The sequence below is a fragment of the Festucalex cinctus genome, chromosome 19 (genome assembly GCF_051991245.1).
Source record: "Festucalex cinctus isolate MCC-2025b chromosome 19, RoL_Fcin_1.0, whole genome shotgun sequence".
NCBI classification, from domain to species: domain Eukaryota; kingdom Metazoa; phylum Chordata; class Actinopteri; order Syngnathiformes; family Syngnathidae; genus Festucalex; species Festucalex cinctus.
In genome coordinates this window covers 16,201,849-16,346,027 of record NC_135429.1, presented here as the reverse complement: position 1 = coordinate 16,346,027, position 144,179 = coordinate 16,201,849, and the positions used below count along the sequence as shown (strand labels likewise).

At 41.7% G+C, this 144,179-nt stretch overlaps 1 protein-coding gene across 5 annotated transcripts; it reads right to left on the bottom strand.

Moving 5' to 3' along the window:
• Positions 1-24,202: 24,202 nt before the first annotated feature.
• Positions 24,203-142,014, bottom strand: phf14 (PHD finger protein 14). Of its 5 annotated transcripts, none has more exons than XM_077506327.1 (18): positions 141,873-142,014; positions 140,052-140,162; positions 136,745-137,532; positions 134,670-134,802; positions 131,817-131,976; positions 130,511-130,622; positions 129,020-129,157; positions 124,433-124,579; positions 124,023-124,293; positions 117,530-117,636; positions 113,207-113,302; positions 108,099-108,205; positions 103,843-103,974; positions 103,373-103,535; positions 90,530-90,592; positions 87,875-87,996; positions 50,179-50,296; positions 24,203-25,317 (listed from the first exon to the last, which is right to left on the bottom strand). In XM_077506327.1, coding segments are annotated over exons 1-18 (2,841 nt in total). In that variant the 5' UTR covers positions 141,874-142,014; the 3' UTR covers positions 24,203-25,245. The 5 variants fall into 5 exon arrangements, 3 of the variants coding, with proteins under 3 accessions (XP_077362453.1, XP_077362452.1, XP_077362454.1); XM_077506326.1 differs by lacking the exon at positions 141,873-142,014 and adding an exon at positions 141,722-141,848; XM_077506328.1 differs by lacking the exons at positions 24,203-25,317; positions 50,179-50,296; positions 141,873-142,014 and adding exons at positions 81,549-83,379; positions 141,722-141,848.
• Positions 142,015-144,179: the final 2,165 nt, after the last annotated feature.

Sequence of the window (144,179 nt, the reverse complement as noted above, 5' to 3'; positions counted from 1 at the left end):
TTAAGAAGTTTTCAGTCAAAATTTCTCGATATTTGGACTTGGCATGGTTGGTACGCGAGTGAATACTATTCCAGGTCATTTCATTTTATTTTTGGTAAAATGACTTTATTTGTGTTTACATTATTACACTTTATATTCATTTGATTAAGAAAAAAACAACAACTCTTTTTTTTCATGAGAGTACGTGCCAAGAGGTTACTCAAAACTATATTTACATATTTGAGAACTTTTAAATTCTCTCTCTCTCTCTCTCCACTTCAGTATGCAAGGACCCTTTTCTGCCATTAACAACCACAACAAAATCTCGCTAGAAAATGGGAAAATGTATTTTTGAGCGGTTTTGGGCTATATCTCCAAACGGTATGTTTGACGAAGACAACACTGCTCATCAACAAAATAAGGAGCACCGGCCATCACATCACAATGCGTTGGGGCTATTTTATTTTATTTTTATTTATTTTTTAAATAGCCTTCGATGAGGTGAAAGGAATTATGAACAGTTGAAAATTATTGTAAGTTAAGCAGGGTTGGTTTATTGTATGTGGTGATTTTCACTTAGGAAGCACTGGCAAATATTGCACTTCAGTTTTAATGGTATATTTGATATATTTGATTTGTGGATGCATGGTCTATTGTTACTAAATAATGTTCTTAATGGGATGTTTTTCAAGTTTTTGATCAGTCATAATGCATTGTTCATACTATTAATTGTGTTTATCAAAACATGTCTTGAATGCCATATTTGCAATACCTACTACTATAATAGCAATATTACTGCTTATGTTCAACGCTTATCACGAGTCACTCCTAATGTCACATACTGTTTAGTAAAATTTGTTACTTCTATTCCACAATCATCTATATACACTGCACTGCTCTGTCTGAACTTCTGGTTAGATGCTAAACTGCACTTCAACTTCACTGTATTCTCTGCAATAACAAATTGCTTGTCATATGTCCATCTGAACACCAGGTGGCAGTGTTTAGTGTCTCAATGAGGCCTCCAGGAGTGAACTTTGCTGAAGCAATGGGCCGAAAGTGTCAGTGACATGGCACTTCATCTGCTCATCACTAGGAAGAGGTCAGGACAACTCAAAAATGGTTATTATTACCTAAACATAAATAATAAGTAAAAAAAAAAAATAATAATATATGCAATCTTCCGCAACCCTCGATAGGATAATTATGCAGTTCAGATAATGGATGGAAGGATGGATATGCAAATCTACAGTTTCATGTTCTGTACATATATTAGGGTATATTAAGTCATCCCTGAACATTACTGTCAATACATTTTTCACTTACTTTACTGTACAGTATTTGGGAGTCCTGACTAGAAACAGCTAATAAAAGTTGACGGCTGGTGCACAAAATTAATGTAATTTTTACAGTGCCAAGATGCAAGTTTAACAACCCCCTATAATTGTGTTAAAAAATAAATAAAAAAAATCCAAATGATATTATTACGCAATTTGAAAAAAAAAACATTTGAATTGTTATGAAATTACTGAATCAATGACTAAAAAGTGCAACCATATTTCTGTTACGTTAAAATTTCTTCCCACTTTTATGTTAACAAGAGTGTGAGCAATTAGAAAAAAACTTGTACGCTATTATAAATATAGATATAAAATATGCGATTAATTTGCGATTAATCGTGGGTTAATTATTGATGTCACGCCATTAACTACAATTAAAAATGTTAATCGACTGACACCTCTAATTTTATTTATACTTATGTTACTTGTGTTATTTTTATTCACTTGTCCACTTATATTTATTGATATATTTGTTGTTATTTTGTTTTACCTGTCTTCATTCCATGACTGACTTTTACTCCATGTTTTTGGTTCTGTGAGACAAAGTGATGTTAGAGTTGTGATTTTTGCCGACTACAACTGCACAACTGAGTAAAGCCCGGTTTGTTAAACTGATCACTAAGAACGGCAACTGTGTCAGGCTGTCAGCATCAAAGTGTGCATAACGAGCTGCAGCCGCTAGCACTGTTTGCGCGCTAACGCTGTTAGCCAGCCGAAATGTTGGTTATAGGCATTGTGCAATACAATTGCAGTGTAAGTTTTTTAATTTTTTTTTTTTTTTTAGCGCCCATAGTGGAGGTGTCAACTCAAATCCTACCATACTTTGGCTTTAGCCACAGGTGTAGGCATAGGTGCAAGTAAATGAGCTCCCAGGGTGCTCATTGCCCAAATATGGACATGGAAGCGTGGTCGGAAGTAATGCTGCATTCGAGGATGGTCGGAAGTCAGAAATATCCGAGTTCAAACCAGGAAGTGTGTCCGGGAACGCCCCCTTGAACTCGGAAATTCCACTCGTGAAGTCGGAAAAAATCAAGGACCCCGACTTCACCGGCGGACTACAATGTGATGTCACTGAATAGCAAAACACAATTTACTCGAGTATAAAACTAGATAGCTTTCTTCATTCATAAATATTCACCATAACTTCATGTAACGCAACGACGTAACAGTATTGCCGCTATATCCCTGTATGAAATTATACGGTAAACTACTTAACTCATTTGCTCCCAATAACGTGTTAATACGTTTTTTTTTTAATGTTTTAAGTGTCCCAAAGACGTATTTATAAGTTTTTTTGTTTTGTTTATGCTAGAGCATACAGAAGGCTTCGATGCAGCCTCTCAACTGCAAAGAACGGTTGCAGAAATTGTAGTTATTACACAAACGGCCAGCAGGTGGCAGCAGAGCAAAGGAGATCAACCAGAGCCATCTAGAAAAAAAGTTAAATTACTTACAATTTTAAATAGATTTGTGATAACTGATGAAACATAGCTCTCTTCTAATGCTAATTGCTGCAAAACGGAAACAGATAGAAACATACTTTTTTTTTTTCCTGTTGAAAGAAGAGACTTTAATCTTTCTTTTGGTAGGTTCCATGCTTGTATAGCAATTGAACACAATATTCTGTGGGCCTTGCAAAATCCGTCAAAATCCAGTAAAACAGCCGGGAGCGAACGGGATTGCTTCTGTGAAAATGGCTGGCAGTGAATGAGTTAACTGTTTGGAATGTTTTTGAAATAAGATTAAAACAATAAATGAAGCAAAATTTCAAAAAGGTACGTTTTCTGGAGGTCAGATTGAGTTTTGAGGACCAAAATAAAAAACAATTTATCCCTAACCCCCATTTTGGTTGTTTACTTTCACCTCGAACGCTTTGAGGTTAGAACTGGGAAGTTTCAACTCGGATATTTCCGACTTCCGACCATCCTCGAATGCAGCATTAGGCATTCCTTTTGTCAGGGTAACCGATAGGGATGTAACAACATCCAAACATCACGATACGATATTATCACGATATGAAGGTTACGATACGATAATTATCACGATATTGTGGGGACGCTGGGGATATTTAAAAAAGAACACAATATTGTAAAAAAGAGAGTGTTGTGCTTTTGTACATAACAGCAATGCATATAGACCACCTACAATCTAATAACAATATTGAGGTGCTTACTTGCTAATGCAAACACACATTGATCGCTTCACAAGCAAATTAGGTTCCCCTTCATCTGACAATTAGCATAGATTTTAAATATAGAAGGCCAAAACATCCCTAATGAAAATTCAATTGCACTAATAAACTAGCCACTAGAGGGTGCTACAACTGCACAAATGGAAATCAACCTGACTTTTTTAACACGTGTTCCTTTTAAATATTGTGAACATGACGATGACGATATTGTGGCAGTTTTAATATCACGATATCACGATATTGCCCTTATCGTGACATCCCTAGTAACCGAGGAACCGTTTAAATTTTGGCAGCGACCCCAAATGTGGGCAAAGGGATGTGATCGGAAGAGTGATGAGATAAATTATTGGAATTGCTGTCTACATTACATCATTAATTTTAATGTCACATACAATCAGAAAATTCCATCCATTTTCTTGACCGCTTATTCCTCACAAGGGTCGCGGGGGGTGCTGGAGCCCATCTCAGCTGGCTTTGGGCAGTAGGCGGGGGACACCCTGGACTGGCTGCCAGCCAATAGCAGGGCAACAATCAGAAAATTATTTTTCATATTAACTTTCTCAAAACTGAGTGTTGTTTTGCGATGCCTTCTCCTTCGTGTACACAAAGTAGTAAGTAAGTAAGCTCGTAGTATATAAATGAGAGTGTCCCATATGCCACAAAGCTCACAATGCTGAAGGAAGCCTTTGTGAAAGTGAAGGAGCTTTGGGCCAGCTTGTCATCTCTGGAGATGACGGCCTGCAGAATGGACCAACTCTCTTTTGTGAGTCCGTCTTGTGGGTCCTTTGTGGGGTCTGGACATGCTGATCCCACCTGGAAAATTCATCTGTCCCCCCAACCTTATATTCATGTCAAGCTTTTCCCATCTGCCTTAGCGGGATTTCATTGTCTTGCCCCCACCTCCTCTCAAAGCAGACACCTTCAATGCTACCCCGATGAAGGAAACATAATCAACTGCCCTTTTGTTTTAGCAGCCATTGAAAGAGGAGAAAATACACTTATGGTAATGAAGCCTTATCATGTTCCGTTCAGACAGTGGGTGGGTTATGATTTGCCTTCCAGTCACATGTGGCAACATCCAACCGAGGCTCCCTGTTGTGAGCTGAAGCCTGCAGCCAGCTGACTGCGATCCAGCAGATTCTTCTACTTAAGTACTGCTGATGCTGCGTCTTCCTCTTTTCACCTCCTCACCAATAACAACACACTGACCATTATTATTATCTTCAGAGGTGGGCATCTTTATTGACTAGAGTTTATGATTGATGATAATAAAAATATTTATAAGTGAGCTCAGATCATCAGAGGTGGGCATCGTAATTGACTGGAATTGATGATTGATGGAAGCGCCCACCTTTTGGCGTGCGCTTCAGCACTTTCAGCGAATGCTTGATGATTAGAAGCCTTGAAAAAAATGCACCAGTGAGCACCGAGCGAAACAGGATTACTTCTGTCGATCGCGGTGAGTACACACGGTGTATTTTTGTGAAGCTTCGCTGAAAGTGCTGAAGCGCACACCCAAAGTGGGCACTTCCATCAATCATCAATTCCAGTCAATTACGATGCCCACCTCTGATGATCTGAGCTCACTTATAAATATTTTTATTATCATTCATACAGAAGCGTTTTGCATTCACTTGGAAAAAAAAAAAAACTCCTGTTTTTCTGACTAATTATTTTGGGGAATTTTGTTTTTTTGAGTAATATTTTTTCTGTTTGTCTAAATATTTTTTTCTTTCGGTTTTACTGAATATTTTTTTTCTTACAAAAAAAATATTCCGAAAAACAGAAAAAAAACAATTACTCCAAAAAACAGGGGGAAAAAAATTATTACAAAAAAACGAAAAAAATTTTTTTCCAAAAAACAGAGCACCAACGTCTGTTTTTCAGAGTAATTTTTTTGGACCTCTGAACTCCAAATGACTTGGTGCAGACCTGTATATATGACTGGATAGCCGATAGGCCATACACGCCCGTGCAAGCCGTTGAAGTCACAGGGCAGCCATCTTGTTACTCCCACATCGCGAGCAGACTACTGTATAAACTATACAGTATACATACACATGAGACATACAGTCTTCCCTCGCTATAACGCGGTTCACTTTTCGCGGTCTCGCTGTATCGCGGATTTTTTTTTAAGTGCAATTTTGCATATTTTTTTACAGTAATATACCCATTTTATAAAATTTATGAAGGTTTGAACATTGTCAATGTTTGAACGAGAGAGAAATGTGAGAACAATGAGAAAAGTGTATAAATTGTGCGGTAGGGGATTTTAGAGCCTTAAAACATTTATAAGAGTTGTAAAACATAAAGCTAACTACTTCGCGGATTTCATTTATTGCGGGTATTTTTTGGAACCTAACCCCAGCGGAAAACGAGGGAACACTGTATACAGCTCATAGGCGGTTAGTATAAGGCCAGAGGCGGGGTGGGGGGGTTTGTGGTCACTAAGATGGCCGTCCTGTGACTTCAAAGGCTTGCACTGGCGCGTATGGGCTTTCGGCTATCCAGTCAGAAATACAGGCCAGTGGTCTGAAACAAATCACTTGTAGTTCAGAGGTCCAAAAAAAAATTACTCCGAAAAACAAAAGGCGGTGCTGTTTTTTGGAGTAATTTTTTTTCTGTTTTTTTTTTTCGGAATAATTTTTTTCAGTTTTTTTGAATAATTTTTTTTCTGTTTTTTTTTTTTAAATAATGTTTTTCCTCCTGTTTTTCGGAGTAATTATTTTCTGGGGGTTTTTTCGGAATAATTTTTTTCTGTTTTTTGGAATAATTTTTTTTCTGTTTTTATTAAATAATGTTTTTCCTCCTGTTTTTTGGAGTAATTTTTTTTCTGTTTTTTTTTTTCGGAATAATTTTTTTCAGTTTTTTTGAATAATTTTTTTTCTGTTTTTTTTTTTAAATAATGTTTTTCCTCCTGTTTTTCGGAGTAATTATTTTCTGGGGGTTTTTTCGGAATAATTTTTTTCTGTTTTTTGGAATAATTTTTTTTCTGTTTTTATTAAATAATGTTTTTCCTCCTGTTTTTCGGAGTAATTTTTTTCTGTTTTTTTTTGGGAATAATTTTTTCCTGTTTTTTGTAATAATTTTTTTTCTATTTTTTTTTTCGGAATAATTTTTTTCTGTTTTTTGGAATAATATTTTATGGCAGAAAAAAATATTCAGAAAAAAAAAAACTCACTAAAACAAAGCTCCCAAAAACATTAGTCAGAAAAACAGATTTTTTTTTCTTTCAAGTGAATGCAATACGCTTCCGTACATTCATGTTTCATGTTGCAATAAAATTGATTCTGATTGTGAATATATTAAAACTTCAAGAGAATATATTTCGCCGCATCAGCTGCTGGCAACTCTGGACATGCTCCGGCTCCTCCCTGGCTGTATTTCGGGTCCTCCTCAAACGTTTTCTTGATTGCCTGCGCGCCGACAAGTCTGCTGTTGGACTTCTGCATTTGAGCACTCCTCTGAATGCAAGCCATCAATTCTTCAATAAACAATTGAAACAAAACGGCTCCTTGCCGCAATAAATCGGGGAGGAGAAAGAAGAATAAAACCAGTCCGGGGTGTACCCCACCTACTGCCCAAAGCCATCTGAGATAGGCTCCAGCACCTCCTGCGACCCTGGTGAGGAATAAGCGGTCAAGAAAATGGATGGATGGGTGGATAGTTATTTTGTGATCATTACATAAAGGTAACTAAGCAAGCAAAGGTTTTACTAACCAAAGTTCATAGTTAACAAACCTATTTTAAAAATGGTTACATCAATGTGTTAAGATGGAAATGTCGGTTTTCTTTTTTTATATAATGAACACTGTTTGATATTAAATGAAAAAAAATGTTGACAGTTAAAAAGAAACTAACTAAGAAGCTAACATGGCACCTGAGCTAACAGAAATGACCCAATTATTCTTAGTAATCATGATTAAAAAGTGAGATCAATGTACGTGCAATTAAGTCAATGACTGCGCCGAGCGTGGAATCAAGCTCACATCAGATTATGTTGTTTGGCAATATATTGCGATATTACAGCTCGCAGTTCTCAAATCGATTCAATAGGCAGTCGAACTGATTTTTAAACATCCATTTTTGATGGAAAAATATTCAACAAGACGTCTTTGGGTTAGGAGTCACATCTTAAGCATGGAAGAATGTTATATTAATGGAACATTAAACCGTAATATTTTATTTTAATGCTGTTCAATCATGAAACAGATTACAACCTGTTTGAAGACTGACGTTTCACATAAATAAATACCTTTTCATACAAATCGTACAGTGTACATGTACAAGTTTACTGAATAGTATTTTCTAAATTTGAGTACAAAATTGCAACAATCGACTTATAAATTCGGGGCGGTTGGTTAGCACGTCCGCCTCCCAGTTCTGAGGACTCCGGTTCGAGTCCAGGCTCCGGCCTTCCTGGGTGGAGTTTGCATGTTCTCCCCGTGCCCGCATGGGTCTTCTCCGGGTACTCCGGTCTCCTCCCACATTCCAAAGACATGCATGGCAGGTTAATTGGGCGCTCCAAATTGTCCCTAGGTGTGCGTGTGAGTGTGGATGGTTGTTCGTGTCTGTGTGCCCTGCGATTGGCTGGCAACCAGTCCAGGGTGTCCCCCGCCTACTGCCCAGAGCCAGCTGAGATAGGCGCCAGCACCCCCTCCGACCCTTGTGAGGATTAAGCAGTCAAGAAAATGGATGGACTTATAAATTATTGGGATTAATCAGAATCGAATCGTGATATGAATTGAATTGTCAGGCACTAGGAAATTCACACCTGGAGTATAGTTTAATGGCTGAATTTGTACTATTGTTTGGAGGGATGTGGGCAATATCGTGATATCGCGATATTAAATCTACCACAATATATCGTCGGTGTCATATCACGATATTAAAAGCAGCACATCTGTTAAAAAAAAAAAGAAAAAAAAAGTCAAGTTGATTTCCATTTGTGCAGATCTAGCCCCCTCTGGTGGCTAGCTTTTTATCCATCCATCCATCTATTTCCGCTTAGTCAAGGTCAGCCTTGGCGGAGTCCAACCCTCACTGGAAACGAATCCGACTTACTGCCGGCGATGCGGACCAAACGCTGACACCGGCCGTACAGGGACCGAACAGCCCGTGGCTAGTTGTTTAGTGCAGTTTAATTTTGACAAGGCGTGTTTTGGCCCTCATATGTTTAAAATCCATGCTAATGGTCAGATAAAAGGGCATATAATATGCTTGTGAAGCGAGTCAATATGTGGAGGAGCTCAATGTGGGCTTGCATTAGCAAGTGTCTCAATATTGTCATGTCTGGGGTCACGCCAGGGTTAAGTTTGAGTTCATGACCTGTTAAGTTGGGTTCACGACCGTGAGGTCAAGTGTCTTTTGTACTGATATAACAAGTGTAACCATCATACCATCATCTTCTAGTTTCAACTAGTTTTAGGCAATGTGATGTCAATCTTTAATCCTTTAGGTGATGTCTGGACCTATGTGATGTCGTTCTTTAGTCCTTTACTTGCTACAACAAATCATATCGATTCACTGTCTGTAGGAGCAGTCTGAGAATTGTGTGTGTTTTGCCGGATTATTGCTCTCTGTCCTTCTGTGCAACTCTCTTTGTTTCTCGTCTAGTCAAGTCTGTTCTACGCCTCTCAATGTAAATAAATGGTTAAAACCTTATTTGTGTCTGCGCTTTGGGATCCAACCTCCAGCACATGACAAATATGAAGTGTTAGTTGTTGTTTATGCATTGTTGTAATGTACAAAAGCACAATATTGTTATTTTTTTAGTATGAGCTCATTTTTTTACAATATTTGTGACTTTTTTTTTTTTGTATCGCCAACCTCCCCACAATATCGTGATAATTATCGTATCGTGACCTTCATATCGTGATGTTTGGATATTGTTACATCCCTAATTGTTTGTAATATTGTGTCTTCCAATTTACATTGACAGCGTGTACAACATGACTTGTCTCCATCAGCCAGATGTGACACTCGCTGCTCACCAGTAAGAATCGAGATTCACGTTACAAGTTGGTCTGCACCAGGATCACAGGGACTGTTCACACTCCCTCTAATTTGATGATAAATCAGAGCAACTGCATATTTAATAGAGGCTTGAATGTGCACTGTGGTTGGAGAGAGGAACAAGCCCATAATAAATAAGGCTTCTTTGACAGATCCGCCAATTCATGGGAATGTGAAAATGCAATTACCTCCACTTGTAAAATCACCAATGACCTTTAAGATGTGTGCTGCACAGAAGATACTGTTTCTGCATGTGTAAGATTACTATAAATTATTTTTTATTTCCCTTCCCTTTTCAATGAGGTGCATTCATTCAGTATGGTGTTTTAAAATACCAGTCATTTTTAATACTAAATTATACTGAAAGTAGTGTCTGTATATGTTATGTCATATATTTTAGTTGAGGAATAATTGAAACCATTAATCTGGAAGTCATTTAATCTGGTTGTATTTCACATTCCTTCATATACTGTTAAAGCTGTATTGTTGTGGAGTCAAGAAGGGAATGACTAAGATGACAATGGTTCATAGACAGACAGACAGACAGACAGACAGACAGACAGATAGATAGATAGATAGATGGAGTAGCAGGCTATAGGTTGGTATCTATATAGATAGATATTTAGCTTGCTAGCTACAGTAGCTAGCTACAGTAGCTAGCGAGATAGAGATAGATAGATAGATAGATAGATAGATAGATAGATAGATAGATAGATAGATAGATAGATAGATAGATAGATAGATAGATAGATAGATAGATAGATAGATGGAGTAGCAGGCTAGGTTGGTATCTATATAGATAGATATTTAGCTTGCTAGCTACAGTAGCTAGCTACAGTAGCTAGCGAGATAGAGATAGATAGATAGATAGATAGATAGATAGATAGATAGATAGATAGATAGATAGATAGATAGATAGATAGATAGATAGATAGATAGATAGACTTCATCCCCTGAGGTAAGCTCAAATTCATGTTTTTTTATTTTATTTTTTTTATTCCCGTTGACAAGTTTAGCATTGTATTGATATTGCTAATTGTGTTGAAGGTACCGACAATGCTGGCCCTGTATTTACTTGATATCAATACAAAAATATGTAGCACAACACACCTCCTGTATCTCTGCTGTATCTATCTATGCCAGAGGTGTCAAACTGCATTCCTCGTGAGCCTGCAGGTTTTCGAGGTTTCCCGCTTTCAACACAGCTGACTCATATTTAAGCTCATCAGCAAGCTCTGCAGGAGCCTGATAATTATCCTGATCATTGAATCAGGTGCGTTGGAGTAGTGATACCTCGAAAACCTGCAGGACTGCGGCCCACGAGGAATGCAGTTTGACACCTCTGATCTACACTATACAGTCTGCAATATAGCGTTTACACTCATAAAAATCTCGACTGCATGACCAGCTCGTGACTATAGATGAGGGTAGGAATGTAGATCGACTGGTAAAGAGTTTCATCTTTTGGCTGGAAGCTCTCAATTTACCGGATTTATGTACCAGATTTACCAACTATCGTGACCGAAACAAGATCCCAGATACAAGCGGCTGAAATGAGTTTCCTCCGCAGGGTGTCCGGGCTCTCCCTTAGAGATAGGGTGAGAAGCTCTCATCCGGGAGGGAGTCAGTGTCGAGCCGCTACTCCTCCGCGTGGAGATGAGCCAGTTGAGGTGGCTCGGGCATCTGGTTCGGATGCCTCCTGTGCGCCTCCCAGCAGAGGTTTTCCGGGCATGTCCCACTGGCGGGAGACCCCGGGGACGACCCAGGACACATTGGAGAGACTATGTCTCTCGGCCGGCCTGGGAACGCCTTGGGATCCCGCCGGAGGAGCTGGTTGAAGTGGCTGGGGAGGGGAAAGTCTGGGCTTCCCTCCTAAAGCTGCTGCCCCCGTGACCCAAACTCCAGATAAGCGGTAGTGGATGGATGGATGGATGGATGGATGGATGGATGGATGACAACACCTAATTCAGACTAAACCACAAGATTCTAGCCAGGAGCCTAAAACCAGGCACTTTGTTGTCAGCGTTTGTCCATGATAATCTTTTAATTCCTGTAGGTGGCAGTAATACACATTACAATGTGGATGAGCAGAAGAAGAAACCATGGCGGGTGATTATCATTGCTTTCACAACGAATTAATTACATGGTTCGTACAATATACTGTACAATGATATTATGTTAAATATGTTGTCTCAAAATGAAGAGATGCGGATTGAGCATTTTAGAAAGCTGCCTGCTGTGTAATATCTGCGTGGAGGAAATGAAAACGGCAATAATTCAAGAGCATGAACAGCGATTAGGCTGTCAGGCTGATGTGGAATCTGGTCTTCCTCAGGAGCCAATCAGGGGGAGGTCTATTTCCAGAGGTTGTGAGCACAGCAAATTTCGGGTGGCAGATGGTATTTGAGAAGGAGTGGTGTGCAATTTACAGTAAACATATTTTTTATACATGACAGGTCATGCAGACAAGAGTATGGCAATTTAATAACAGCACTCCAGCAAACTGGCAGTACAAGACTAAAGTGAGGCAGAGTAACCTCAGTGTGATTCTCTAACAAGCCACAAACTTGTTTTCTTTGGCACTTTGTGTATCTTTTGAATGAAGTCAAATTAACGACTGCAATGAAGCACATTCCACCACAAGGTTATTACAAAAAAAAAAAAAAAACGACATACTGAGAAGCATTAGAGAAAGAAAAAACAAACACACATCCATGAGACCAAATCGGCATGTTGAAAATTATTTAACAACTCAATTCAATTGGAATAATTCTACATTTGGGTCATTTTCAGACTACAGTACTGTAAAAATATATGCCCATCAGAGGAGGAGGAGGAAGATGAAGATAGTGTTATCGTCGACTTTTTTGAGAGGCTACTTAGGTAACACTTTATAATGATCCCTATTTATTTATTGATCTCATAATGTATTTGCAGTGCTTTGTGTACCTGATATTACGAAACTATACTGTATACATGTATTTTGTATGTATTATATGTAAAAATATATGGTGGAAGATTATTATTATTATTTTTATATATATATATATATATATATATATATATATATATATATATATATATATATATATATATATATATAACTGGGAGGCTGGTTTAGTCAGGCAGTGAGTAAGAGTAATTGGGTGTGAATGCGTTTGGCATAAGTGTATTTGTTTAATGTTGTCTCATGTTATGGACCAATATTTACCTTATTCTGTATATTATTGTCCTGTGTACGTGTTGGAAGGACCCTCGAGAAAATGAGATGATGCATCTCAATCAGGGATTGTAACGACTCGACAGAGTCGATGAGAAACAGATCCCAAAAACGCAGGCTCAGAGGAGGAAAACAGTCTCGATTTATTCTTTTGGAAAAACCGAAGGAACAAAGCTTGCTCGCAGGCAAGACAGCGGGATTTACAAATGTGTACCTGCACACAGGCGAGGGACACGGAGGTAACAGAAAACACTTGCAAAAGGCAAGGACGAATTGGAAAACACAAAACACTTGCAAAAGGCAAGGAACACGAATGTAACAAAAAACGCTTGCAACAGCAAGGAGAACTAACATAACCAAAACGCTTGCAAACGGCAAGGAGAACTAACGTAACAAAAAACACTTGCAAAAAGCAAGGACTAGAAAAACACAAAACACTTGCAACCGGCAAGGACGACTCGAAATGCACACGGGATCAATCAACACGGAAATATCAACAAAAGGCGACGCGGAAACACACACGTGAATACAACTTAACTAAGGACGACGGCAGATTCAAAAAACTTTACCAACAGGAGAACGCGGAGAACACTTGGACACAATGGTGAGCAAATAATAATCCGACAGCTGGCTGTGCTGCTCGGAGTCCTTTTAAAGTCTTGATTGCAAACATGTTGCAGGTGCGGCGCTGGGGAACGCCCCCCTCGTTACTGGCACGGAAAAAACAAAAGCACAACAGGGCTGAGAACCGAACCATGACAGTACCCCCCCCTTAACGGACGCCCCTTGGCGGACCACCTGGCTTATTTGGGTGTGCAGCATGGAAGGTCTCGAGCAATGACGGGTCCAGGATCCAGGAGCGGGGGACCCACTGCCGCTCTTCAGGTCCATAGCCCTCCCAGTCGACCAGATACTGGAAGCCCCGACCCCTGGGCCTCGAGTCCAAGATTTCTTTGACCGTGTAGACAGGATCTCCATCGACCAAACGGGGAGGAGGCGGGGCTGGTTCAGGAGGATGCAGAGGGCTGGGGGTCTCTGGCTTGAGGAGGGAGACGTGGAACACCGGATGCACCTTGAGTGAGGGCGGTAGTCTGAGCTTCACTGTAACAGGATTAATGATTGAGAGAATCTCGAAAGGTCCAATGTAACGTGGACCCAACTTCTTGGAGCACCCAGCAAGGTGCATGTCCCGGGAAGAGAGCCAGACCTTGTCTCCTGGCTGGTAGGAGGGTTCCGGACGCCGCCGGCGATCCGCGATCTCTTTGTTGCGGGCCGCCGTGCGGGACAACGCCGCTCGGGTTTCCCGCCACACCTTGTGGGCCCGCCGAAGATGATGCTGAACCGTGGGCAGTTCAATGAAACCTTCCTGTGACGGGAACAGGGGTGGCTGATAGCCATAAGCCGCCATAAAAGGTGAGCGTCCAGTCGCTGATGACGGCAGGGTGTTGGTGGCGTACTCGATCCAAGAGAGGTGAGAAGACCAGGATTCAGGATTGTGTAGACAAACACATCGGAGGGCTGCTTCGAGGTCCTGATTGGCCCTCTCTGTTTGGCCGTTTGTTTGGGGGTGATATCCAGAAGACAAGCTGGCGGTGGCACCCAGCAGCTTGCAAAACTTTCTCCAGACCTGGGAGATGAATTGCGGCCCACGGTCTGATACCAAGTCCATCGGAATGCCGTGGAGCCGAAACACGTGACGGATGAGGAGCTGTGCTGTCTCCCAGGATGACGGTAGCTTGGCGAGGGCGACAAAGTGAGACAGCTTTGAGAACCGGTCGACCACGGTCATAATCACTGCTTTTCCTCTCGACCTAGGGAGGCCTGTGATGAAGTCCAGGGAGATGTGGGACCACGGCCGCGACGGGATGGGTAGCGGCCGTAGTAGACCCACCGGAGGCTGGTGGGAGGATTTGCCGCATGCACAAGCGGTGCAGGCCTTGACGAATTTTATAATGTCTTTCTTCATTTCTGGCCACCAGAATCGCTGGCTGACGAGGGCAAGAGTCCTGTTAATTCCCGGATGACATGCCACTCGTGAGCTGTGACCCCACTGCAGGACCTCCGCCCGCAACGGGTCAGGAACAAATAGTCTCTCGGCCGGGCATTCCCCAGGAATAGTGATTCCCTCCAGAGCATCCAGGACCCTTTTTTCGACCTCCCAACGCAGCGCGCCCACAAAGCAATGTTCTGGCAGGACCGGTTCTGTCCCGGCCTCGGGAGTTGCAGCATCATGCATTCGGGACAGAGCGTCGGACTTCTGGTTCCGGGAACCCGGGCGATAGTCCACGACAAAGTTGAATCGTGTAAACAGCAAGGCCCAGCGTGCCTGCCGTGAGTTGAGTCTCTTGGCGGCCCGGAGGTACGCCAGGTTTTTGTGATCCGTCAGAACCTTAAAGGGCTCCTTGGCGCCCTCCAGCCAGTGTCGCCATTCCTGTAGCGCCAGGACAATTGCCAACAGCTCCCGGTTCCCGACGTCGTAGTTGGCCTCAGCGGGGCTCAGTCGCCTGGAGAAGAAGGCACAGGGGTGGAGCTTCCCGTCTTCTGGCGACCGCTGGGACAGGACCGCCCCCACTCCTGAATCCGACGCGTCAACCTCGACCACAAAAGCAACATCGGTATTAGGGTGGACCAGTACAGGTGGATTGACAAACAACTGTTTTAAATCATGGAACGCCTCTTCGGCACTAGGTGTCCACCTAAACGTGACTTTACTCGAAGTCAACTTGGTAAGTGGGGCTGCCCGTAAACTATAATTCCTAATAAAACGCCGATAAAAATTGGCGAAGCCCAAAAAACGTTGCAGCTGTTTCCGTGTCTTGGGGCTCGGCCACTCGACCACGGCCTGGGTCTTGACCGGATCCGCTCGAAGTTGCCCTCCCTCAATGATAAAGCCCAGGAACTGAACCGACTTAGAGTGGAATTCACACTTCTCCGCCTTAACGTAGAGCCGGTTCTCAAGAAGGCGCTGGAGAACCAAGCGGACATGTTGCCGGTGTTCATGCACCTCGCGTGAGAAAATTAAGATGTCGTCCAAATAGACAAAACAAAAAATGTTCAGCATGTCCCTAAGGACATCGTTAATCAGACATTGGAACACCGCTGGGGCATTAGTCAAACCGAATGGCATAACACAATACTCAAAATGCCCGAGTGGGGTCTTGAAGGCGGTCTTCCACTCATCCCCCTCCCGTATCCTCACCAGATGGTAGGCACTACGCAGGTCGAGCTTTGTAAAAATTCTAGCGGACTGTAACGGGGCAAATGCTGAGTCTAACAGGGGAAGCGGATATTTATTTTTTATGGTAATGTCGTTCAAGCCTCGATAATCTACGCACGGACGGAGAGTGTTATCCTTTTTCTCGATAAAGAAAAACCCCGCACCTACGGGTGATTTTGACGGTCGGATCTGACCGGTTGCTAGTGAAGACGAAATATATTCCCGTAAGGCGTCCTGTTCCGGCTGGGACACCTGATAAAGGCGTGAACCCGGCAATGGCGCATTTGGGATCAACTCTATTGCACAATCATAAGGCCTATGGGGCGGCAATGCTTGCGCGCGATCTTTGCTAAAAACCTTACTTAGGTCATGGTATTCCTCGGGGACATGATCAAGACAAACGGGTTCTGGAGCTAGGCTAACTGGTACTGTGGTAGCCCCTCCTGCCGACTTCAAACAATGAGCATGGCAGAAGGGACTCCAGTTCTCTAGGGCCGGCTTCTCCAAATCAATATCGGGATTATGAGTCTTTAACCACGGCAGGCCCAACACTAGAGGAGCCGAACGGGATGGCATAATGAAAAACCTCCTTCTTTCTACGTGATTCCCTGAAAGCCTCAATATGAGTGGGCCGGTAGTATGCCGCACCTTAGCCAGAAGGCGACCATTGAGGTCGAAAACCTCCTTAATCCTATCTAAGGTTTCCACCGGGCTCCCTAACGCCTCTGCCACACACGGATCCACGAAACAGTCGTCTGCACCCGAATCAATAAGTGCTATAACCTTAAGACTCATTCCGAACCCTGACAACTCCCCCGACAATTCAAGCCGTTTACTATTAAGGGTTGAATTAATCGGTGAGCATGGTTCGGTTCCCCCCAGTTCATGCTTACCCTGGTTCTCGTCCGTCCCGGATCCCTGGATCTCGTTGGCGCGGCCTCCCAGTTGAGTGGTCGGTTGCGTCCGGCGTGGAGGTCTTGCAGGACACGAAGCCACCCGATGCCCTGGTTGACCGCAGTAGAGACAGGCTCCAGCGAGCCACCGGCGACGGCGCTCCTCGGGGTGCAGGCATCCACCTCCAATTTGCATGGGTTCCCCTACGTCGGCTGGGGAGCCCGGAAGGGTACGCGCTTCCGCATCGTCGAGGAGGGTCAGTTCAGACAAGCGGTGGTTGGCGGCCGACCCATGCCGCTCACAGTCACGTTCTCGTAACCGGTTATCCAATCGAATGGTCAGGTCAATGAGTCCCTCAAAAGTACTTGTGTCGTCGCGGACCGCCAGTTCATCCTTAAGCAAAGTGTTCAGACCACGACGAAAAATACTACGCAACGCGCAGTCATCAAATCCGCTCTCTGCGGCCAAAATCCGGAACTCAATCGAGTAATCCGCGACAGTTCTTTCCCCTTGTACTAAATCTAACAACCGTCCTCCGGCCTCTCTCCCTTTAACTGGATGGTCGAACACCCGTTGAAATTCTAAAACAAAATTCGGGAAAGAGGACCGGAGGTCCGGTCGTGCGTTGCTCACCACCATCGCCCATGTGGCGGCTTGACCAGACAGGAGACTCATAATGAATGCTACTTTGGACTGATCTCAAGCATAAGTATATGGTTGCTGGTCGAAAATGAGAGAACATTGGTGCAAAAACTGACCGCAACCTCCAGGCTGTCCATCGTAGCGCGACGGGTGGGGCAAAACGGGTTCACTTGGTGTAACCGGAAGCGCCGACGTGGCAGAGTCCGAACGCGGAAATTCCGGGTCTTGCACCCCGCGAGAACTAAGCTGCTCGAACCTCCCGAACAGTTCCTCACACCGGTGAGCAAGCCTACCCACCACCTCTTGGAGTCCGATCAAGGTGGTCTCGGTTTGCCCGACCCGTTGCCCCTGCCTGGCCAACGCCCTTCTCACCTCCTCTGAGTCTGCAGGATCCATGGTCGGATTATTCTGTAACGACTCGACAGAGTCGATGAGAAACAGATCCCAAAAACGCAGGCTCAGAGGAGGAAAACAGTCTCGATTTATTCTTTTGGAAAAACCGAAGGAACAAAGCTTGCTCGCAGGCAAGACAGCGGGATTTACAAATGTGTACCTGCACACAGGCGAGGGACACGGAGGTAACAGAAAACACTTGCAAAAGGCAAGGACGAATTGGAAAACACAAAACACTTGCAAAAGGCAAGGAACACGAATGTAACAAAAAACGCTTGCAACAGCAAGGAGAACTAACATAACCAAAACGCTTGCAAACGGCAAGGAGAACTAACGTAACAAAAAACACTTGCAAAAAGCAAGGACTAGAAAAACACAAAACACTTGCAACCGGCAAGGACGACTCGAAATGCACACGGGATCAATCAACACGGAAATATCAACAAAAGGCGACGCGGAAACACACACGTGAATACAACTTAACTAAGGACGACGGCAGATTCAAAAAACTTTACCAACAGGAGAACGCGGAGAACACTTGGACACAATGGTGAGCAAATAATAATCCGACAGCTGGCTGTGCTGCTCGGAGTCCTTTTAAAGTCTTGATTGCAAACATGTTGCAGGTGCGGCGCTGGGGAACGCCCCCCTCGTTACTGGCACTGAAAAAACAAAAGCACAACAGGGCTGAGAACCGAACCATGACAGGGATACCCTTTAAACCACTGTTTCTCAACTTTTTTTTTTTTTAGCCACGGCACACTTTTTTCACGGACAAAATCACAACTAAAACTCAACTAAAATGATTATAGCGTTTCATTTTCAAACATTTTTGAAAAATCTCCATGGAGCCACTAGGGCGGCGCTAAAGAGGCTCTAGAGCCGCGGGTTGCCGACCCCCGGTCTAATCTATACACATAAGGTATATTTTAAACAGTAGTCTGCTCAGGCTATTGGCTATCCAGTCATATATTCAGATCAGTGCATTAACCAGGGCAAAGCTAACGAAAAGGTAATGATTATTTAGCTTTACTGTATCTTACCTCGATAAGTTGTTTCAGATTGGATGGGAAATTCCTGCAGACAGCTAGCTCGTGGACTTTAGGTTTACACAGGACACAACGCATTCGCCATGAATCGTTCTTCGAGCTGAACAAGGTGAACATTTCCCGCAGGTAAGGCGGTCAGGTGGGCGGACCGGGTAGCCAGCCGACTCGCTAGCTCCTTCTGAGTCGAATCCATAATGTTGACAGTTTCAAACTTGTTTCAACTTGGACACGCCATTGCGTCATCTCATAGATTGAGATATGGAGCCTATCACAAGCGCGGATGTCGGAGACCACACTTCTTATGATTGGCCGAGCCAGATAAAAGCGCAAAAGCTGCCGTCACTTTTTAATCGTTGTCATGCATGTGAAACAAAAGTAACGAGTAAAGACCCTCTGTTTTGAAAATGTATCAAGTAAAAAGTAGAGATACTGTTTTTAAAATGTAACGGATATAAGTAAAAAGTATTCGAAAAAATAAATAGTGAATTGCAAAGTACTGGAAAAAACTACTCATGTATGTACAGTAATGAAGTATTTGTCCCATCTTTGTGCTGCCCATGCAAGGTTTTTTCTCCATGCTTAGTAGCAGCTAAATTCCTAATGGTACGTTGGCAGCCTGTGCATGCTTTACACACGTTGTTCCCCTATCTTGTCCTAATGATTCAACTGGATTGTTGTGTTTACTGTTTTTGAGTGCTTATCTTGCACATCTTCATTTACTTCACGAGATACCGCCAGAAAAACGACGGGGAACCATCTTGTCGAACTGTTTCATCTTGGGAAGATGACGCCAAGTCATAGCTTGATTTGAACTACAGAAGGGAAACCAGCAGCTCTGATTGGCTGATGTCACGCACATTTCCATCGCATCTGATCACTCGCCGATCCTCCCAGCTCCGTGTCATTATATCACAATTCTTAATCATGTAACATGGAGCCCCATTGATATTGCCCTTTGGAAAGTAATCGATAGAGTGTGTGATACTTTGTGGCTGATATGTATGCTAAAAAAAAAAAAAAAATAAATAAATAAATAAAAATCTGTATTTTATGAGAAATTTAGGCTGCCATGCGGCTGTTCTGATTTTGATGTGTCTATGACAGAGATTTTTGATCTGTGTAATAAATTATGAAATTAGTCCAAGTACCCCCTGCAATGTGCTCACGTATTTATTTCTGTTTGATACGTTGAATTAGTTTTTTTTCTACGTACGTTTGAAATATCCAACTGTGTGAGTGGTATTTGAACGCACCAAGCGTTACTGCCGAACGTGAATGACGTGCTTCGTTTTCTTTCTTCTCTCCACGCGTCTCTGGATTGTAGAATGTAAGCACTTTTCCCCCCAAAACTTTATGTAACTGACAATCACAATACATGGGTTCTTCATGTCTTTAAATGAAAACAAACGTAGTAATGTCGCATCTAAAGCTTGCGCGAGTGACACTCCCCCCGGCACCGGTGTTCACGGTAACATGTCAAGTGCATGGACACGCCATTGCGTAATGTAAATGCTGCCATTTTATTTCCCTTTTTAATATGATGCTTTTATTTTGACATGTTAAACCGGAAGTTGCGGGTTTACAGCGTTTCCGTAATTTGACACAGCCATAAGCATTGGACTATAGTCTTTTCCTTTCTTTCGAGCTGGTTGTTTTTTGTCATCATTCTTCGTTGGAAAAGTTGAGCAAATGGATAAAGTTGATTAAGAAGCTGTTAAAGCATTCATGACTGTGATGATCACTTGTGGAAGAAGACTGCCGTTGATTGAGCAGGCCAAAGTGGTCAGTAGCATTTCAATTATCTATCGTTAGCTTAGATGCTAACACAATGCCATGTTTGTAGTAAATGTTTGTTTTGTATGTCTAAACTTTTAGTTCTACTGTGTATTGCTGAGCAATAAACATCTGTGAAAGGCACTGGAGACACGTAAAGTCAGACGTGTTGGAGGCTCCAACACATCTGATCCATATAACCAGCTCAAGCTCTGCATAAGCAAGCAAAGAATCTTTCGAAACAGGTGTGTTGGAGGACGGAAACATCTGAAACCTGCAGGACCGATTTAGATCATTCTGAAAAATCTCTTTTTATTTCAACTTAAATGACACTTATCCCTAGCTCACCCGTGACCCCAAACAATGAAAGCACTTTTCACATTTCAAGAAACTAAATGAACGTTATTTCTGTTCAAAAAAGGGCAGATGAAACAAAGAAAAACAAAAGATGCATACAAAGAAGAGTACGTGTGGGTGACGGATGTCATTATGCATCGATGTAACCCCGTCTAACAGTTTCCCTTCAAGTGTGATTCTATGATCTATTTTCTATCAGCAGTCAGACACACCATGCCGACACTCCCGCATTCTGATATTAAGGCATCGAGGGGTGTAATGACCATTTGTCTCAAAGAGACTATTAATTTGCCCATTTCAAGTCCAGGCAGGAGGCAAGCCCCGTAAGATTGTTGGACCATGAAAGACATTATCTAGAGGCTTCTGTTTTGGCTGAGAAGACATAATTGATGATGGGAAGGAAGCGTCGGCTTCAGCAGTCGTTTGAGGCTCCCCACAGTCGAGCTCCAAGCATGCCATCTGAGAGTGATGTCATTAGGCGTATGATAACAGCAATAGGCACATTAATGACAAAGTGTCCTACCAGTCTCCCACTTATGCCACACACCCACTTACACAGGCAGAATATTAAAAAGCTCCAGCTGATGATTCTATATAGAACAAGAATAATGATACTTACCTGACAACTTAGAAACATTTTTCATCTGGCAATTTCAAACACATATATACAGTACATTTCAGTTCTTGCATCAAAAACAATGTTTTTTTCCCCTTAATTCTTTTACTGCCAAACATTATATATATATAAAAAAAAGTTTAATATGAAAAACACTGATCATTTACATCAGGGGTTTCAAACTCATGTTAGCTCAGGGGCTGCATGGAGGAAAATATATTACCAAGTGGGTTGCATCGGTAAAATAACGGTATATAACTTAAAAACGATTACAGTCAATTATACGCAGATTTTCGCAATTTGTGTGCCAGCCCTATATTACGGACCTCAACTGTAATCAATTTGTTCCAAAAAATAATACAAATACAAATGGTATTTGTTCCTAGAATGCATTGCGTATCGCAGTTAACTCATTTACTCCCAATAACGTATAAATACGTTTTTTTTTAATGTTCTAAGTGTCCCAAAGACGTATTCCATGCTTTTATAGGAATAGAACACAATATTCTGTGGGCCTTGCAAAATCAGTCAAAATCCAATAAAACAGCTGGGAGGGAATGGGACTGCTTCTGTGAAAATGGCTGGGAGTGAATGAGTTATTAACTCATTTGCTCCCAATAACGTGCAAATACGTTTTTTTTTTAAATGTTCTAAGTATCCCAAAGACGTATTTATACATTTTTTATTTATTTATTTATTTTTTATTTTTTTTATGCTAGAGCATACATAAGGCTTTGACGCAGCCTCTCAACTGCAAAGAACGGTTGCAGAAATAGTAGTCGTTACAGAAACGACCAGCAGGTGTCAGCAGAGCAAAGGAGGTCAACCAGGGCCATGTAAAAAAACCCAAAAAAGCTCACTTACAATTTTCTTTTTTGAAGAAAACGAACACGCAGGAAATGATTTTTGGGTAACTTTAAATAATGTGACGTAGACCCTGAAAATGAAATAGGAACACACACACAAAACAAAAAACAAAACAAAACAAAACACATACACATGTTACAGCCATATTATCCTGACGTCCAATATACAGTAACTAAAAACATTAGATAACCCCCCCAAAAATTCCATGGGTAGAGAATCAAAATCAGCAGAAAATAATAATAAAAAAAAAATGCAGGTCTGAAGGGGCGACAGCATGAAACAAAACCAACTTCACAACAAACAAAAGGCTGCATTTGAAGAGCAAGAAAACAAAATGAATTTAATCTTACCTTATCCTGACTGGTTTGGATCGCACCAAGCTAGACGGCCCACCCGGGTGGGATTAGTGACCCCGCAAAGGACGTCGGACCCTCCTGATTCGATACTAGGCTAGGCTAGGCTAAGCGCCAGGTTCCCTCCGACGCTACTGAAGAGCCCTGGTGGGCGCCTCTGCTGAATCCGTTGGGAGTCAATGAAACACGTCCGCTACTGGATCTACTGGGAGGACCCGGACCCGGAGCACGTCCCGAGTCGTCATCGCCTGATGGCTGCCTGGCAGTGAAGTGCAGCACATAGCGGGGAAGAGTGCAACACATCTACTCTCCACTATACAAAATGCTCACTTTGCACAAATGGCAAGTCCCCGCTTTACGCATTAAAAATGATAATAACTTCCAATCTACTTCCAAATACCTCGGCGCTGTTGCCATGTTTAGCCCCGCCGCTCGATGGCATTATGCAAGAATGTATAAATAGTGTCACTGTCGTAAAGTGACGCGATGCTGCATGCTAAGCCGTGCGAAAAAAAATCTCACTCTGCCACCGGGTAACTCTAGATCAAATAAAATAAATAACTAAACAGTTACATATAAAAAATATATATATACATAACAATCCGAGATGTATTCTCGTACTATTTATGAACAAATACTGCGAGAATTTAGCTTGCTGGCAAGTTTCGCAATCAGCGCTTAACACAGCAAACAGCACAATACAGGTCCGAGATCAGCTAAAACGGCAATGTCACGAAGCACGCCACCTGCCAGTCAATCACAGGCATCAGGCATCGTCACGTGCATTTGTTGTAGCGGATTATACTGAGTAAGTGGCTAGAAAAAATAAAAAAAAAAAAAAAAATAATAATGTGTAGTGTTGTCCGGTCGGTTAGGAAGAGAGAATGGATAAACCTCTAAGAAAGAAAAGTCTCCATGGAAAAAGTACATTTGGTGAGTCACGCTCGTCTTTTGCATTTCATTTTTGTTTTTTTGCACCTGTTTTTTTTTTTTTCGGGAAAGGGGCAAATTGTGGTTTCTTTGAGGTTTTGTATGAGGTTACAGGGAATGTACAATAATCAGAATTAGGGATGTTCGATACCACTTTTTTTCAGACCGATACCGATACTCAGACCCTCAGTACTCACCAGTACTGATACCAGCTGCCGATACCAGTAGTACATTTTGACAAAAAAAAAAAATCACTAAAAGATATTTTTAAACAAATATATTTCCTTTAATTTTGACAAAAAAAACAGCACAGTCACTCTTCAATAGTCTTAATGCTCAAAATAAAACACAAAAATGCTCTTTTAGTTTAAGATTCACAATTTTGAAGTATTTCCAAACCGGTGAAGTTTTGGTGAAAAACTGCTGCAAGCTAGCGCCACTTACAGGCAAGGAGGACTCACTTAACGTCTTCCCCCTCTGCCATCGCTCGCTTGTACTCGTCTGCGTCACGAGTACTCGAGTACTCGAAAAAAGGCTGCTATCGGCCCGATACTGATACCTGGTATCGGTACTCGCCCATCCCTAATCAGAATATAAACTGATTTCATACATCATGCTCACACCACCATGGCACCGTGCCGTGCACCTGTCCCTTATTTCGGGATAAGAAAGTTGGCAACCCAAGTGTTCGGGGGAGTAGCCACATGACGTGCTGATCTGTATTGCCTGCTACCGATTAGATGGTAATGCGTAAGAGAACGTAAACATGAATTTGAAAGGAAATAGGAAGGAATTTAACAGTTAAACCCCGTTTAATGGGTTTATTGTATGAATCGCTATGACAGCTGTGTCACTTACATACACATGGCAAAAAATAAACGAGACACCGGGATGGGACCTGCGTAAATCCGCAGGGATGCGGGACTCAAGGTTAAAAAAAACGGGACTGTCCCAGTCAAAATGAGACGTCTGGCCGTCCTGCTGTAGACAAACAGAACTTAATGGCTGAATGTTTGGACATGGGGAGAAAGTTCACGCACTCTATGGAGCAATTTGTCAAAAAGACAAATATACAGTATCCTGTGTAGGAGGGATGAAGGATCATCCTTAGCATATGAAAATAGATTACATTACACACAGAAGCTGTTCATGAGACTTCTGCCACTTCCAACCTTAGAATTATCTAAGCTGAAGAAGCCTTCATGTACTGTTTTATAAAGATGTTCATCTAAATTAGAAACTTCTGAAAGTCTTCTGGGGTGATACTAATATCATTTATTGATACTGTTTAAGGTCTAAAAACTTTGGTGTGGTCGTTAAAAAGATGCTGTGCTTGGTTGCTCGCAAATAATTCAAATGGAAATCATATCAGAAAAATTCAATCAATCTGGTGTCGGGTCAGTTTCTATTCAGTTGGGAATTTCTCGCTCGGATAGCTCCTCTTTAACAGCGCACTCGTCCTCCAGCCGCTCCTCTTCCTCCTGGAAACACATGACACATTTCCATCAGTAAAAGCAGTTGGAAATGCATACACTAGAAGTACACTTACTTCTATCATCTTTTTGTGTTTGGGTATTAGTTATAGTTGATGGGCTGTGTGAGAACGGCTGCTCGTCACATTGTTTTTGTTTTCCATTTGTACATAGATGCCTTAATGACAGTGTTGCACAGTTACCTTGAAAAAGCTACTTACTTTCTGATGACTTGCTTTAAAAAAGTAAGTTAGATTTCAAGTTCCTTTAATAGTTACATTTAGCAGATACTGATAATCCTGCTTAATTGAAAGTGCATTTTTAACAGTGGCATTAAGAACAATTAGTTTTTATCCAATATGAAAGAAATCTTTCCAATAAAGTTGGAGTTCCAATAAAATTTTTAAACAAATAAAAACAATAGATTGATTTTCAAATGATCCATCCATCCATGATGATAAAAATGAATGGTACTAAGGGCACCATTTCTTCCATTTTGGCACATACCTTTTATAGTTAGGCTTGAGGATAAGTCACCACAGTTTGACTGTACAGTGAGGAATTCAAATTAAAAATGAATAGCATGTCACTACCAAAATGCAAATGCGAGCTGACTCATCTGTCAGGTTGTTTGCAGAGGGATGCAAGCCACACATTTATCAAAGCAGCAGTAATTAGGTTTTTATCTCCATCTAAGACACCTTTTAATTGAATAAATTGTCTATTAATATAGCTATTTATTTACATTTCTATCTGTTAGTAAAGTTTCATCTTGAAACGTTTCGGTCAAAATAATTTTATTTTATTTAAACTTGAACCATTCAATTTGCTTTGTCTGTTTTTTGGTTAAATTCTTTTTTTACGTATTGTTTTAAGGTTCTTTCATTATATTATGTGTTTTATGTATTTATGCTGATTTAAAAGTGTGTTATATATACATATATATTAGGGGTGTGAATTGCCTAGTACCTGACGATTCGATTCGTATCACGATTCACAGGTCACGATTCGATTCGATACCGATTAATCCCGATACGAATTTATAAGTCGATTGTTGCGATTTTTTTTCATTCAAATTTAGAAAATACTAATCAGTAAGCTTGTAGAGTGTAAGATTTATATGAAAATGTATTATTTATTCGTCTGAAATTTCAGTCTTATAGAGGTTGTAATCTGTTTCATGTTTAAACAGCATTAAAATAAAATATTAAGGCTTAATGTTCCGTTCATATAACATTCTTCCATGCTCAAGGTGTGAATCCTAACCCGAAGTCAGACGTTTTGTTGAATATTTTTCCATTAAAAATGGAAGTTTAAAAATCGATTCACACACACACACACAAAAAAAAAAAGGCAATGATGATAAGACGTTGAATCGGTAAGACTACCGAATGAACAATTCTGAGCTCAAAAAAAAAAAAAAAAAAAAAAAATCGATTTTTTTTTATTGAATCGATTCAAGAATCGCGCGATGTAGTATCGCGATATATCGCCGAATCGATTTTTTAACACCCCTAATATATATATATATATATATGTATACAAAAATGTATATATATTTTTTGTAGGTCCACAAAAGATGACATGTCCAGGGAAATGACAATGCGACCATCTTACAGTTTAAATATAACTTCTGTCAAATAAATCATTAACATGAGAAAGCTTGTGGTGGCCAAAGACATTTGCACAGTAGGCCTATTTATTTCCTCAGTACCAAAGCATGGAAATGCCAATGTGTTTGACTGGCAAATACGTTTTAAATGTATTTATATGCATTCAAACATAATTGCAAATATGCTCCAACGTATTTGTGGTGACAGGGTACTGACTTGTACCATACCCAGTGGCATTATGGGAAAAATGCTGAACGGAAATCATGCACTGCAAACATAATAATGAGTCATAAAAATTACGGATAAACAATGTTTACTTGCTTAATTTTCAAATATATTGGTATAATGTAGGCCAAATGCTACAATCGTGGCTTTTTTTTTTTTAAATCACTTGTGCATGCACAAGCCAATACCCCATGGCATTATGGGGAAAATGGGAAGTACGTTCGAACATATATGCAAATACATTCAGATGTACTTGCAAGTACATTTGAGGATATTGAAATGTACCTGCAAATATGCTCCAACTTATTTACAAATAAATTTAAATGTATTTGCCAGTCAAAAATGTTTCACCATATTTGCAGTTGCACACTTCTGCTCTTAAGTCACAGTCCAGAAGCAGATCATATCTGTGGCCTAACTGAGCGATATCGCCATCCGTTTCCTCTGGGGAGAGGAAGAAAGTAGTTGTTGGGAAGGGGAGCGGAAGGATGCAGTGTTCTGAGTGCTCTCAGGACGCTTTTCATACATTGGCAAGCCTTTTGGTGCTAACATACATTTTATATGATCGTGAAGTACCACATTGTTCATTTGTGTTGAGGCTTTTATTGGTCAGAAGCATCCTGTATCTTGTCATGTGATGCACTGAGAGACGGAATCGCAATGAACCCTAGGTGGCAAAAAAGACCGGTTTTAATACTGTTTGGACTCATACATTACCACAAAACAGCACACCTGCGCCAATACATTTACACTGTAAATGAATCTCAACATTTGACATGACCTGTAGTTTATTAACACATTCACTGCCAGCCCAGCAAAAATGCATCATTTGACGACTTTTGCCGTCAATGGCAGTGAATGAGTTAAGATTAGAGTGACTTTATTGGGCATATAGGCCTCAGAAGAAATTACAGATCTCGCGCTCTCTTTTTCTTTTTTTTTATTAAACTGATTTCTGCTTTGGTTATGCTTTTTCTTTTTTCTTTTTTTTTTTTCTTTACAATTGACCAACATATTAGTAGTACAAACTGATTAGTAAAAAAAAAAAAAGAACTAAATATTCAGCCAGTGAATAAAAAAAAAAAGAAGAAGTAAATACATAAAAATAGGTACAGGGCAGAAGAGGGGTTTGGCTAATCACCTGGTTAATCACCAAAATCCTGTCATGTCTGGGTTCACGACAGGGTTAAGTTTGAGTTCATGACCTGTTAAGTTGGGTTCATGACCATGAGGTCAAGTGTCTGTTTTGTAGTGATGTGCTTCTCGGGTCGAATCCCTGAAGCGTGTGCCGAGTAATGCAGATGAGTGGTTCATGAACGGCGTGTCAATGTGTGTGTTGATGACGTACGTGGTGACGTTTGAAGCCCCACGAAGCAGGTGTACCACGTGACTGATTCAGGAAATGATTCGCTCGGTTTGAGTGTAGTTCGAAATAAAAGCGGCAGAGAAACGCTATGGATTCCCCTTCACTTTTTGTGTTTTCGGGTCCCTTATTGCGCTACTTTTTTTGCTTTTGGCATTCGATTTGACGAGCTTCTTTTTGCGATGGAACCAGCAAGAAAGAGATTTTCCCTTGTTTGGGACTGGAGCACTTTGAGCAGATCTCACCTCAGAAGGTAATGCACTGTAATTACGGTACTATTTTAACAGATTCCAATAATAAAATAAAATAAAATGTGACAACACATAAAATTCACATTTTTCTGTTCACAGTTGAAAGTCCCCTTCAGTACTGGGAATCACAGAAATATACGCGTCCAATTCTATACAAACTCATTATCTCATATCGATGCACTCCTGCTTCATTAGTACCATGTGAAAGAGTTTTTTTTCCAAAGCAGGTGAAATTCTCTGCAAAAAAAAGAAACCGCCTGAGTCCAAAAACTTCGGAAAAAATATTGTTTTCAAATAAAAATGAATAAGCACTTTATTTTACCTCCTTATTTCACATTTTCACTTGTTGCATAAGCGCAAACATAGACAAAGTAACACAGAACAATTCATGTTAAAACACTCTTCAAATATATATTCTTTTGTATTTAGAGCATGATTTACACCCCACCATTTTATTGCATGCACCAAGCATGTTATACATTTTTCTGTCCACATGATGGCGTAGTCGAGGAAATGAATCATCTTGAAGCCCCGACGTGTGTGTGAAGCATTTCACTGCAGGGCTTCACTGCAAAACAGTGTTTTGAACTGATGTAACCATCATCTGGTTTCAACTGGAAAGACGCTATGTGATGTTATGTGATGTCAGGACCTGTGTGATGTCAATCTTTAATCCTTTAGGCAATGTCAGACCTTTGTGATGTCGTTCTTTGGTCCTTTACTTGCTACAACCAATCAGATCGATTCACTGTCTGTAGGTGCAGTCTGAGAATTGTGTATGTCTGGCCGGATTATTGCTCTCTGTTTCTCTGTGCAACTCTCTTTGTTTCTCATCTAGTCAGTTTGTTCCACGCCTCTCGATGTGAATAAATAGTTAAAACCTTATTTGTGTCTGCGGTTTGGGATCCAACCTTCAGTACACGACAAATCCGGAATTGGCAAACTGTTGCATGACTGTACATATTGCTGCAGCTAAGACAGGGTTCTTGCAGGAATCACTAAGTTAAATTTCAGAGCTTTAGGTCTAGGTTATCACAGTAAAAGATTTCCAATCCAAAAATATGAATAACAGCAGCACATATGGTACAACCATATACCCAATATTTGTGTTTTTTTCCCCCTCCATGTGCAAAATATTGATTTTTCAGCACAATGACTCATAACTGTTGTCCGTACAGCGTTGGGTTTGTCTGAACACTGTTTAACCCATTAAGGTCGGGAGCGAGCAAACGCGTTTCTCGTGTTAGAGACGGGAGCGCTCCAGCACGCTTCTTCCTTTAAAGCTGGGAGAGCGGATACGTCATTTTGTTTTGACCAATTCTTGGTCTCCTAGCCGATGAAATGAATCACAATATACGCGAGAGGGTGACGTGGGACTCGGAGCATGTCCTGGAATTGTATTCGAACACGAGGGCGCGGGAGGACTTCGAATCAGTATGAGTTTGACAGTGACATATTGTTAAAATATGTTTGTAGAAAATGAGGATATTGAAAATGGCTTTGTAACGGAATGGATGATGAATAATTACTGCTTGATCCTCCAATGTTGTTCCAACTGCGCTCCAGTGTTGATGGTAAATATACCCATAGATGCAACACAGTTGTTTGTTGATTTTATTGTATTTTTTTAAACGCCACAGGTGTAAGCACTGAAATGTTTTTGGAATTATGTTTCTATCTGCTTCAGGAGCTGAGATGTCAATTATTTAGTAGGCATTACAGTATTGTTGAATTTTCAGGAAAACTTCAGGTTTTCGGGGGTGACTATGAAGTCACCTATAGGTTTTAGAGGCATCTTTTGACAGGCGTTAATGGGTTAAATCGATTTAATTCCAACATACAACCACCAACTCAAATGTACAAAACCAGTAAAAACTATGACGAAGTGGAACATTGAAGTAAATCTGACGCCACAGGAATGTTTGGACTGACACTGATTAGAGTGTCTTTGAAACTTGAGCTGACAGTTTGGACGAACATACGGACATTGTCACATCCAACGCTAGCTTCTGTGAAGACATGTCGTGTGTCCCGATCCAAATATATTCAACCCCACAAACAAACATGCAGTTGTCGGCAAAACGGTCCTTTGGTACTGCCCCCGCACAGACGAAAACTCACTTCCATCAGTGGTAAGTCGCTCCGTTTTTCAAAGTTTCCCGTCATTCATCAATTGCCAGCAAGACGAGCGTCCGGCAGTGACGGACTGACGGTACGCTCGCCTCTGGAAATGACATCATCCATCAAGCTAATATCTCTAACCGTGGGCAGACCTGAAGTAAATCTTTAAGCTTTTCTATTGTTCAAAAAGCAAAACAAAACAAAACGTTTGCAGCTGTGATAAACCCAATTCAATTGTATTGCTAAGATCAGATCCTTGGCTAAGATCATTTTATTTTCTTACGGTTGTACACACGCTTTTGGGCGTGCAAGCATCACGTTTACAGTGGGCGGCTTGAACAACACGTGCACACTTCTCGTAAACCACAGAGCAGTATGGGTAATGGAGTCTCGGCAAGAAGAGGTACATTAGTAAGCGTGCACTCGGTGACGAACGGCACGGCGGAGCAGCTTTTTGAAGGATCGAAACATACTGTAGATGAACGTTGTAGGGATAATTTTAGAAGTGTTGCAGCTCTGTACCGGTGCGTTCCGGCCCAGTTAAAACACTGGCTCAGATTATCAGTACAAATATATATTGGGAACATTTGTTCTTCACCACATAGCTTATTGCCTAACACAGCTAGCAAGTAATTCTGAGAAAAACTAATAACATGAGTATTGATTTGCAACCCCGCTGCTTTAATGAAATATTTTACACATTCTAAATGTTAAATATTTATAGCATTTTAAATAAAATGTAACTTTCTGTAAAGGATTTATTCAGCAATAGTTAAGAAATATAGGTTTTCAGGCGCCTGAGTATTTGTATCAGGGTTGTACATCACAGCAAAGGACAAGATGGATACAACATTTCACAAATATTTCTAGAGGAAATTATTCAATTGCACAAGTTATTAGCAAGGCTAAATAAATTTTGTATCAATTTTTGTATGGTTTAAAAATTCAGTCAGTAAGTTATTTCCAAGGAGGAGCGAGTGGCCGTTTTCCATGTCCACATACATTTTCATTAAAGCGTTGCTATCTGCAGCTGGGCTTATTATTTTTGAAGGAAAGCATTTTGTGGTGCCGCTCAATAGTTTCTACCCTGTTTAGGGGTTGTTTAAAATACTGTAGAGCTCAATAATTGGCTGTATGTACACATCTGTTAAGAGGGTTATTAGACATGAGCGAGGTCTAAAGAAATGGACCCTCAGGGGGCTGGGACACAAACAGTAATCACACACTACTGTTTACTCCACAAATTGGCTCCTCAGAGGCGAATGGGTGTCCGTATCGTCTAGTTAAAGTGATTGAAGTGACTTCTAGCTATTGATTTTTCCTTCATCATCTGCCTGGATATCCTTGACCATGTTCTGTCGTCCCAGAGGGCTAGTTTAGCTGCTCTTGCTTGCCTTTATATTCACATTAAACTGTGGTTAAACTGGCCATGTCTAAAGGACAAGCGCCACTGATGGAGTTATCATGCCTTCAGGACCTCAAAAGGCTTAAGTAAAAGTCAGAGTATTAGGTAAAAAAAACAAGGTTTTCCAAGCGTAAGACACAATAAAAACCAAACTACAAAATGTTTGCAAATAAATCTCTATTAGTCGCCAGGTGTATTGTCCACTTAAAGTCATAAATGCCACTCCTGAAATAAACACCTCAGTATTGCTCCTTCAGTAGCTCCTTAAAGCTGCTGTAAACAAACAACCTAACAGAGCATTGCTGGAGCACTCATTTGTTTCAGTCCAAATGAAAAGACCGAATAAACTTACAGAAAGTTACGCGAAAAGTGTTTCTTTTTTTTTTTTTTTCTATCACAGCGTTCATGTACCAGCATGAGATAAACACGCATGCTAAGTCGACGGAGGTAAAGCACAACTCAGCAAAACACTACACTCACAAAATAGGTGGAAACTCACCAACCCTTCAGTATGTTATAATTGGAACTTTTAAAACAACCACCATTTTCAAATCAAATCAAACTTTATTTATATAGCACATTTCATACATTCAAATGCAACTCAAAATGTTGAACAAATAATACATCCATAATACAAAAAAAAAAAGGAAAAGCCATCCCTAACCCCCATATCCCCATGATCGTACACACAGACACACACACAAACCACAACATGGCGGGGCACAGAAGAACCCTGTGAGTGTTATGTTTTGACTATCTTGTTGAGTTTGTTTTCTGTTGAAGTTGCCATGGTGCCAGAAGGGCGGTGTCTACCACGGCGCACCTGCTGTCACTTTATAATCAGCAGGGGTTTAAAAGCCGAGTGTCGGCAGACAGGAGACGCCGGGCTATTCTGCATTGCTCCCTTGCTTGCTGCCAACGCGACCACTCGTTCCTCGCCTTGCTACGGTTTGTTTTTATGACGCATTCTCCGGTCCGCAGCGGTTTTGTCCACGCGCGCGTCCTTAGTTACTCTTCGGCTCTTTTTAGTTATTTGTAGACGCATAGTAGTTTCCCTCCTTTGTTCTCTCGCTCGCGGCGGTTTGTCCCTTCTGCGCACTCTCGGTTGTTAGGTACTCATACTGTATAGTTTTATTATTTTGCTACTTTGTACGTTGTTACTTCCTTGGAACTTTTTCCATGCGCCCTTTGTTAAATTAAAGTATTGTTTGTCTCGGATTAGCTGCTCTGGGATCCTTATTCGCACGCACACACACACGCACGCACGCACGCACACACATATCCATAACATAATAGCCCGACACGATGGATCCCGCAGATTCCGATCACGTCCGCCATGCGTTGTCCAGTCAGGGACAACTTCTCGGCACACATGAGCAAACCCTCCGACAGCTCATGGAAGCGGTGTCTTCCCTCACTACACAGCTTGGCTCGCTCGCTACTCGCGTTAACCAGATGTCGGCCCGGGAGGCACCCGGCTCGCCACCTCGATCCAGTGCGGAAGCCCCCGCCCCCCTTGCCGGCACGCACGAGGGTAGAGAACCCAACTTGCCACATCCGCAGCACTACTCGGGGGAGATTGGGTTATGTAGTCAATTTATTCATCAATGTAGTTTAATTTTTGATCAACAACCCCGTACGTTCGTTTCCGATCAATCAAAGATTGCATACATAATGAGTCTCTTGACGGGTCGGGCCGCTGCTTGGGCGTTGGCAGTAAGCAACGCGAACCCCACATTACGTAATTACTTACCCGACTTCCTTACTGAGTTTCGCAATGTTTTTGATCACCCGGTAAAAGGCAAGGAGGCGGGCAGCCGTCTGCTGAGCCTAAAACAGCGGGACATGTCAGTCGCGGATTATTCTATCGCTTTTCGTATCTTGGCCGCAGAAAGCCGTTTTGATGAGACTGCACTTTGCAGCGTTTTTCGTCAAGGACTGAATCCGTCGATCAAGGACGAACTTGCAGTGCGAGATGAAACCACCAGCTTGGAGGAGCTAATTAGACTGGCCATCCGGCTGGACAATCGGCTGCGGGAACGTCACCGCGAGAGGAGAGACGAGGAACGGCGGCAGCCAGGTTTCAACACCCGGGGGATGAGGGCACCAGCCACAGTTGAGCCAGCTCCGGGTCTTCTCCCTACTCCTCCGACGGCTGCCAGCCCGCCGACTGCCCACGCTGAGGAAGCCATGCAATTGGGTGGAGGACGGCTCACCCCGGCGGAGCGCCAACGACGAACGACAAGCCGTCTTCTGTTTCTACTGCGGGGTGTCGGGGCACCTCATTTCTGCCTGCCCAGTGAGACCCGATCGACGGGCCAGCAGTACGAACCCCCGGACCTCCTCGTCCCCTAACTGTGAGTACTCGTCGGCCGTTTCGGAGGCGAAGCCAGCTACCATGTTGAAACCGTCGGAGGGGAAAAGACTGCAATTACGAGGGGAGGTGTCGGGTTATGGGGCCAGGGTTGAAATCGTAGCCCTGGTGGACTCCGGGGCTGATGACTGTTTTTTAGACGAATCAATTGTTAACAAGTTGAGATGCCCGGTGTTAGAGCTGGAGAAGCCCACCGAGGTATTTGATCTGGACGGACGGTTGTTGGCCGTGGTAACACATATCACGGATATTTTGAAAATACGCTTGTCGGGTAACCACGTGGAGAACAGACAATTTTTTGTTGCACACATGCACAAGGCCCCTGTAGTGTTGGGACTGACTTGGCTAGCAATGCATAACCCAGACATTGACTGGAAAAAGGGGGAGATAACCAACTGGAGTTTGTTTTGCCACTCTAACTGCCTGAGATCGGCCAATTCAGCTCCCATCATTCCAGCTAGAGCTGTAGAACCTCTGAACTTGGAGAACGTCCCACCAGAATACCAGGACTTGCGACTGGCTTTCAGTAAGGACAGGGCACTGTCTCTTCCACCACATCGGCCATACGACTGTGCCATCAATCTCGTACCTAACGCGCCCCTGCCACACGCGAGACTATATCGGATCTCAAAGCCCGAACAGGAAGCACTCCACGAATACATCTCAACCTCGCTGGCAACAGGGCTCATTCGCCCATCAACATCACCAGTAGGCGCTGGGTTTTTTTTCACGGACAAAAAGGACAAAACGTTAAGACCTTGTATTGATTACCGAGGTCTCAATGACATTACCGTAAAGAATAAATATCCATTGCCACTGCTAGATTCCGCGTTCGCACCACTACAGTCTGCTACCATATTTACCAAATTGGACTTGCGCAATGCTTACCACTTGGTCAGGGTGAGAGAGGGGGATGAGTGGAAAACAGCATTTAACACACCCATGGGCCACTACGAGTATTTGGTTATGCCGTTTGGCCTTTGCAACGCACCTGCGGTGTTCCAGAACTTGATCAATGATGTGTTGCGGGACATGATAAACAAATTCTGTTTTGTTTACCTTGATGATATTTTGATTTTTTCCAGAGACCTCCCCGAGCACCGTCAACATGTCCGACTAGTCCTCCAACGCCTTCTAGAAAATCGCCTTTACGTCAAGGCTGAAAAGTGTGAATTTCACACTGCTTCGGTTCAGTTCTTGGGTTTCATAGTGGAGAAGGGCCAACTAAAAGCGGATCCAGCCAAAATACAGGCTGTGGTCGACTGGCCGTCACCCACATCAAGGAAGCACCTGCAGAGGTTCCTGGGCTTCGCCAACTTCTACAGGCGTTTTGTTCGAAATCATAGCATGGTGGCGGAACCTCTGACAAGGCTTACATCTAACAAGGACCAGTTTCGGTGGAACCCAAGAGCTGAAGCCGTTTTCTCTAGTCTGAAGGATTTATTTTCTCACGCGCCGGTTCTCATTCACCCTAACACTGCTCTCCCTTTTGTTGTAGAGGTCGATGCTTCGGAGACAGGAGTGGGGGCGGTGTTGTCTCAGCGGTCCCCAGTCGACCAGCGTCTGCATCCATGTGCATTTTACTCACGGCGCCTGACCCCAGCCGAGAGCAATTATGACGTGGGTAATAGGGAGTTGCTGGCAATAGTGTTGGCACTCGGGGAGTGGAGGCACTGGTTGGAGGGGGCGGTGGAACCTTTTCAGATCCTGACTGACCATAAGAACTTGGCATACTTAAAGTCAGCCCAGAGACTCAACCCACGCCAGGCCCGATGGGCGTTGTTCCTCACCCGCTTCGATTACACAATCACTTACCGCCCTGGGTCACGCAACGCCAAGCCCGACGCCTTGTCCCGGATGTTTGGTCCGACTGAGGACCACGCCACCCGAGAGACTATTGTTCCGGCAACCCGGGTGGTGGGGGCTCTCCAATGGGAAGTTGAAAGAAAGGTGGCGGGTGCCATCAAGGACACTTATGTACCCGACGGATGCCCAGCAGACAAACTGTTCGTTCCGGTCCTCCTGCGCCCGGAGGTATTGGATTGGGGTCACTCCTCCAAGTTGGCGTGCCATCCGGGGATAGCCCGGACTCATTTCCTCGTAGCCCAGAGGTTTTGGTGGCCAGGGCTTCGGAAGGACATTGGTGAGTTTGTCTCGGCATGTTCAGTCTGCGCCCGGAACAAGCCTTCTCACCAACCCCCGGCTGGGCTGCTACACCCTTTACCCATTCCGGCTCGCCCATGGTCTCACGTCGCGCTGGACTTTGTTACAGGCCTCCCACAGTCACGTGGGAAGACAGTCATCCTGAACGTGGTGGACCGTTTCTCAAAGATGGTCCACCTCGTGGCGCTGCCTAAGCTTCCCTCAGCCCTGGAGACGGCAGGGATTCTCATCAGGGAGGTGTTCCGCCTCCACGGCATCCCGGTGGACCTGGTCTCAGACCGAGGACCGCAATTTGTCTCCCGCGTCTGGAAGTTTTTCTGCAAGGCTTTGGGGGCCACTTCCAGCTTATCATCTGGGTACCATCCCCAGACTAATGGACAGGCAGAGCGCTCAAACCAGACCCTCGAATCGGCTCTTCGGTGTGTCTGCCAGCAACACCCATCAACCTGGTCCACTCACTTACCTTGGGTCGAGTATGCCCACAACTCCCTTGTCGGTTCGGCCACCGGACTATCGCCCTTCCAAGCGGCCTATGGTTACCAACCCCCGATCTTTTTTTTTTTTTTTTTTTTTTTTTTTTTTTTTTTTTTTTTTTTTTTTGAAGAGCTCAGAATTGTTCATTCGGTAGTCTTACCGATTCAACGTCTTGTCATCATTGCTCTTTTCCTTTTTTTTTTTTTTTTTTTTTTTTTTTTTTTTTTTTTTTTTTTGTGTGTGTGTATGTGTGCGTGCGTTTGCGTGCGTGCGTTTGCGTGCGTGCGTGCGTTTGCGTGTGTGCGTTTGCGTGCGTTTGCGTGCGTGCGTGCAAATACGTATAAATTTATACTCATTCATTCACCTAAAACCTTATAAATATCCCATTACCCTTCGCCTTAACCAGGTACTTCAGAATCTTGCCAGAGTCGTGAGATTTAAATGGTCAGGAGACCAGAGAAAAGGTCAGAAAAAAAAGAAATAAAGAGAAAAGAAAGGTAAATCAAAGTGACATCCAGCACCGACCAAACACTTCCTGCCTTCCCCATGATTACAAAATCAAAGTCTTACGCCAACCCCGGAAGCCTCTAAATTCCAGCAAATTTAGCGAGATCTCAAGAGCCCAGAGGAAAAACTAAAGAGAGGAAGGAGGGAAGGATCGATAAGGCAGAGTGAGATCAATAGAAGCCAGTACATCCAATCCATCAAAGTGAAGTCCAGCACCAACAAGACCCCTCCTGCGTGGTTACAAAACCGGAGTCTTATGCCAACCCCAGAAACCTCATACTTCTAATAAATTAAGATCTCAAGTGACCAGAGGAAAAACTAAAGAGAGGAAGGAGGGAAGGATAGATAAAGAAAAGTGAGAACCACAGACACCAGCACCAACTGATTCAAGGGGCTGTGGGAGGGAGAGGGTACTTCTGTTGAGTTTCAGTAGATGCTGGTGCGACGGATCTGGCATGCATAAGGACCACCACCAAAGAGAGAAGCCGTCAACCGCGGTCCAGCAAAGCGAGCACCCCCCCCCCCCCCCCCCCACCCCCCCCGGAATCCCCAGGCCGCGGCAGCACCAAGGCCACCCCCAAGCCACCCGAGCGGACACCGGTCAGCGAGCCGACCCAGATACCCGGAACACCCCCGCCCCAGCCCCGGCCCACACCCCCGAGCCCAAGGCCGCAGAACGAGGCCCAGCGGGCCCCCACAGCGCCCCACCGGTCCCCAGCCCCCATCCCCCCACGACCCCCCCGCACCCCACCCAAACCCGCCATCCACCACGACCCAGGCCCCACCACCCCCGACCCCCAAACCCCCGAACACACCCCGACCCCCAGCACCCAACCCCCCACCCACCCATACCTCCACCCCCCCCCCAAACAAGCCGCCCCCCCCCGACGGCCGCCACCCCCCCCCCCGCGAACCCGGCCCCCCGCGAGAACCCCCCACCCCCCCCCGGAAACCGGCACCGGGCAGCAGCGCAACCCCCGATCTTTCCAACACAGGAGAGGAGTGTCTCTGTTCCTTCTGTCCAGGTTCATCTTCGCAGGGCTCGACGAGTGTGGCGAGACACCAGGGCGGCTTTGGGGCGCACCATGGCTCGGAATCAGCAGATTGCGGATCGACACCGGGTTTCAGCCCCCACCTATCAACCAGGCGAGAAAGTGTGGCTTTCGACACGGGACTTGCAACTGGCCGGAGAGTCGAGGAAACTGGGGCCACGCTACATTGGCCCTTTCGTCATCGACTCTGTCATTAACCCGGCGGCCATGAAGTTGAGGCTGCCACCCACTCTCAAGGTGCACCCTGTATTCCACGTATCGCTGCTTAAACCTGTTTCTGAGAGCCCTCTGAGCCCTCCTACGGTGCCTCCACCTCCTCCAAGGTTGGTCAACGATCAGCCCGTGTACACAGTTAGAGCGCTGCTGGACTCGAGAAGGAGGGGTAGAGGACTCCAGTACCTGGTCGACTGGGAGGGGTATGGCCCTGAGGAGCGCTCCTGGGTCCCCCGCTCCTGGATCCTTGACCCCGCGTTGATTCGTGACTTCCACTCGCTCAATCCGTCAAAGCCTAGGTAGGCCGCCAGGGGGCGTCCCTTTTGGGGGGGATACTGTTATGTTTTGACTATCTTGTTGAGTTTGTTTTCTGTTGAAGTTGCCATGGTGCCAGAAGGGCGGTGTCTACCACGGCGCACCTGCTGTCACTTTATAATCAGCAGGGGTTTAAAAGCCGAGTGTCGGCAGACAGGAGACGCCGGGCTATTCTGCATTGCTCCCTTGCTTGCTGCCAACGCGACCACTCGTTCCTCGCCTTGCTACGGTTTGTTTTTATGACGCATTCTCCGGTCCGCAGCGGTTTTGTCCACGCGCGCGTCCTTAGTTACTCTTCGGCTCTTTTTAGTTATTTGTAGACGCATAGTAGTTTCCCTCCTTTGTTCTCTCGCTCGCGGCGGTTTGTCCCTTCTGCGCACTCTCGGTTGTTAGGTACTCATACTGTATAGTTTTATTATTTTGCTACTTTGTACGTTGTTACTTCCTTGGAACTTTTTCCATGCGCCCTTTGTTAAATTAAAGTATTGTTTGTCTCGGATTAGCTGCTCTGGGATCCTTATTCGCACGCACACACACACGCACGCACGCACGCACGCACACACATATCCATAACAGTGAGGAAAGGCATCCGTACTCATTAGGGTATTTTGCAGAAAACACCTAAAAAAAAATTGCATCCAAAGTAAATTAGAAGCTGTTCTTGAGCCATTTGAAGGATCAGCAGAGTTTATTATTATTATTTAAAAAAAATAAAAATTAAGACCACTCCGGTGGGATGTCCGCATGATAAAGGTTGTCTTCTCACAAATTTAAATTTTAAGTTTTATCTCTAATACTAAGCAGTGCTTTTTTTTTTTTTACAAATTGTTAAAAGAGCATATACAGTACATGCTTTATCCCTACTATACTGTACATATGCAGGACTAACATTGTATACCAACATTTTGTCCTTGGAGCACAGTAGGTGTGCACATGGTGAATATTCACATTCCACAGGTTCAAATCCTTTTGTAAGGGACTCCATGAAAAGGGAGCCGCATATTTGAAAGCTGTCTTTCCCAACTCTGTCATGACCCTAGGAAGTTTCATTTGTAGAATAATTTGAGAGCAAAACCATAAAGCTTTTGTTGTTGATGTAATATACACAACGGTAAGAAGGGAGGAGCCCAATCATAGATTTATAGATAAAAACAAAGCAGTGTGAGAGTCTACGGATATACAGAGATGGATATTTCGTAACATAAAGCGTATAATGGTGAAGACAATTTCCACAACCAGTAATAATGCAGAGCACAATGGTACACACGGTCCAATTTCTTCAGGTGTTGTGCTGATGCATTCACAAAAGCAAATCACCAGTCAAATAAAAGTAAAGAAGTTACAGAAACAAGACACGTTCTTGTTTTAAAAGAACAGCAAGAATTGATTGACTAAAATTTTTGTGTTTCGAAGGGAGTGTACTCATATGCAAAGCACTGTATAGCACTGTATAGTAGGGATGTAACGATATCCAAACATCACGATGCAATATTATCACGATATGAAGGTCACGATACGACAATTATCACGATATTGGCGATATTTAAAATATATCGCAATATTGTGAAAAAGAGAGCTCATACTAAAAAAAAAGCACAATATTGTGCTTTTGTACATAACAGCAATGCACACAAACCACCTACAATCTCTAATAACAATATTGAGGTACTTACTTGCTAATGCAAGCACACATTGATCGCTTCACAAGCAAATTAGGTTCCCCTTCATCTGACAATTAGCAAGATTTTAAACATAGAAGGCCAAAACATCCCTCATGAAAATTAAATTGCATGAATAAACTAGACACTAGAGGGTGCTAGAACTGCACAAATGGAAATCAACCTGACTTTTTTTTAACAGATGTGTGCCTTTTAAATATTGTGAACATGACGACGACGATATTGTGGCAGTTTTAATATCACGATATTGCCCTTAGCGTTACATCCCAACTGTATATACTAACTACACTATGTGCATACAGTACTCTGAGAAGAAGCCTTTGAAATCACAGGCCTTTCTCCAACAACATTCCACTTTACTGGGGTTGAAGTCGGCACTTTGTGTGGGCAGGTGGAACAATGAGGTCTAATTGATTACACTGCAGTGAAATAGTAAAACATTTGTGCTCCATGTAAAATAGAATTCACTACTTCCAGATCATAGCAGAACTTCAAACACAAAGTGTCTGCTTAGTTTAAGTGCGTCTTTGGCTGTGGAGGATGGAAATTTGGAAGTGGTAACATTTCAACAGCAACCCCTTTTCATGATAAGTAGTGCATCCCACACAAGTTCACAGTTGAACACTTTAAATGCTGCCTTAGACAACTTAAAGAGCTTTTGGCATTTCAAAGCTTTTATCCAGTCTTCTGGTGTGATTCACCATGGTGCCCGGCATGCACGGCAGCGCCGCAAGAGTGTAAATAAAGCCTTAAACAAGCACGCCCTTGGCACTGTAACCGGCATGAATTAAAGGCCATTCGTATATTGCGGCAAGATTGTGACTTTATTACGGAAATCAATTCAGCAAGGGCCAGGGGCGACAGAGAAGGGATGAAGCCTTGGTCAGAGTGAGGTTTATCTTCGCAACACAGGCAGGAGAGAAACACTGTGTCTATAATGAACTCAAGCCTTTCTGATTAAAGCTTTTATTGCCTCTATGCACAACAGAAACACGTGCACACAAATTCCTGCATGTTCTGGCAAGTGTAAATCAACAGCTTGTCTGTATTAGAAAATGCCCTACACCTCAACAATACAAGACAAGCACCGGGACAGATTATCATCAAAACTATATTTTGTTATCAATCAAAACCTGGCAGACATTTCAATTTACTGTGACCTTTTACAGGAAACGTAAACGACGTGAACTACAACAGCCGTATTTGTATTTTGTTCAGATGAGATCACAGTCGACATAACTCTGATAAACTTTGACTAAAGTTTGTCTGACTGGTCATTTCTTTGTTTATATAAGGTTGTATATAAGGTTGTAAAAACAAACAACCCCATCAGAAATATTTTTTAGAAAATATTGGAAGTTGAAGTATAAACACATCCAACCGGAAATGTTAACTCATTTGCTCCCAATGACGTATAAATAGGTTCTATTTTAAATATCGCCAGTCCCCCAAAGACGTATTTATGTTTTTTTTTGGGTTTTTTTTTAAGGTAGGCCATACACAAGGCTTTTATTAAGCCTCTGAACTGAAGTGAATAGTTGAAGCAATGGTAGTTATTACAAAAACGGCCAGTGGGTGGCAGCAGAGTATAAGAGATCAACCTGGGCCATGTTGCAACAAGCTCTTTTTGACAGTGTTTTCACCAGGAATGTGAATATTGATGAAACGTAGCTATATTCTAATGCTAATTGCTGCAAAACGGGAACAGATAGATAGGAATAAACTTTTTGTTGACCTGAAAAATCAGTCAGAATCTGGCAAAACAGCAGGGAGCGAAGCAGGGTTTGCTTCAGTGAAAATGGCTGGGAGTGAATGAGTTAAGCTAGATTTATGAGACGGTATCTGGAAAACACGATTGCTGAAAGACGCATCTTGTCTGCGTGTCGTTCAAGATAATGTTCCTGATTAATTAATTTTTCCATGATGGATTTGACAGTTTTTTGTTTTTTAAACAGCTTGATTTAATTCCTTATTATTATTACACAGTAAACATCTGCCTTGTTTTGGTAGTTAACATGTAAAGGTTTTAATAGTTTAGTCAGATTTGACCATAGCAGAACTAACCAAAATTTTTTATTGGGCCTCCAAAGCTGCGTTCATAAACCTGTCTACCTCATCATGATGATAATCATGATACATCTGCAAAATAACTAAGGTAGGACGTCTCCTTTATTGAGCCCAAGGATGCACTGAAAAAGCAGTAAAACACGCTCAAGCGTAATGTCAGTAAATGTCAGAAAACTACAATCAAAGGTTGGCGCATCAATCAATTTTCAGCATCTGTCATTCGACAATTGTCAACAGTCGGGACACCCTTCCGTCGTCGTCAATATTTCAAGCTGAAATGCATTGTAATCGTCAATCGGTCATTTGTCATAACTCAAAATGGGCGTCCATCATCAGGGGGCATCTGTCATAAGGTTCGTCAGTCCGGCGTCAATATTGATGGAATGCCCACTTCATTGCTTAGGCATTACTGACACGTAGGGGTAGAAACAGCGCACTGCAACATATCGAAAGGGGCTCAACTCAAGGAATTCAAATTTTTACTTTTGATTGTCCAAACTTGGTACTCGAGGGCCAGTGTCCTGCATGTTTTGGATGCTTCCCTGCTTCAACGCAGCTGTTCCAATGAACAGGATCGTTATCAGGATTTGAAAGCGCTATATAAATAAAGATGACTTGACTTATGCTGTCAGGATTTGTGGGGGATTGAGGACCAAAACGGAGGGAGGCAAGGCAAGGCGTGGCTGGTGTGCTCTGAAGCAGTCTTTAATTTAACTCAAAACAAAGTGCAACACAAAATTCAAAGTACAAAAACAAGGCTGGGAATAAACTTACTAGTTGTAAACTAAAGGGGCAGAACAGGCAGGCACAGGGAACAAGGTGTGATGACGACAACAACAAAGATCCAAAAATCCAAACCAAAACCCAGATCCTAACATATTCAGAGCTTGCTGTTGAGGTTCAGCTGTGTTGGAGAAGAGAAACATCCAAAACCTTCAGGACTCTGGCCCCCGAGGACCGAGTTTGGACACCACTGGCCTAGGGCATGGAGTTTATTGCGGGCATGGCAAAGTTAGGTCACACCAGGAATCGAGAAGGACTAACTACAGGGCTTCATTGTGATATATTGCATAAAAATATGCTGTTCTTTCCTACATTTTTTTTTTTTTGTTAACATCAACTTCATTTTCACCCAATTAAAACAAAAATTGTTGGCACTCTTATCTCTTGTAGATTTTGTGTTAATCGGTAACGTTGTGTGGGTTTTGCTCCGGCAAACTGAGCAGGCAGCTGTGCTCGGGGTCCGACATGCATGATGTAGTTGTGGTTATTGTCCAGTGACACATTTCCGGGTTTGTACGCAGTTGTCATGTGTAATGTTTAACTCATTCACTCCCAGCCATTTTCACAGAAACAATCCCATTCTCTCCCGGCTGTTTTACTGGATTTTGACTGATTTTGCAAGGCCCACAGAATATTGTGTTCAATTGCTATGAAAGCATGGAACCTACCAAAAGAAAGATTGAAGTCTCTTCTTTCATCAGGAAAAAAAACGTATGTTTCTATCTGTTTACGTTTTGCAGCAATTAGCATTAGAAGACAGCTAAGTTTCATCAGTTTTCACAAATCTATTCAAAATTGTATGAAATTTAGCTTTTTTCTACATGGCTCTGGTTGATCTCCTTTGCTCTGCTGCCACCTGCTGGCCATTTGTGTAATAACTACCCTTTCTGCAACCGTTCTTTGCAGTTGAGAGGCTGCATCAAAGCCTTCTGTATGCTCTAGCATAAAAAAACAAAAAAACGTATAAATACGTCTTTGGGACACTTAAAACATAAAAAAAAACATTCACACGTTACTGGGAGCAAATGACTTAAGCACTATCGTAGTTGATACCTTATATTGCTACACACATCGACAGATTTATTGCTAAAATAACACTTGTACATCAGTCACTTTCAAAAAGGTAAAAGGTGTCAACATCGTTGAAGTTCGTCTTTAAACTTGACTGGAAAACGTCTCGATTGTCACTTCTTTTGAAAAGTCAGAAGTCTTCTCTAACATTAAACCCACATAACTTCCACCAATTTAGGTTTTCCCTCCACACCATATGTGATGAATAACGTAATATTCAGTGACAAAGAAATATAGTTTCAAATATGTTACCATATATGCTAACAGTTGACGCGTTTACTCGTCATTTACATCGCCAAACTTTATACAACATATAAATAGCATCACTAGTGTTTTCCAAAAATGATGTATACTTACCTGCAAACGTAGAAGCCGCGCCTTTCGCACATGATATTTTGTGTAATGTTTCGTCGTGTAGACTGTAGAGTGACCACGGACAGCTGACTTGTTGTGACCAACAGCTGTTGCATATCGACTTCTGCGATTGGCTGAATAAAATCACGTGATTTGTAAGCTTTGCGTGCTATTGGTTCAACGGGCATAGTAGTCTGCAGCGTTTGCCTGCACGTTGAATGACATTTTGACATGACTTACAACTTGATTTTGGGAAAATGTGCGATAATTCTGAGTGCAAACAAACAAAATTTGATTAAGAAAAAAATAAACTTCAAAACATAAACGATCCAGGGATCATTGATCTCAAAAACTAAAGCAGATACGTGGCCTCGGTCCACCTTATGTGCTCAAAAACAAAGGTGCTGATTGGATGATGAGATCTCCGTATCTGAAATTGAAATTCATTGCTCTTTAAATACAAATACAATTTATGTGATTCAAATTCAGTTTTACAATGCTATTATTCAAGATTATTGATTCAACCTAGAGCTAGATTCAGTTTAAAAAAAAAAAGAAGTAAAAACCCTGAAACAATTTGGCATCAGCCAAACACATGGACACGACGAGAAGCACCTGTGGCTAAAGCCAATCTATGGCAGGTTTTTTACTTTCTGGTGCTGGATTTCCCAACCCTGCTGGTGGCACATACTGTATATTTCAGCCAATAGTTCTGTTCTGCTGTTTTATTTCCGAGTGTTTGTGAATGCATCATGTGAATCATGGGAAGGAAGAGGGCAGCACGAATGGAGAAGAGGAGTTGAGGCAAATACTGGAGGTTGTTGCTCGTGTTGGTACTGTCGTCTGACGCTGCTGTTCTTTTTTTTGCACTATATAAATACAGGATATATACACATGATCTCCTTCTCAATCGACACCTTTGGGCTTCTGTTAATGTGTGGTGGTGATTTTTTCCTAAACTCCTACCCACCCAGCCTGTATTTTGACATTTTGTGTTTGTTTTGTCAACAGTGGGACGTTTCTGTGGACACAGTTGTTTACCCCTCCAGCCAATCGCAGAGCGGGGGATGGCGGGGTTGTCACTCACTGTAGGCAGGCGGGACGGGCGAATTTATCGGCTGCATGACGTCACTCCGGCGGCAACTTGACAGCACGCACATATTTTTTTTTCACTCACTCACTCACTCACTCACTCACTCACTCACTCACTCACTCACTCACTCACTCACTCACTCACACAAGCTTGAGTGAGTGAAAAATAAATAAATCAGTGTGGCTACATGACATCACTCCTGAACGCACGCACTGATTTTTTTTCACTCACTCACTCACTCACTCACTCACTCACTCACTCACTCACTCACTCACTCACTGAAGCTTTAATGAGTGAAAAAAATCCGTGCGTGATTGCCACGGGAGTGACGTCATGCGGCCGACAAATTCGCCTGGCCCCGTCTGGCGACGGTGAGTAACACGCTCCCCAGAACCCCCCCCCCCCCCCCCCCCCCCCCCGCTCTGCAATTGGCTGGAGGGGTAAACAACTGTCTGTCCACAGAAACGTCCCGCTGTTGACAAAACAAACACAAAATGGCAAAATACAGGCTGGGGGTGAGGGGGTTCAGGAAAAAAAATCACCACCACATATTAACAGAAGTCCAGAGGTGTAGATTGAGAATGAGTTCATGTGTATATATCCTGTATTTATATAGTGCATTTTCCTGAGTGAAAACGGAAGACCCTGCCTTTCAGGGTGAATGGGAGAATTTGGCAATAAGTGACTAAAATGTATCAAAACTTATTGTTAAATATCACCTTTGTGCCCTAATATGTGGCAGCGGTAGGAACAAAAACCTTTACTTGGATTGACTTTTCAAGCACAAAACAGTTTGGAGGCTATAAATGCATGTACATGGGGCGACATGGCTCAGTGGTAGTGTTCGTCTCCCACGCATGAGGTTGTGGGTTCGATCCTCACCCCTGTTGACCATGTGGAAATGTCCTTGTGCAAGACACTGAACCCCAATTTGCTCACAGTGCACCTGGCACTGGCAGCATGATTGTGTGCGTGAACGTGAGGCACTGCAATGCGCTTTGGGCACCATATGGGGCCGATAAAGTGCGAAATAAAAAGTAGTCCATTTACCAAGAATATACATGGTAATGAAGAGTATTTTTTTGTTTGAATCACACTCAAGAGTGCAAATGTTATCATGTCCATCATGACATGCTCTAAGATCGTCCACACTTGTTACTGAATTGCTCTTCTTTTGAATGTCAGACATTTTCCTGCTGTTATTGGGAGAAAGCTTTGAAAAGTCACCTGTTATACAATTCTTTTCAGCAGACTGGATTTGACTGGCTACTATCTCAGCCAGCAGCTGCATCTGCTGCGGAATGATCAGGTAATAATCTGCACTTAACGTTGGCATTTAAGAACCAGTCTCCCCTCGCAGGCAAAGGTGGTGCATGGGCTGGCATTTAAGGCAGATAATAAAAGTTTTCTTAAATACAGCTCTCATCTCAGAGTGCTTTTTAGACGCCCTTAGTTGAGTCAATTATCTCCCTCCACTTGCTATTACTGACACACTTTGAACACATTATGCCTTGACATGATGTGTTCTCAAAAATGTCACATTCTTAAGAGAATCTCAAAACACAGGCTTTGCAACATTAGCAATGACATACAAGCCTTGCCATCTTTTGTCCATTTGTGTCTCTATTTGTGATAAATTCATTCTTTTGGACAGCACAAGTCAATCGGAATATATCACATCAATTGTGACATACTACACTATTCGAAGTAGACACTTTTACTGTAAGTCGAAGTCGCCTATATCACATCTACACAGCAAACGTAATTGGTACCCTGTTCTGGAGAGCCAAAGCCCAGCGGTTATGTCATTTCATGTAAACATACGAGAAGGTGGGTATTTCTGCAAAGCCTGTAGGAATTCAAACGTAAGCTGCTAGTTTTTTTTTAAAGTAAAGTAACTTAAAGTAGTTACTTTCATTATTGAGTAAGTAATTAAGTTACTTTTTCAGAGAAGTAACTATAACGCTTTACATTTCAAAAGCAACTTGAACAGACGCGAGGTGCATTCAAATGCAGTCGATCATTTCATACGCACACAGAAAGAAGACCAGTAAATGTTCAAAATTACAAAGATGGAAACAATTCTTTCTATCAATCCATAAAAGCTACCGTATATCAAGAGGAATGATGGGGTGAAATCACTTTGCTATTTAACCTAATTACAATCAGTGGTACATCTCGTCACTTATGTTTACAATACCTCATCTAATAAACAGGCTTCCACCCTCCATTTTAGTGGTTGGTATGTAAATGAATAAAAAATAAATAATAAACCTGCCTTTCTTATATATAATTCTTAACATTTGCCACCAAAAACTGTATTTGCTTTACATTAGTACTCTTTAAACAGGAAAACATGGAACAAGAATAATATTCGGTCATAGTAGAACAGTTTTATTTTCATCAATCATCTGACCTTCAATGACAATGTGCTCACTCACTTCTTGGTTTTCCCAAGGGGAAGATGTTTGGAAGGCCTCACTATAAAATCTGGACCCTCTGTGTTGAATAAAATAATGTTCACAACTTCACAAAAAAAAGAAAAGGCTTTTTTTCCAATGTCTTCTTTTAAAGTTATATAACGTATTTTTCGGATTATACGTCACTCCGGATTATAAATTGAACCAGCCAAAAAATGCATAATTAAGAAGGAAAAAACATATATAAGTCACACTGGAGTATAAGTCGCATTTTTGGGGGAAATTTATTTGATAAAATCCAACACCAAAAACATACATGTCATCTTGAAAGGCAATTTAAAATAAAAATAAAAGAGAACAACAGGCTGAATAAGCGTACGGTATACTAACGTTACATGACTGACATGCCTGCTAATGTCAGTAACGACGTAACATATTAAGAGTTTGTAGCGAGCAGTGACGGGAGTCGGAGGCGGAGTGTTGAAGCACGGAGCCAAAGGCTGGCGTTTTATTGACATCAGCTTCTGAGGTCTTAACAGCAACTCCCCACTCAGCTAGAAGCTAACAGGCTAACTCCCCTTTTCCACATAACAAAACCTTCCCACCCGGAACTCTCCCTTCGTCCCAACGTTCCGTAGGTGAATTATGTTCCCATCACTACAAGTTATTCACATAACTCTAGCATAAAGAACATGCTAACAAGTTCACCAAACTATCAGTTTCACTCCAAATCACTAAATCCAATGAAATCTTCATCCTCGGTGTCACTTTTAAACAACTCGGGAGGTAGACGATGCTCTTCTGCTGGCAATATTGAACTTATCAACACAGGCCTAGAGCGCCCTCTTGCGGTTTAGTGTGAAAATAACGTGAAATTATATAATAATGTGTTAATAATAATCACACTAAGGTCGCACTAGAGTATAACTGCGACTTATAATTCGAAAAATACGGTTTAATAATTGACTGGTTTTGGCAGCACCTGCTTATTGCAGACAGTTCTTGTTCAGTAAAATATTTAGCAAATATATCAAGTCATATGAACCTTCGGTATGCAAATCAAGATGCTTTTACATCAGCAAATATGATTTATAATATACAAAAGGGGTGCGATCAACTAACTTTAAAAGTTAGTGGAGAGCACTGCAGACAAAGACCACCCTCAAACCCTTCCGGCTTCAACACACGGCCAAATATGCACAGGCTAAAGACACATGAGCAGGACATGAAAACAGCCCATGTTGATGGGTGTAAAAGTGAAGAAAAGTTTCAACCGCGCATTGCTGGAGCACTCGTTATTAGGCACACATAGATTACATGCACTTACCTTAGAAGAGGATATGTCACATTCCTGGCAGATCCAACCGTATCCCGCCTGCTTGGGGGATTTCTTCAGTGGAGGTTCCAGACATCCGAAGTGGTAGCAAAGCTGACACTCATCACACCTGAGACACAAAGAGGAAGCATGTTATGCCTGGTGCAAATAATGGCAGATTGTTCCATGATGTTCATGGCAATTTGTTAACGTGTCTCCCTTCCTCTAATCAGCCCTCACCCTGTACCTTACACAGCCATTGAGGGGGAATCCGGCAGACAGCGCCTTTAATGTCGCCAGACTTCAGAAAAGGGACAGCACCAGTTGCGTGTTTCAATAGCATAACCAAGTTATTCGCCATAATAAAAATGGCAAGAAGAGTTCTGCCTCCGTTGTGTTGTTTCCAGATATGGTAACAGTTCGCCTAGCTTCCTTCTAATTCTTCTTTGATTATTCAGCAGTCTGGTAGGCATATCATTAATTATCCATGTGGTGTGCTTTGTTGATTATCATGAGCACACCACATGCTGGTATTAAAACAGCAATAAAAGCACACATGCCATTTTTTTCGCACCATGTGTGGTCTCACATTATAAAAAATAGTTAGAATATTTAAAATCTAAAAAAAAATCATAATAAAATGTTTCAAGGTGTGTCCCAGGCAACTATATGATGAAGTTGCACTTTCTTTAACTCATTCACTCCCAAAAACGTATTCATACGTTTTTTTAATGTTTTTATTTATTTTTTTATTTTTTTAATGCAAGACCATACAGAAGGCTTTGGAGCAGCTTCTGACATGAAGAGGTGGCTTAAACAATGGTAGTTACTACAAAAAAGGGCCAGCAGGTGGTGGCAGAGTGAGATCAGCCAGGGTGATGTTGCAACAAGCTCTTTTTGATAGTGTTTATACCTGGAATGTGAATATCAAGGAAACCTATCTGTTTTCTAATGCTAATTGCTACAAAACGGAAACAGACACAAATCTATTTTTTTTTTCCTGATGAAAGAAAATACTCTGTTTCTTTTTGTAGGTTCCATGTTTTGATAGCAATAGAACACAATATTCTGTGGGCCTTGTAAAATCAGTCAAAATCCAGTACAACAGCTGGGAGCAAAGGGGGTTGCTTCTGTGAAAATGGCTGGGAGTGAATGTGTTAATTCGAAAGTCGCTGCACCACATACAAGATGGTATTGGTGCTTGTGGAGCCCCTACACTTGAAGGATCCAAACATTTATGACAAAAATCAAACTTTCCAAGCAAAACATTAATGTTCTGCAATCACACTCTTTGTACTAACAACAGAACAACAAGAATGTAATATTGCTCGTTTGTTGTTCTGCTTATGCGGTTTGTGGTGACCAAAGCATTAGTCTTGATCTGCAATGCTGGCACTCTGACTGACAGCCATTTTCAGCTGACAATGAATGGCGCATAATGATCATTTAAATATTGTCGTTTCTGTTCACTGCTCATTTGCTTCTGCTCTATCGATCACAAGGGACTGACGTCTTTCTTTATAACCAAACCAGATAGACTGAATGCTTTGGTTGTGTTCCACTCCTTTGTCTCATTCCTAATGCTGACCAATAATGAAGACAGTGAGTGGTCTGACCTCTATTACTGCTTCATAAGAAGCAAAGTGCATTGTGACTCTCCATTGATTTGTACATAATTGAGTGTAAGTGTGGATTATCAGGCAGGCGAAGCTTGTTTAACTCATTTGCTCCCAATAATGAATAAATACGTTTTTTTTTTAAATGTTCTACGTGTCCCAAAGACGTATTTATACGTTTTTTTGTTTTTGTTTTTATGCTAGAGCATACAGAAGGCTTTGATGCAGCCTCTCAACTGCAAAGAACGGTAGCAGAAATGGTAGTTATTACACAAACGGCCAGCAGGGGGCAGCAATAGTAATACTTTAAATTATGGGAGCCACCAATGTTGAATTTAACTGACAAAAAATATACGCAGAAAAAAAGGGTTGTCATGTCAGTTGTAGCAGCACAAAATGTGATGAGCAGGGAAGTACATACACGGTTGTGTATTTTTCTCATGCTGACTCACACTTAGCAGCTGAGAATATTGGTTGGGTTGAGCAGGCACAACGGTCTAACTATGGGACTTTAAAGTGCCCCCTGGTCACCCAATGAACGCATGACAAATGAACAAAGTGTGTTTGTTTCACTAATGAGCACACTGTTGTCCACAGCCCATCAAACAATTTCACATGAATCTCCAAAGAAGGAAAAAGGAAGGCGAAGCAATTCCAGTATGTTGCTCGGGACTTATAGGGATTCCCGTAGATCCTATAAAGGGATTTCTGGATAGGGCACACATGTCATACTTGTCCACATTTTATTATTATTTTTTAACAGACAAAACAAACGCTGCATTTTTATTTGCTTAGGCTACAAACTTCATCGGAAAATGTTGGGGTAGAGAGAAAGTTCCATGTGTGGTGTTTGTTTTTGTGTGCACAGATGGGATGTCAAAACAGGATGAGTGCATAATGGAAGACACATTCACGTTGTTCAGCACTTTCAGCACCAACAGTGTGTGTATTCTCAACCACAAAGTATGATTTTAACTCATTTACTTCCAATAACGTGTAAATACGTTTTTTTTAATGTTCTAAGTGTCCCAAAGATGTATTTATACGTTTTTTTTGTTTTTGTTTTTTTATGATAGAGCATACAGAAGGCTTTGATGCAGCCTCTCAACTGCAAAGAACGGTTGCAGACATGGTAGTTATTACACAAACGGCCAGCAGGTGGCAGCAGAGCAAAGGAGATCAACCAGGGCCATGTAGGAAAAAAGCTCAATTTCATACAATTTTGAATAGATTTGTGAAAACTGATGAAACTTAGCTGTCTTCTAATGCTAATTGCTGCAAAACGTAAACAGATAGAAACATACTTTTTTTTTCCTGATTAAAGAAGAGACTTTAATCTTTCTTTTGATAGGTTCAATGCTTTTACAGCAATAGAACACAATATTCTGTGGGCCTTGCAAAATCAGTCAAAATCCAGTAAAACAGCCGGGAGCAAACGGGATTGCTGCTGTGAAAATGGCTGGGAGGGAATGAGTTAATTAGGGATGTCCCGATTCAATCACATGATCGGAAATCGGGCCCGATCACGTGGTTGCTGACTCGATCGTATCGGATGCTGTCTCTCGATCAGGACTTGAATAAATATATCAGGTTATGTACAAATATGGGGCGGCACGGTGGACGAGTGGTTAGCACGTCCACCTCCCAGTTCTGAGGACTCGGGTTCGAGTCCAGGCTCCGGCCTTCCTGGGTGGAGTTTGCATGTTCTCCCCGTGCCCGCGTGGGTCTTCTCCGTCTCCTCCCACATTCCAAAGACATGCATGGCAGGTTCATTGGGAGCTCCAAATTGTCCCTAGGTGTGCTTGTGAGTATGGAGGGGTGTTCGTCTCTGTGTGCCCTGCGATTGGCTGGAAAACCTTTCAGAGTGTACCCCACCTACTTCCCAAAGCTGGCTGGGATAGGCTCCAGCACCCCCCGCGACCCTTGTGAGGAATAAGCGGACAAGAAAATGGAGGGATGGATGGATGACGTACATATATATTTTTATATATATAACTTTTGATTCGATCTAGAGTTGCGCGGTGGAATAGTGGGATTTCACACAGCTTAGCGTGCGGCATCGCATCACTTTACTACAGTGACCTATTTACATTATTGCAGAATTCCATCGAGCGGCGGGGCTAAACAAGGAAACAGTGCCGAGGGTATTTGGAAGTAGACGATAAGTTATTATCATCTTTAATGTGTAAAACGGAGACTTGCCTTTGTGCAAAATAGGGCAGGGCGACATGGCCAAAAAATAAAATCTCAATTTTTTTTAGTCATTCTGTCATTCTGGTGTGGCCCATGACAAGTAAGTTGATTGATAACTTGTGGATGTTATATTTCAGATGCATTTGGTCAATTAAAAAAAAAAAATCAAATGTTATGATGGTTAAACATTAGAATTAAAGCATGGTTGTCTCAGCATGGGAGACATTTATCTATGTAAAACCAAGGCAGACAAAAGGTCAACTTTTTTAAATTTGTGTCTTTACCGATATGAAATGAATTATATGAAAATAACCCATATCCATAGTCCTGGGATAAAAAATTTAAGGAAGTGGGTTAGGGATAGCAGCGCCCAGTCAAACCTAACTCACTGGCACTCACTTCCACGGCATCATTATAATATTTAACATTGTACAAATATCATGATTGCAATGCATTCATTGAAAAACTCCATCAATATTTTTGACTGTGCTTGGTTAGCTACAAAAGAAGAGATTTAAAATATCATATTTCAATCATTATGAAAAGATGACATTTCTACAAATGTCCTCCTATATTTACATAACAAAGCTTAAGTTTATCTCTGTCTAAATCACCTGCAGCCACCAACCTCTATCTGCTCCAAACACTGCCCTTACACAACAAGGTCCTTGATGTTATCAAAGCAATTTGGCCTGCTTTAATCATTGGGAAAATTGAGCATTCCCCCCTCGACAGCCCTCGTACTTTGGAAGCAGACAAAATCCAATCACTCATAAGAGCGGTTATTGATTGATGTAATCTTATTGGCGGTAAGGCAGTTGAGGGGACGTGAGTGATTGCTTTTGTCAGCTACATGTGTTGCTCTTGGCAGGTGATTCGTGTCCATTTTCATCTGGTATTTAATCTCGCAGTGATGTTCTCGAATCGCCGCTCTGGAACCACCGGAGAGACATACCCACGGAGCCGGGGCTTTTATTGGCGTGCGACCGCCTCTTCGAAATCGCCGTCAAATTCTTCTCTTATAGAAGTTTTATTGACAGGCACCATTCATCCATTTCCAGGGACACATTCAAGGAGGCATTACGATGCAAAATAAAGTCACATGGATGAGCTGTGAATACGATGGCTAGCAAGCTACAGTTGTGAGTTTGTGTAAGATGCTAATGTAACAGGCGATAACTTAACGAGTTCAACTGAGTTCACCTGCTTGTCAAATACCAAAGGCTCCAACTATATCACACCACTGACACAACAAAAGTTCTTGTTAAAAAAAAAAGGTCAATACTGTACAGGCTTTTTCAAGCAGGTACTTCAATTTAAAAAAAAAACAATAATAAAAAAACAGTCTCTTCAGCATAAAAAGTGCGTCCTCCAAACTTCACATTAAGTTCTGGTGAACATCTTATCTTTTCATGGTCCTCCAGGGCTCTACACTAACTTTTCCACTACTAGCACTGGTGCGAGTAACATTTTTAGTTGCTCGCACAGCACAGGATTTGGTCGCACCATTTTTTGTGGGGGTGCAGTATGACCTTAGGCATACGCAACTGGATATATTTGCAAAATATTTGATTGGAACACGAGGTTTGCCTGAGACAGCAGTGGCTATCAAAACAAGTCAATCATTTCGTATAACTTAACTCATGTCAACATTATTTTGTTTAGCTTATTAAAAGTGAGTACTTTTTTTTTCCTTCACCTGCTCCCCCGGCTGTCCTTGCTCTGAAGCTTCTAGATTTCACCAGCTAGACAGCGAGTTAACGGCGTTCCAAATAACCAGACTTCGTTTTCCTTTTGTGCTGTTAATTTTGAACAATGGCCTCTGACCATTACCCTCTTTAAGGCGTCTTAAAGCTAAAAAATAAAACAACAAACAATGTAATATTAGCTAACTATACACGACACACTTTCAAGCTAGTAGCTTGTTATATTGCACATTCAACAATCTCTAATTATCCTAATTAACTAAAATAAATTACAGTGTTTTTATATTGACATCGCATGTACTTACGGATAATTCTTTTCCAAAGCAACAACAAAAATAAGTTCCAACAGTCTGCGTAACAATGAACGTGTCGGCGTTCCGTGCTGCCACATTGGAGTGGTGTTAAACCAAGCAACCACAGGAGGGCGCTTAGAGACTGCACAAATTCAAACTAAAACTGCGTTGCTGTCGTTCAATCACATAACAGGTGACGACGGCCCCTCTCGTCCCCCGACGACCGGCGCTGCAGAACCACTGCTAGAAAGGGTTCTAAACAGCGGTTACAACGGAACCGCTCGGCCCCGAAAGAGTCCCATTGAGGTATCCGGGGACAAAAAAATGCCGCTTCCGTATGGAACCAGTCCGGTGGAAAAGCGCCATATTACATATGTTTGCATGTAAATTGTAGTCTGCGCGGTGTGCGTGTACACATATGCTGTGCCGATCAGGAAGTAGCCAGCCAATCACATTGCAGCGGCTCATGTTTCACTCAAATAGTGATACCTCTGCTCACGAACATAATTGGTTCCCAGAAAGTGTGTGTAAGGCGAAAAGTTTGTCTTCCGAACATTTATTTCCCATAAGAAACCATTAAAATTAGAATAATCCGTTCCCAGGTCCCTATAAAACATAATTTTCTACTAAATAAGCCTTAAATCTACACAAAAATATACCTTATTTTATGTATAATAAATGTGCTATTGTATTGTAATTAAAGAAATAAAGTGTACTGTATAATAAAGTCGTTTTATTTACCTTACCTTTATTTACCTTGTGATGGTAGTTCTTAAGGATAGTAGCAATGGTAGACTTACTTCATTCGCGAGCGTTTCACCGCGTAGAGTGTTTATGGAACGGTTGACGCTCATTCGCGCTTTCGTGCTCACCGGAGCGGAGGAGGCGTGTCCCTTGGTGAACAAGGAAGTGGAGCACTTTAGCGAGTCAACAAAAAGTGAGCACCGCCAACTACTTTCACCTCTTTCCTGGGACTAAACAGCCGTGGCACTATTTTCTCCTTTTTTGAGGTACGTGATAGCACTTTCACTTTTTTTTAAGTGGCGCGAACTCGATTGACTACAATGCAAACGCGCCGCCGTCCCTCGCCGTCCTTCGCCGTCCCTCGCTTTTGGTGAGAACGTAGCATTAGGCTTAACACTAGCCTGTGGTGGGGTCTTTTTCGGTCCCATAATAGCAAAAGGACACTCAATATGGTCCAAAATGTCTATCAAACACAAACCGCGTCCGCAATAAAAGAAAGGGGGTGACGAACTGGGACGCCGTGAGCGTGCGTCAGCTTCTCGTGGCCGCCACCGTGGTGCTGTTCGACCGCGTGGTTTGGTTCGTCCGCCGAAAACTAGTTCGTCAGCAGAGACTATATGCTCGCGAATTTAATGTTCGTGAGGCGAAAAGTTCGTGACCTTAAGCGTTCGTCAGCCTTGGTATCACTGTACTATGATTGAGTCGGCGCACGGCGGTGCGCTCTCATTGCTAGTACGGCAGAGCCAGCGGAGGACACAGCGACTTTCGAATGTACGTTTTAAACATAGTGCAGAGGGAGCATTAATGGACGTGAGCGGCATTTTTGTTCACGAACACGCACTTGAAAGTTACCCGCATTTGCGAGTGAAATGCTCGCACTGTCGAGCCCTGTCCTCCTGCCAATATTACAGAGAAAGAGTTGCAAAGAGCCAGAGGAAGCATCAAAGGAGTTAAGTTTAGGAGCGCACATGCTTAACGCTCCATCCTCCCCTCACTCGCGAACAAGACAAGATAGGGACAGGGACACTTGGGACAGGTTCTCATGCCCAACTTTTCCAACTGAGAACCATGGTCTCAGATTTGGAGGTGCTGATTTTTATCCCAACCGCTTCACACTCGGCTATGTACCACTCCAGTGAGAGTTAAAGAGAGTGGCTTGATGAAGCCATTACATAATCGGCAAAAAGCAGAGATGCAAGACTGAGGCCCACCAAATTAGACCACCTCAACAACTTGGCTGTGCCTAGAAATTCTGTGCACAAAGGTTAGCAACAAAATCGGTGACCAAGAGTAGCTTTGGTGGAGTCTACTTACACTGGAAATTAATCTGACTTACTGCAAATGGCAATGTCGACCAAGCTCTGACAGCAGTCGTACAGGGACCGAATAGCCCTTATCAGAGCGTTTGGTACCCCATACGTCCAAAGCACCCCCACTAAACTTCCCCTGGGACACGGTCGAACACCTTGCCCAAGACCACAAAACACATGTAGACAGGTTGGGCGAGCTCCCATGCACCCTTGAGGTCTCTGCCATGAGTGCAGAACGGTTCCACAGTTCCAACGGCCAGGGCTAAAACTCAACTCAACTTTATTTATAAAGCGCTTTAAGAACAGGCATTGCTGTATACAAAGTGCTGTACAGTTTTCCATGCCCTCACCGAACTCCCGCCACACCCGTGCCAAAAATACTCGATACAACTCATTCAGCTTGACGGAATCCCTTACCGTTGGTGTCCACCAACAGGTTTGTGGATTGCTGCTGCAAAAGGCACTGACCACCTTACAACCACGGCTCCAGTCAGCCGCCTTGAAAATAGAGCTGTGGAACATAGTCTATTCAGACTCATTGTCCTTCGCCTCCCCCGGGACCTGAGTGAAGTTCTGCCGGAGGTGGGAGTTGAAACTCTTTGACAACAAATTGCAGTCCCTGTCGTTAGAGCTTTCACCACAAAACTAGTGAAAACGACTTCATAGACTTTACATTTCAAAATAGCGATCTAGGATTTTATGGTGAAAATGTATACAGAGTGATCGAGGCTTGTTGTGCAAAACCAACATCAAAATAAAATTGATATTTCCACTATTTAGGTAAAGTCAAATTTTGACTTGAAGTTCTTGTCCACCGTTCCAAACGCTAGCTTTTAATTCTGGGGAGAAAACATGTCTCTCATTAACTTCCGCTGCCGCTATCCTCGCCATGTGCGTTCCTTTAAGTGTCCGGGCGGCAGGCGTGTCTTTTACTTTCATTCCGCAAGCTGGGGTAATATTTCTGTCATTAAATTATTATGAAAAATAATCGTTTTTTTTTAACATTTATGAATCGTGACGATTATCGTCACGTGTCAAACCTCGATGAATCTAATAATCGATGTATTGGCACACCCCTAGTATTTAAATGGACTAACACGCTATAGGTTTACATTTCACAGCCAATTTTGTCCCGATGGGCTTTGCTTTAATTTCATTGTTCATGGTTCTGACAACATGATGCAGACAAATCTTTGAGTCGCACTCACAGATATAGCTTAGAAGAGAAAATGTATAAATGCATTCTTAACAATTAAATGTGCATGTCGCACTTCTTGCAGACTTATTAGGAGAACCACATTCTACATACGGTGCCATTTTCACCGTAGAGACGCCGCGGAAAAGATCAATATGTTCAAGTTCGGTGGGTTTAGGCAATGTAACCCCGGGTTTACACCGGTTGCGGTTGCGGTGTGGCTGCGGTGCGGTGAGTCTTGACTGCGTGCTCCGGACGGGTCAATTTTTTGGCCAATTCACACCGGCTCCGCACGGCTGCGGTCCGGCAGCTCCGTCGCCGACCGCTTCCCGCCGTGTCTCGCGTGACCGCGCGGTCATGTGGCATTAAAAACAACGACAAACACACAGAAAGTCTGTGCTCAACAGAGAAGCAGAAAGAGAGGTGGACTTTTTTTATTTTGTGGCTTTCTACCTCCAATATAAACCTCTCCTCGTCCATGTTCGCTGGTGTCTAAACCGTGAATGAGCACCTCGCACGTTAACTCCAGGCCCGTCTACGCCCACATCACGTTTTGCTAGCATGCTTGCGAAATAGGAGCTGGCGAGTGTTTTATCTTGAAAGGTAACCGGAAATTTATTTCGAAACTGCGTCGGTCTTCCTGTCCCGCTCGATGTGTTTTGTGCTACCTTGCCATTTGCCGGAGGCCTACCGCTGCGGCGTCCGGCAAAAATGGAAAATAGGTCTATCCTTGCGGAAGGGCTGCGGCACGCCACAGCTGAGACGCAGTCGACACGCAACGCACCCGCAAGCGGTGTAAACTGCACCATTCGAATGAATGGAATCTAATTGCTTGCGTCGCCGGAACGCACCGCAACCGCACCGCAACCGGTGTAAACCCGGGGTAAGATGGCCACTGGCGGCTTCACGTATCGCTTTGGTGAATAAATAGTATTGTGAGTCCATTCATAAAGAAGTCAGTGGATGTTGCTCACCGTAGTCCATGGAATTCTCAAGAGGTTTGTGTGAATGCACAGACACACAGAAAATTAGAGCAAACACTGGCTGCGATAACTCCACTGTATTGGTATTGTTATATGGTAAAGCACAGACCATGGCATCTGAAAAATATAATTGACCTTTCGCATAAGCTCCGCCCCCCTTAGTTACTGTTGCTAGTCCGTCAAGCTTGGTGACTCCGACAGCACAAGCCGTGACGGGAAGACTTACACCGGCGTGTATTAGTGATTTCTTTTGGAGCAATACCAGTGCAATATCCTCCAGATCGAGGCAAAAAGGTTTACAATATGCAGTGGAGGGTTATAGTCATAATATTAAATTAGCCAGCGAAGGGGAAACATACAGGATGCATGCTAAATCTGAGAAAACCCCATGACCTATACTTCAGATGCAACCAGCACAGCATTATGGACCAGTCGTGCTCTTGTACTGCCGGGTGTTTTCTTACTTATATTAGTCTAGTATTGTTAAAATAAGAGGATTACTGTTAGGTCAGTGTTTTTTTGTTTTTTTTTTGTCTTTGAAAGCATCAGATCAGTCATTGTTATTCTTTGTCCATCATAAAAAAAATATTTATGTCACCCTAGCCATGGATTTAGTTAAGGTTAACAGCCTTCGAGCTGCTCCCTTGTCTGGTTCAACACTTGTACAGCAAGCACAAGGTTGGGATACTCCGGAAACGGGTGTCCGTTCACAAAATGCTGCATGAAAAATGAAAACAAGATAAGCTCGGGGCACTTATTAGGACGCTAAGTTTTCCAAAATTGACGAAGCTTTGTGTTAACGTTAGCTCGCAACATTTAGACAAATGCAAAAGCTAACAGAAGACATTAAACTAACATTAACCACTGACTGAACAAGCTTAACTTAGATGGCAATGACATTCTAGTAATATATATTATTCATTAACAGTAACTACAATAACTTTGATATCGTTTTGTTATTGCCCCGAAAGCAAACTACACTACAGCTAGCTAGTTAGCCCGATAGAGTTAGCATAGTCTTACCTTAGCACAGTCCGATTTACATACTCCGTAGGCACACCGCGTCATCATTTTGGAGGTCCGGAGCTTGTTAATGGTTGTCACTCTTATTCCGTAAAGTTTTATGGTGGTTAGCAGTCTCGTAAGCCATCAAACAAAATCAATCAGACTATGGACGTCATCGAGAGCTGAGTAAAGCGTGACGGACTATGCTTACGTAGCAACGGTTGCTAAATGTGTGATTGGTCAATGCTCGTTTGGGGGGGCGGAGTTTGCGAAAGGTCAATTGTTTATTAACAAAGTACGCTAATGTGAATTCCTGAATACAATCTAAATGACAGCACTAAGATACTTTAATGTGAATCCAACAGCTAAGAATTAATGCTCCCCTATAGAGATGAAGCTGCCTGGCATGTATTGAAGCTTTGCATCTTCTACATTCCTCAACCATGCATTGACAGCGGGACTTTAGCCCTAAAAACTCTCCAGCAGCACTGGTGTGTTAACCCAAAAGGCTGAAACAAGGCAGTGAATTTATCACAGGTGGAAAATGCAATTACCGAGGGAGGGGGGCACATGACAGAAATCAATATGACACAAAGCACTCAGCCACTGACTCTCATTCATGATAAAGTGTGCCAGTGTCGTTTCACTGAAAGAAGATTATTGAACTTTGCAAACCTCTTACTTTTTGATTTACTATTGGCTCGCTGACTGCAACAGAGCCATTGTTTAACAAGAGAGGAAAGTAATGAATGGACTTGTAAAATTTTGAGAAAACACCTCAAGAGAAAAATCCAAGTCAGTATGGCTGTCTTTATTAGCTAATCTGGACAAAAGTAATTCAGTGCTGTAATTGAAACAATAGAAAGCTGAAGTTGTTCACTAAAGAGTAGAGATAGACCGATATGCTTTTTTCAGGGCCGATACCGATTCCGATTATCGGTAGTCAAGGAGGCAGATAACCGATATTTGAAGCCGATATTCATTTGCAGTAAAAGTTAAAATGTTGGCACCAAATTTTTGAATAATGCAAACCCTAACCGTTCTTTACAATGGATTCTCACACTGCACTTTTCATTTTACATCCTTCTATCTGCAATAAGACGTTGGTGGCGGGGGGAGTTAAATGTGGGGGCCAATGTGACATTACCTTTTATAGCATTTGGGATACTTGTAGTTTTATTCTATTAATGTTATATTTTTATATTTTGAAGTAATAGGAGGAACCCTGTCATTCAAAATGTGCATCAGCTGTGGCATTACTTATTACTACAGCAAAAAAAAAATAAAAAAATTCCATGAGAAAAACTATTCATCCCTGAACACCATACAGTTCTTGTAGACCTTATTATGATTAGTTATTGTTACCATATAGACAGTTTTGATAAGCTGAGGATCTTAAATCGAGAACAGCAATATCATGCTACTCCTCTCTACAAGAGAACTGTCAAAAGACACTTCATCATGTAGTTTACTGCCACTTAGGATGCCCCAATCAGCGCAGAAAAAGGTAGAGTAAAATAACTTGGCTATAATAATAGTAAGAATAACTTGGTTAAACAGACATTGTTGCGGTGGACCGCTGCCACTTTCTGCTGTTTAATGTGTTTTACACTTATAGACACGTGTGTGTATATGGGCCCACTATTCTCTCACTACTGTACTGTACTGTATCACTTAATGGCACAGATGTACTTGTCTAAGTAATAACTGGGCTGCAACATTGCTAATTCACATTAACAAGCACTATCTTAGCTGTCCACATGAATAGTTACTAACACACGAGAAAGTTATACAACACACCAAACATGAGCTCATTATTCAAAGTATGAGGCACGTAACGAAATTACATCACTGAACATTAATTGCAGCCGTGTACGGCCGTAGATGTTACATATTAGTGGCATCCATTGAGAGCATAATGTCCCAAATGACGGCAGACATGACGTGAAAAGAGAGACAAAACGAGCAAATAAGCACACTATACTTTAGTGCACTTCTCTACTAATGCCAAACATACGGAAGAGAACACGTTCGTGTAGTTAAACGGTGTTTAAGACACTTAATTAGTTACGGAGCGGACTTTAACGAGGTGCACAACGAGCTGTCAATCAAATCGACGTCGAAGCTTAAGGCACACAATGGCAAACCAGTGCGACAAATAAACACAATATAAAGTAACTAAACGCTATTTAGTGTCACTGTGGCATCTCACTGCATAATAACCGCTATGCAACAAGTAGTGGACGTGACCCAGAATGCAATGTGTGCGTCACGAGAGGTAAATATAATGACATTACTCTACTCTTAACATGGATCTAGACAATATAATAATGACAACTGTTAATATTTGGAACCTTTCTAACAAACATTATTTACTTAATTAAGTGAAAATGTGTGTGATTCCCTCCCCGATTAGTTCAAGTAGCGAATTAGCTACTGGGTGTTAGCCTACATGCTAAGCTGAACACACCACTGTTAGCTAGCGGGGATTCAATGCAAGGCAATGCAGCTCCATTCATATAGTGCATTTAATACACAACATAATTCAATGTGTTTAGCTTATCATGGTGAAACGATCGGCGGAGTCTCTTCTCTTTTAACTTACCTTCGAAGCATGTGTCTGTCGCGTTGTGTCCGTGGGTGCGTGTGTGACCGGCTACTGTGATACAGGCATACACTACTGATTGGTTCTGGCTCTTGCACGGCTAACCAATCAAATGCTGCTATGGGTGTTACATTGCTGGAGTTGGACTCCATAACAGACAGAGACGCTCTGGGCTGCATTCGAAGCGAAAAGACGGAGTTTTAAATGGATCGCTCATATCGGCCGTCAGATTAATAAAACAGACCGATACCGATATGTACCAATATGTCAAATATCGGCCCCGATTATCGGTCTATCTCTACTAAAGAGGACCAATTCAGCCCTTCGCGACTGATCCTGTGACCTGCCTCAACAATACGTGGTAAAAAAAAAAAAAGAGTGCAAAACGAAGAATACAATACTATTGTCATGGTTCGGTTCTCAGCCCTGTTGTGCTCTTGTGTGTGTTTTCAGTGTCAATGACAAGGGGGGCGTTCCCCAGCTCCGCACCTGCATCGAGTTGGCAATCAGGACTATAAGAGGACTCCGACAAGCAACAGCCAGCTGTCGGATTATTGCTTGCTCATCCTCGTGTCCAAGTGTTCTCCGCGTTTCCCCATTGGTAAAAGTTTTTGAATCTGCCGTCGTCTTTAGTTTACTTATATTCACGTGTGTGTTTCCGCGTCGCCTTTTGTTGTTATACTCGCGTTGATTGAGTCCGTGTGCATTTCGTGTCGTCCTTGCCGGTCGCAAGTGATTTATGTTTTTCTAGTCCTTGCTGTTAGCAAGTGTTTTTTTGTTACGTTAGTTCTCCTTGCCGTTTGCAAGCGATTTTGGTTATGTTAGTTTTCCTTGCAGTTGCAAGCGCTTTGTGTTACATTCGTGTCCCCTGCCTTTTGCGGGAGTTTTGTGTTTCCCAATTCCTCCTTGCCTTTTGCAAGTGCCTTTTGTTACTTCCGTGTCCCTCGCCTGTGTGCCAGGGCACCACTGTAAATTTCGTCGTCTTGCCTGCGCGCAAGCTTTGTGCAATCGGTTTTTCAGAAAGAATAAATCGAGATTGTTTTCCTCCTCTGAGCCTGCAGTTTTGGGATTCATTCTTTATCGACTCAGCTGAGTCCTTACAGAATAATCCGACCACCATGGATCCCGCAGACTCGGAGAAGGTGAGACGGGCGTTGGCCAGTCAGGGGCAAAGGGTGGTGCAAACTGAAACCTCCTTGGTGGAACTCCAAGGTATGGTAGGCAGGCTTGCTCACCGGTGCGAGGAGATGTTCGCGATGTTCGAGCAGCTCGGTTCCCGTGGAGTGCTGAGCCCGGAACTTCCGCGAACGGACCCAGCCACCACTGCTCCTCCAGCAGCTACCAGGGAACCCGTTTTGCCCGATCCGTCGCGCTACGACGGACAGCCGGGTGGCTGTGCTCAGTTCCTGCATCAATGTTCGCTTATCTTCGACCAGCAACCATACACCTACGCTCGTGATCAATCTAAGGTTGCTTTTATTATGAGCCTCCTGGCTGGTCAAGCCGCTACCTGGGCTATGGTGGTGAGCAACTCACGACCAGACCTCCGGTCTTCCTTCCCGTCTTTTGTTTCTGAGTTTCAACGTGTGTTCGATCATCCAGTCAAGGGGAAGGAGGCCGGAGGTCGGTTGTTAGATTTAGTGCAGGGGGAAAGATCCGTCGCAGACTATTCAATCGCGTTTCGTATTCTGGCCGCAGAAAGCGGGTTTGATGATTGTGCTTTACGTAGTATCTTTCGTCGGGGACTGAATACCGTACTGAAAGATGAACTGGCGGTCCGCGATGACACGAGCTCTCTCGAAGGGCTTATTGAGCTCACCATACGGTTAGATAACCGTCTTCGAGAACGGCACCGGGAGCGGGCTTGTGAGCATGGGCTCTCCACCAACCTCCGAGGGCCTGGACTCACGCTCAGCGAGGACTCCGAGGCACGTTCCCTTCCGGGTGCCCCAGTGGATACCGGGGAGCCCATGCAGGTCGGAGGAGGACGCTTGCCTCCCGAGGAGCGCCGCCGTCGATGGGTCACGGGAGCCTGTCTTTACTGCGGCCAACCTGGGCATCGGGTGGCTGCCTGCCCGGCGAAGCCACCACGCCGGACGCAACCGACCACCCGACTCGGAGGACGGACCAATGAGACCCAGGAGTCCGGAACAGACTCGAACCAGGGTAAGCACCTACCGGGGGGAACCGAACCATGCCCTTCGAGGAGGGCGAGTTGTGAGATTAGACGGTTAGAATTGTCGGGGGAGTTGTCTGACCACGGGATGAATTTTAAGATTAAGGCACTCATTGATTCTGGCGCCGACGATTGCTTCGTTGATCCAGGTGTGGTAGAGGCGTTGGGAAGCCCGGTAGAACCGTTAGAGAAGGTTAAGGAGGTGTTCGACCTAGATGGGCGATTACTAGCACAGGTCCGACATGTTACCGGGCCACTAACATTGAGACTTTCGGGAAATCATGTTGAGAGAAGGAGTTTTTTCGTGATGCCCTCCCGTGCAGCTCCGCTAGTATTGGGGCTCCCTTGGCTAAAGACGCATAACCCCGATATCAATTGGGAGAAGCCCGCGTTGGAGAACTGGAGTCCCTTCTGCCACGCCCACTGTTTGAGGTCGGCTGAAGGGACCACCACGGTGTCCGTAGGACCGGTTCCCGAAGCAATTTGCCTCGATCAGGTTCCTAAGGAATACCATGACTTAGGAAAGGTGTTTAGTAAGGACCGTGCCCAGGCATTGCCGCCCCATAGACCTTACGATTGTGCGATTGAGCTGATACCCAATGCGACACTACCGAGTTCTCGCCTGTATCAAGTATCTCAGCCGGAACAAGAAGCCCTCCGGGAATATATTTCGAGTTCGCTGGCCAGTGGTCAGATCCGTCCGTCTAAATCACCCGTGGGGGCGGGGTTCTTTTTCATAGAAAAGAAAGATAAGACACTTCGTCCCTGTGTTGACTATCGGGGATTGAATGAGATAACAGTTAAAAATAAGTACCCGCTTCCACTGTTGGACTCGGCCTTCGCTCCGTTACAGTCTGCCCGAATCTTTTCGAAGTTAGATTTACGCAGTGCGTACCACTTAGTACGCATCCGAAAGGGAGATGAATGGAAGACCGCGTTCAAGACTCCCCTTGGTCATTTTGAGTATTGCGTCATGCCTTTTGGGTTAACGAATGCGCCCGCGGTGTTCCAATGCCTAATTAACGATGTCCTCCGAGACATGTTGAATGTTTTCTGTTTTGTGTATTTGGATGACATTCTAATCTTCTCGCGAGACGAGCAGGAGCACCGACAACATGTTCGCCTGGTGCTCCAGCGCCTTTTGGAGAATCGACTATATGTCAAAGCGGAGAAATGCGAGTTTCATTCCAAGTCGGTTCAGTTCTTGGGCTTTATTATTGAGGGGGGGCAGCTGCGAGCAGACCCAATCAAGACACAGGCGGTGGTCGAGTGGCCGAGTCCCACGACACGTAAGCAGTTGCAAAGGTTTTTGGGCTTCGCCAACTTTTATCGCCGGTTTATTAGGAACTATAGTCTCCGGGCCGCCCCTCTTACCAGGTTAACGTCGAGTAAGGTTCCGTTTAGGTGGACCCCGAGCGCCGAAGCGGCCTTCACAGAACTTAAGCAGTTGTTCATAAATCCACCCGTATTGCTCCACTCTAATACTGATATTCCCTTTGTGGTCGAGGTTGACGCGTCGGATTCAGGAGCGGGGGCGGTCCTGTCCCAGCGGTCGCCAGAAGACGGGAAGCTCCACCCCTGCGCCTTCTTCTCCAGGCGACTAAGCCCAGCGGAGCGCAACTACGACGTGGGGAATCGGGAGTTACTGGCGATCGTCCTGGCACTACAAGAATGGAGACACTGGCTGGAGGGCGCGAAGGAACCGTTCCAAGTACTGACAGATCATAAGAACTTGGCGTACCTTCGGTCAGCGAAGAGACTCAATTCCAGACAGGCACGCTGGGCCCTACTTTTCACCAGATTCAACTTTGTTGTGGACTATCGCCAAGGTTCCCGGAACCAGAAGCCGGATGCGTTGTCCCGTATGCACGACGTGGCTACTCCCGAGGCTGGGACGGAACCCATTCTTCCCGAGCATTGTTTTGTGGGCGCAGTGCGCTGGGAGGTGGAGAAGAGGGTTACTGAGGCATTGGAGGGAATCGCCATCCCGGAGGACTGTCCGGACGAGAGACTGTTTGTCCCGGACCCCTTGCGGGCGGAGGTCCTGCAGTGGGGTCACACCTCGAGAGTCGCCTGCCATCCGGGTATTCATAGGACTCTCGCCCTCATCGGCCAACGTTTTTGGTGGCCGGAGATGAGGAAAGACATCACCGAGTTTGTCAAGGCCTGCACCGCTTGTGCATGTGGGAAGTCCTCTCACCAGCCTCCGGCGGGACTACTGCGACCTCTACCCGTCCCTTCGCGACCGTGGTCCCATATTGCCCTGGATTTCATCACGGGCCTCCCTAGTTCTAGAGGAAATACCGTGATCATGACTGTGGTAGACCGATTCTCCAAGCTGGCACATTATGTCGCTCTCTCCAAGTTGCCTACATCCTGGGAGACCGCACAACTCCTCGTCCGGCACGTATTTAGGCTTCATGGACTGCCGGTGGACTTGGTGTCAGACCGTGGGCCGCAGTTCATCTCCCAGGTCTGGAAGAAATTCTGTAAGCTGTTGGGAGCCACAGCCAGCCTGTCGTCGGGGTATCACCCGCAGACTAACGGCCAGACAGAAAGGGCCAATCAAGACCTGGAAGCCGCCCTCCGATGTGTCTGTCTGCACAACCCCGAATCTTGGTTCACGCATCTACCCTGGATAGAATACGCCTCCAACACCTTACCTTCTTCGGCTACAGGACATTCACCCTTCATGGCGGCGTATGGTTACCAGCCACCCCTGTTCCCGTCACAAGAAGGCCCCATCGAATTACCTACAGTTCAGCAGCACCTACGCCGGGCCCACAAGGTGTGGCGGGAGACCAGAGCGGCGTTGTCCCGCACAGCTGAACGCAACAAGGAGATAGCAGATCGCCGGCGGCGGCCAGAGCCAGCTTACCGACCTGGGGACAAGGTTTGGCTCTCCTCCCGGGACCTGCGTCTGGCTGGTGGGGCTAAAAAATTGGGTCCGCGCTTCATTGGACCATTCGAAATCCTCGCCATGATTAACCCTGTGACAGCGAAGCTCCGTCTGCCCTCCTCTCTCAAAGTGCATCCTGTGTTCCACGTCTCCCTCCTTAAGCCTGTGACTCCTAGCCCTCTGAATCCTCCCGCGCCAGCTCCGCCTCCTCCCCGGTTAGTGGATGGGGATCCTGTCTACACAGTGAGAGAAATTTTGGACTCTAGGTGCAGGGGCCGGGGCTTCCAGTACCTGGTGGACTGGGAGGGATACGGACCGGAGGAGCGCCAGTGGATCCCCCGCTCCTGGATCCTGGACCCGTCCCTGTTAGACACGTTCTATGCTGCGCACCCGGATAAACCAGGTGGTCCGCCAAGGGGCGTCCGTTAAGGGGGGGGTACTGTCATGGTTCGGTTCTCAGCCCTGTTGTGCTCTTGTGTGTGTTTTCAGTGTCAATGACAAGGGGGGCGTTCCCCAGCTCCGCACCTGCATCGAGTTGGCAATCAGGACTATAAGAGGACTCCGACAAGCAACAGCCAGCTGTCGGATTATTGCTTGCTCATCCTCGTGTCCAAGTGTTCTCCGCGTTTCCCCATTGGTAAAAGTTTTTGAATCTGCCGTCGTCTTTAGTTTACTTATATTCACGTGTGTGTTTCCGCGTCGCCTTTTGTTGTTATACTCGCGTTGATTGAGTCCGTGTGCATTTCGTGTCGTCCTTGCCGGTCGCAAGTGATTTATGTTTTTCTAGTCCTTGCTGTTAGCAAGTGTTTTTTTGTTACGTTAGTTCTCCTTGCCGTTTGCAAGCGATTTTGGTTATGTTAGTTTTCCTTGCAGTTGCAAGCGCTTTGTGTTACATTCGTGTCCCCTGCCTTTTGCGGGAGTTTTGTGTTTCCCAATTCCTCCTTGCCTTTTGCAAGTGCCTTTTGTTACTTCCGTGTCCCTCGCCTGTGTGCCAGGGCACCACTGTAAATTTCGTCGTCTTGCCTGCGCGCAAGCTTTGTGCAATCGGTTTTTCAGAAAGAATAAATCGAGATTGTTTTCCTCCTCTGAGCCTGCAGTTTTGGGATTCATTCTTTATCGACTCAGCTGAGTCCTTACAACTATATAACACAATAATATCTAGCAATATTTCCAAACAACTGTTCTGGTGAGGTCAGCAAAAGCAAAATGCCACCACTATATCAGTTCCCCAGGTTCGGTGTCAGAACAGTAATGGGACACGTTTGTCATGTCTGGGGTCACGCCTGGGTTAAGTTTGAGTTTGAGTTCATGACCTAAGTAAGTTAAGTTTGAGGTCAAGTGTGTTTTGAACTGATGTAACCAGCATCTAGTTTCAACTAGTTTTAGGCTACGTGATGTTAATCTTTAATCCTTTAGATGATGTCCGGACCTATGTGATGTCGTTCTTTAATCCTTTACTTGCTACAACCAATCAGATCAATTCACCGTCTGGAGGAGCAGTCTGAGAATTGTGTGTGTTTTGCCAGATTATTGCTTTCTGTCCCTCTGTGCAACTCTCTTTGTGTCTTGTCTCGTCAAGTTTGTTCTACGCCTCTCGATGTCAATAAATAGTTAAAACCTTGTGTTAAAACCTTGTCTGTGTTTTGGGATCCAAACTTCAGCACATGACAACCTTCTCATCACTGAAAAGGTCACTGGTCTTCACAACTTGAGCCTCTTTATCCATCAAAGTGGCTATTGGCCTCAGTTTCATAATATAAAGATAAGTGAAGCTGAGCAGTTGTTTTGGCTGCTAACTTACGCCAGTCTCCAAAGAATATTGGTGACAAGGACTTGCTATGGTGACTTACTGTAATAAACCTTATGCAGCGCTAGGTATTAAGCATTTCCAGTAGAAAGGTCAGATATGGGCGGGGGGTGCTCTGGGGACCGGTTTTCGGAGACCCCAGTACCACAATCATTCCCCCAACAATCAAAACTGCACATTTCAGAAGGCCTTTTATTGTGGGTGGTCTAAGGCTCACCTGTGCACTAATCGTGGTGTCTAATCAGCATATGGCACACCTTTGAAGTGGGATGGATTATCTCGGCAAAGGAGAAGTGCTCACTATCACAGATTTAGACTGGTTTGTGAACAATATTTGAGAGTAATGGTGATATTGTGTCTGTGGAAGAAGTTTTAGATCTTAGAGCAAAAGTAAGTGTTGCGTTTATATTTTTGTTGAGTGTATATTCAATAGTTAGGTGCAGGCATTTTTTAGATCGCATAAAAGATTTTTTTCCTAGACGCTACTGAGGTGTTCTGGGTACGTCCCACCAAGGATGAGGCCACGAGGATGACCCAGGACACGCTTCAGCAACGATGTTTCCCGGCTGGCGTGGGAATGCCTTGGGATCCCCGCAGAGAGCTTGGCATTTATCTGCAGGAATTGCATGCCGCCGCCGACTGAGCATCCCAGATTAGAAAAATAACATTCTTCCAAACACAATCCACTGGAGAAAGTCATGCTGTTGAAACTGACCTTGTCCACCCCATCCATTTCCAATCTGGCTCTGCGTAGGTGGCTCCACCTCACAGGGAAGAGTGACAACGACTGATGTTGACAATCTGTTCAACAACCTTGAGTCCAGTGCCCGGCACGAACGGTGGAACATTATTATCGGCAACTTGGCAAACTTGTTACCTCCCACGAGCAGCTCTAGTACGTCTGAGGATTATCCTCAGGCGCATCGGGTGACACGACATCAACAACAAGCTCTGCTGCAATGATTGCAGCATTCATTCAGTATGTCAACTTTCCACAGACAACCTCTAAGCATATGAATTCAACTTCCTTGGTCAACCATGTGAGTTCTGTTCTGAGTGGAACTTGCTCTGTTGGTCTTGGCCACTATGTTGATGCTCATTTTCTTGGTGCTGGCCATCTTCATGCAGCCTTGGCCATTTTTATGCATAGCAACAAGTTTTTCAGTCAGTTTTTTGCCATGAGGTGCCATAATGAACTTCCGTGACCACTATGGCAGTGTGAGCAATGTCACCAAATTTACCCAACCCATATCTGCCACTAAATTAGCAGTCAAACATAGATACATAATGATATCAGCATTCTTTTTACACACATATTTGGCCATAAAGAACATTACATTTACAGTGGTTTGGAGCTCACTAGCCAATGTGATTTTTCTTTATATATATATATATATATATATATATATATATAAATATATATATATATATATATGTATATTAGGGGTGTGAATTGCCTAGTACCTGACGATTTGATTCGTATCACGATTCATAGGTCACAATTCGATTCGATACCGATTAATCCCAATACGAATTCACAAGTTGATTGTTGCGTTTGTTTTTTTTTATTCAAATTTAGAAAATACTAATCAGGAAACATGTACAGTGTAAGATTTGTAGGAAATTGGATTATTTTTTCTGTCTTATAGAGGTTGTAATCTGTTTCATGTTTGAACAGCATTGAAATAAAATATTAAGGCTAACTGTTCCATTAATAGAACGTTCTTTCATGCTTAAGGTGTGAATCCTAAGACGTTTCGGTGAATATTTTTCCATCAAATATGGATGTTTAAAAATCGATTTGGCCGCCTATTGAATCGATTCAAGAATTGCACGATGTAATATCGCGATATATTGCCGAATCGATTTTTTTTAACACCCCTAATATATGTATGTATGTATGTATGTATGTATATATATACATATATATACAGTCATATATATATATATATATATATATATATATATATATATATATATATATATATATATATATATATATTTACACAGTATATGTATGAAAGGCTACTTGATAAATTAATTGTTGTGAAGTAATTGAAATTTAATTTAAGCCTATGGTAAATATTGTAGGTCCAAACCTCTCCTTCTAAATTGATTATTCCCAGTAAAGAAAACCTTCCTTTTTCAGTACTGTTCCAAATGATTGTTTTTAGCCTTTTGAAAAAGGAGAATGATTGATCGTACCAAAGACAACTGTAGTTGTCAAGTCATCTTTATTTATATAAGATCACAAACTCAAGTGACTACCTCACTTCCTGTACAGTCTGAATCAAATCAAATCGGATGTACAGCTGTCTGGGATTTTGCATTAATCCAGCACCGTTTGTGATCTGTCCAGTCCAATGAGACCAACTTCTAGTCTTACAAACAAGATTGCAGCTCGGTGGAAGCATAGAGGAAGGTCACCAACTCTGTATGAACGTTTAGGTGCGGGTGGCAAAGCCACTCTTCAGGGTGCAGCACTTGTGTGGAGGCAGACACTGGGTGCCTTCTGTCATTTTTTTTTTTTTCCCCACCACCGTTTCATGCACAAAGCAAATATGAATAGAGTATAAAGCACACAATATTAAATACATAAACATGACTATAGAAACACAAAATGCATGCTACAAGTGTCATTATAAAGCATCATATTGTAGAGACAGAACCACCACTTGCCAAAAGGGTCCTCTGCTCAAGTACAGCAATTTTACCAGTAGATGGTGCTGTTGAACCAAGCAATTTCTGCTTGTCAAGCCCATATCGCACTGAAAGGCGACGCTAACAGATGGTGATTTCACAACAGGGTTTGTTCAAGGTTGCAATGTTTCCTACACATTCTTTAAACAGTTTTAGTAGTTTGCTAAATAGTCTATTGTTTTGTTTTTGTTTTTTTTACCAGATCACCAGGAAAATTTGAGTATATATATTGAGTATATGAGGTATAATGGAAAATACTTTTAGGTAATCTTTATTATTCATCTTTATTTTTTCATTTATTTTTATTCACATGGACATAGGTAAGGTGTGACTGAACAGCGGGATCGCCACCGTTACATAATCACTTTTGTGAGATACTGTATGCATATTAGAGATGTAACGATAAGCGCAATATCATGATATTAAAATTGCCACAATATCGTCGTCATCACGTTCACAATATTTCAATGAAACACGTGTTAAAAAAAAAAAGAAGTTATGTCAATTTGCATTTGTGCAGTTCTAGCAACCACTGGTGGCTACTTATTTAGGGCAATTTAATTTTTATTAGGGATGTTTTGGCCCTTCTATGTTTCAAATCGACACTAATTGTCAGATGAAGGGGAACATAATATGCCGATGAAGCAGGTCAAAATGTGGAGGAGCTCAATGTGTGCGTGCATTAACAATCTAACAATAATAAAACAGAATGATAATAATAATAATAATAATATTGCTGTTATGTACAAATGCACAATATTGTGCTTTTTTTTTTTAAGTGTGAGTCCTTTTTTTTTTTTTTACAACATTGTGACCTTTTTTAAATATCGCCAACCTACCAACGATATCGTGATAATTATCATATTGTGAGCTTCATATCGCAATAATATCGTATCGTGGCATTTGGATATCGTTACATCCCTAATGCATATACGGTTAACACAGGATATTCCTATTTTGTCGTTTTCATATTCTTACTAGGGATGCAACGATATCCAAACGTCACGACACGATATGAAGCTGACGATACGATAATTATCACGATATTGTGGGGAGGTTGGCGATATTTAAAAAGGTCACTATGTAAAAAATGAGCTCATACTAAAAAAAAAAAATACAATATTGTGCTTTTGTACATAACAATGTTATGTTATTATTATTATGTTTTATTATTATTATTATGTTATTATTATGTTATTTTGTTAATGCACAAAACATTGAGTTCCGCCACATATTGACTTGCTTCACAGGCATATTACGTTCCCCTTCATCTGACAATTAGTGTAGATTTTCAACATAGAAGGGCCAAAACATCCCTAATGAAAATTAAATTGCACTAAAAAAAAACTAGCCACCAGAGGGTGCTAGACTTGCACAAGTGGTAGTCAAGCTGACTTTTTTCACAGATATGTGGCATTTAAATATCGTGAACATGACGACGACGATATTGTGGCAGTTTTAATATCACGATATCACACTTATCATTACATCCCTAATTCTTACCAAGCCAATTCTCGCTCAAATTATTCGAACAAGTTGTGTACATATTAAAATTAAGTGTAATTTTGGTTTAACATGTTCTCTTTTCCATCCAGTATGACGAATGACATTTTCAGGGTTAGAATAAGATGGAACATCGTCAAACAGTACTGAACACCATACATGAGGAAATTGAATAAAAACACAACTGAAAGGAGATTAGGACACAAGCAGATGCATATGCATTAACGCACACACACAGCTGGTGATTAAAGATACAACATCCAGCAGATCAATTTTACTTGTGGTCTGTATGAACCAGTCTCTACCTAAAACGGCAGTTCCCAAGTGATAAATCACAGATGACAGAGGGCATTACACGCACAAGCGGACCGCTGCTGCCGCACGTTAGGAGCAATTAATTAGCTGGCTGACACTCATTTATCACTGTAGCAATAAGACGAAAAGTCAAGAGTTTATTAAAGCCCCACTTCATTTACAAGAGCTGGAAGCCAGTGGCTGAGATACCACATACACGCACCACAATTAAGTGAACAAATGTGTAGCAAATATGATTTTTAATCTCATACACATGTACACAAAATGAAATACATCACAATCACACTATATCGAGCTACAGTGGGGATCGGAAGTTTGGCCACCCTAGGCAAAAATGTATATTAACTCTTTGACTGCTAAACATTATCCAAAAAACAACCCCAACAGTGCCAGCTGATTTCGAGCATTTTCACTCCTCTTTCAAGGCAAATAAAATATTGTGCGCTACAACATAAACATAAAAAAAAGTATGTTTCTACCTTATTTCGTTCTTTAGCAATCACCATTCAAAAATAGGTAATTTGAGTGACATTGAAAAATATACATTTTTTGCACAACAGTGACTGAGACATTTTTTTTTTTTTATTGACGCTCTGTGAATTTGATTTAATATGACAAAGGCTTTGATTATTCACGTCATCCTTAACTCATTTGCTCCCATTAACGTGTACATACGTTTTTTTTATGTTTTAAGTGTCCCAAAGACGTATTTATACGTTTTTTTTGTTTTCTTTGATGCTAGACCATACAGAAGGCTTTGATGCAGCCTCTCAACTGCAAAGAACGGTTAGTTATTGCAGAAATGGTAGTTATTACACAAACGGCCAGCAGGTGGCAGCAGAGCAAAGGAGATCAACCAGGGCCATGTATAAAAAAAAGCTCAATTACTTACAATCTTAAATAGATTTGTGAAAACTGATGAAACTTAGCTCTCTTCTAATGCTAATTGCTGCAAAATGGAAACAGGTAGAAACATACTTTTTTTCCTGATGAAAGAAGAGACTTTAATCTTTCTTTTGATAGGTTCCATGCTTTTATAGCAAGAGAACACAATATTCTGTGGGCCGTTCAAAATCAGTCAAAATCCAGTAAAACAGCTGGGAGAGAACGGGACTGCTTCTGTGAAAATGGTTGGGAGTGAAAGAGTTAAAAACGTTAAATTTCATCATATCAGTCATGTTTCCTTGTAATTTCATATACTGTGAGCCCATTGAAAAACAGATACAATGCTGCCATCTGCTGGCCATAGATAGTGGGGGTTTTTGATTCCACAACCTATTGAGCAGGCAGTGCTGCACAAGACGTTGCACTGCCCTTTGAGAAAAGAAGAAGAAAAAAAACAACCTGAGTAAATGTCAACGTTTATGGCAGCCTTCATTAGGATTTTAGCATACGTCATTAAATGTTGTTTTGTGGTCAAAGAGTTAATGTACATAAACAGGCCAAGGAAAGATTGGGGGGAGCGATCTCCTATAGGCATCAAATTACAGATGAGACATTCTTGTAACATGTCAAAATAACATAAAATAATAGTGTCTGCAAAAGTTTGGGCACCCTGCAGAGTTTTTAGCATGCACCGACCCGTTTGGAAAGAAGAGACCTGATAATGTCATGGATTGCTCTCAATCATCGAATGGATCAGGTGACGTCAATCTCAAAGGTTTCAAATGCCCACATTCATCTGTACAACTAAACACAGAAACTGAAAATCATTGACCCTCACAAAGCAGGAGAAGGCTATAAGAAGATAGCAAAGTTTTTTCAGTCGCCAATATCCTCCATTCGGAATGCAATTAACTCATTTGCTCCCAATAACGTATAAATACGTTTTTTATGTTCTAAGTGTCCCAAAGACGTATTTATACGTTTTTTTATGCTAGAGCATACAGAAGGCTTTGATGTAGCCTCTCAACTGCAAAGAACACTTGCAGAAATGGTAGTTATTACACAAACGGCCAGCAGGTGGCAGCAGTGCAAAGGAGATCAACCATGTAGAAAAAAAACTAAATTACAATTTTAAATAGATTTGTGATAACTGATGAAACTTAGCTCTCTTCTAATGCTAATTGCTGCAAAATGGAAACAGATAGAAACATACATTTTTTTCCTGATGAAAGAATATACTTTAATCTTTCTTTTGATAGGTTCCATGTTTTTATAGCAATTGAACACAATATTCTGTGGGCCTTGCAAAATCAGTCAAAATCCTGTAAAACAGCTGGAAGCGAACGGGATTGCTTCTGTGAAAATGGCTGGGAGTGAAAGAGTTAAGAAATGGCAGTCATCGGGAACAGTGGACGTTAAAGGAAGAACTGGAAGAGCAAAAAAAAAATAGACAACAACTCGCAGGATTCTGACAAAAGTAAGTCAAAAACCCACGTTTGAATCCACGATCCATCCAGAAAGATCTGGTAAGCACTGCAGTTGTGCTTCTCAAATAGTGGGGCGGGCCCCCCCAGGGGGGCGCGAGGCTCCATCAAGGGGGGCGTGTTTGACCTCGGGGAACATGCGTTTTTAGTTTTAGTTTTTTTACTGTCCTAGAATAAAGTGCAATTGCACCTCCACTACATTAGGGGGCAGTGGCGCTCATTATTGGCAGAGTGTGCGCAGGGAGCATTCTCTCGGTGGTGTAGAGTTTTGTTTGCACTGAGCATGCGCGCTTGGACACAGCAAAAAAAAAAAAAAAAAAAAAAAAAAAATCAGCACAAATTATTTTATATTTTTGTTTTGCAGGTTAAAGTTGTTGGGTTTTTTTTCTAATACTGTGCTCCTGAGTTTGAATGCATTATTATTTATTGATTTTATGTAATTTTATTTTTCCGTATCATATGGTTTGACATGGTCTGTCAAAAAATGTTTATAGTTTAATTAAGGATTTAATTTTATTTGTGAATTTTGTGAATTTCAGTTGTACTTTAAATCTTTTCTGTTACAGTTAATAAAGCTGTTGTAAGTTGGTCCATATTTCTTTATTTTTGTATTCTCTTATACGTTAATACGGATACAGTGTTATGCACAGGTGTGCTTAAAAACAATTTTATAGACGATACTATATATATATATATATATATATAGTTGCGTGGGGGTGGGGGTCACGAGATGTTTTTTTCTTACGAGGGGGGGCATGACAGAAAACAATTGAGAAGCACTGCACAATAGAGACTTTCAAATACACAAATGTGGTGTTCATGGAAGAGCCTGATGCATTTTGAAAACATTCTCTGGACTGATGAGGTTAAAATTTGGGCTGTCAGTTTAATGCATTAATTAGATTAATTAATTATACTGCAAATTAACACAACGCTAAAAGCCATTTGGCTTTTCTACATAGAATACCCAAAGGGCAGTCCAGTGGCTGGATTAGTCTCACCATTTATTTGCAAATGAGGCAATAACTGTCTCCAAGTGTGTTAGTTTGTTTTGGATGAACAGCCAAACACAGGTTTGATCAGCATTTGGCTTTTCTAAATTCAATACCAATACGGCAGTTGGTTGTTCTTTTGGCCAACTCAACAATGATCCTTGCCATATTGATGCGAATGACGCCTGTGGATTCATTTAGTCAGGTTCCATGAATGTGAAGTGAAATCTGCACAATCATTTGAAATTTGCGAGGTTTGGCAGTGGCTCGGCTGCTGTGCTCAAAGGAGACGGGGGTGCTGCACGCGCAGCACATGCTCCGCCGCGTCTGCGCAGCCGCAGAGAGAGACAGGAGGAGGAGAAAACAGGAGAGGCAAGGACGACACACAAACACGGTTTGTACAAGATGATCCCGAAAACGCAGTAACATTTGGAGACATTTTAATTGGTTTAAGTCAGAGGAGAGAAGGAGCTGGATCAGCCTGTCCAAGTTGATATATTTATTTATTTTTTTAATGCAAATTTAAAATAAAGCAAGGTCTTTTATCCTGGAATGGGTGAGCAGCTAATGTTTGTTTTGTTCGCTTATTCTGTTGCAGTTAAATTACTACTTACTATTTGTGCTATTTGATTGTTATTTTGATTGTTGTTGGTTGAAGTTTTAATTGTTGCTTGTTTATTGTTTGGAGCCTTTTTAATGTTCAATAAAATGAGAAAAAAATGGTTTTCTTTGCTTGATACTTGTTGCTATTTGCATTCAGTAGAGTGCAATATTTAGTTCACCAAGTCATTTATCAAAATGTATGGTAAATTTTGGGGGTGTGCCAAAAAAATCGATTCATAAAATAATCGAGATTCTCATTTATTAATCGAATCAAATCAAATCGATATTTAATATCCAAAAATCGATTTTATTTAAATTAGAAATGAAGAAGGGGAAAAGGCAGTTCTAGCCCACATGCTGTTTTTGTGGAAAAAGGCACATACAATACAAAATTAATGTTTTACAAAAAAAAAAAAAAAAAAAAAAAAAAAAAAAAAAAAAACTTTAATGTCTCTATTTGTCATTTTGTCTTGCAAAGCAGACTGGAGTAGATCATGACAATGTTGTGCATATCTGTAAATTGAAGCAGAAATCATTTCTCAATCAAAACATTTTGAGTCGGAAATCGTTTGAATCGAGAATCGAAAATCAATTCTGAATCGAATCGTAGACACAAAAATCGTAATCGAATTGAATCGTGAGACAGTCAAAGATTCCCAGCCCTAGTAAATTTGTTGTAAATATTTAAGAGAAAAACTAAAGTTAAAAGAGCCGTTTGAGAGCCAAAAAGAGCCGGCTCTTTTCACTGAGCCGATCCAAATGTACCAGATCAGAGCCGAAAATCCCATCACTAATTGAGTGACCTGTCGTGTGCAGTGGTACGTCACTTCCTACCTGCGCCGCTAGTCAAAAGCAGGGTGACGACAGACATGGACACGAGCGCGACACAGGAGGAAAGTTTCAGCATTTCAGCAAATTCTGGATGCGAACTTGATGACATCTGTGTAAAAGCTGAAGTTAAAGAGGGGATTACTTCTACAAATGGATAAAGATCTTAAACACAACTCAAAATCCACGATGGATTACATCAAGAGGTATACTGCAGGTTTTGTCATGGCCTCCACAATCTCCTGACCTCAACTTCATCATTGAAAATCTATAGATAGATCTTAAAAGAACAGAGTGTAACAATCCAAAAATCTCAAGTAAATGGAACACTTTTGTCAGGAAAAAAGGGCGCCAATACCTCAAACAAGAATCAAAAGATTGGCTGGCTACAAAAAGCGTTTACAAGCAGGAGAAGGTATTAACTTTGCAGGGTCCCCAAACTTTTGCAGACACCATCCTTTGTTTTTTTGTTATTTTGAATAAAATGTAAATGATGGAAATTAAATCCAACTTTTTTTTTTAAGCATGTAATAAGAATGTCTTATCCGGTTGTTTGAGAGTTTTCCATATTTTTACTATTAACGCATTCACTCTCAGCCATTTTCACATTTCGCAATCCCGTTCGCTCCCGGCTGTTTTACTGGATTTTGACTGATTTTGCAAGACCCACAGAATATTGTGTTCAATTGCTATAAAAACATGGAACCTATCAAAAGAAAGATTAAAGTCTCTTCTTTCATCAGGAAAAAAAAGTACATTTTTTATGTTTCCGTTTTGCAGCAATTAGCATTATAATATAGCTAAGTTTAATCATTTTTCACAGATCTATTTAGAATTGTGAATAATTGAGCTTTTTTTTTTTTCAACATGGCCCTGGTCGAGCTCCTTTGTTCTGCTGCCACCTGCTGGCCGTTTGTTTAATAACTACCATTTCTGCAACCGTTCTTTGCAGTTGAGAGGCTGCATCAAAGCCTTCTGTATGCTCCAGCATAAAAACAAGACAAAAAAAAACAACAACCGTATAAATACGTCTTTGGGACACTAAAACATGTGAAATAAAACATATTCATACGTTTTTGGGAGCAAATGAGTTTTTATCTAGGGTGTTTAAACTTTCAATCACTACTGTATACTTCAATCCAATCACACAGAATTGTAATTATTCAGAATTAATGAAGTAGGTTGGGTAATTCATATTGCCATGCATGGAAAGCAGCTATTAGACAATGAATGAGAAATGACAAACCAAGCTTACACCCGCTAAGACCAATGCAATTGGTTGTTTGCAAAAGAGGTTACCACGTATGGCTGGCGTTGCTGGACCCAAACGCCTGGAGAGAGGAGCCTGCATTGTCCACAAAAGTGACATTTGGGGGCACAATGTGACAGTTGTCACGTGCCCCGACAGAGGCAAAGTCGCTGTTTTGACAGTCCTGACTGAGGACCACCAGGGACATGGAGACAAAGCTGGGCTTCCTTCTCAAGGCCTGCCAGTCAAACAGTCAACTTCTGAATATGACGAACAAGGAAGACGTCAAAATGCCCAAAAACAATATTTGTATTTACATAAGGAAATTACTATTCACCAACCTAACATTTATCTAATACAGAATACTCTATGTAATGTAACATTAAGCTACATTACAAACAAATGTGTCTCAATACTTTACATTCCAAGCTTTCTTAAACATCCATCTATCCATTTTCGGGACCGCTTATGCTTTCCTAAACATCTCTGGCCTTTTTCATTTCAAGCAAAAATGTTTACACACCGCCACCCACACAAAACAACTGTTACAAGTAGGGATGTAACGATACCGGCGATATTGTGATATTAAAACTGCCACGATATCATGTTGTCATGTTCATGATATTTAAATGCCACACATCTGTTCAAAAAGTCAGGTTGATTTCCATTTGTTCATTTGTAGCACACTCTGGTGGCTAGTTTTATAGTGCAGTTTAATTTTCATTAGGGATGATTTGGCCCTTCTATGATTAAAATACACTAATTGCCAGATGAAGGGGAACGTAATATGCTTGTGAAGTGAGTTAATATGTGTTGGAACTCAATGTGTGCTTGCATTAGCGAGTAAGTCGCTCAATATTAAGTGTTATTAGAGATTGGAGGTAGTTTATATGTATTGGTGTTATGTACAAAAGCACAATATTGCTCTTTTTTTTTCTTTTTTTTTTTTTTTACAATATTGTGACTTTTTTTTTAAATATCGCCAACCTTCCCCCAATATCGTGATAATTATCGTATCGTGATATTTGGATATCGTTACATCCCAAGTTACAAGTGAATTTTACATTAATCGAAATACAGCCTAAATACTGTAAATGGATACATGGGTACTGTATGTGTTATGTAGTAACAGTAATAAATACAAATGGGAATAAAACAAAAAAAGTTAAAGTCAATATGATACCAAATAGGTGACAAACCACTGCTCACTCATCGAACAGATTTGTCATTGCCGCGTCCTCGTAGCTTTTGAAAGTTCAAAGCAAAAAATGATAACAATAAACATCCTGTTGATGCTGTGCCTGTTGTGTGAATGCCTCATTATTGTATTCCATAGTCTGCACTTGGCAAGCTGTCCATTATCCTGCTCCCAACCGTCTCCTCTCGAGTAAAACTTATCAAGGCCAACAACCAGATGTTTGAAACCGTTGCTGCACGGTGCTGCCGCCACCAACTTCCAACAAAACGAACAAAGATGGCTGCCATTTCAGAAAACAAAAGGCTCCTTCATCAGCATTGGACGAGTTTATCTCAACAACAATTATGATTGAATAAAGTACTTTTTTTTTTCTTTTTTTAAATCCAAAAGGCAGTTTAATGCATAACTGTAATCAGTGACAGAAAATAAATATGAGTGGGCACATTTCATCATCAATTAAATTCTCGTTTTCTACCATCAAACTTATTTACTTCATTGCTGCATTTAACTCCTTCAAAATTCATAACTAACTCATGTCTTGCCATGGCACCCCATATCAAAAATTACATCCCATAATTAGTGCTGACCAATGTAATTAAAGAAACCAACATTAAAAAAAAGACTAAATATTAGATTAAAATTAAGACTAAATTCTCAACCTAGTTAGTGGTAGCAGCAGTTGAGCAGATTAATGTCAGGAGTTCATCTCAGAGAATTTCTGTCTTTCAGATTCTGTCAGTTTCCATTGGACAGCTGAGGTGATTGTGGGCTGTAGGGGGCGGTCTTGTTCTCTCTCTTGTTCTTCAGCCCGTATCAACTGCCATTCTTCAAATGCCTCAATTTTGCCTTTGTTTTTCTCTAAGCCAATGGTCATCGGTCCCAAGTTTTTTTGCCAGGTGAGGTGGCTGCCCCGGCTCTCACAACCTGTGCAATGCAAAGATAGAAAGAGTCAGGGCAGCACACCTCAAACCCTGAGCAGAAAAACCTCACAACTTTTAGATTAATTTCACTTACTTCTTCACATACTTCTAAAAACCACAACAGATAATACACAAACACTACGCTTTTTATAAGTTGACCTTTTTACAAAGCTCTATTTACATTGATTGTAATGTATATTGTATTGGAAACACACTAATCACAAAAAGTTAGGGATAAGAAGCTGAACAGCAAAATTCACAACAGTTGCACGAGCCATAAATCGACCAATTCATTTTCTGGTTGAGTTAGAATCGGTATGTAAGCAGACCACTTTATCATGCTTTTCACATTTTGAATTCATGAGCCCATGACAGCGCCGAACAATTGATCAACTGTGTCTCGCCAATTTGAGGCCGCAAAAAGGATTTTCTCAGAGCCGAGTGGCCACCGACAGAACTTAAGAGTGTCACAGAGTTTCATTAGGGGTTTGCACGGAAGTGTGGAACTAACAATGTGGAGTAAACATTTTTAATTGGAAAAATACATTCAATTGTATTTGCAAATACGTTCAAACGTATTCCAAAGTGCTTGCAAGTAAGTTTGAATGTAAAAACATTTTTCTCATAACGCCATGGGGTATTGACATGCTAATGCGCAAGTTAAAAAAAAAATAAAATAAAAAAAAAAATATATATATATATATATATATATATATATATATATATATATATATATATATATATATATGAAGCATTTACACGGAGCCCCTCTGGTATCAGGGTCTGATTTTTTTTATTTATTTTTTTTGTGCTAATATGTACCTCCAGTTTAACAATCTGTACCCACAGTTGAGTAAACTGTACCCACAGTTTAACAATCTGTACCCACAGTTTAGTAAACTGTACCTACAGTTTAACAATCTGTACCCACAATTTAGTAAACTGTACCGACAGTTTAACAATCTGTACCCACAGTTTAGTAATCTGTACCCACAGTTGAGTAAACTGTACCTACAGTTTAACAATCTGTACCCACAGTTGAGTAAACTGTACCGACAGTTTAACAATCTGTACCCACAGTTTAGTAAACTGTACCTACAGTTTAACAATGTGTACCCACAGTTTAACAATCTGTACCCACAGTTTAGTAATCCGTACCCACAGTTTAACAATCTGTACCCACAGTTTAGTAAACTGTACCTACAGTTTAACAATCTGTACCCACAGTTTAACAATCTGTACCCATAGTTTAGTAAATTGTACCCACAGTTTAACAATCTGTACCCACAGTTTAGTAAACTGTACCTGCAGTTTAAAAATCTGTACCCACAGTTTAGTAAACTGTACCTACAGTTTAACAATCTGTACCCACAGTTTAACAATCTGTACCCATAGTTTAGTAAATTGTACCCACAGTTTAACAATCTGTACCCACAGTTTAGTAATCTGTACCCACAGTTTAACAATCTCTACCCAGTTTAGTAAACCGTACCCACAGTTTAGTAATCTGTACCCACAGTTTAACAATCTCTACCCACAGTTTAGTAAACCGTACCCACACTTTAGTAAATTGTACCCACAGTTTAGCAATCTGCACCCACAGTTTAGTAATCTGTACCCACAGTTTAGCAATCTGCACCCACAGTTTAGTAATCTGTACCCACAGTTTAGTAAACTGTACCCACAGTTTAACAATATGTACCCAGAGTTTAGTAATCTGTACCCAATGATGTGCATGCAAAGTTTTGATAAAAATTTGGAATGATTCGGCAATTTCATTGTGTGGAAATTGCCTTCCCTCTCCAGTATTTCCCAACATTTATTAAGCCAAGGTGGAAGCCATGCGTAATTCTGCTGTATGAATGGCAACACAGGAGACGATTTATTGTACATTCTGACATCTAATGGAAGAGCATTTGAATTGTTCTGCATTTTGACTAGACAACGCTGGCATAGTAATTAATATCAGTGAACAAAGACATCATATCGATAAATCAATAATACTTTTTGGAGAAATAAATACAAACATCTAACATATGTAGGAATGCTGAAAGCATTTCCACTTATGTTAGTCGGATTTTTTTTTTATACTTATATTCTCACTTTTTTGCCGTCAAACAACTCCCACATAATACTTCCGATTTACGCCGTTCGAATTTTAACTTGCTTAAAAGAAATTCACGCCTTCCTGGGAATATATTGTCTGATTCCACATTACTTACAGCACTCGCATAATTTAACATTAAAGATAAAATTTTCCTCATTCATTTTCAATGGGAATGACACTGAACTTTTACTAAATCCCACTTTCCACGCCCACTTCCATACATACAACTGATCATCAATACCGGCTCAGCTGCCTAGTGGCGCACCTGGTATATTGCATTGCTCAATAACCAGGAGGTCGTGGGTTCGAATCCCATCTCCGACTGTACATTGCAAATATATCCATGGCCATTATGCTAAGGGATATACATGTATCCCAATTGAATATCATATCAAGAAATGCATTATAATTTCACTGAAATTATTAAACGATTAGCTTTCAGTATGTACTGACATACTTCACTACAATTACATACGTCACAGGTATTTCTATGACTCAAGTAATCCAGCGGTTAAGGACTGGTGGTCAGTGTGCGTGGGTTCAAATCCCGCTTCGACCACTCTTTAGTACAATTGATATTTATTTTTGATGTCATTCATCATGATTATGTTTTTATTCCGTTCTATAGTCAAAATTTAAATTCAACGCAAGCTTTCAGTATATACTGACGTATTCACTACAATTATATACAATGTCACAGATTTGTGGTTTGAGCAATTGCCTGCCACACCGGAAGACCTGGGTTCAAACCCTGCTTGGACAGCTCTACAGCTAGTGCAGCGGAGCTTTGAACAGTAAACAGGAAGCCAGGGTTTGAATCCCACTTTCAGCAGTTTGCAGTTCAAGTTTTCTTTTTATTCATTTATCATTTAACTGCAAATTACTACCGTATTTTCCACACCATAAGGCGCACCGCATTATAAGGCGCACCTTCAATGAATGACACATTTTAAAACCTTTTTTCCATATATAAGGCGCACCGCACTATAAGGCGCACCTTCAATGAATGACATATTGTAAAACTTTTTCCATATATAAGGTGCACCGCATTATAAGGCGCACCTTCAATGAATGACATATTTTAAAACTTTTTCCATATATAAGGTGCACCGCATTACAAGGCGCACCTTCAATGAATGACATATTTTAAAACTTTTTCCATATATAAGGTGCACCGCATTATAAGGCGCACCTTCAATGAATGGCCTATATGAAAAAGTTTTTCCATAATATAAGGCGCACCGCATTATAAGGCGCATAGAGGAGAAGCCACTGCAGTGGCTGGGGTTGCATTAAGCGTACAATAGATCAAGGGTGGCGAGATCCGCTCCTCGGGGGCTGCAGTCCTGCAGGTTTTGGATATTTCTTTGATTTATGCCATTCAAGCCTGATAATTAATTGGAATCAGCTGCACTTTGAGTAGGGAAATCTATAAAGCCTGCAGGACTCCGGCCCTCGAGGACGGCAGTTTGCCACCCCTGCAATAGATGGAGCTGTGCCTAAAGGGAATCTGAACAAAACAGATGAGGCAGTCAGACATTTATGACCGGTAATTGAATACAAACCGGCATTCTGACAACTTTGTTCATTCCCAAAACAAGTTACCGGTAGTGCAGTCACAATATGGTTCCGTATTAACAATATAACAATAACTCAATATTGTTCAAACGTTACGATCCAGATCTACAATATTTCCCAGCCTTGTCCAGGTGTGGTACTACCGTTCTAACTGCTGTTACTTCGGTGACGCCCCCTGACTACGGTAGCTGTACGTAACCAATATTGAGTCACATATAAGGCGCACCTGATTATAAGGCGCTGTCGGTTTTTGAGAAAATTAAAGGGTTTTAGGTGCGCTTTATAGTGCAGAAAATACGGTATTTAATAATTACTAGTAATACTACTACTACTACTACTAGTAATTAATAGTTAATTACTTTGTAATTTTCACATAATTTATCCTTCAATCTCCTTCATAAGTATTCAGCTATTAGCATTCAGCAAATTCTGCAGAAATTGCACTTTGTTTAATTATTATTTTATGTATTTATTTTTCCTGTGGCACCCTACTTGGGTGCCACGGGAACTATGGTTCCAACAGCACAGGGCAATCCTTTTTATTATGTCTGCACCTGGAATTCCAAGAAAGCAGAAGACTAAATTGTGCTATTCATTCCACCTTAATGAAGTGTGCAAATGTATGTGGCAGGTCAATACTGAGGGCCTATGGAATGAGATAGGGTCAGTCCTATACATCTGTTGAGCCTAGGCGGGAAGAACCTAATGAAGATTGAACTTTAATCATCAGGACAGTCCATGCGACACATGCAGGCACAGCACATGCCAAGCCTTGCGCCATATCTTCGACCCACATACACTCGCGTTCTCTCACCTCACAAGATTTTCATTGTCTCCCGGTCCTTTACAGGTTGTACACTCAGTCCTTGTGTCGTCTGGTTTGTTCTTTTTTAGCACAGCAGACTGCCGCTGTCTGCGCTCCCTTGGCATCGATTCCTATGGAAACGTGGATAGTGAGAATCAAATGCTGAATGGGGTGTTCAACTCAATCCAAACAAACAGACTACTCCAAAGAAAGATTATGTGGATTGTTCTACTTTCAACGTTGCAGTAGTAATTTACCAAACTCAACTCAACTTTATTTTATAAAGCACTTTAAGAACAGGCATTGCTGTATACAAAGTGCTGTACATGAAACAAATCGGTTGTGTAGTAAAGAATAAGGTAATAAAACAAGAACTTGTATACAAGTTTTTTTTTGTTTTTTTTTTGTTTTTTTTTACAAGTAAATAAATTTTACATCAGTAAATTAATAAGTAGGTGAGTAAATAAATAAATAAGTAGAATAAACAAATTAACAAATTAACACACACTACAAAACACCCAAAACAATCTTAAGCCTCATCGCCAAAAGCCAAAGAATACAGACGTGTTTTAAAAGAGGATAAAGAGGGGCATTGTCTAATATTTAGTGGGAGGTCGTTCCAAAGGGAGGGACCGGCAACAGCAAAGGCTCGATCTCCTCTAAGCCTCCGCTTAGCCCTTGGTACCTCCAATTGTGTCTGGTCTGCTGACCTGAGGCACCGGGCAGGTGTGTAGGGGTGAGAGATCAGCGAGATAAGGTGGGGCAAAACCATTTAGAGATTTGAAAACAAATAGAAGAATCTTAAAATGGATTCTAAATTTCATGGGCAGCCAGTGAAGAGAGGCCAGGATAGGGGTTACGTGTTCCCTCTTACGGGCACCAGTTAGGAGACCAGCAGCAGCATTTTGGACAAGCTGGAGACGCTGCAGGGAGGACTGGCTGATTCCAAAGTAAAGTGCTTTACAGTAATCCAGCCGAGATGTAACAAAAGCATGGATTACCATTTCTAAGTGCTGCTGAGATAAGAGATTTTTTTTACCTTAGCCAGCTTCCGAAGATGAAAAAAGCTGGATTTGACAACACCGACAATTTGCCGGTCCAGTTTAAAGTCACTGTCCATCTTGACACCCAGGTTTGAGGCTGTTGGCTTCAGATATTGTGCCAGAGGACCCAAATCGGCAGGATGAGAAGAGCCGCTGGGACCAAAGACCATAACTTCTGTTTTCTTCTCATTGAAGTTCAAGACATTTAAAGCTATCCAGGCTTTGATTTCCTCCAGACAGGACAAAAGAGGCCTCATTTTTTTTTTTTTTTTTTTTATGCAAGTGAAAAGGGGTGGGTTTTTGGACCTGGGGGAAATTTCAGGGTTCTAGTACCTGGGGAGAGGCATTAAAGGTGAAGAGGGAGTGGTGCTTGTCAGATCCCACATTGATTGCGGCAGGTGCGCATCCAGCCAGAGACGCAAGGACACCAAAAAATGTGCACAACTGCATCAAGATTGTTGTGTGCTGGCTTGATAGCTTGTTGAGTGGCCTACCTGAAGTGACAGAATTTGGCAGGACGGTAAATATTTGATTTTATGTAATGTATTGTCCTTGAGTTAATTATCCCGGTTGATATTCTGCACTGACAATTTGGGTTTATTTTCTCTTTTTAGCCAATGATAATTTTTACTTTAGTAAAGGTTTTATTGGGCAAAGTGCAATATCATAGTGGGTGGTATCTAGTGTGACTTGGAGTTAAGTGGTTGCTGTGAAGACCTTTTCAAGAATCATGACTGTTTGCCGTGAGAATCTTTTTGAGAATTGTTTGCTGTGAAGACTTCTCTTTGTGTTGCTTTTTTTTTTTATACCGATATATTGTTTTGCACCCTTGCCCATTGCCTTTGTTTGGCATTTTTTTCTGTAATAAAGGGTCCTGTATTTTCTATATGAGCCTCCTGTTCTGGTTATTCGGAACAAACTGGTGCTTTGGCGTAATGAAATCAATTGAGATTACTAAGCAGTGATAGTGTCATTTTCAATCACTACACAAGTTATAATATTCCAATCAAATTTCTAGCGGTTGTCAAGCAACTCAAGTCGCAAGTTGTGGTGACAGTAGACAAGATAGTCGTCCATTCCTGGATCTCTCCAATGCAAGCCGGTAAGACTTCCTTTGCCGCTCACTCGACCAATGACAAGCAGTTTGCAGAGGCTGAGTCCAACCCAGTGCACGCTTAGGTCCGCCCCCTTATTTGAATGACATTTTGAACGGGCAGAGCGTCTGCAGCACGAAATAAATGTGAGAGCAAAGCGTTTGTTTTTGTTTTTAATTTATATATAATTCTATTTATATATGTTTGTATTTATTTGGACATATATTTTTATATTTACTTTTATTATTGAATCTTATTTTATTATTTGTCATTTACATTTTCTCACATTTCTCTCGTTTAAATATTCTCAATGTTCAAACTGAAATAAATTTTATAAAATAGGTACATTACTGTAAAAAATGAATGAAAAATTGCACTTAAAAAAAAAAAATAAAAATAAAAAATCCACGATACAGCAAGACCGCAAAGAGGGGGAATGCTGTATTTTACTTTTTAGGGGTTAGTCCCTCTTCAAACTTCAATCTTGACAAAAGCAATTATGGAATTCTTTGAAATGAGCGACAAACCTCAATCTTGTCTTCACTCTCTTCACAGAAAGGGATATTCTTTCTCTTCTGTCCTCTGGTTCTCTGTAAAACAGAAAAAACAAAAAGATTAAATTAAAGGAATAAAAAAAAAAAAAATCAAAACATTTGCAACCATTAATGTATCCCCGAGAAACAAACAAGAACTAAAAGAGGCTATAGCAAAGGCCTGGAAAGGCATTTCAAATCAACGCAGCAGTCTGGAGAAGTCAGTGGGGGCGCAAACTTGATGCAGTTAATGCAAGTCAGGGTTATGCCACCAAATATTAAACATTAACTTTAACTTACTACTACTAATGTGTGTTCCAATACTTTTGCTCACTTGAAAAGTGGGATGTTCAAACAAAAGGTGCACTGTCCTGAGTTGTTTAACACCTTTTGATGTAAATACCATGAAATAAAATTTTGAATTCTGAACTTTCGTCTCATATTCTTTTTTTTTTTTTAACGGAAACACAATTATCTTCAGTTTAAAAAAACAAAAACAAAACCCTTGCCGTTCCCAATACTTTTGGAGGGGACTGTAAAATGAGCAAATGCTACCCAATAGCACAGTGTGATCTCTTCGCACATTAGGTATACAAAGAATAAACAACACATCTTGTTTGTTCGCATCTGGTTGTGGAGCTGCTAGGGAATAACTTAAAGAAATAAATAACATATTGACCACAAACAATTCCATCTGTTGCTTTTGGATCAATGTCACATGCCAGATGGAGTACTTAACTTCAAAATAGATTCCTCTAAAAAGAAATCCTACCAGCTGCTCCTTCACTCGTGTGTCTATTTCATATTTGTTATGCATTGGTTGCCTCTTTAAGTAATATATAGAGCAGTTTGGCTAATCATAAGCTGATAGATGCTTAGCCGCACAGCTGATCGAAACTCTGCTTAGGTGAGGATATTAAAACTGCCGGCGGCTTAGAAATCGCAGGCAAAGTCAAGCTTTTAATTAAGTACTTCAGTGCATCTTTAACAAGGATGAATCATTTCACAGCAGAAGATATTAAACAGAGTGCTAGTAACCAGATGCTAATTTAATTCAAAATTCACTTGCTGATTCATGATAATATAGAATTCCATAATTATTAACAGGAGGGCTGTAATTAGAAAAAAAGCCATGGCTTGTGGACAGGGCTGGACTGGCACAATAAATAAATAAAATCAGCCCTGGAATTTTGACTTAAACCGGCCTGTCACACGCATGTGTACAGATAGGCATGTGTACCTATGCTTGGTCGCAACCCACTGTTACGCACAGTCAGGCTTTCATGAAATGAAATGCACATAGAACCTTGCTCATCACACTCAATACACGCAGGATCAAGTCCAAGTCAACATAGTGTTGAGTTAATTAGATGAGCCCATTTTTATTTGCACCTGAAACCATGACTGTGGATGGTATGATAAATAATGACTTCTCAACCATTCTGTTTGTTTGCTTTGGTGTGAAAATAGTGAATATAATTGACAAAAAGAATCAAATGTATGATTCTCAAGACAGATTATTATAAAATGTGTATTCAGGCATGACTCCTGACAGGCCTGGCAACCATCTGCCACTGATGTTGACTGTTTCAGTTTACGGTCTAGACTCTAAATGGATTAATGGGCCACTCCGTCTAAACTGGTCGACCTCTTGTTATAAGACTGAAGTTAAACGGATCGATAAATAAATAATACATTGATGACAGATAAATAAATAATACATTTTCATACAAATCTTACAGTGTACATGTACAAGTTTACTGAATAGTAGTTTCTAAATGTGAGTAAAAAAATCACAACAACCGACTTATAAATTCGTATCGGGATTAATCGGTATCGAATCGAAACGTGACCTATGAATCGTGATCCGAATCAAATCGTCAGGCACTAGGCAATTCACACCCCTAGTAGTTAACATTTATAGCAAAAAAGAGAAAACAAAAGTAGTTTACAAAATTTAGTAAAAGAACAAGCATGACAATGTTAAAACTTTATCCAGCCATCGATCCATCATCTGCTGCTTATCTGGGGTCGGATCGCGGGGGCAGCAGCTTTAGCAGGGAAGCCCAGGCTTCCCTCTTCCCGTCCACTTGAACCAGCTCCTCCGGCGGCATCCCAAGCCGTTCCCAGGCCAGCCGAGAGACATAGTCTCTCCAGCGTGTCCTGGGCCATCCCCAGGGGCTCCCGCCGGTGGGACACGCCCGGAACACCTCCACAGGGAGGCGTCCAGGAGGCATACAGGAAACTTTAAAAACATTTAACATAATGAAGTTTAAAATATTATTATTATTATTATTAATTAAAAGGGGAAAAGACATGATTAATGAAAACTGTTTAAAAGTCCTTAATCAAAGGTATGAGAAAAAAAGCAGTTTTCAACCTGGATTTAAAAGCATTTACACTCAGGGCTGACTTCACTTCCGTTGGCAGCCTATTCCATCTGTGTGCAGCATAACAGCTAAATGCAGCTTCACCGTGTTCGCTTCGAACTCTGGGTTCCACTAGTTGGCCCAAGTCTGTAGATCTCAGAGCCCTGCTGGGTTTGTACTCAATCAGCATTTCTTGGATATATTCAGGACCCAAACCATTTAGTGATTTATAGACGAGTAGCAGAACTTTAAAATCGATTCTACAGCTGACAGGGAGCCAGTGTAAATCCTTAAGTACTGGAGTAATATGTTCTGATTTCTTTGTTTTGGTCAGAACTCGAGCTGCAGCGTTCTGAATGAGCTGCAATTGTCTCATGTTCTTTTGAGAGAGTCCAGTCAGAAGACCGTTACAGTAATCTAGTCTGCTGGAGATAAAAGCATGGATAAGCTTCTCTTGGTCTGCTTGAAGCATGCAGTCCTTCAGTCTGGATATGTTTTTCAGCTGGTAAAAGGCTGTTTTAGTGATGAATTTAATATGATTGCTGAAAGTCAGGTCTTGGTCTATTAGTACCCCAAGATTTCGAACTTGGTCTTTAGTTTCTAAAGACAGTGACTCAAGCTGTTTTTTAACAGCAATCCTCTTTTCTTTATTGCCGAAAACAATGACCCCCGTTTTGTTTTTATTTAGCTGGAGGATATTTTGGTTCATCCAGTTGTTAATTTGCTCTAGAGAATGAACACAATACGTTATTAGAACTGCTGTCATTTGGGGACAATGATAAATACAGTTGTGTCATCTGCACAACTATGATAGTCAACATTGGCGTTCTGAAGCATTTGACCCAAATGTAACATATGTGACCGGCTCTGGCAAAAGGGTCCACATGTGCAAAAAACTCAAAATTCTGCACTTAATTCCCTTTAAAATGATATAAAATACATGGATGTAGCTGAAAAATTGACAAAGTTACGGCAGTTTTAATGTTCGAAAGTTGAAATCCCTAATTTTGAGAAAAAGGGCTTTAAAGTTTTGGTACTTGCACATTACAAATGTCCATAGCAACCAGTACCTTAGGAAAAAGATATGAACCTGAAATTTTCAGGAACTCAGTGGAAAGTCAATTCCAATAGCAGGCAAGGTCACCATCCGAGATTTGAACCCTTTAAACGTTTTGGAAGTTTGACCTCTCAAGAGATGAAATCAGCTTCAACTTTGAAGATCACACTCAGCATACAATTCATTTGCTGAGGCTTTGGTTATTTTATTGGTGCTCCTTGTGGTATTTTCTTGCATAAATGAGGTCATATTACCACAGTGGGAAATTTGATTTCATCATTTTGTGTCAATTAAAAGATTATTTGTCATTTGATGTGGCCTGTGAAAAGTGCTTTATTGACAACTTATCATAGATGTGATGTCTCAAATGCTTTTGAAAATTAATAAAATAAAAATGTTTTTGATTTTTTTTGTCCCACCACCCCACTGCAAGTAATAATGTGACACTAAACAATTGTATTTACAAGTCAGTATAGCCTGTGTGCATTTTGGGGTGGGGTGTCATACTGTGACTCTTTTGAGAGGACCATTTTTCATCTTCAAGCTAAATAGTTCCTAGCTCATTTTTATGTTCATGTCATCCAATTTAAAAGAGCATAAAGTGATAAAGTGAAAATGTGTGGTGATGGCGATATTTGCGACGTATGCAGAAAGACTTTTTTTTTTTTTTTTGACGCATCGAAAAGCATCGTGTCCGGCGTCGTATGAAATACACATCGACAAGCGATCAAACCATTACATTAGTATTTACAATACATTATTACATTAGTCTACATTACATAAAAGGCACTGGTGCATGCCACAACTTTTAACCGCCGTGGTCTGAGTAAAGGAGCAGATTGCTCCGTGAGGGGATCGCGGCTGCATCCCTCGCTCGAGTTCGACATGGTTTAGTCAAGTGTGTAAATTTAGTCATTTGAATTAAAAGTAGACAACGATTCATTAAGAATACGATCCTGGAGAATATCTCTGTTTGGATGACAATTCGCTGGTAAACGGACCGATGAAAACATCGCTTCCTGCTCTTTTAGGTAGGATGACTTCTGTTCACGTTCGTGCTGAATTGTGTTTCGACTTTTTTTGGTTGCTATGTCCATCCATCCATCCATTAGCATATTCGCTTATCCTCGCAATACTTAAATAAATCAGTAACGAATTATGTCTGAGGCTAGGAAAGTCGGGTTGTTTTTAAAAAGGTGCAAGACGCAATAAAGCTAGCTAGCTAGCTAGCAGGCTAAAAACACGTCCCTTAGTTACGAGGCATACTGTCTAATAATTGCTTATTTTCATACACTTCTATTACAATTTTGATTTTTATGCTGCTTGGAAATGAAACTAAAGACCTCAAGGAAGCTATTTGTGGAGAAATCTCAAAATGGACAAAAAATGTCCAACTGTCTAATATCGCCCATATCTCTTGTTTGAGCCTCCCGACATGCGGACCCTTTTGCTGGAGTGGGTCACATATACAGATTGAACAACAGGGGTCCAAGGACTGACCCTTGAGGGACCCCACATGTCATGGCCATTCGATCAGATTCAAAATTTCCAATGGTCACAAAGTAACTCCTTTACTCCAAGTAGGACCTGAACTACAAAGACAATCAAAGGAGCTCAGCAGTGTCAAAGCTGATCTGAAAACGAAAATCATTGACTTGAACAAGTCTGGAAAGTTGCTTGGAGCCATTTCAAAGCATCTGCAGGTCCCAAGACCAACAGTGCAAGCAATTGTTCATTAGTATAAAGTATATGGCACTGTTTATCACTACCATGATCAGGAAGAAAATGCAAGCTATCACCTGCTACTGAGAGAAAATTGGTCAGGAGGGAGAAGAGTTAACCAAGAATCATCAAAAAGCATATCTGCCAAGAATTAGAAGTGGCTGGAATACTGCTGTCAGTGTCCACAGTCAAGCGTGTTTTTTGCATAGCCATTAAGGCTATATATATATATATATATATATATATATCCAAGTCTAAGACAGACAACAAAAGTGACTGTTGGACGGTTTCTAGCAACAAGAGCAAAGTTCCCTCAAGTCCCAGAGGAGTGTGAGAAGGTCAAATATTGACAGTGAAGAAAAAGCAAAGGGGAGGGGAACGACTACCCTGGCAGTGCCACAAAGCTGTCAGATACAAATCTTGAAAGCCTCTTGTGTGCGGCTGTAGGAGGCTCTATATCACTGAATTAAAGCATGGTCGGCTCAGATAAGTAGGATCCAGCGACGGGTTCAGTAAACAAAAAAATGGAGCAGCAGTCCAATACACAGTTAAGGAAGTACTCTGTTTTTTTTTTTCCCTCGCTACAAAAGCCAGAGAACAGACTCGAAACAACAAGTATACATCACTCTGTTGGTGCACTAAAACATTTTCACATCATTTTATCTCACGTGAGAAAACACCTGCTTGCAAATGATGGAAAATGCCAAAAAGTATAAGCTATTACATGGTTTACTTGCAGAAAAGCACAATTACTGCAAAAATAAATATAGCACAAGGACATGCAGCTGAATTATTTTGTAGTATTGTTAGACTGAAAGCGTCTTGACCGCTCGCTGTCATTCATTTTGTGTTGATCAGGGGCAGACATAAATTTTACTTCTTTCTGTCCCCTTTCATTTATTTTACTTTCAAGAATAAATGAAATAAATTTGAATTGAATTGAAAAAAGAAGGTGACAATGGCAAGAGACACTGCACTGGTAACGTTGGACTGATTATACTGACTGTTGCTATCTGCTGACTAAAATGCAAAATGGGTGGACATTACCACATATAGCATTAATCTCATAATCAGAGTTTAAGAGGAGACACATTATTAAAGGTACAGTGTTTAATAAGTGACCCCTAGATATAGCTATAGCATAGAATGCAGTCAAAGCACATGCATTTAGAAGCCAGCACACTACGGTGGCTCAGAGAGACCACACTCATAAGCCTACCACCAATTATTATTTTGCGTGGGCAAACAAGCATCTCGGCGAGCGATGGCGACTAGGCAGCCAGGCCGGTGTGAAGCCCAGCGAGCGATGCCGAAAGACAGAGCAAGCTTGGATTTAGCCGGAGAAGCTAACAAGTCTGGCTAGAGGGAGTTAGTCGGTAGGGGTGTTAAAAAAAATCGATTCGGCAATATATCGCGATACTACATCGCGCGATTCTCGAATCGATTCAATAGGCGGCTGAATCTATTTTATTTTTTTTAAAGAGCTCATAATTGTTCATTCGGTAGTCTTACCGATTCAACATCTTATCATCATTGCCTTTTTTTTTTTTTTTTGTGTGTGTGTGTGTGTGTGTGTGTGTGTGTGTGTGAATCGATTTTTAAACTTCCATTTTTAATGGAAAAATATTCAACAAAACGTCTGACTTCCGGTTAGGATTCACACCTTGAGCATGGAAGAATGTTATATGAACGGAACATTAAGCCTTAATATTTTATTTTAATGCTGTTCAAACATGAAACAGATTACAACCTCTATAAGACTGAAATTTCAGATAAATAAATAATACATTTTCATATAAATCTTACACTCTCCAAGCTTACTGATTAGTATTTTCTAAAGTTGAATGAAAAAAAAATCGCAACAATCGACTTATAAATTCGTATCGGGATTAATCGGTATCGAATCGAATCGTGACCTGTGAATCGTGATACGAATCGAATCGTCAGGTACTAGGCAATTCACACCCCTATTAGTCGGACTCATAGGTTGGAGTGGCTAACAAGAGCGGCTAGCGGCAGAAGTAAAAAACAAACAAACTCGTAAAAGCTTGCGAGAGCAAAACAGAAAGAGACAAGCTCATTGTTGACCACCTGCAGGCCCCGTTGGGCCGACACTAGATGCAAGCACCATCAGGTCGAACTACGTTCGCAAAGTTGTCCTTTGGGCATCCGTGCGTTTGTTTGTTTCTTTGTTTTAAAATCATGTCAACTTGTGTTTGTCATCCTGGTCCCTCGTTATCATCCTATAAGCTCCCTCAGCCACGTGCGTCCTGTCTAGGTGTCTCTCATTGTCTCGTTAGCAGAGGTGGGTCACAGTTTGGCTTTCGCCACAGGTGCATCTAATCAACCAGCAGGTAAACAGGTTACTTACCAATTGGTCAAGTAGAACCTCCTGTGACTAAAGCCAAACTGCGGCAGGGTTTTTACTTTCTGGACCTGGAATACCCACCTCTGCTCGTTAGTATGTGTATTAATGGTGCATTTGAGGATGGTCGGAAGTCGGACTTTTCCGAGTTCAAAGCAGGAAGTGTGTACGGGAACGCCCCTTGAACTCGGAAATTCCACTTGCGAAGTCGGAAAAAAAGAAGGAGCCCGACTTCACCGGCGGACTACAAGTGACGTCACTCTACGATGGTTTCCCCTTTGGAAACACAGACCGTGAATAGTAAAACACAATTTACTTGAGTATAAAACTAGATAGCTATTATACGGTGAACGACTGAACTGTATGGAATACTTATGAGATAATGTAAAAACAATAAATGACGCAAAATTCCGAGAAGGTAAGTTTGCTGGAGGTCAAAAATTAGTTTTAAGAAAAACATTTAAAAACAATTTACCACTATCCGCCATATTGGTTGTTTACTTTCGCCTCAAATGCTTTCAGGTCGGAACTGGGAAAAAACAACTCGGAGATATCCGACGTCCGACCATCCTCGGATGCTTTAGTGCCCTGCTTTCTTTTAGTGCTTGTGTCATTTTGTCATTGTCTATGTCATGTCCTTTGCCAAGTCTTAGTTTTCACAGTATTTGTTTGGAGTTTTGATCCTTGTTGTTTTGGACTTTGTTTTTGTTTTAGTGTTTTATTTAAAATCAAATCAATCATCCTCGCTTTCCTGCACTTGTGCTCACCGCCATAGCAAGCCCTGACAGAATGATCCAACCAGAAATGGACCCATCAGGAAAAGAGAGGTTCGCCCATTCCTGTTGCGGCGGCGTATGTCAGGGTTCTTGCAGGAATCACTAAGTTCAATTTTAGACCTTTTTAGACCATTATGAGAAAAATTTTAGACCAACTTCAAGTCACAGCAAGTGGTGCTTTCTGGCTTTCGCGTGTGACTCGAGGGCCTTCAGTCCCCAACTTTACAATTTGTTTTCATACTTTGCAATGAGCCGACTGCCTGTCGCCTGCTACCTCTTCCAATTAGCTGGAAAACGCCGTACTTTCAAGACAATTCTTGTGAAAGTGACATTTACCCATTTTACAGAAACACATCTCCCCACTCTGACTAACTGCATAAACTTGGCGGAAATGAAAATATAAAAGTAGTGGACGCACTGAGCCACATAATTATAATGTTAAATTCACACTAAAAACGAAGGGAGCGTTTTGTCTCACTTTACTCACTGGTGTTTCACTTCCGGATTGTACGCTTCATTTGTGCTATTCGCCGGGGGAAGGGACTGGGCCGACTCGTGAAAAGTTATCATTTGCATATGATTGCCGGTAATTGAAATGCATTCAATATGTGTTTTCTATAAAAAATGTTTCCATAAAAATATTTTGAATGGCTATGTATGGTTTCACTTTTTACATTATATTAGTCCATTTGCCATTCATTAAAGCAGCAAAAAACACGATTGTTTTCATTGATTATGGCGGCACCATATGGACAAAAGTGGTAGTGTTTTACCTTGAATGAAGACGACATTTCCCAAGAGGACCAGTGCACAGCATCGTGAAATCTTTATTTCCCGGGACCGTCTAAAAAACGTTTCATGTGCGTGTATGTTGCCTAAGGTCAGGAAACTTTTATGAATGGTCACCAATATTCACCCACACATCTCTGCGCGCTATGCCCAGTTCAACCTCTGAAAATATAAAAACAATCACCACCATATTTTGGATTATATTGGCATTCAGCCTTCCTCCCCATAGACGGTCACCATAAAAAGCTCAACGCGTTAACTACGACCAATCCCCACCAAAATTGGCATGCACATCTCAAACTTAGGCCCACATCAATCTCTTAAAATAGCAATAGGATCGACTCGATAGGACATTAAGTGTTTTATTCATGAAGCGACGTGACAAATCTGCACAACTATGGAGAGCAAGACTGTATATGCCTATAAAATCCAAATTACTATGTCAATCACTTTCATATTTTCAGAGATTACTGTGGGCATTATTAGTAGATATGTGCATGTGAATTTTGATAACAATAGGTCGTAGTTTTCTGAAATTATTATTATTTTGTCTCAGACAAAAATAATCGTTTCTTGGGTTGTTTTGCAGCTTCTCCATGACAACAGTAATCGTGCGCAGACCCTCCACATGACTTCCGTCTTTGGAACGAATGAGTAAAGGGGGGCATTCCGTATGATGTAAAGCAGTCTATATGTTAGTAGTTTTTTTTTCTTTTTCTGTGTGGCAGTGTTCCCAACATCCTTCTCAAAGTTGTTTAGCGCCAGTAAAAATGATGCAGACCCCCTCAGGCCATGGCAAAGGTTTAATTAATCTAGCTGTAAGTCAATGTTTCATCAGCAGAATTATGAAAATATGAATTGAAAGGTTGAAAAGTTAATTAGTGGGGCTTTAATGGTTGATTTCATTTTGTACTCGTGACAGTGAATGTTGTCATTAAAATTAGAGAAATGTTTTCAATAGGGATGTCCCAATCACACTTTTTTGGATACGAGTCCGAGTCACTTCCTTTAAGATCGGCTGAGTCCCAATCCGAAACCGCAACAAAACTAAGTAAAACATTTAACCCCCCCTTTTTTTGGCACATCGATTAGTTATTCAAAATTATTATTAACTATTCTTAACCAGTACATTAATTTTTCACAAAAGCTTGATTTTTTAGAATCTACTGTAGCCGTTTTAACCCATAGATGATTGCAGTGGACATAAAATATTCAGTGTCAAACCATTAAAACATAATTTGGACGATGTCAACATTTTTGGTTCATGATTGGATCTTAACTAACCAATCAAAATCGCAATTTAATTTGCATGATGTTCATGTTAAAAATATTGCATATAAGGTTGTATGTTTACAACACGTTACAGCCATATTATCCTGGCGTCCATTATAACAACTAAAAACATGAGATAATCACCCCAAAAAATGTCCATGGTGTTCCTAAGTGGGAAAAATAAATAAATAAATACATGAAATATTTGCCCAGCATAAAAAAATGCAGGTCTGAAGAGGCTACAGCATGAAACAAAGCCAACTTCACAACAAACAAAGAGCATTTGAAGAGCAAGCAAGCAAAATTTAATCTGACCTTATCCTGACTGATCTGGACTCGCACCAGGCTAGACTGCCCACCCGGGCGGGATTTAGCGACCCCGCAAAGGACGTCGGACCCTCCTGATTCGTGCTAGGTTAGGCTAGGCTAGGCTAAGCGCCGGGGTCCCTCCGACACTCTTGCGGAGTCCCAGCGGGCGCCTCCGCTGCATCCGCGGGGAGGAAAGGAAACCCTTCCGCTGCCGGATCTGCGGGGAGGACCCGGAGCACGTCCAGAGTCGCCAGCGACGGATGCCGGCGGGGCTGCCTGGCAGTGAAGTGGAGCGTACAGCAGGGAAGCAAACAACGCATCTACTGAAAATACTTTCCACCACACGAAATGCTCACTTTGCAGGAAGAGCAAGTCTACTTTACACATTAAAGGTCCCCTCATATGAAACATTCACTTTTTAGGGGGTTTTGATCATAAATATGCCTTACCATAGCCTGACTAAGTTCCGAAAGCTGTGAGATAAACGACCCATGTTTCCTTTTCCAATGGGCATTTGTATTGGATGAGCTCAAACAGCACGCTCAAATGGTCGGTTTTCCATGTCACTAACGCCACCTTTTTCAGTTTTACACGTCACTAGCTCAGCGCGAACTCCACCTTCACAATTTTCAACCCCTCCACCGCCGGAGATTTCCAACCCACGAACAAACAGCAGAAGCAGCAAACGCACAGCATGGCAGCAAAACCACCCCATAGGAACTGCTCTGAACCAGATTGTACAGAGGACAACAAAAACATTTTTCTTCTGCCACAGAAAGGCTTGTGGTTGGACTGTATTTATTAGTGTTGTTCCGATACTGTTTTTTGGCTCCCGATACCGATACCGATATGGTTTGCAGTATCGGCCGATACGATACCATACCGATACTTAAGGTTTTTTTTTCCTCAACATGAAAAAGCTGTCCTGCCATTGGTTCAGAGCATTCAAGGGCCAATAGGATATCTTAGATCGGCATGCAGTGAACATGTCACATACCAGTGAATGTCGTACACCAGCAAGACACAAGATTCTGCATCCAAAATCCTATATTAGCATTGGAATTAATGGTATCGGCATGTTCCTTGTGAGTAGTCACCGATACCGATACCACTGGTTTAATGCAGTATCGGCACCTCTGCCGATACCAGTATCGGTATCGGAACAACACTAATATTTATGCATTAAATATGCCCAAGCATCTCCCAAAACATGTTAGTTCCTCAGAGTCGGGTGGCCAATTTCGCGGCCCCATATCTCCAGCCCGGAGGGTCGTGGAGGGCCGGCACCAACGCCGTTGGAAAGCAGAGGTCGAGCCGGTTCCGGGGATGTGTTCATTTTCCCCGTAGGACTTGTGATTTGACCGATACGGGTGTGTCAATCCCAGTAGCTGTACCCGGAAAAATATGCATAGTGAGGAGGGTTAGCAGCCCTGACAGTTTGTGGCAAACATTTAACTGACGACTGCTTCAGGAATTTAGGATAATACAAACGTGGATTAGCAGAACATCTTTCACCTACCCCAGGATCGGTACCAACTATTGAAACTAAAGCATGCAAAATGTTCCTTCAGGTGCAGACGTGAAGACTTCGTTTGCAAACAGGAGCACACGGAAAAGATGAGACTTGGCCACGCCCAACTCATTTTGTCGTCAAAAACACACGGAAGACTGGCGAGCCTTGGCCACGCCCACCAAAATCCACTCGTTTGATGCTAGGCTAACAGTAGACCTTCCTAGTGGAAACTGCAACTCTACAACAAGATACAATTTTGTGAACATTTCTTTTGATACAGTATTAGGGTGTTCAAAGGATGGTTGGTATAATTGCTGCAAAGCGCATTTGAGGAGATCTTTAAAGATAATATCATCATCACTTCCAAATACCTCGACACTGTTTCCTTGTTTAGCCCCGCCGCTCGATGGCATTATGCAATAATGCAAATAGTGTCTCTGTAGTAAAGTGATGCGATGCCGCACGCTAAGCTGTGTGAAAAAATGAAGGCTCACTCTGCCACCAGGAAACTCTAGATCTAATAAAAACATGTATTTAAAAAAAACAAAAAAACTGGTCAAACTTCGAAGTACGATATAACTGCATTATGGAAATGAATTTTTGGAAGAGCCGTTTGAGCTTCCTCCACTTAAAATATTCTAAATTTACAGAGTGTCAATACACACCGTGCCTCTAACTTGAGGTTTTTTGGGCTCTGGCGACATCTCTTGCGGGATGAATTTGATTGGCCCTTTGATTTGCCTCCTGGACCTTTTGGTACCGTCGGGTAGCGTCTCCATAGCAATGTCAGCTTCATCACTGCTCGCCTGGTCGCACTCTGAGCATTGCCTGAAAACAAGTTCATTTTACTGAGCAAAAATGATTAAAACCTGAGAATGCAATATCTTTTTTACTACTGATTAAAAATGCATGCGCACACACGTTGACATTCTAACTACGATGACAGTTCAGGTACCATGTATTCTGGGTGGTTTTAATCACTGTTATTATGCTTACGACAACTGGGAGGAGCCACACACACAGACTGCGCAGCAGCCCAATCAGGACTGAATTGTTAATCCTAAGGATTACGATTCTAAATGGTTCTAAATAACACATGTATTGACACCTTGTTACTTCATTTTGAGAAACTTACCAGTAGCTGTTCTTGGTCTTCTTGGGCATGCGTGTCAGTGGTGGTTCTAGACAACCCAGATGATAGAACAGTTTGCAGGTGTCACACAGCACGAGCAGATGTTGGTCTTGGTTCTTCTTACATATGCCGCAGCTGCCATAAAAGTATGTTGTTTATGAGTAAGAGCCATTTACATTGGTAATGATGATTGAATACTGTATATATAATGTAGAGAATGGGTTAAAAAAAATGTCTTAGATTTGTTTTTTTAACATGTATCATGATGGACTCGTGTTTGCTACCGATGGCTCAAAGTGTGAAACGACCTCATATAATGCAGCATTGGGTAATAGATGGAACAACATTAGTTCTAGAGAGTGACTTCAGAGGGTTTAGGAATTGCAGTCACATAATATAGATTGTGTTAGTAATGTATATTGAGAGTCAAGGTTTTAGCAGTTTTGGAACTTTCATTATAGTTAATTTGTTATTCTTTATTTTTTTTTTTTAGTTGCTAATTCATTGATTTAGAGTAACACTCAAGAAAAAGAAAAAAAAAAGATCCCAAACAGGTGGATTTTGCTGCTTAAATCATTTTCCACAAACGCAAAAGTAATCAGAATGCCGTGTTTAGACTAGTGGGGGGTTCAAGTACATATTATTGTCAAGAACATTTATACTTGATTTGACTTCCCCTGAAATCGTAAATTAACAGTGGTTAATCACAATTTTTTTGGGAAGCTGAGTTTAATCGCACTGACCAAATCTTCGCTCCAAGACCTCTTCTATCAAGAAATCACTTAAAAATCAGCCAAAAGGTCTCAAAAAGCTGTGACAAAATGTTGTGCTTCAAAGAAATTACAGAACTGATGAAAATATATGGGTCACAAATAGTAGAGAGGAAGATCCAAAAAGAGTTATGATGCCCAGACTTGTACTTTTGTGAATGCTTGTTCATGCTTATCTTATCTAACTCACGATGTCAAAGCAACTTTAATTCTTATTTTACATGAGCTATAATGGAGTCCCGTGACTGGAGTTTATGTTTCCTATGTCAACCCGCACTTAATGTTGAAAAAAACATTACAATCATCATCAAATTGAGAAACAATCCTGAAAAAATGTTACAGTCACGTTACAAATAAACTGTAGATAACATCTAGAAGTCCAAAGACATGCATAGCAGGTTAATTGGGCGCTCTGAATTGTCCCTTGGTGTGCTTGTAAATGTGGATAGTTGTTCGTCTCTGTGTGCCCTGCGATTGGCTGGCAACCAGTCAAAGGTGTACCCCGCCTACTGCCCAAAGCCAGCTAAGATAGGCTCCAGCACCCCCCGTGACCCTTGTGAGGAATAAGCGGTGAAGAAAATGGATGGATAAAATCTAGAAGCTGAAGGCTTTTATGGTAGAAGAAGATACTGGTCTGACCTTGCAGACCCAAATGTATTGTGCGAGTTTTCTGGCAACATCTGGCAGAGTCCCTTGTCAGAAAGAGTTTCAACTCCCACCTCCAGCAGAACTTCACCTACGTCCCAGGGAAGCCATGGTGGGGGACATCTAGTCCAAGCGAACCATGTACTGCACATCCATTATTGAAGCCGACCAGAGCTGTGGCAGTAAAGTGGTTGGCGGCAGTTTCTTCGGGGGTTACACAGGCGGTAAAGGATGACTGCTTTTTTTTTTTTTGCAAAAGTACTAATTGACCGCAAAAATGTACACAAGTACAGTTGCAATCAAAAGTTTACATAAACTTGTAAAGTACAATGTCATGGCTCTCCTGAGCTTCCAGTTATTTCTATAACGCTCCTCTTGACAGAATTTGGTGCAGTTCAGTTAAATTTGTTGGCTTGCTTACATAGACTTGTAGAAGGGACGGAAAAGAAAGTATGCAACCTAAAGAATCTAAGATAAAAAAGGTACCGGTAATTTAAAAGGTGAATGGGACAAAAGTGGAACCGGGGTTCAGAAATGGAAGCGTTTGACTTCTCAACCCTTATGTTTGGATGAAAAGTGGAGTTGTCAGATTGGCAATAAAACGCATGGTTAATTCAGACACACGGCGAGGGCAGATTGCAGAGGTGTTCTCAGTTTAAGAAAAAGCACAAACTGTAATCCAGTAGGAGGCCGGCACGTCCGGCAGGGTCCTGGCAGAGCAGCCGATGGGTGTGCGGCGGCCAGTGGTGATGATGGTTGGAATGCCACAGCAGGTCCTCGGATGGTTGAGCCCGGTTCCGTGTCCAAGGCTGGGGACACAGTCGGGGAAGGAGCTAGGTAGCTCGCCCGGGTTTGATGAGGAGCCGGCGTGAAACCTCGCACGTACGAGATGGAACCGGGCACGCGGCTGATGGGGCGCTCCGGTCGTTGGCTTGGGCTGGAGGCCGGGTGCGCCGCGGGCGCACGTGTGCTCAGTGCGTTAACAGACGACGTGGAAACTGGTGGCGCACAGTGGCTGGACCGACTCCCGGCTGGAGCAGGCAAAGGGTACCAAAATGGCCAAATGGATGAGTCAAATTTTACTTAGTTTAACCACTGCTCCAATCACCATATAAAAGGTGTTGGGGTCGTTTTGTTTAAAAAAAAAAAAAAAAAATCTCCTTAATTTAATAAAATGCCGAGGTATCGGATCGGGACTCTGAATCGGTGACTCCGACTCTGGTCCAAAAAAGTGTGATTGGGACATCCCTAATTTGCGTTTTCAGATCAGTTTTGACACTGCCGGAGCTCCTTTGATTGTCCAATGTTGCATTTGTGGGCATCGGTAGCAAATAAGCCCTATTTCAATGGCCTTAGAGAAGTCGCAGCCACAGACAAGAAGTTAAAAGTCCCCTAATATGAAATGTTCACTTTTGGGAGATTTTTGATCATAAATATGCCTTGAGATAAACGCTGTGAGATAAACAGCTCATGTTTCCCTTTCCTATCGGCGTTTGCATCAAATTAGCTCAAACAGCACTCTCAAATGGGTTTCAGCAGGTCGGTTTTACACGTCACTAACCCCACCTTTTTCGGTTTTACATGTCACTAGCTCAACGCGAACTCCACCCTCACAATTTTCAACCCCTCCCCCCCAACCGGAGATTTCCAACCGACGAACAAACAGCAGCAGCAGCAGCAGCAGCAGCAGCAGCAGCAGCAGCAGGTATGAACTGCTCTGAACCAGATTGTACAGAGGACAACAAAAACATTTTTCTTTGGCCACAGAAAGGCTTGTGGTTGGACTATGCATTAAATATGCCCAAGCAACTGGGAGTTACGTGTTAGTGTTAGTTCCCGCATGTGGGGTTGCCGATTTCGCGGCCTCATATCTGGAATCCAAAACAACATCAAAAGAACTGTTGACCTCCTGGCTTCAGTGAAGGTTAGTGTTCTTGACTTGACAATAAAAAGAGACAAAAATTGCATCCATGACCTCCAAGGTGAAAACAACTGTTGGTTAAAAGGGAGAATTTTCTATGGACTGATATGAAAATTGAACTTTATGGAAAGTGTGCGTCTTATTATGTCAGACAATCAAACAAGGTTTGTGGCTGCTTGTTCCTTCAGGACCTGTACGATTAGCGACTGATGGAACCATTAATTCTACTCTCTACCAAAAAAAAAAAAAAATCTGAAGAATGCCTTTCCACGGCACTGTATGTAGTTGTTTTGCCAGACATTCACACGATACCATTATTTGGAAAAATGTAGCAAAAAAAAAAAAAAAAAAAAGAATATCAAAATCTTAACTCATTCACTGCCTTTGACAAGTATACTCGTCAATTGTATTTTTTTAGAGCGGTGCTAAATGGAGGCAAATCTGATTATGCTCCACTGTAAATATCAAACTTGGAAACAACTTTACTGATGCCCAACCACCGGTAGATGACATCATTGCCCCATTTTATACGAAATAAACACAGTTTCAGAGTCCATGGAAGAAATGGCTGTGTTTTGGCAAACCTACATTTTTCTACTGTCAATTATAGAAGAACGGGACGGGGCAAAAAGTAGGGAGTCTATTCTGTCATTTGGTAGATTCGGTTTATATATAATTATTGAATGTAATATCATGTGAGTATTGAAAATTGTAAAATTTTCTAAAATGGCTGGCAGTGAATGATTCATTAAACGCGTTTGTAAACACATAATTATCATTCACACCATATTTCAGATTGTTTTACCATACTCTAGATTGTTTTACAAAGACGGGAAATGGCAAGGCATCCTGTTGTTTCTGCTGCTGGTACTTGGTATTTATAAAGTTGGTGTACTAAGATTTCAATGTGTGTGTTTTCCCACCTGTAGAGAATTGCTGGCAGGCTTGATGGCTTCCCTTGAGTCCCCCCCTCTTTCTTGCTGGACTTCCTCTCTTTGGGGACTTTTAAAACAGCTGGAGTGTTTAGTTTCTGAGGAAACGAGGAGAAACACACAGTTATGCTAGAGTTCCAAAAGTCATCATGTTCCATCCATGAACCTAAAAATTACCATGTGGTTCAGACAAAATGGTCATATATTCTTTAGGAAAACAAAGACTATCGTTTCTTGCTTTTTCAGGTTTACCATTACATTTCACTACAGTGCAGCATGATACCCAAATTTTCCATTTAACTTTTGTGGTTTTAGTCAACATTTTTCTAAACTCTGGTGCAAAAAATACTAATAAGGTGAACATTTATTAAAAGGGGACGTTAATTAGGCACAATGCACAAAATTGCAAAATGACTTCACAAAGTTATCAACTTCAAATACAACGTTGCAAAAACAAACGGCCATATATAATAGGGCTGGAACGGTTTTTGAAAATCGTTAAACCCGATCGGTTAAATAGTTTTGGTTTGGTCCGTCTTCGTTCCATTCGGTCCTTTCATGAAATTATTTTATTTTTATACCCCCTCAAGAGCGCTAATCCAATACGACGGCGTCCATGGTTACGGAGCGCGTCATGGCAATGCGTCATATCCTTCCAGCGACACTTGACTGCGTGCTCCGGACACGACAAACACACAGAAAGTCTGTGCTCAACAGAGAAGCAGAAAGAGAGGTGGACTTTCTTTGATTGAACTCACCGTCCACTCCCACAGCTTCTGCTATGACGTTCCATGCAGCATTCCTTTTTAAGTTTCCCTTATAAAAAGGATGTGCCGTGTCATATCTGATATTGTTGCTTTCCACCAAGATTAGAAATCTCTCCTTGTTCATGTTCGCCGGTATTTAAACAGTGAATTAAGCGTTAAGCATTATGACGTTTTGCCGACATCAGACCCGTCACCAGAAAGAAATTGTGGGGGGGGGCATTACCTTTTTTTGGGGGGGGCACACTTCATCAACCTAAATCTTATGTTCATCAGGTTGAACAGCGGCAATGTGACAACTGCAAAAGTGCTCAGAAATATTTTCTGTCACTTAAAAGCGGAAACCTGAAATCTAAAAGACAAACTGAAAAAAATTTGTAGTTCATTTTGCATTTATTCAACTCAAAAGTTCATTTGAAACAAATCCACTCTTCACTTCTATAAACAACTATGTCCGAATGAATGACTGCAACCCAGCCCCTTCTATCTGGAATTGGCTAGCAGTTGCCTTCATTTGCATGTTGGAATAGGGCTGTACGATATGGATATCATTTTTGCCAGACATCTCTATTCTTTGATCTTTGACTCAGCATGAGACTTCACATCATTTTACTTTTTTTATGGTGCCTTCTGTATTTTGTGTTATTTTATTTCTATACTTGTACAGATTTATTTTTTAGTATTAATTTTATTTGCGTGTATACTTATCTACTTATATTTACTCTAATTAATTTTATTTTGTGTTATTTTATTCCACTTGTGTCTACTAAAAGACTAATTTCTATTCCATGCACAGCACTTTGAATGCAGCAATTGATGTTTTAAAGTGATTTAGAAATAAGGTTGAGTTATGTCGATGATATACAGAAACAACATATGGGTTCAGTAAAAAACTAAGCAGAATATCAATCCAAAAGGATGTGTAAAAGTGCTGTTTTGTTTTTTTTTAATTAGAACTTAGTGACAGTCATCAACATGAACAAACTTGGCAATAAAAAAAGAGAATTCAACTCACATTGTACTGCAACTGCTTTAGTGATAAATAATTTTATGCTCCTTAGTTGTTGTTGTGTATGTGTGACTGCTTGAGTCTGTTAACAGCATACTGTGTATTGCTACAATTCATCCGTGCTGTGTGGCTTGACTAATTAAAATAAAAGTTTGCCACTCACTTGTAAACGTAACCAGTGGACTCAGGATTCCCAATGATGTCAACTGTGTCATCCTGGATCAAGGTTTGGCGTTTGGTGGCTCCCATTAAAGCCGCACGACTGCTCACTGCTCAGTCTTTATGCCAGCGCCAGCCGGCAAATGCGCACTATCTACCCGGAAGTAGATTTGGCTAAGGCACGTCTGCAGAGCGCGCGTCATCCCCCCCACCCCACCCCAGCCCTCGTGATCCGGATTGTAATTGGCTAGCCTTAGTTGTCAATCACAGCCAAACTTGAAAGGAGGTATGTGGTTGGCTGGCACGCCATTCTTTACTTAAAACAGAAGGCGCAAGTTTACGTGACTGATAGGACGAATAGTTGGTGAGTCATCTTGCTAGGGCGGGCACGGACCCCCAAGGCCCGCCCATGGCGACGGGACCGGCCGACATGATTGTGAAATAGGATCTGGCGAGTACTAGTTTATTCTGATAAACTGAAATTTTATTTTGAAACTGCGTCGGTCTTCCTGTCCCGCCCGATGTGTTCTGTGCTAGTTTGCCATTTGACAGTGGCCGACGGATGCGTCGTCCGGCAAAAATAGAAAATGCCATATTTTCATGACTATAAGGCGCACTTTAAAGTCTTAGATTTTCTCAATAGTCGGCAATGCGGCTAATAGTGAGGTGCGAATTGTGTGTGGACCGAGGTCCAAAATCTGACTGACTGTATATGAGCAGACACATTGCTTATATTGCTCGACACACACCCAGCATGGTGAGAGCACGAAAGAGTCAACTGAAAGAGTTAAATTGAAAAGTTAAATTAGAGAATGCTGCACACAAAACATGCAGAGGAAAATAAATTAACAGCCAAGAATGAACAAACACTGCAATTGTAAAAGTTGTAAAAATAGATAAGAAATAAATAAAGCCAATATGTCCTCAGAGTCGGGGACACGGGCCACCAATCAGGAAGGAGCGCTCACACAAGCAAAAAAGGGGGCACCGACATTCTGAACCGTAACAAGCATTTGTAGTCGATAAAATTAATTAAATTAACACTGGAAGCGAGAGAATATTTGATCTTTTTCTCTTTCTGTGTGAGAGGATTTCCCATCGACAAATTGATTTTTTTACATTGATATCTTGGGATCTATTTTGTTTCTGCTTTGGGAACGACAGTAATGTGAATGAGCACGATTGGCGGAAGGATACATAAAAAGAAGGGGGAATGTGCTTTCTCCGCTCCGTGATTTGTGTACTAGTAACTTCTGCTATGGAGCTAAAGCATGCAAGTTCAGTGAGCATGTGTTCTCTTTTTGTTTTCCTTCCTTTTTTGCTTGTTTTAGAGCTTAACAAGCCCCTTAAAAGTTAATTGTTTGACACTAATATGCGAAGATGACTCGATCAGCGAGCGTCGGGAGGGAGAGAGGGGACCGTGACTTTCAACGAGGAAAAAACTTCAACCGCTGGACATGGTGTAAACAAGGCGTTCAAAGTCGTTACTAACGGCGTTGGAGCTCTGGATGACACATGGCGAACACAGTTTTACCAAGACTGGGAGGCAGCGCCGTGAGAGTTGCACCACAATTTATCAATGGATCGTGAATGCTTGGGCGAACGCAAAAGCCGGCATAATTTCCGAGAAGCGCACAACAACGAGACTGACAGACAATGAGACGGAGCCTGGCGTGTTTGATGGGGAACTTGCCCAGTTCGTTTCGGATACAGAAGATGAGGATTTCGATGGATTTGTGATTGATCAAAATCAACGCGAGTACATTACTGCTCTGTGCCTTTTTAAAAACATACACTAGCGCGAGCATGTATTAGCATACATGCATACCAGTAATGGCATGCTACCATGGTGTAGCGTCGCTGGGAGCTTGGAGTCGCTCCCAGCATGCTTTGTGGCACTGGCGATCGAAAGGGTGTTTAAAATGCATGTTCCGTGTTAATTATTCTGTTAGTTAGTGGTCTAGTTGTTGTATTGGTTTTGGTAGTGCTTTCTAGTTTGTTGCTACGTGGTGATTTAATTTTTCCGTGACACCGTGATTGTACATGACATGGGGAAGAATGACTTGCCTGCATTCTGCGAGGTGAAAGTGGGTAAGCGAGATCTGCTTACAATAATGAAAGTGGTCACTGTCTCGAGAGCGTGCTCACGTTTAACCGTGCCTGTGCCTGCACTTAACCGTCTTATAGTGCTCATTATGTGTCTGTATTAAAAGTCAGGAATAGCACCCTTAACTGAGACTGCGCCTTATAATACGGTGCACCTTATGGTTGTGAAAATATGGTAGGTCTATCCGTGCGGCGGAGTCCGGCACGGCACAGCTGAGCCGCAGTTGACACGCAGCCGGTGTAATTTGAACAAGCTGAATGAATGGAAACGAATCAGCTGCACCACCGGAACGCAGCAGAGACGCAACGCACACGCATGCGGTGTAATCCTGGGGTTAGCGTCTTAAACCATCGCTATTGCGTCGTCTAAATCAACGCAAGATTTCTGGTAAATAATATGAATGTCGGAATTACAACTGGCTGGAAATCGCTATGTTCATGACTGAGTTATGTGTTTAGTTTCAAACGGGAACTTGGTTTAATTAACTTGAGGCTATTCGATGTTAGCATAGCACGACGCTAGCTGATTTAAGTCGTGTAAAACAACTGGTAGACATAAAGACCACACCGTAAATCCCCTCAAAATAAAGGTAGAAGTCTGCAACTAAAACGTATCTTGTCCGTTTCATTTGAAATCCATTGTGGTGGTCTTTAGAACGTGAATGAAGAGATGAGGTTGCATACTTCGAGAATCAGCTGGAGCTCATTCACACATCATGTAGACAGAGTAATATAATAATATACACGACATATTACTCTTTCCATATTAGATATGACTTATGTTCATCAAATACAACTTATTTGATAACTTAATCTTATCATTTTAATAGAATTATAATTTGGTCAGAGTAATTCTAAGATTCTCCAGCTCTCTCACGCGCGCACACACACACACACACACAATAAGTGAAAGAGGGGGTACTTCAGCTGAACCAGGGAGTAGTTGTAGCACCCATCTTGCCGCCACTGTCTGTATTGTACGCCACAACTCTAAAAAATTAATTTCAATCATGGAATGCAACTGGATTAAGACTGTGTGTGTGAAAAGGTGATGGTGGTACCTGGCCAAGGATGTCCCCAAGCAGAGTCCATATAGCCTGGCCTTCACTTCGCAGATCTCCATTGTCATTTAGCAGCTCCTCTAGAGATTCACAGAGCTTAACACATTCATGGATAACACAGGAGAAAACATTTGATCAGGCCTGCCCCACGTACGATTGAACATTGCAATTATTGTCAGTATAGTCCACAAGTTTTACTGGTTTATTGGTTACACCCACTTCTGATTTTTAGAATCATTTCTCTATGCCATAACAACAATTGTACATACTTTGGCTGATAATAGAATCAATGTTAAACATTTTAATCATGTTGCATGTTTTCATAATTTGACATTCATCTACAGAAAGACTTTGCTCTTCTGACCAAGAACAATACAATTTCATCAACCTGGACGGTACATGTACTTGAACAGATTATATTTACTGAAGGTGTCTGTCTGAGGGGGCTACCTGTCAGTGGCATATAGGAACACGGATATTATGAGGACTAAAAATGCCAAAATAAAAAATAAATAAATACAAGTGAACATAAAAAATATATATAATTCAAAAATTTAATATAAAAATACTGTATATACAAATGGAAAGAAAAATACTACATACATACATACATACACAGAGGTGGGCATTTCGTCAATAATGACGTAAGGTCCATCAAGCCGTCAATGATGAATGCCCATTTTGTTGACGAGAAACTTAAAAATATTGACGGACTCAGCATTGCCGGAAGTGGGTTTTTGTTCGTCAATGTAATCACCAATAACCGGGTCATGCACTGACGAAAACAAAACATTGACTGACGCCCACTTCTGCAATGTCTCATGTAGTGTTGTTCCGATACCGATACTGGTATCGGCAGAGGCCCGGATGCTGCACTAAACAGTGGTATCGGTATCAGTGACTACTAACAAGTAACATGCCAATACCATTAATTCCAAGGCTAATATAGGACTTTGGATGCAGCATCTCATGTCTTGCTCGTGCACAGCATTCACTGATATGTGACATGTTCACTGCATGCTGATCTGAGATATTCTATTGGCCCTTGAATGCTCTAAACCAATGGCAGGGCAGCTTTTTCATGTTGAGAAAATAACCTTAGGTATCGGTATAGTATCGGCATCGGCCGATACTGTATAGCTGGGTATCTGAATCGGTATCGGGAGGCAAAAAACGGTATCAGAACAACACTAGTCTCAAGTAAGCTGAAAAAAAGAACAGCAGCGCCAGATGAAAGCGCTGACACCGCAACAACATCCAACGTTTGGCTACTACTTCACTGCACTCGCGCAACCCCCTTCCTTTTCCCGTGAGTTTTGTGATGCATTCACAAACACTTCGATATAAAACAGCAGAACAGAACTACGGGCTGAAATATATTTGCCACCAGAAACTGAATCTGAATAAATTTAGATTTGAATTTGAATCAGTCAACTTGAATAATCGTATTGAAAAACTGAATTTGAAATTAAATTGAATTTGCAGTCTGTTACTGTTCCATCGTACATTATGCGGGACAGTTGGTATGAACAAGCCCTGCAATTTACATCACCAGCCTGTAGGTACCGAAGACGGTATTTTTTGTAGTATGGATCGATTTGGGTCGGTACTTCCGAGCACCGATTCACATAAAATCAAGCGGTGCCTGAAGCACAAAGTCAATTGATCACCACCTGGTAGTGTGTTGGCTCCGATGGTGGGGGAAGATGCCGGTCCGACCTGGCAGACACAAACGTATTGTGAGGGTTTGCTGGGAACGTCTGGCGGAATCCCCTGTCAGAAAGTGTTTCAACGCCCACCTCCGGCAGAACTTCTCCCTTGTCTCGGGGGAGACGGGGACATTGAGTCCGAGTGGGCCATGTTCCGCGCCTCCATTGTTGAGGTGGCCGACAGGCGCTGTGTCCATAAGGCAGTCGGTGCCTGTCGCGGCGGCAATCCTCGAACCCGCTGGTGGAAACGAGCGGTAAGGGATGCCGTCAAGCTGAAGGAGTCCTATCGGGCCTTTTTGGCCTATGGGACTCCGGAGGCAGCTGAAAGGTACCGCCTGGCCAAGCGGAACGTGGCTTCGGCGGTCGCTGAGGCAAAAAGTCGGACATGGGAGGAGTTCGGTGAAGACATGGAAAACGACTTCCAGAGTATAATCTCCTCCACACACAGTTTAGGTTCTGGTACCAATCCTCTCAAGAGGGGTTGGAATCTCTTCCACTCTGGAGTTGCCCATGCTGAGAGAGAGGTGCAAAGCTGGGTTTACCCCGGCGGAAGACAGGGTAGCCGCCGTCCAGGTACAGGGGGTACAGGTCCTTACTGTTGTTCGTGCCAATGCACCGAACAGCAGTTTTACAAAATGCAGAGCTTCTAACGCCCCGATAAGACCCCAAGCGGTTTTCTGTTATTGGACATCTGTCCTCTTCACGGACATAAATAACACCATGTTCAAACACAAGGGTGTCCATATGTGCACTTGGCACCAGGACACCCTAGGCCGCAGCTCGATTTTGTAGTCGTGTCATCGGAATGTGGTCGCATGTGTTGGACACTCGGGTGAAGAGAGCTGACAGCTGCTGGAGAGGAGGGTCCGTTGGTAAGTCGACTCTCGGATTCAGGAGCAGCAGTGTGGTTTTCGTCCCAGCAATGGAAGAGCTGACCAAATCTGCACCCTAGGCAGGATCCTCGAGGGTGCATGCGAGTTCGCCCAACCAGTCCACATGTGCTTTGTGGACTTGTGGAGAAGGCGTTCAACTGTGTCCCCGAGGGGGGTCTTGTGGAGGTGCTTTGAGAGTACAGGGTACAGGCTGTTCAGTCCCTGTATGACCGGTGTCAGAGTTTGGTCCCATTGCCGGCAGTAAGTCGGACTTGTTTCCAGTGAGGGTTGGACTCTGCCAAGAGTGCACTTTATCACCGATTCTGTTCATAACTTTTATGCACAGAATTTCTTGGTGCAGCCAAGGCATTGATGGGGTCTGGGGTTTTGTGGCCTCAACATTGCATCGTTTTTTGTGGATGATGTGGTGCTGTTGGCTTCTTCAAGCCGTGATCTCAAACTCGCTGCAGCGATTCAGAGCAGAGTGTGAAGCGGTTGGGATGAAAACCAGCACCTCCAAATCCGAGACCATGGTCCTCAGTCAGAAAAGGGTGGAGTGCCCTCTCCAAGTTGGGGATAAGATGCTGCCACAAGTGGAGTTCAAGTATCTTAGGGTTTTGTTCACGAGTGAGGGCAGGATGGAACGGGAGAGCGACAGGCGGATCAGTGCAGCGTCTGCAGTGATACAGTGTCTGTATCAGTCCGTCATGCTGAAGAAAGAGCTGAGTCGAAAGGTGAAATTCTCGGTTTACTGGTTGATCTATGTTCCGACCCTCACCACAGCTCGTGACCAAAGGAATAAGAGATACAAGCGGCCGAAATGAGTTTCCTCTGCAGGGTGTCCGGGCTCTCCCTTAGAGACCTCTCTCTAAGGTAGCTCGGTCATCCGGGAGGAACTCAGAGTCGAGCCGCTGCTCCTCCGCGTTGAGAGGAGACAGCTGAGGTGGCTTGGGCATCTGGTTCGGATGCTTCTTCTGGACGCCTCCCAGGAGAGGTGTTCCGGGCATGTCCCACCGGCGCGAGGCCCCAGGGACGATCCAGGACACGCTGGAGAGACCATCTCTCAGCTGTCCTGGGAATGCCAGAGAGACTCTCTCTCGTCTGGCTGGAAACGCCTTGGGATCCCGCTGGAGGAGCTGGTTTAAGTGGCTGGGGACTGGGAAGTCTGGGCTTCCTTGCTAAAGATGCTGCCCCTGCGACCCGACCCTGGATTAAGCGGTAGATGACGGATGGATGGATGGATGGATGGATGGACGGACGTTTGTGTGGTGAGGACGTCGAAACACATTGGGTTATTGCAAGGAAAGGATCTACAACTAAATAAAGTCTTTTTCACTAAAATATAATTATCTGTTCCAATTCTACCACCTAAATATGTGCATTTACAAAGTTGCTTGACTTGATACTGAAAACAGCTAGCAGCCTGGACAACTGCAAAAATATATGGATGTTATGAATGTTAATCTTAATAATTAGTAATACTGATGTATCCCTGCTTTATGGCTCTACCAATTATTATTTGATCACATCTCCGTCCATTTTTTCTTTATTATTTTTTTTTTAAATGCAATACCGTATATGAACCGTATATGACTCCTGCTAAGATGAAACTATTTGCTGTTGGAAAGGTGACTGCAAAAAGACCAGATTCACCATTAAATTGTTATTACTTTAGTTCATTTAAGAATTTAGTCAATTGATTGTATCATCAAAAAACAGAATGGTCTGAGTTGTTTGCTCACCTTGTTGTACTCCACATGCAATTTGTCTTGCTCATTCTCCAGCTTGTCTTTTAAGCTCTTCTGTTCAGAGATGTTGTCCTGGATCTGGATCATTCGCATATTACGCTCTGAATATCAATGGGACAAAAATCAATAGCAAGATCACAATCTATACAGGAAAATCACATACTAGTGGTGCACCAATGGAAGATTGCATTCTATTGTGGGTTCCAGACTTATATATTTCCTCCTTGAGTCTTTAATTTGTTTTTATGTATTTTTTTGTTTTAAATTTTTGCGTGCGACACCAACAAGCACCGTGTTGCATTGCTGCTGGGTTCCTTCCTTCACCCAGTCCTAATTTCCCACCTGTTGTCAGAAGCCCGCTAGCATCACCGCACGCCAGGCCTTTTTGTTTTGCGCTACCACGAGACTCTGTCTCCTCAGCAAACTAGTAGTCTCTGTGCCGTGCTCCTGGTTCCAATCAGACACGCTGTGGCACCCGAGAAACAGGCAGCAAAACTCATGATCTGTCCCGGAGTGTCTGCTTCGGAACTGAGAGAACTTAAAGGACCTGTTTCCCTGTTTCCTCCACTTCCCAATTCTTTTTCCTTTTTGCTTTTCCCCTCAAACTCCTCACTTCACACGCTGCATCCCTTCTTCACACTTAAATAAGTGCACATTTGCAATTTATCAGAATGGGGTTCGTGCATACAATTTTGGAAAATAATTTGAGTTTGTGCTTCCTCATGACTTATTCACATTCCACCTACATACCCACCTTTTTCCCACCCTCACTAGTTGCTTATAGTTACTCTGAATTATTTTCTTTTTCTCTTTGCATAATTTTCCTTTATTAGAATTGGTAACATTACAATGTCTTGTGTTCTTTGTACGCTTAGTAGAACAGGAAATAAACATTCTCACCTAAAGAAGTGTGTCTGTTTAGGATGACAACATTAAACCGCTAATTAAGTTAAAGTACCACTGACTGTCACACCCACCTAAGTGGGGCTAAATTCTTTCTCCGCATTTGACCCATTCCGAGGGAGCGGTGAGCAGCGGTGAGCAGCAGGAGCAGCGCTCGGAAATCATTTGGTAATCTAACCCCCCAATTCCAACCCTTAATGCTGAGTGTCAAGCAGGGAGGAAAATGGGTCCCCATTTTAATAGTCTTTGGTAAGACCGAGCCGGGGATAGAACTTGGTACAAAAGAACTCCAATTGATGTCAAGTGAAGCTCCTTCATAGAAAATACCTTATTTTCCGGTCTATACGTCCCTACTTTTTCCATGCGCTCTGACCCCTGCGGCCAATGTGCACAACAGACGAGTTCCAAGACCTGGCACCGGCGGGAAAGCAGGGAGGGTTCCCTATGCTGGATCAAGAGTTTAGACTTGTTTGTGGGATGCGAAAGTGGGGACAGACACGGCGGGGCAGTGGGGGGTTGGCATCCTGTCCACTGCACCGCTTTTGCGGACCGCCCCAATCGCGTGCCCACCGCTGCCTTTTTCCTGGTGGCCCACTGGCCAGTCTCCGGTAGTGATCCTTCTCGGTGGCGCAGCTTATAGCCCGATGCGCTTTATAGTGCAGAAATTAGGGTAGACTGATCGGATTTTAGTCGATTACCTGGATAACTAATCACAAAACTAGACTTGGTGCTCTAGAAGTGTGCGAAGGTAGAACAGGCAGTACATCCGCGACATTCTTCATTCAGTTCACTCCTACAGCGAACTTACAATCGGTAGAACAGCTCTCGAGTTTGTTCTGTAATCTGAGGCCCCTTCTTACGATGAATCGATGCAAGGCATTGGTTAACAAGTCTGTGTCCAACAAAGCCACCACCTTTATAGGCACATCTCAAACAGCTAAGCAGGTGAAGATGAAGCCATACCGTTTGACTGTCCATGTCCCACGCGTGACTTAAAAGGGACCAAAGTAGACAACCTCAGTTCTGCTAATGGGTGGTTCATCTGGCAACAATCTTTGTCCTGCGGCAGGTCAGACATCTGTTGTCCAGCAGCACGATGCAGCCGCCGGCTGTATGCTACGTGTCCAGAACTGTGTCTGAAACTCTCTCCTTAACATTATGTCCATACGCCCGGCCAAAGTTGCCGCAGCTAATTCCAAGTTTGTAATGGTGGTAGGCCTGAATGGGGTGACCTCTTCCACTCTGACTTGGTGGAGCATGGCTTCTACATATGGCTTCTATATCTGCCTTCATGGCCACCACTTCTTACTGGGATCTGCTGATAAATTCAATCACTGTGCTATTGAGGTCCGGCCCAATAAGAAGCTCCTCATTCAGGTTCCTTGAAATGAAACACCACGGTCAAACACCGCACATATTGTTTAGTTTAGTTTTTGGCTGGTACACTGTGGTGTGGAATGTAGCAAATTCTTTCATCACTGTGGCTCAAGTCTGTGGTGGGAACCTTCTAGGGCTGTCACTAACAACTTTTTTTTTAAAACGACTCAACTTCTCATATTTTTAACGACTAATCGACTTATCATTATTATTATTATTATTATTATTATTAATTAATTGATTTATTTGTTTGTTTATTTTATGTTTTTTTTGTTTTGTTTTGTTTTGTTTTGAGGCCGCAAATGTTGAACATGTGTTGAATTGAGTGGACAACCTGGATATAAAACCCATTGTTCCTTATGTTTCCTGTACAATAATAGTCTTCAATTTACAGTCTAACTACGGCGCGTCCGCACGCACGTACACACAACTTCTTCATGCCCTTCCCTTCATTTAAGTGTTGTATGGTCAATAAAACAAAGGCAATGATGGTTGTTAGTTTTTTTGCCGTGACCAGCAACTTCACCGAGTGTTATTTTGTCACGCCGATGGGATTTTTTTTTCCCCCCCGAGGGGATTTTTTATTTTATTTTTTTTAAACACCGAGAGGAATAACCTCTTCTTTTGCTATCGAGATAACGTGGCTTTGCGATTCAAGCCGTGTTTGTGACCACCAATTCACCATTGAGGGTTATTCTGTCACGTTGAGTGGAAAAATGGAAAAAGTTTGCCTACGTTGCCGTGAAGCGCTAAGCTAACTCCCGGTGAAATGTGTTTGACTCTTCAACAAAACTGCCATCACGACGCCGCAGCGAACTGGTTGTGCACATTTGTGTTATTCATATACACTTGTAAATGTCCATAAGCAATCGTGGTATTCACGGCAGGCCAAGAATTTGTCGTTCCGAGTGTTCATGACAAAATAACGCTAGCAAAAGATTTGCCGGTCGCAGCAAAATAAGTAACTGCTGACTAATAGAAAATGACAGTCACACAATTTAGCTGTTGCCAAGCGCTACACGAGGGAGCGAACTAAATGACAATTTACAAGTATTTCTGTAACATGTATTGTCATGTTTACTTTTGTCTATCCGTGACGCGCTGACTCCAGTTATTGCTCCGGTATCTATGAACCGTGGTGTGCCATTCACTCGGCAGTCATGCCACTGTACTGATCCATGAGCGTTTAAAAGTCTTGGTGTATCTTTGCAGCTTTTACAGACTTTTTGAGGGTCGTGTGAGCATTTTAGTAGTTCACCTCACCAAGCTTGGCAGTAATAACGTGCATGGTGGCTTGGGTGACTCAGATTCAAAGTCGTGCTGATGTCTTCCTCTCCCAAATGTTTAAAAGAGCCTGTACCTCTGCAATATTTTAAAATAGAGGAAAAGCGAAAGGATAAGAGAACAACCAATAATGACATAATCAGAACTAATAAATATTGTAAATACTATACGAGTGTACATGTATGCTTGCAGTAAAAGAACTGTACGCTCGCAGGTAGGCTAATGGTGGCTGTGCAACACACCTCCAAATTCAAACAACCAATCAGACCAACCAAACAGAAGTCATTAAAAATAAATAAATAAATAAATAAATAAATATTACTCTGACCGCCTTCTTCTCACTGAAGTTTGCAACAGACTCTGCGCTGCGACATAAAAGGTCCATGTGAAACAAGGACGGCAAACATGGTTCCGGGCGGAGCGTCGACTTAAATTTTTCCAGTCAACCTATTTTTAAAGTCGACCTAGTCGACTTGGTTGACTTTTTTTCCCAGCCCTAGTCCACACATCGAGGAAGCTCATGGATCAGTACAGCCAGCTAACTCTGTAATAGAGCTTTTTCAACAAAAAAAAAAACACAAAAAAAACATGACCAAGTCCCATCGTCATCGTCTGAAAAGAGAGGGATGACATCAGGTGAACGTCAGCAGGAACGTGGTCGCCAGCAGGAACGCTGTACTTAATTCCTTTGTCCTTTCTCCCAACATAGCTTCCATGGTTTTCTCTGTAGGTTCCACTTGTTGGGTTCCGATACGGCTGTGTCTATTGTTTCCTCTTTAGGTCCATGGTTGCTGTATCCATTTAATCCTTTATGATGTGAGATGAAATCATTGTTAGCACCTCAGCAAAAGAAAATATCTGTATAAGTCCAATGAGTTGATCAGGAGGAGGTTCCCTGACTTTTGTTAGTAGAGTTTGCTACGAGTTCTGACTACTGTCCCTTATACAGGTTGAGAGTAATCCACTTGAGTCCATTCATGCTTGAAGACTACGATAATTATTAACAAAACATACAGTAACACACGACAAGAGACCCGTGTGTCTAATGCAGATCAACACTGCCTGGCTCAGCCTTATTTACCACAATGCCCAAGGTCAAAGCCCCTTGCTGGACATTGGACAGTGTGACTGAGCCATGGCTGACATTAAGAGTTACATAGCTCTTAGCTCTGAACCCATACAGGCTTTACAAGTCAAGGAAAAATGCCGACCCCATAAAATGGATAAAAACAGGACGAACGCTGCATCCTCAAAAAGTCTCACTAGTCCGTCAGTTATGGCTTGTGTGGTTCGATCAGCACCCAGTTCAATTAGTCCAAGGAAGTCCGAAGTAAATTAGCAATCACTGTACACTGACACGACGTAAACGATCTCCTGCTCAGTTTTGTGATGTCCTCCGATCCATCGAAAAGCAGCGCCCAATGTTCAGAAGACTGCACCTTGATGGTTTGCGCAATGCTCTGAATTATCTTTGTGCAACCTTCACGAGAATGATACGCATTGCTGACCTCCACTTCAGTAAAGAAATATCTTCAGAGTAGGGACGTGCATGCTTAACCTTATGAAAGGTGAAGAGAAAAATATTGCACAGAGCTTGCTTTTGTTCGTCATTTAGTCTGTCTCACCACCTAGCAAGAGGACGATTGGCTATTTCTTCTTGGTTAGCTTGTTTATTAGCAGTAGCTTGTGCTATATTCATGTGCTCTTTGTCTTTTCATGCTTGTCAAATAAAGAATGGCGGAAATTCTTTGAGCCCTTAAAAAATATACCTGTTTTGTCAGCAAGATGTGGATGTGAGCGGCAAATCTTGCATCACATTTCTGTACGCTCATTAGCATTACATGACAGCACGTCTTGGAGACACTTTTCAGAAAAAGCCCTCTTGTTTGGTTCAGGATCAGTTTCTTTTTTTTGGTGGTTCAACTCCAAAGAAGCTGCTTGATATCTGTTGTTTCTTTGGCATCTTTCAAAGTTCTCGCCTTTGTTGTGCTCAAAAAGAATGAATGAGATAGTGGATGGCAGTGTGAATGACGGGTACGCAAAGGCGCGTTGTGTCGCACAAGACGTTACACTTCCATGATTTCTGTTGCACATGCGTACCTACATACCAATTATGTGCACCCCTGTATATACATACAAGTGTTTTCTGATAGAAATATGTCATCACTTGCCTGGAGACAAGCACTAAACAGTAGGGGTGTGAATTGCCTAGTACCTGACGATTCGATTCGTATCACGATTCACAGGTCACGATTCGATTCGATACCGATTAATCCCGATACGAATTTATAAGTCGATTGTTGCGATTTTTTTCATTCAAATTTAGAAAATACTAATCAGTAAGCTTGTAGAGTGTAAGATTTATATGAAAATGTATTATTTATTTATCTGAAATTTCAGTCTTATAGAGGTTGTAATCTGTTTCATGTTTGAACAGCATTAAAATAAAATATTAAGGCTTAATGTTCCGTTCATATAACATTCTTCCATGCTCAAGGTGTGAATCCTAACCCGAAGTCAGACGTTTTGTTGAATATTTTTCCATTAAAAATGGAAGTTTAAAAATGGATTCACACATACACACACAAAAAAAAGAAAAGTCAATGATGATAAGACGTTGAATCGGTAAGACTACCGAATGAACAATTCTGAGCTCTTAATAAAAAAAAAATAAAAATCAATTTTTTTTTTTATTGAATCGATTCGAGAATCGCGCGATGTAGTATCGCGATATATCGACGAATCGATTTTTTTTTAACACCCCTACTAAACAGCCACACTCATTGACTCTTAAACAACTGAATTAGCGTCAGGGGGGACACCGAAAGCACTCTGACCAGCAGAGATGCATTTCAAACGTAAGGGACAAACTAAGCACAATACAAATGGCATTGATGGGACTTTGGGAGGACCACATTCTTACCTAAGTAGTAATTGACAAAGTCTGCAGTGAGGGCAGGCTGCTTGTGTTTCCGGCGTCCATCCATGCTCGCATTGGTGTCATTTGTGTCCACTGGGAAAATATCTGTGCTGATCCCCATTAGCTCTGCCTTTCTCATTAATTTCCTGATGGCTGAAGCACTAGATGTCAGAGGTCGTGGCAGCTTCTCCCTTGGCACCCACGCTTGCGGGCGGGTGTTCCTGGACAGCTCTGCTTTTGTGCGGTATTGCTGCAACCGTGTTGTGATTCGAGCCTATGGGTACAGATGTATGACAAATTAATTCAGAGTAAACTACACTTTTAGTTCAATGTGCAAGTAAATTACAGTAAGAAAGCGGTGTTCTCTATCTTCTGCTGGAGGACCTAATGTAACACCAAGTATGCCAACTTACCTGAGCTTCAGGTGTGAGCTGTTTCTCTCTCTCAAGCAGAGACACCTTACAGTAAGACTGCAAAGCCAGGTAGTTTTTTCTTTTCCACTTCCTATCAAAGCGATCTGCGTGCTGCTTGCAGTAGGCAAAAAACGGGTCTGCAATATCCTGTAGGATTAAAAAATATTGACATTAATTTCAATTTTACAAAAAAATGAGTGTTATTTTTTCACTGGTGTTGGAAAGAACCCTTGCACCTCCAAAACACACTTTCCAGGAAAACAAAAAACAACATGTATGTTTGCATGCCATTAACATTGCATTGTGGGGAGTCATGTGAGGAGGATCTTGGAAATGGCAACACATTGGATGCACTCCCGTCCTCCACCTACAAATTCGAGCATTTAACTCCAAACATTCCATAAATGTTTGCTTACAACAGAGAGTAAGTGGTGGTTGGATTTGGTGATGCTACCAGGGAAGCTATGGAGTGTGCAATCACATTTGGAAAGTAAAGCCGTCATGGTGAGCAAACCCTGCTCATCCCACTAGCACAGGGGTCGGCAACTCATGGTTCCGGAGCCCCATGTGGCACTTTCATCCTTCTTTTGTGGCTCCCTGTGACTTTTGACAATAATGCATTTCATTTTAATGTTGCACAGATGAGGATCGCCTGTGCTGGGATCAGGATTCGCTTGTGTGTGCGCCTGATTGCTGTGTGACTTGCGGATGTAGTCAGCATGTGTGCGTGGAGGATGCGCACTGTGTAGAGGGAGAACCTCAGCATCTTCAGCTCTGCCTCCTATCTTTTCCTCATTGACACTTGTGGGGTTTTCCATCCACCCATTTTTTATTCAAATGTTCAAGAACTGCAAAAATAAAACTAAATGGAATTGGAAACGCTAGAAATTCGGGGGGGCGGGGCAACATTCGCAAAAAAGGTTTTTACACTTGGAGGGGTGGGATTTTGAAGCATGTTGAATAAAAGGAAAATGTGAATTTTGGTTATGGAAACAGATTTTGCAAAGCAAATCGCACGTTTTGACCGGATATTACGTCACACGTACGTTTGTAGTTACAAACAAATGGCGGACGATAAAGTAACGTATGTTTAAGAGGGCGACAAAAAAGAAATCTTTTTGGAATTAATTAAAGAAGCGAATTTTAATGCAATTTTAAGATGGCAAAGAGCAAAGGAACGCTACGGTTTATCAAGAATTACAAAAGCCAACTCATACGACGTCACGTGGCACAGTCTGCTCTTCTTCATTACATCTCTATGGCAGTGGTTCTCATATGGGGGTACTGGAGGTACTAGGGCAGGGGTGGCGAGATCCGGTCCTCGATGGCCGCAGTCCTGCAGGTTTGGGATATTTCCCTTCTTCAACACAGCTGATTCATGATCAGCTCATCAGCAAGCTCTGCAGAAGCCTGATAACGAGCCTGTTAATTGGAATCAGCTGCACTTCGAGTAGGGAAATCTATAAAACCTGCAGAACTCCGGCCCTCGAGGACCGCAGTTTGCCACCCCTGTACTAGGGTGTAGTACATGAAAAAAAAAAAATGCATACATGCAAAAATCATTTAAAAAAAAAAATTCTATAATTAAATATTTTCGGAAAATATAAGTTCATAAAACGAATTTTATGTTTAGTAGGCTATTCAATTCCCGCACCACATCTCGTTACCTGTCAATCACTTGGCATTTTCACAAAATTCGCTTCAAAATTTCAAAACATTTGGATGGAAACCTGACTATTGTCCCCAGACCGAACAACATCGCTGGTCTCACCAGTTTTATAAACCTTTGCTTTCATTTTAGCTGAAACTCTTCTAAACACCTGACCCTTTTCTCCACCAGTTCCATCCTGCCTGCACATACTTCTTCACTTATTTTCCACACTCTCCATTGCTCTGGACTGTTTATATATGTAAATATTTCAACTCCCCCAACTTCTTGGTCACTTCTTCCTGAAACTTGATTCTTCCATTTGGATCCCTCTCATTCACACACAGATACACCGTCTTGCTACGACTAACCTGCATTCCCTTCCGTTCCAGGGCAAACCACCACAGCTCTAGCTTCTCCTCCACCTGTTCCCTGCTCTCACTCCAGATCAAAATGTCATCTGCAAACGTCATAGCCCATGGAGATTCCTGTCTGACCTCGTGTGTCATCCTGTCCATTACCATAGCACTGGTATTACATACCACTTTGAGTTTTAAGTCCTTTCGAGTCATTTAAAAACGTCCTAGATTATATTATTTCGGGTAACCATCAAAGTAAGAGTCAGAGTGAACCTGCAGTGGGACAACAGATTGTGTTACCAGTGAGTTTGCAGTCTCAATAACTCATTTGCTCCCAATAACGTATAAATACGTTTTTTTAATGTTCTAAGTGTCCCAAAGACGTATTTATACGTTTTTTTGTTTTTTTGTTTTTTATGCTAGAGCATACAGAAGGCTTTGATGCAGTCTCTCAACTGCAAAGAACGGTTGCAGAAATGGTAGTTATTACACAAACGGCCAGCAGGTGGCAGCAGAGCAAAGGATCAACCAGGGCCATCTAGAAAAAAAGCTCAATTACTTACAATTTTAAATAGATTTGTGAAAACTGATGAAACTTAGCTCTCTTCTAATGCTAATTGCTGCAAAAACGGAAACAGATAGAAACATACTTTTTTTCCTGATGAAAGAAGAGCTTTAATCTTTCTTTTGATAGGTTGCTTTTATAGCAAAAGAACACAATATTCTGTGAGCCTTGCAAAATCAGTCAAAATCCTTTAAAACAGCCGGGAGCGAACGGGACTGCTTCTGTGAAAATGGCTGGGAGTGAATGAGTTAACTCTGCAGTTAGCAAAGATATACATTTTAATCATTTTATTTTGGTGGAAGAAGCAAGTCTTTTCAAGTCAAAGGGCTCAAGTCCAAGTGAATTCACAAATCAAAGTCGAGTTGCAAGTCTTTTAATATTTTGTCAAGTGGTGTCTAAAGTCATCAAATTCATGACTCGAGTCCACACCTGTGCCTCATTCCACCACCAAGTCTCTTTACCTCCTTTCTTTCCAGATAACACACCAAGGACTGTCCAACCTGTCTCCCTGATCACATTTGCTGTAGTTGTCCAGGAAGCACCTCCTGATCATCTAGAGCCTGTCTCAACTACTCTCTGAAAATCATACACCATTTCATCCTCTGCTCTGCCTTTGCCCTCTTTGTCTTCCTCACCACCAGTCATTCTACACACAACCATCCTATGGTGTCTGGCTACACTCTCACCTACCACTACTTTGCAATTGCTGATCTCCTTCAGAGTACACCCGTCTACACAAGATATAGTCTACCTGTGTACTCCTAACCTCACTCTTGTAGGTCACCCTATGTTCCTGCCTCTTCTGCAAGAAAGTTTTCATTATAGAATAGTGCAAAAGTCCATTTAATAAGCTATAACAATAATAAAATAATATTATTAATAATATAATAAAAAGCACTGCAAGAAGACGCCATCAAGGGAAGTGGGTCCTCATCCAAACCAGGCTTACATAGATAGTGTGCGGGAGGTAGATAAAAAAAAAAGCGCAACGAAAATAAAAAAATAAAATAAAAAAATGGGTAGTTGCAATTTTGATTGGTTGGTAACTTTAGAGACCCAGTTAACTCTTTCATTCCATTCCATCATAAGCGTCATAGTCGCTGCGTCCAAATGATGTATCTGTGTGTCATAAGCGGTTTTTTGGGGGGGGTTTTCTTTGTTATGCAAGAGTGTACAGGAAGATCTGGCACAGCTTCTGACTGAAGGATTAGGCTTGACTGCATTTTTTTTTTTTTTTTTTTTTTTAAGAAACGACCATCAGGTGGCAGCAAGTATAAGATCAGCCAGTATCACGCAAGGATCTTGTTGAAGAAGAAGAGAAGCAGGAGGAAGTGTAGATTAGGACTGGGAGTGTCGTCTGTCACTACTAGCGTGTTGTAGAGCAGTGGAGAGGAAGTAGAAAATAGCGATGGGCAAAACAAAACAGTTAACCCTGGAGGATTGCTTTTTGGCATAAAAATAAGCATCATCATAGTCTCATCAAAGCATGACGGCGGCGATCGAGTTGCTGCACGTCAAGGAATGACGCTTCGTTCCTCGAGCAGACGCAACGAGCGAACCGTCGAGCGATGATCCGCGGGGTTAACGGTTCGTTTCTCAGGTCACGTCGGATGGCTGGATGCTGCAGCAGAGCTGCAGTCAAACCAAGTCGTGCTTGAAATGTTTGTTTTACAAAAAGCTCTTTTTCTACGTTTTTTTTTCCCCCTCAGGAATTGGAAATTCGACAAAACTTAGCTATATTCTAACGCTGATAACTAAAGAACAGGAAAAGATAGAAATACACTTCTTTTTTTCGATGAAAAAAGAGAGTTTAATCTTTCTTTTGGTATGTTTATATCGCAATAGAACACAATATTCTGTGGGCCTTATAAGATTAGACAAAATCTAGTAAAACGTCTGGTATTGAAGGGGGTTGCTCCAAAGAAAATGACTGGGATTCAATGAGTTCATTTTGCACCCTTATTATATGTATACTTAATTTTATTTTACTTGTTTAACACAGTTGCTTTACCTACCTCTTCTGCAGCAGCTTCTGACAGGAGCCCCTCTCTCTGTGCACAAGTGACATGGAAGTAGGACCGACACATTCCTGCATCACAGCTGATGCACACGCCAGTCCTGGCAAAGCGGTTATCTTCACAGAAACTGCATTCCTAAAAAAAATAATGCTTGTGTTTCAATACATTCAAACAAACAAAATGTCCACAGTATATTCTGGTTAAGTTTGTCCAAGAAGTTATGGACAAGATAAAAGAACAACGATGATTTACTTTTAGTCAGTCCATCTAGGTTGCCATGAAAAAGTGATCTTGCTCTCGCAAGATGAATTCTCACGTTATTTGTGAGTTTACAAACCCCGGAGAATACATCCTGTACTGCTCCCGAGGGTAACCGTGGTTCGGCACAATCACAGAGCAACATTGTGTGTGTGTGTGTGTGTGTGGGTGTGTGTGTTCTTGTACATACTACATTGTGAGGACCAAAATACATCTTTATCCAACAGAATGAGGACATTTTTGTGAAGTGAGGACATTTTGGCCGGTACTCACTTCTCAAGACCTCTTTTTGAAGGTCAAGACTTGGTTTTAGAGTTTAGGTTTGAATTGGGTTATGGTTGGGTTTAGGGTAAGGGTTAGGCAATCATTTTTGATGGTTGGGGTTAGGGTAAGGGTCTAGGAAATGCATTATGTCAATGGATGTCCTCACAAAGATATATGTACAAGGATGTGTGTGTGTGTATATATATATATATATATATATATATATATATATATATATATATATATATATATATATATATATACATACATACATATACAAGGAATTACTCCTTTACCTCCATGCCTGTCAATTTGACTGTTCTATTTATTTCAATGTACATCTTTCTTTCTTTCTTTCTTTCTTTCTTTCTTTCTTTCTTTCTTTCTTTCTTTCGCATTGTTGGGACCTGCATCCCTCAGGTTGCGCCGTTGGGCTTCCTTAGTTGGCGCCGCTGAGCTTCCGTAGCAACTACAATTCAACGCGGAGGCATTTGATTTTGGATACAAGCTAGGGCTGCACAATATATCGAAAAAAATATCGATATCGTGATATTGACCCATGCAATATATAAGTTTCATATGGAATGTTATGCTTTTAACTTGAATTTGACCAGTCAGCCGCCAATAGTTGAACATTATTGAGATGTCATTACAATTAAAGAATTAAGAATATATTGACTTTGTTTATTTTGCTGCATGAAAAATGGAATTCTGTCCTTACATCATAAAAATGTCACTTCCTTAGGTACATGTTAAATATCACAATAATATTGATATCGCTATATTCAGCAACTACAGTATATCACATATCGCATGATTTTCCAAAATCGTGCAGCCCTAACACAAGCTAGATCACCATGTTGAATTAAAAGAAAAAAAAGAAGAAAAAAAACTATACTAGAGAGGAGACTACACAGCTACATAAAACTGGGCATCAAAATGAAAAAAATAAAATAAAATACTTGCCTTGGCCCCATATTTTGAATAATTCATCTCAGTGAGAGTCACTGGTCGTAGTTTATCAATGTCTCCAAATGCCACCCCAGGAACATAAAGTGCACAGACCACATGCACCCATCTGAAAAGATTTAAAAAAAAAAAAAAAAAATTGTTGAATCTTGTGAAGAGAAACTACACATACAAATTGAACTCGTTACGTGAATTAGTTTGTAACTCAATTTAGTGATATCTCAAACTCATGCGATGCTGTGCAGAAGTTGTGGCATTCGCTGCTGCCATTTTGCAGATATATTTGAAGCTCAAATTTTGTCTCGCAAGATAATTCCTTTTTTTTTTTTTTTAAACTCATTCACTGCCATTGACGGAAAAAAAGACGTCAAATGATGCATTTTTTTCTCTGGGCTGTTAATTAAAAAGAGAGAAATAAGTCATAACTCAGAAAACTTGCCAGTGCACTCATAAGTCAAGGTAACTGTCTATTAGGATTACAGGCCTGGATGCGTTAATACGTGATTAATGCAACATTTTTCTGTGATTAATTAATCTATTGACGCTTTAACTTTGACAGTCCTAATTATAATCTAATAGTCAAGCCTGTGTCAAACCTCGATTAATCTAACAATCGATGTATTGGCACACACCAAGTACTCAGCGCGATCGACAGATGTAATCCTGCTTCACTCGGTGCTCAGTCTTCGCATTATCAAGCATTCGCTGAAAGTGCTGAAGAGCACGCCAAAAGGTGGGCACTTCCATCAATCATCAATTCCCGTCGATGACGTTGCCCACCTCCGCAATTAATACACATACTTCTACATGACAATGGAATCGAGACATGCCTACATTTGAAAACCATACACGTAGATTTTGGTTTCCCCAGACTCACAGACCAGTTTGGTGTCATGCAATTTCAAATGCAGATGGAAGCCAAAGTCCAATATAGAGATATCCATCTCTAGCAAGCAACCGCTTCACAGTTTAATTTGCTGTGTTTTTCATGCTCTACTGAAGTAGTAAATTTGGGTGCAGGCTGGCTAAGGAGCACTATCAGCGATAACGTGGCTGAAGTTTCTACGCTTCACATAACACACTCTTTTCTCTTATTCCCTTTATTTCACTATCTCTCCTCTTCCTCCTCTCATTCCTCTACCAGCCTTCTCCCTAAGTCAATTTTCTCTGCTGCAACTGAACATAAGTACAATTCAGATAACCTTTAGCAGACTAGACCATTTGTATTTGATTCTGCATACATTTCATTTGCTACCTCGAAATGGCATCTCATCAAATGGGTCTCTCTGCCACTCTACCCTACCTCCCAGCATCTGTCTCTTTGAAGATACCATCCTGGTTGGGGCAAAGCTCGCAGCTTGGCATCACTCCATTCTTACAGGCATCACAAAACCAAGGTTCCGTTGAGTTCTCTGATGCCGAGCTCATTATGGAGTCGCTCTCCCCATCAACACCGTAACACCCTGAAAATGCAGAACAGGTTTGACATCAGGGGCGTCCAAACTTTTTCATTTGAGGGCCACGTGCAGAAAAACAGGAGGACACAAGGGCCACATAATGTTATGAAGAGAAATTGCGTTTAGTTCTAAAAATTGTACAAATAATTTATTTGTGCTTTTGCATATTTAGAAAAATGCTACAGTATATAAACCAATTTATTTGTAATATGGCAGTAAGGTTAGTATAGTTTTTATTAGTTTTCAGGGTGGTTCTGTTAGTTTTTATTAGTTTAGTTATTTTAAAAATGCTTAGTTTTAGTGTAGTTTGTTAGTTTCAGTATTAGTAAAAAAAAAAAAAAAAAAAAAGTATATTACTTGTGCGCAATATTAAAAAAACACCATGGGAGCAACATCATCTGAAGGTGCTTTTCTATTGGCTGCTGCTAGATGACGTCACTTCTGTGTGACAGACATGAAAAGTCATTGTTACGGTTTATATCAAAATAAATCTACTAAAAATCACATTTAAAATCATCCCCAAAGGTTCATGCATTAAATTAATGACCAAAGACTAAAACGAAGGACATGTTTGCTATAATTATAGTTAGTTTTAGTTAGTTTTGTGAACATGAAATGCAGTTTCAGTTAGTTTTCGTTTTTAAAAAAGCATTTTTGTTTTTATTTTATTTCGGTAACAATATTGTTTTTTGAATTTATGTTTTAGTTTTTTCATTAGTTTTAGTTAAAGTGATACTTCAATAATTAGCCCATTACAGCAATAAAAAGTTAATATTTTGTCGATAATTAATTTGACACTTTCATTGTTTCTCACGTACAATTAGTACCTTTAAAAACACATTTTACAACTTGCTGTTGACTGAAAATGACATTACAAGGGCTTAGCTAACCAATCACAGCTCCCGTGTTTTCTAGGTTTGGTCATGTGACATTCACAAGCTGAGCTGTGATTGGTTACCTGAGCCCTTGTGATGTCATTTTCAGTCGACAGCAAGTTGCAAAATGTCTTTTTAAAGGTACTAATTGTATATGAAAAACAATGAAAATATCAAATTTATTATTGGAAAAATATGAATGTTTGACTGCCAAAAATAGCAAAGTAAAGTATCCCTTTAACTAATTTGAACTCTTTTACTGCCACACATTATCAAAAAAAAAAAAAAAAAAAAAAGTTTAATATGACAAAGTCTTTGACCATTTACGTCATCCTTGAAAATGTTCTATTTCATCAGATTTCGTCATGTTTCATTGTAATTTCATACACCGACATGCCATTGAAAAGAGGTCCAATGCTGCCATCTGCTGGCCATAGTTAGTGAGTGTTTTTGATTCCATAACCCATTGACCAGGCAGCGGTGCACTTGGACATTGCTCTGCCCATTGATTTTAAAAAGAAAAAACGTAGTTGACGTCATTTAACGTTTATGGCGGCATACATCGTGATTTTGCTTATCTTATTAAACGTTTTTGGCGGTCAAAGAGTTAATGGCACCTGTTTTTCGAAACCCTCCCTTCTAACTTTGACCATCTCCAAACATTTTTGTTTTGTTTATTTTATTTAAACTGAGTCAAATGCCATTTTTAGCACATGTCGCAGGCCACTGAAAAATGGACGGCGGGCCGCAAATGGCCCCCGGGCCATAGTTTGGACGCCACTGTTTTATATCTTATTAAAATCACAACACATTCTAAAATTAGTGTTTCTCTTTTTATTGAAGCAAATAATAGCTCATTGTTTTCATTTCACTATTTACTTTGATTCACTATTTTTCAAGAAGTGGAACATGTTCAGTTGTTTACCTTGGCATGTGCAAACACGAGAGTCAATCTATCTGTGATTATCAATCTTATCATTTTAAACTACTCTGGTCAAAACCTGCCATTCTCGTGTGACACTGCAGATTTACTAATTATTTGTTTAAATAAATTAAGTAACAGAAGCAAGAGACGCAAAATTGCTAAAATCCGTCTCCGATTTTCTGAGGTCACTGGTCCCATTGCTATGGTGATGTGGTTGCTATGGTAGCCTTACAGCTGTGAGAATGGCCGTCATTACAAATGAAGGCAGAATGCAGAAGGCTGCCTCTGCTGGGGAGATAAGACTAACTTCTAATTCAGTCAACGACCCTTCGGGCATTTTGGGCAAAGAGAAACTCTCACAAATCAAAAACTTAGTTTTCTACATGCCCACTGGGTGCTTTACTCGAGTAAGACCGCCCATCAAAGGCATGAATTGCAGCATGGTCATTTATTCAGCTCTACATTTTATTTGGTGCCTGGATGGCCCTTTCTGATATGCAATGTCGCAATATGGCCTTTTTTTTTTTTTTTTTTTTTTTTAAACTCAGAAGGTTGCAATAGGCTCTCAATAGTGGCAGACGTTCTTTACTCTGCGCCGTCGCTCCTCTTATATTTCCTGCTTTCTGGCTGTCTTCTATGCTGTTTTGGCCACAAACTATCACTATCAGTGTAGAATGGCCAAAAACCAGTTACAAACTAGATCATTTCTGCTGTCTTACTTTTTTTTGACCAAAATATGAACCAGATCTACAGCAGGTGTTAAAAAAGGTTGGGAGTAGATCTGTATGAGTAGCATTCCTGATGTTTCGGAGCACTTTGCAAGTTCGCAGGTGTAAGAGAACAATTACATATCTCATTGATCAATACATAGAAATGAAGTGCAAATAAGAGCATCATACCTTCGTGCACAGTAACGCCACAATTGTCACACTGAATGATCTCATCTGCATCCTCGCTGTTGTCTCCCAGGCAAACTGAGCAAATAAGTATGTGCTGAGCGCTCCAGGTCTGGGACCGATCTAGCAAGGCATCCTGTTAAATTAATAAAAAAATAAATAAAAATAAATCAACTATAGCGCTATGAAACCCTTCCAATCACAACTTCAACTTAAAAATTCCATACCCAAGTCATGAGTATTTTTCATCAGGGTCATTCAATGTTGCAAAGACATACAGAATGAACCATGACAACACTCGCAACTTCCAAATATTCTGACTGCTCACAGGCAACTCACGGGAGTCACATACCAGTCTACTGGCTGCATCAGTTTTGACTTGAGGCAGGGAGGAGAAGTTTATTGAGTGTTCATTTCATATGAAATGTTACTGGAGTTGGTCACAAAATAATCTAGGTTGTATTTTGTAAATTTCTACAGAAGATGATTTAATACAAAAAATAGTGATGTTTATTTTCAAGTCTTTTTTTTTTTCTCTTTTCTTTTTTTTTTTCTGGGGACCCCATGGCACCACATTGAGTGGTCTTCGAATGTGACCTCTTAAAACTTCATTGTTGGATTTGTAAGGCCATGGTACATTGAAACATGTCTCTTGTTTACAGGTACAACTACGACATAAAAAAAGTGGATGCAGATCTGTATATTCACCTTTATTTCCAAAAAAAGAATGGAAAAGAGTAGGGGTGTGCTCAAAATATCGATACGGCAATATATCGTTGCGGGCCTCATTATTACAATACATGTATCGATACGCAGGCATCAGAATCGATATTGCTCGTTAACTTTAAATGGGCAGTTAATGTTTGCCTTTGCAGCTTACGTCGTACCTAAAAAATAAAAACCAGCGTCTTTGAAGTTAATTGCCTTCAATTAATGCAACAATAGCTCACCAGTGATTGGACACTAAGAAAAATGAAAGCAAGGAAGAATATCAACATTTATTTACTTATAAACTTAACATGGCACGTGTCTTAATGTACCAATTTTCCTATATTTTGTTTAAAAACGAAATAGAATATGTTACATGAAAAATAATGCTGTTTTTATTTCCCCAAAATATTTCAAATAAGCACATTTTAGAGCTGTATTTTTTATTTTATTTTATTTTTTTAAAGAGAGCTTTAATTTTAATACTTTGATATTTTTGCTATATCGGCTCCTGCCTATTAATAAATTTTCCCAGTGTGTCTGTGAAAACTGCTCCTTGCTCTGCAGTGCGTACACATTTTGAGCAGGCATGGCGCTTGATGGTAAACCAGAAGAGCTACTAACAAAAAAAATTTTTGTCATCCAGCATAATAAACATATCCTTTAGGTAGACATATGACTGTTATTATAAAATGCCAATAAATTAATGTAAAATATCGGGATACGTATCGCCTTGAAGGTTATGTATTGGGATAAATATGTATCACGATACGTATCGTATTGTGACCCCTGTATCGTGATATGTATCGTATCGTGAGGTTGGCGGCAATACCAATCCCTAGAAAAGAGAATCGAAGGATCAAATCATTAAGCAGAATGGAAATCGTAAAAATCTCATCAATTCCCATCCCTATTTCAGATTCTTTCTTTTGACTCATACTAATAGAATAAAAATCAGGGAAATTGAAATGTGCCACTGGGGGTAGGTTCTGGCAATTTGTGTGAATAAACACGGAATGACCTTATAGTCTTGACAACTTTTGTTGTTGTTATAGAAGATATCACGAAATATTATTTCCCAAAGAAGCCTTTTTCCACCCACCACCCCAAAAAAAAAAACCTCAAAACTCAATTTCTCCAAAACCTCTCATCCGATTTACAAAATTCTTGATGTGTTGTACTCAGTCAGGTTGAAGCTACCATTCTAACTAGACTTTGCATTTTGACTGACTGTAATTGTTAGTAAATCTAGTCACATAGCGAATCAATCATATTAATCACCCGCTATGTCACCCAAAAATATGGTGGGTTAAAGGGTACAAATACCTCTATAAAGTAATAAAGAGACAGACTAAACAAGGTACGCTTACCTCATTTCCTTTTCCTTGGGACATGCTATCATTGGTTAACTCTTCATCAAAAGTATTGGTACTCTTCGCCTTTTTCTTGGGTATCTTCACCTCCTTGTCACTCTCACTACTACTGTTGTTTTCATCACCATCTTCCTTATCATCCTCATCTTCCCCATCCTCATCCTCATCTTCATCATCGTCGTCATCATCATCATTATCATCATCATCCTTGTCATCGTCGTCGTCGTCGTCGTCGTCATCATCGTCATCAGCACCATCCCCATCTACACTGGCACCATCTCCTTCCTCTGCGGCCCCACCTTTTTGGGTGGCTGCCTTGCCTTTCTTCTTCCCCGCTGTGGGCCTCCAGTCATTGTCATCCTCACTATCATAGTCATCCATCTCATTCAGCTCCTCCATGGTTGTAAAATCAAGCAGTGGACGGTTCCTGCGAAAGTTCCATTTTTTGGGCTCAGTCTCAAACACATCAGCAGAATCACTGCCAGGCCCAGAGGTCGGGACACTACCAGCCTCTACACTGGAATCAGGCTCCAAATCCTTCTTATTCTTTCGTCGGCCTTTGGGAGGAATGACAACAGGGGTGTCTTTGGTTGAGGCATCTGAGGAGCTCTGCTGTTTCGACCTCTCTTCATCTTCAGCCAGGCTGTCCTCAGCAGTCAGATCTTTGGGCTCTTCTTCATCAGTACCATCATCTATGGAACCCACATTGTCTGAGTCACTTTCAGAACCTGCAGCACTTGGTTTAGAACCTTCCTCATCACTGGCATTGCCTGTTCCATCAGATCCTATTAGCATAGACGACAAATGGAAAATTAGACATCTAAAGTTAGAAATTTTGATTCTACAATGTTCTCTGCCACATGATTGGTAAGCTTAGGTGTACAGGGTTCATTAAAAATTCAGAGGCGGCCGCCTCCAACCATCGCTCAACAGAGCGCTCCAGCTGCGCTGAGTTCGGTTAGCAACGTATTTTAACTGCAGTTGAAGCATTGCACCATTATATGGAGGCGCTATATCAACAGCAGTCCGCCGGAAAGACCTGAAGCAACAACCGAAGAAGAAACAGATCACGGAGCAAATGTTGCGCACGCCCATTTCCTGGTTGCGAGGCAGAGGCGGCGCGCTCCAACCAATGCCAAAGTCATAAAAATACAGAAGCTAAAGAAGAAGAAGCTAAAATCACCTAGCGGACACAGGAGCACTCTCTGACGCATCCCTCCGCTAGGTGTGGAGCTCCACGGCATTGCTGCGGCCAGCCCGAAGAGGTACTCTGTGCCCGGCATGCTCTTAAGCATCCCCCCCCACTATGTCTGGAGCTCCCGGCGCGCCCTTGGGGGCTACGGACCCCGCCACTACCACAATGCCTTCTGGCATAGAAACAAACGACTTGGACAACTCTGCTCACTCACCCAGTACTTTGATCTCGTCCAACGTGGACTGGAGTCGCGTGATTTTGCGTCTGACACCGAGCAGGTGAGCAGTGCACCCGCTGTAAACAATGGCGAGTGATGTGTGTAGTGCGATGACGCAGAACTCCATTTACTATTGCTATGTGTGAACGCAGATCCGGAGAAATACGCAAATCTTCACTTTGGCCGGAGTATTTTTAAATCTTTGTTTTTAACTCATTTGCTCCCCAAAACGTATAAATGTTTTTTTTTTATGTTTTAAATGTCCCAAAGACGTATTTATACGTTCTTTTGATTATTTATTTTTTTTATGGTAGAGTACACAGAAGGCATTTATGCAGCCTCTCAACTGTAAAGAACGGTTGGAGAAATGGTAGTTATTACACAAACAGCCAGCAGGTGGGAGCATAGCAAAGAAGATCAACCAGGGCTATGTTGGGAAAAAAAAAAGCTCAATAACTCACAATTCAAAATAGATTTGTGAAAATTGATTAAGCCTAATAGATAGATAGAAATATATTTTTTTTCCTGATGAAAGAAGAGACTTTAATCTTCCATGTTTTTTATAGCAATAGAACACAATAATCTGTGGGCCTTGTAAATTCAGTCAAAATCCACTAAAACAGCCGGGAGCGAACTGGATTGCTTCTGTGAAAATGGCTGGGAGCGAATGAGTTAATGGGATAAACAACAAACCGGGGACGTGTGGCCGACGGGGCAAAACGCATAAATACATATCCCGTTTGAAAAAACCCCGGCTACGTGTAGACAGGGCCTGAATCACCACCACTGTCGTGCTGCCATGAACGGTCTTGCAGGCTTTGCATCACATTCTTCTTTCGTATTTTTGGTAAACGTTCCCAAACTTTTGGGCTCCACTGCCAGCAGTGAGCTATGATACTGTTTTTGCAGTTAATTACGTCTAAAGGCCTCAGTATACTTGCGCTTGAGGCTCACGCGGAGACGTTACGGCAGAGAGCCGCTCGTGCGTTTGCCTTCCAACTTGTGCGCAATACACATCACTATACACATCGGTGTCTGCTGAAGTTTCACTCCAAGTCGGGCTGTTGCTACGGATGGGAAGCCACAGAGTGGAGATTCCTCTGCATTTTATGACAAATTCAGGAAGATCAATTTAATTCAGAAACACGAAACAAAGCCGGGGGTAGAGTCTGCTCATCACTGTGGCAATTATTTATTACCAATTTGCACCGGTGTCGGCCGTAAACTTGCCAAAACACAACAGCCACGTGCTTAGCGAACACAGTTTTTTGTTGTTGTTGTTGTTGTTTTCCGCCTCTCGTCCCAGGCACATAACCACATGCACAGCCGTGGTTTCTGAGCAGGAAGTCGATTTGCGCCACCAAACACTTGCCTTCACGGAAACTATCTGGGCGAGGGGGCGGTGAGAGAAAAAAAAAGAAAAAAAAAAAGCAGAGTACGCCATCGAACGGACCAATCACGAGCGAGCTACGCCCCGCCATCTACGGCGTGCAAGGATTGGCGACGTGTGCACCGCAGCCGACCACGAGCTACGCGGAACTTAAAATTCATGGCTCACCTACATCATGGGATCTACGCCGGTCATTAATGCGAGAGCAAACGTAGAGGCATAAATCAGGCTTCAGACAAAATATCGCTATTGTGCCTGATGCATATTCATCATTGACAGGAAGGCAGCTATAGGGCAGAAGATTCAGAAGCAGTTTTGAGAGAAACATGTCTAAAAAAATTAAACGATTATTTACTCAACTGTTGACGATTTTGACAAATTTATCATGACTTGTCGTCTTATTTTGGCAGTCAGCCCTAATGTTATAATACTGTACAACAATGTGCGAGATTGCATTTAAAGAGGAGAGTTAAATAAACCGATAATAAAAGCTAATGCATACCTGAAGCATCTCCAACTTCAAAGTCACTGTCATCTGAGCTGTTGTAATCCAAGGCATCGAGAAGAGAAGCAGCCAGCGGTTTCACCTGACGGCGCTTTAAACCACGGTCCACTGACATGAAAAAGTCACAGAAAACATAGTTAGCTTACACTTTTTTTTTTTTTACAATTGCAGGTTTACAATAAAACTACTGATAGGAAACAAGCAAAACCTGTCCCAGATAACATTTCATGGTATCTTTAAATGAATAAACAATCAGCCTGTGAGTGCTCAGACCATACGCTGCACACTGCATCAAATTGGTCTGCATGACTGTTGTCTCAGAAGGAAGCCTCTTCTGAAGACGATGTGCAAATAAGCCCACAAACAGTACTGTCACGCCATTTTGTAGGGGTGTCCAAATGTCCGGAGAGAAAAAAAAAAGGAGTGCACTCAAAATTACCTTAAATCTACCTGATTTTAACTCAGCAGGGTGATATAGACCACAATGCATTGTGAGCAGGAAAACAAGAGCAAGCAATGTGAAGCGGTGGTCATGTGATTATTGTGATATGAGACGAGGGGCTGTCTGCGATGTCTGTCTGTCCGAAAACGAAGGGAAGTAGCTATTAGGCAACTACAGGACTGTAAATTCTGTAATGCAATTAAATAAGCAAAAATGCCATACATTCTGGATTAATTACAAATCAACTGAAACATTCCAAGTCTTTTATTATTTTAATATAGCTGATTATGGCTTACAGCTTAAGAAAACTCAAATATCCTATCTCAAAATATTCTATTTCCTCAGACCAAGTAAAAAGAAAAAATGCCATAAACAGCAATATTAAAACAATAAAAGGCTTGCAATATTTCAGTTGATTTGTAGTGAATCCAGAATGATGGCATTTTTGCTTATTTAAAAGTCCTAGAAGTTACCGATTCAATTTCATTCGGTATTTGCTCATTACTTTTTTTTACATGGACGGCGAACACATATATGGGTGCGAGTCTGATCACTGCCGCAGGGCCCACAGGCTCACGGGGGTACCAGATGCTCAAAACGAGATTTACATGGGAACAGCAAAATAACCTGTGAAGCACTGGCAGAGCAGATTTGGGTTAAAAGACAATATGCAGGTTTTCCAGCGGAATTTGATTTATTGCCAAGATACAACGAATAAATAATCTACCAAACACACGCCCTTTCTTTCTGTTATGTGTCCATTTTCAGCAACACAATGTTCAAGTCCTGAATGAGATTTTAGTCAGCCTAATTAGTTACAGTCCAGTAACTTAAATGCCACCAATCTATTTTAACGAGCATCATCGATGTGACACTGTAGACTGTAGCCTACAGACACAGAGCTCAGCTAACGCTACACATTTTAGCCTTCGTTATTCGCACAGACCTGGCATTACCGTCGATAAACCGACCAAAAAAATAAAAAATAATCTATGACGACTTGCACTACTACTGTTGTTACTCCTTCCCTGTGCTGTTGTCATTCACATTATGAGCCAATCAGGCTACCTTAGCTAACCACAACATAGCCAGCATTAGCCACTGCCGTTGACGGTTTGAAAAGTTACGAGTAGGGTAATGAATAAATCGAGACACAGTTCACATATGTACATATACAATGATCAATAGACAACGAAACGTGGGGCAATGTTGCTTCAGTAATCACCTAAGGGCAGCAGCAGTAAAGAACAGTGTCCAGTTGTTAGCCGGCTAACTGCTAATTCAAACAAACGCAGCCGGAGATGGCTAATCATGTCTCGTAGCAACAGGCGTAGGTAATTGCAGATAAACTATTGCAGAGTGCAAGATTCACTTACTTTGTACTGATCGTTCCTTTTTATAAATAAACGAAGATGCGGGTCTCCTTTCAGCAGAAAGCGTGGACAATGGAAAACAGAAGTGACGTCTGTGTAGCGGCTAGTACAGTTGCCATAGGGACTGCCCAGCTCGCCACACGGCGTTTGTTCTGATTCAGTTTAAATATAATAATAATAATACGAGAAGACTAAAACCTAAAGAATATTAAAATGGAAACCGAAGAAAAAAATGTATTTTTAAAATGTGTAATATAAATAGGTATACAGTAATATAGTTTCTTTTTTTTTTTCACGTGACGTCACGCACTAATGCACGCCCTTTTTGGTTCAGTGATTTATTCAGATGGTTCACTTTTGGCAGACCAATAATTTATTTAGAAATACGGCATTGTTATTCCTCTTAATTAATCTAATACTGTATTGTTATAAATTAAACTTGTAAATCTCTGCTGGATAGTCATTATGCAAGATTGAAAGGGTCCTACCTTGACTATGTATTTGATTCAATAAAAACTGAAATCGAAGAGGTCTGTTTCTCTTGGAGACACATCGGTAATTCTAATTTACTCACATTGTTTCAGAAACATTATATCAATTCCAGGGGTTTCTTATTGGAAAAATATTTTTAATATTGACTGGACAAATATCCTCGGTTATCCTTGCTTTTACCCATGTAAAGTTTTTTTTTTCTACAATGGCTTTAAAATGTGGAGGTAAATATGGTGCAAAAATAACTTGTTAAAAAATGTACCTATTGAATAAAGTATACATTTGTAACTGTAAAAGTCGTGATTTGTACCTGTAAAAAAATGTACTTGTAAAAAAAAAAAAAGTACGTAAAAAAATTGTGTACAAAAAAATTTTACTTGTAAAATGAATTGTACCTGTAGAAAAAAGTGTAAATTTGTATCTGTAAAAGTCATAATTTGTACCTGTAAAAATGACAACCTGTAGTCAAAGAAGTCGCCACAAGGAGTCACAAGTGGTGACCCTACCATACCCTACCCAACCCTAACCCTAACCCTTTCGGCTGGCTAAAATACACAAAATATGCTTCACTTTTCCAACAAAACAAGTGTGCTGCATAAAGCAACCGTGTGATATACTATATGGAAAAGAATATACAGTATTTTTATTTCATGTAATCTTTAGGTGTTTGCAGAAGCAGAAATAAATTTATTGCAGTATCTGCACAAGGGGTTAAACCTATGAGAAACTGTCCCAACACAGCTATCAGCCAGCTAGATGAGAGATAGGACAGAAGCAATTACACTGAGAGCAAGAATAACACTGGGTTCTGAAATAAAAACATTGCATACAGCTGAACCATGTCAAGTATGGTTTAAAAGCACATTTGAACAGGAGTAATTGAATTCCATTTTATTTATGAATGTGTTGACATATAGCTTCCTAGCACCTCAGCGTTTTGCATTTAAATTGGAATATTTGTCAGTTAAAAATGGGTTATTTATGTGGCTACATCTTCTGTTTCAACTTTTCCCAAGACTGATTCTATTTTTTTTCCAAAACATAATCTGATTTGGGCTATGTAAACCTTATGTGGGCACGGCAACCCTGTTCTAGGCTCCTGTGGATAAAACAAAACAAAAAAGTGACATGCCGGCAAGATTGTCAAATAATTTGCCATGGTCACATTCACAATGCAGATGAGAAACTTAGTCATAGTAAATTAGGGTGAGCACAAACATTTGTTAAGCGATGTGGAATGAGACCGTGCAGGAGAGCTTATTTGACTTGCCCAGGTCATAAAAATGTGCCAATGCTGCCTGATGTCCACATTTCCCCTAGAAAGCCGTGAGAATGTAAGAAACATGAGAGGCCACAATACATACATATGTGTTTTCACAAAAATCAGACTTAGCCTATGTCTCCGAATGAAAATTGAGATATTCATATACACTTACTTCACTTTTAAATGATATATAATGGCAGCACAGTGGGTGACTGGTTAGCACGTCTGCCTCCCAGTACTGAGGACTCGGGTTCGAGTCCAGGCTCCAGCCTTCCTGGGTGGAGTTTGCATGTTCTCCCCGTGCCTGCGTGGGTCTTCTCCGGGTACTCCGGTCTCCTCCCACATACCAAAGACATGCATGGCAGGTTATTTGGGCGCTCCAAATTGTCCCTTATGTGTGCTTGTAACTTAGTGTGGATGGTTGTTTGTCTCTGCGTGCCCTGTGATTGGCTGGCAACCAGTTCAGGGTGTACCCTGCCTACTGCCCAAAGTCAGCTGAGATAGGCTCCAGCACCCCCCGCGACCCTTGTGCGGAATAAGCGGTCAAGAAGAAG

Excerpts from the sequence above, each read along its gene's own strand:
- phf14 (XM_077506326.1), bottom strand. The coding sequence starts at position 141,809 with ATGATTAGCCATCTCCGGCTGCGTTTGTTTGAATTAGCAGTTAGCCGG. Across the intron at positions 113,303-117,529 it reads TGCATGTGGAGTACAACAAG|CTCTGTGAATCTCTAGAGGA; the intron begins GTGAGCAAACAA and ends GAATGTGTTAAG. Across the intron at positions 50,297-87,874 it reads GACAATGAAAATCTTGTGAG|GTGTGATGAGTGTCAGCTTT; the intron begins GTGAGAGAACGC and ends TTTGTGTCTCAG.